The 120,221-nt window shown below is 41.8% G+C and overlaps 1 protein-coding gene across 3 annotated transcripts; it reads left to right on the top strand.

The window, feature by feature from the left end:
- Positions 1 to 21,479: 21,479 nt before the first annotated feature.
- Positions 21,480 to 116,444, top strand: TMEM143 (transmembrane protein 143). 3 transcript variants are annotated; one of them, XM_089690982.1, is made up of 8 exons: positions 21,480 to 21,620; positions 71,687 to 71,919; positions 96,386 to 96,493; positions 102,054 to 102,251; positions 105,777 to 105,907; positions 107,697 to 107,976; positions 111,952 to 112,141; positions 115,769 to 116,444. In XM_089690982.1, the coding sequence occupies exons 2-8, from the start codon at positions 71,707 to 71,709 to the stop codon at positions 115,933 to 115,935; spliced, it is 1,287 nt and encodes a 428-aa protein (XP_089547108.1). In that variant the 5' UTR covers positions 21,480 to 21,620; positions 71,687 to 71,706; the 3' UTR covers positions 115,936 to 116,444. The 3 variants fall into 3 exon arrangements, with proteins under 3 accessions (XP_089547108.1, XP_089547109.1, XP_089547107.1); XM_089690983.1 differs by lacking the exon at positions 21,480 to 21,620 and adding an exon at positions 56,706 to 56,794 and having other exon boundaries at positions 71,687 to 71,907; XM_089690981.1 differs by lacking the exon at positions 21,480 to 21,620 and adding an exon at positions 56,706 to 56,794.
- Positions 116,445 to 120,221: the final 3,777 nt, after the last annotated feature.

Here is a 120,221-nt window from a genome sequence, read left to right as displayed (position 1 = left end):
CACATGGTAACAATGATAACACAATTGTATGCATAATTTGTATACATGAAACTGATTTCTTTTTTTCAAGGTAAGCCAAAAATGTATATAGAATGCAGTGCATACACGAGGCACAAGCACTTCTGAAATTAGTAAATGGGACCGTTAGGGCCCTTTCCGCACTGATGTGCTTTTGATGTTTAAAAAGCAGAACTGAAATGCATGAAAAATGTATCCCATTAAATCCTATGGATTCTTCACACCAATGCGTAGTGTGCTTTTTTTTTTAAATTCTACATGCTGCATTTTTTACGCATGTTTAAAAAGCGCACCAAAAATGCACCTCTCTATTGAAATGAATAGAAAACGCATCAAAGAGGCACCGAGGTTATGTTTTTGGTGCACTTTTTGAATCGCATGTCCATGTTTCACAGGTGCATGTTTCAGAGGCAACCAGAAAATGCACCTCAAGAATAATTAAACCCAAGAACAAAAATTCATTATATTTAAGCCCACAGTCCATAGATGTGGTGACTGCATTAGCTTTGTTTTCTGTGCGGTGTAGATAGATGAATCCCTCTCTGTGTCTGTTGTATTTTGACAACTGTCAAAGTATCAGAACAGTGGATGCATCCGATTGGTTCAGCCATTTTTTGGTCAACAATTTTCTGCCCGGTGCCTTCGATTTTTCAATCAAGGCATGACGAGTGGGAGGTAGCTGACAAGGCTAACAGCTAAGTGAATTTAGGCGATTTAGGCGAATTTATGTGTGGCCAGTTTAAAGCTTGGTGCAGTTTTGGAAAATATTATCTTACAAGACTGCAGGTATGAAAGACCTTAGGGCTCATGTACACGGGGCGTTTGGAAAACTCTTCTGAACGATGGAAACTGACTGCTATAAAACGTAGCTTAAAAAACGTCAGTTTAACCGTGTTTGCGTTCAGAAGCAATTTTAAAAGATAACCTCAGAAGACCTTCCCAAATGCCCAGAATGCACTGAAAAATAGTAAATAATTAACTATTTCAGACATTTTGAGAGAAATAGAGAGAGCAGAAGCAGAGAGAGCAGTATGTGTTGAGATGACCTGTCTTTTCTTGTTGTATTCACTATGGATCCCATCATGAGCATAATGGAGCACATTCTACCAATTTTTCCTTCACACAAAACCTGCAACTGACTGCGCTGGTGTACCGGGTCCATTTGAATACATGGAAAATGCCTTGAATGCATTTCTGATGATGAAAAAAGGCTCTGGACAGCATCTGGATATGGAACAGTTAACAAAAGCTTCTAAACGCAAACACTTATAAACGCGGTTAACCGCGTTTACAAGCGTTTGGCGTTTGAAACACTCGTAAAATCTACTCCTGAACGCAAGTTTGGTGCCTTAAAAAAAACGACTGCAAACTCAACTGCCTGTAAACGACATAGTGTACATGGACATATAGAAAAACATTAGGGAGAGTTCAGGGGCTGCTGAAAAAAACGCTGAACAGCTCCTGAACGTCAGTTTATCAGCTGCAGTGTACATGAAGCCTAAGTGTGATCCCAACCAGTGTATCCACATTAATACATATACAACAATAAGATACTCTGGTCCTGCAATCATTGACATAAAGGTCATAACATCTAAAATGTCCACTTTTAAACAGAAACAGGTTTTGTATTTTTCCTATAATAGAACCCATTTGTTTCCCTGTAAAACTAGTGTAAAGCTCAGCACAATGCTGCTTGCAAGAAAAAACACAATGAAGAGTGTATGGGAGGGGGGAGCTATTAACTAATTTCAGCAGCCATGCCAATTACTGTAAAATCACTGAAGTATGTAGACAGTTCATTATAGGATTATATAAAAACACTTAGTATCGAACAGACACTTATATCATTTCATCTCACGGTTAACTCTTAGCTTTTAAACCCAGAACTCTATTCATGTTTGGCCTGTGTGAATCAATAGCTTGACTCAAAAAACATTTACTGTATCAGTATTGTTGTATTTCTTTTTTTATGGAGTTTATATACACTGTATAATATATTAAGTACCTCTTCCTAGTGTTTTGTAGAACTACTCTGGCTACAAATGCATGTGGGTGCACAAGGCAGAAGAGGACCTGTTGTTGATGCACCATTGACACCTATCATAAGTAGCTGGGTGCAGATGGCCTTCTAATAATACTTGTTGTAAAAAATGTAGTACAGCCAGGAAAAGTGTGTGAAGGCCTCAAATTAAAGTGTAAGTTCAGTCAAACACTAACTATACTTAAATCTACTCCCATCCCCATTTTAAGCCAATTCTATCCACCCTGTGAAAGGAAAGATCTGCATACGTACCTATGGTGAGGACACTCCAGTTACATTATTGGGTCCCAGCATCGGCAATGGATGCCCTATAGTAAACCTATAGGTGCCATCATCACCCAGGCTCTCCCGGTGTTGTTGGTGATCTCTCCTCTTCAATGCAGCTGGCCACTGGGGTGATCATGTTACCGGACTGGAGGCCCTCAGCATACAGATCTTTCCTTTCACAGGGTAGATAGAATAGGCCTAGAACGGGGGTGGGAGTAGATTTGAGTATAGTTAGTGTTTGACTGGGCTTCCACTTTAAGAGAATAAGTGACCTTATGGGGTTCATTTATTAACCTCCCTGGCGGTATGATTATGTCAGGAATTTTGTACCAAAAGCGGTACCTTTTTTTTACATGGAAATATGTATTTTTTTTTATTGTAGGCCTGTAATTTTTAGGAATAACTCACTGAAATCTGTCCGAACGAGAGTCTAGTAAACATTCCGGATATGATAAAACTTGAAACACAAAATCATAAATTATAATTTAATAAATACTCATAAAAAATTATAATATAATAATAATAAATTTAATTCAATGATATAATCAAACCAAAAACACTGAAATTTGAAATATAGCGCCAAGTTTGCACATCACTGAGCAAAGTCGCAAAATCGTTTTCAGTGTCTGATGACGAATTTCCCCCATGAATCATTATCACTCAATTCTGCAAGTGGTTCTGATTTACTATCGCTGTTCTCTAGCTGGTCTAAAACCGATTTTGACCTAAAGGGACGCTTTTTGGACGCCGTGGACTTTTCTAAGTTTCCAGGCAGAAAGAACAGTCAAAATGCAGGCAGGGCACAGGACAAAGCAGTAGGGACAAAATGTATGTGAAATGCTTTGATACAGGAATGTTTTGCTATGAAATAATCGTTTTAAAAAAAATGTCATTTTTTTTTAATTTTCAAATTTGCCGCCCATACGTTCCGACGTCACAGGGACCGGGACACGGAAGCCAGATGCCGGCATCGGCCGGAGGACGCTGCAGGGGACGCATCACGGGAGCGAAGGACAAGGTAAGCGCTGTAGGGAATCCCTGTGCAACGCCGCATGGTAAGCCCGAGTGTAGCTCGGGGTTACCGCTTTTGGTACTGAAACTTTACCCCGAGCTACACTCGGGAATACCGCCAGGGAGGTTAAAGGCAAACAGGTTGTTTACTTTGCAAGAGAATTTTCCTTTAGCTCAACGAATGAGGTGAAAATTCACTTTGCAAAGAACACCCATTTCTGTGCAAGGAAAATAATAAAATGTATTTTTGCTTGAACTCGATTGGATGATGGCAGTCAGCAGAGCTTCACCTCATTTAGTATGCTAAGGGAAAATTCTCTTACAAAGTGAACTGCCTATTTGCTTTTACTCATTCAGTCCCTATGTGTCACAGTACTTGCCTAAAGCTATGATCATGTGATGCACCAGATCCTGTGTTTTCCAACTTCTGAACTGCAGATTAGGAGGGACCTGCTTTGCTTATCCACATCACTCTCTGATGACTCGGACTCTTCCTATTGGTGTTTACAAGCAGCTGGACGCATACAGCCATTTACTTGTATTAGCAGCTGTACACCAACTTGGTTCCCTGGGCACAGGAAAGTGCCAGATATTTTATGCTTCAAAAATCAGTGCCTGTGTTGATGTGACCTTACACTGTGAGCTTTAGAAGTACCTTCACAGTTCAAGGACTTAGACTTTTGTTTGTATCTAAGCTACATTTCTTCCCCCATGTGTCAAGGCAAAAGTGCATGTATAGCCAAAACCTCTTCTTTTTTTTCATTTTGGATAGAGCAGGGAAGGGTTTGAACCATTGGCTGTTTTTTTTTTTTTTCTTTTGCTACTGCATGTATCCTGTTGGGAAGATTTCTCATCACTTCTTGTCACAGAGATGCAACAGGAAGGGAAAGAAAATTTCTAGCAAGTGAGCAGAATTTCCTTGTTACACAGTTGTCACTGGAACAGGTGTCCCCATTGGAAGATTAAAGCTGGCCATAGATGGTTCGAATCTTGGCTGGTTCAGCAGGGACCAGCCAGGATTCAATCCACGTTTGGGCAGGCTGATTTTATCCAAGTTAATCCATCGATCAACTTGGGTACAACCAGCATGTTGGATTTCTAGCATGTAGTTATTGCCAGCAACTATAGCCACTAGCAATAATTACTGTGTCCTCCCAGCAGGGACGGCTCCCTGCGCTCCCCCATCGGGGAGAACACAATAGCTCCATGCAAGGGATTCCCCCATCAACACTGACTGTGTTGATGGGGGGAAAAGAACAATTTTCTTTCCTGCAACCCATGGTCTATGGCCTGCCTTACACTCACTTTGTGTTCTGGTGACAGCTTTAAAGTGGTTGTAAAGGCTAAAGATTTTTTTACCTTAATACAATCTCTGCATTAAAGTAAAAAGCCCTTTATGTGCAGCACCCCTGTGCGCCCCCTAAAAACTTGCCTGATCTCGATCCAGCACTGTGCCTGAGAGCAGTGGTGCTGATCTGTTTCTCCCTCCTCATTGGACTCAGTGAGAGCAGTGGAAGCCATTGGTGCCTGCTGCTATCAATCAAATCCAGTGGCGAGGAGGTGGGATTGAGCCGTATTGTGCGTGTCAATAGACGTCCACAGTGTGGCTCAGAATTGAGCCCACACATGTGCATCCCTACCAAGCAGCTTGCTAGGGGGTACTCAGAAGGCAGGAGAAGCCAGGAGCACCAGCAGGGGACCCTAGAAGAGGAGGTACCATTGCACAGAGCAGGTAAGTATAATAAGTTATTAAAAAAAAAAAAAGATCCTTTGCAATCACTTTAACACTTTGTATTTCCCCTCCACTTTCTGTCTCAGTGACAACAGTGAACAGGACAAATAAGAAGAATCTACCCAGCGGGGGGGCAGAGTCAGCATTAAAAACTTTACAGGAGTTCTAACCTCTTATCACTCTTTCCAACATATAAATATATATATTTTAAAACTTTATGTAAGAAATATGATAAACAAAAACATACTTTTTTTTCTAAAAAAATTAAAAGCTGCTTGATGCAGTTCAAAAGAAGCTTGAAGCAAATGAAATGCAAATCACAGAAACTTAGACACCCATGTCAAAGCATTCTAGAAACATCTGAAGGCACACTTCTTAGTCAGAAGCACATCTACACAAGCTTACTGAAGTTAAACCCAATTTATATTTTGCTGCTGGCTTTCACATTGTAAAAAGTTTCAACACTGGGTGTATTTACAGACTGTTGCCATGCCTCTGGGCCATTGAGATCAGGGAGTCCATGCATCACAAGCTATTCTCTATATACTGTATACTTGCTGCGCTCACATAATTTTCTGTCTTTTCAATCTTGCTATGTGCTACTGAAATTATAACTGAAACTCCCTTTAGGTTTTTCATTCTTCTTCACTCCTGGAAATATATGCTAAATACTTCTTTTTACTAAACCGTTGCTGCCTGCTATCTATTTATTAACATTCCCCAGCATGATGCCCCAGGCCGAGGAAACAATAATATTCATCTTTCCCTTTGAAAGTAAGCAGCCGGCACTTCACATGGCTGCTCCCTACCCAATCCTTTCTGGCCCAATCAGAGTGGTTCCTGATCACATGACTACTATGTCATCCTGGACATCTAGGAATCAATGACCTCTAGTCAAGAAAGCGTTAAGAGGCTTCACGGCACTACCAAATACTTCTGTGAGAATGTATGTTTATAAAAGTTTATGAAAATTCGCCATCAACATTGCAAATATCCAATGAAATGAGCAGGTGCTAATTCTTTTCCAAAAATTAGAGCAATCTTCAAAATGCTGATTATGTTGTAATGTAAACATTTTAGTGTAATTGTTTTTTATACTAAAACTTAAGATGGCCATAGATCACTTATTTTTTGGGGGCAATTCCACCATCCACAAAAGCAAGGTGGATAGAGGAGTCCTCCCCACTGAGACATTTTCTTCTGACAGTGTACTCCTTCCAATATTCCGATTCAACAGAAGTTGATCAAACTATTGACTTCTGTTGAACAGGGGCAACCATACATGAATCAAATTTTGTCTGGCTCCTGCTGAATGGACCAAATTTTGTTCCATGAATGGCCAGTTTAACTTCCAAACATAAGATGGTATTAACAGATGAAGTAATTATGGAGATCTTGAAACACAGAAATTGGATCAAGCTGCATCCTTTTGAAGAGGGAAGCATGCTCTTGAAAGAGGTAACAGCTTCCTCCAAGGAATCCACACAGAATGGAAGCGCACAATAGCTAGAATTGACAACACTAAATGCAAACAAATAAAACTGTGAAAGAGCAGCTCCGGACACCAAGCAAACACACTGATGCTACTGTAGTCTAGGAAATATTACCACTACACTACAGTCAATAAACTAAAGTATACATCGATCAGCCATGACATTATGACCACTGACAAGAAAGGGAATAACACTGATTATCTCATGGCGATGGCACCTGAAAGTGGGTGGGATATATTAGGCAGTAAGTGAACATGTTGTCTTTGAAGTTGATGTTTTGAAAGCAGAAAAAATGGGCAAGCATAAGGACTTGAGCAACTTTGACAAGGACCAAATTGTAAGGGCTAGACAACTACAAAACTACAACTCTTGTGGGATGTTCCCGGTCTGCAGTGGTCAGGGCCTACCAAAATTGTTCCAAGGAAAGAAAATCAGGGACAGACTCATGAGCGAGGAAGGCTCATTGATGCATGTGGGGAGCGAAGGCTGGCCTGTGTAGTCTGATCCAATAGAAGAAGCTCAAACTGCTGAAAAAGGTAAATTATTGCTGGTTCCAATAGAAAGGTGTCAGAACACACATAGTTACATAGTAAGCATCACAGTGCTTCACAGTTTGTCACGTATGGGGCTGCGTAGCCACAAACTGGTAAAAGTACCCATGCTGACCTGTGTCCACAGCCAAAGGTGTCTACAATGGGCACCTGAGCATCAGAGCAGGACCACGGAGCAATGGAAGAAGGTGGCCTGGTCTGATGAATTAAAAAATGGTTTGAGGTGTTGACTTGGCCTTATACTTCTCCAGATTTCCATCGACCTGAACATCTGTGCCATGTCCTGGAAAAACAAGTCCAACCCATGGAGGCCCCACCCTGCAATGTATAGAACCTAAAGGACCTGCTACTTATGGTGCAGTGCCATATACCACAGCATACCTTCAGAGGTTAATGAAGTCCATGTCTCGATGGGTTATGGTGGGAAGCCATATTATTATGGCTGATCGGTGTATGTTTTTTTTTGTATTTGAAGGGAATCTGCACAGTTCTGTTATTATTATTATTATTATTATTATACAGGATTTATATAGTACCAACAGTTTGCTCAGCGCTTTACAATATAACGGGAGACAATACAGCAACTATACAGTTCAATACAAGAGGATCAGGAGGGCCTGATCCTGGGAGTTTACAATCTAACATATTTATCAGAGGTTTATTGTATACAAATTAAGCACAGATTAACAGGTAGGATTTTGCTATTTAAAACATCTGTCTGTTTATTTTTTACTGCCTGTGTCTCATTAGGGAGATTTCCCTTCACTTCCTGGCCTAGAGATGCAGCAGGAAGTGAGAGGAAATCCCTTTTTAGACAGTTGCCACTGGAACCAGTGTCCTCATTGCCAGATTCCCCCTCACTTCTTGTTCTAATGACTCTAAAGCTGGCCACAGACGGATCATAATTTGACCAGTTCAGCAGGGAGCAGGCGAATTTTCGACAAGTGTGCGGCTGTCATGGTTCGCCAGGAGTCAATTATTAGTTGAATGCTGAATGAACAGGTTGAAAAAATGTCGTCGATCAGCTGCTGCAGCTGCTGATCATTGTATTCTGTTTTGCTGTCAGAATACAGTGCCTCAGTGGGAGGGGATTCCTTCTTCCACCTTGTTTGTGTAGATGAAGGAAACTGTTTTTTTTTTCTATTCAGCCCACTGACTGAACCAAAAAAAATCTACCCATCTATGGCCATCTTAAGTCTCTGAGTTTCCAACTTGGTAAAAATGGTCAGACTACCTAGGTGAAAAGGGTGAATCTTACCAGCAGGGACACAGACAGCAATTTGAACTTGACAGAAGTTCTAATCTTTCTGTGCTCTATCCAAAACTTAAAAGAAAGGTTCTAAATATGCCTACACGTTAACCTTCAAGGTACACTGTGATTTTGGGTCATTTTGTATTTTAATTTTCTACATTTTTATGTATACAAACATTTTTACAAATAATCATTTATGTATACAATCATTTTTACAAATAATCATTTGATACATGACAAAGAATTCTCAGAATCCTCTGAGTTATATAAAGGGTTCACTTTAGACCTTCTACTAATATGCAATATTTCATATTTACCTGAAGAAAACTACATATTTTAAAAAATGGCAGTTGCCTGGCTGTCGTGCTGATTCTCTGACTTCAATAATGAACCACTTGACGACCAGGCTATATTTGAATGACGGCTACAGCGCAGTTGTCTAGTTCTAGGAGGGTGTCATATGATGTCCTCCAGAACTGCGCCTCCCGCTTGCCCCCTGGGGTGTGCACCCAGCGAGCGCTGTGATTGCTGTGTCCTTTGGATACAGCTGATCATATGACATGGTAAAGGCCAATCATAGCGCCCTTTTACCATGTGATCAGCTGTGTCCAATGATACAGTGGATCACAATGTAAATACAGTTGCCAGATATCGGCTTCACTGTGACAGCGTGAGGAGAGCCGGTAATCGCCAACTGTATATACACATCAGGACATCAGTGCAGCCCCAAGAGGATATCAGTGCAGCCCCAACAATGTCCATTAGTGCAGTCCCAACATTGTCCATCACTGCTGCCAGTCAGTGTCCATCAGTGCAGTCCCAACAATATCCATCAGTGCTGCCAGTCATTGTCCATCAGTGTCCATCAGTGCCATCTATCAGTGACCTTCAGTGCCGCAAATCAGTGCAGCATCATCTCTGCATCCTCATCACTGCCCATCAGTGCTGCCTATCAGTGCAGCCTCATCAGTGCGTCCTATCAGTGCTGCATATCAGTGCAGCCTCATCAGCACACACCAGTGAAGGCATGCTGCATATCAGTGCAACCTCATCAGCACACACTATGTGCAGTTCTGGAGGATGTCATATGATGCCCTCCCAGAGCTAGACAAGCGTGCTGTAGCTGTCTTTAAGCTATAGCCCGGTCATCAAGTGGTTTGCAAAATTTTATAACAGAAACTAAGAAAGAAAAAATTAAAAAATGGGTTTTTTTATTGTTTAGCAACAAATAAAAAACGCAGTGGTGATTAAATACCAACAAAAGAAAGCTCTATATGTCTCAAAAAAATTAATTTGGGGACGGTGTTGCATGACCATGCAATAGTCATTCAAAATGCAACAGCACTGAAAGCTGACAATTGGCCTGGGCAGGAAGGGGGTGAAGGTGCCTGGTAGGCAAGTGGTTAAAACCACTTCAAACCTTTGTAATAAGTGAACTGAATGTGAAGTCAGAACTCTTGATCTACATACATGATCAGGGTCAATAACTAAGAGCTGTAAAGCCTTTAGATCAGCATGAAAACCAGAGAACTAGCATTGAATAGATCAGCAATAATTTACAGTATTTTTTTTTTAATTATCCTTTACAGCCAAAGTTTGGCTTTTTGAAGCTTTTGTGAAATCAATTGGATATTGTTGTTTTTCCTTTGCTGCAATAACATGTAAAATTTAAATAATCAGATATAGACCCTTATATCTTGAAGTTGTGTGCTGCACTGAGAACTACCAAGAATCTATAAATGTTCTAGAATGTTGTAGAGAGATAAAAATGCCTAGGAAATAGGTTCTCCATTGGTCAAAAAAAGCATCCAGATGTACCTCCCATTGGGAGACAAAAAAAATTGCTACTTAGGTGGTCTCTTGCCCTGCAACTACTAGCAAAGTGCTTCCCCTTCAAAGTTCCTCATTGTGCTGAAGAAACTGTGTTCAGATGGGCTTGTTATTTTACATTTGATGGAACTGTCTGGAAATCACATACTTCTGGAAAGATGGTTTCTTCTTCATAGAGTCAGTTACTAAGATTACATATGCTCCTAACCCAGCCTTAGCTCTACTTGGAATAGGTTCTGTAAAATGGCTGCTATGTATCAGATATTTTCTTATCCACATCTTAACTGCGGCTAGATTGGCTATTTGCAGATCATGGAAACAACCTGTAGACCTATCCTTATCCACAGTTATAGACATTTTGAACATACATGTTAGTTATGAAAAAACCTATGCTTACATTTATGGTACAATGTATCAGTTTCAAAGAATATGGGCTTATAACTGCAGTCGTATTTTGTAGGGATGTTTCTGATGTAAACCATTGATACAGAACATTATCAAGTATCACATCTCATCATTTTGCCTTTTTTATGCCTTGTCCTGATAAACCAAAACTAAGATGTGGTATACTTCGATATTTACTTGTGATGAGATCTCTACATTGTTGAATTTGACCTTAAAACCCTCATCCTTCTTCTACCATTCCTCTTATTTCTCTTTCTTATCTTCTTTCTATTCCTGCTCTTGTCTAATTGGCAGTGTATATGATGCAGTGGACTCACTTTTCCCTGAGCCCACTTTGTCAGACATTTTTTCTGTATGCATTTTTTCTGGTTTATACTGTTGTATTGATTATGGTATTATTATGGTATTAATCTGCACAGTCTTTACTATAATATCATAAAAATGTATATTGAAAAAACAAAGCCTTCAAATGCAAATATCTTTGAAAAAACAGGAAACAATATGCAGAAAAGTGTACTTAAGATAATTTCCATGCTGAGTATATATTAATGTTGAGTGCAGAGATTTCATCTTGAACATTGGGACAGCCAGAAAATAGTAAATCCTTCAGAGGACCAAGGCAACTTGAATTATCCTGAAATTGTAAACATTTCATTGAAGGCAGAGCTTCTGAAGTGTGGCCATCTTTACGTAACTTTTAAGTCCAAGGTGTTCAACTTATGGGGTGTTAGCAGCAGAGCTGACATGCACAGTCATGAGGACTCTATTTTAGGTATAGGAGGAGAGCATATGCTCCGTGTGCTTTCTGCAGGTCCCCATGTGATTTTCCTGTTCCTGGAAGTACCCCATACCTCTTCATCAACACCAAGCCAAACCAAGCATTATTCTACCAACTGAAACTCCACACCCCTAGTTTCAGACTTGATTTTCCTCAGAGCTGCATCTCTGTCTCTCTGATTTTTTTCTTAGAGCTTTTAAAAAGATGACTTTCTTCACAAGGGCTTATCACATTTTCCACATGTAGCCCAAGGGATGTAGCATCAGATTTTTTTGGTTTGCTTTGCTAAGGGAGGAACTGATATTTGCCTCCACTGTATTTCAAATAAATGTTAGGCCATTATGGAATTTGAACGTGCTTATTATTATCCAAACAAAACAAACAGCCCCCACTTAGGCCATGAATTTAGCAGCAAAATATCCATTGACACTTCAGCATTAAATACTGTATGTGGAAACTATCAATTTGACATTGACTTTATATACACATAAGTATATTTGGAACTGCATGTAGACCAAATGCTCATAGTTTGAGCAAAATTAGACTTTTGGAGTGTATTATCACACACAGAGATAAAGTGTTTACTCATAGCAACAACCTGTGGACCTTTATAGGAGAGCAACTAAAGACTGAGAGGAGTAGTGGTGTTATTTTATATTAATCAGCGTCATTTGCTTTAAATGCTCTCTGCAACAAGGTATCTTGCTTTCTGCTCACAGGATTCTTAAGAGCTACCCTATTATCCACTTTTATAGCTGTTTCCTTGAAACTTATGAGATGCTGCCAATCAAAAATCACCCTTTATGATCCTTCTTTAATCCAATGCAGTGAAAGGTTTATCAGCAAAATTGCTGAAGATACATTATTCAGAGGGTTAATTAGCCGTCACATGACTTGTGGGGAGGTGCAGCGTGGTGCGGCGGTAGTAAAGACGCAGAGCCAAGAAGAAAGTGCCAAACTACAAACACCCTAGGTGGGAGAGCACCACTAGGGAAACACTCACAGGTCAGTTCAAATGCAGAGATACAGCAAGAGGAGATGTGCCGACAGAGTCTGTTCAGAGGGCGGGGTGTGGCCTGGCCGGTCCAGTCCCAAAAGAGGGCTTCCTTGCAGGATGTCAAGTCCCTAATCTGTCCCTTCTTATCTCGTATCTTTCACTGCCGCTAATCACTCTCCCTGACATGACAAGCGGGGTCCCTCTCCCTACTCCAGCCACTTCCCAAATGCACCTCAAAACCTGGGGGCAGAGACTTCTAAAAGACTCTGCTGACCCAAGATAACTGCCAGGAGTCTGCTGGACACAGCATTGCCAACTGGAACACTGATCCCAAGACCCAGGAAACCATAGAGAAACCTGTTTTCCCTTAAAGCGGAGTTCCACGTGAAAAAAAAAAAAGTCAGCAGCTACAAAAACTGTAGCTGGTGATTTTTAAAATACAGTCACTTACCTGTCCCTTGACCCAGTGGTGTCCTCACCACCACTGGTCTCACCGGCCATCTTCTCTCCCTGGAGCAGGCATCTTCATTGTGGGCACCCGGCTTCACAGCTGGGTGCCCACTGCGCATGAGCGAGGAGCGCTGTGCTTTGTGAATGGTCCCTTAGTCTTCTGGGACCTGTCATGTGTCCCAGAAGACTACAGGGAAGGAGGGGTGGAAGACAACTTCTGCTTCCCATCGCCTAGGCAATCGTAGCGGAAATGGGAGCAGGTACCTGTCAAATTCGGTTACCTGCTCCCATTCCTTCCTTAATTCCAATCCTTAATGGGGAGCGGGGGACAAAGGCTTAAAGGGGAACTTCAAAACTTCAAAGTAAAACATGGCACCTGCCCGGGTCTATAACTGGTTTATGAATCAAGGACTAAGTGAACCGGGCAACGCATGCAGTAATAAAACAAACAACCAAACTAACCTGTCTAACAGTTTGCGTTAAAAACAGGGGTTTAGTTAGCACACATTTGCAAATATGTACGTAAGCCACAGAGCCAAATCACAGCACCCTGATATTCTGTGGTCCTAACTCTACAAACTTCCTCTTTTGGGTTTAGCTTCGCCTTAACTTCCCCTTCAGCTGTGGTACCACTCAGGTCGAGTGCCACCTACAATGGAGAAAACAGACTGCACCTGCCTACAGATTACTAACATAACTTCATTTCTCTGCATATAAGGGTTGGAAGTGAAGCCTTGTAATAGAACTGCAACTTCTGTCAATCTTTTGTTACTATCGGTATCCTGTTTCTGCAAGTATGTTTCTTGCTATTCATGACTTAGCTGACAGTGATGCAAAAAGCTCAATAGCAGAAAGGGAGTGGCATAGACGTGGTGTTCATTACCCCACAAAGTGATATGAGTCCTAGCATTGACAATGTGGAAGGAAGAGCTACATTGACAGAGCATTGTTGTGCCCAACAAGGAAGTAGATGGAACATGCAGGGCTACAAGTATAAAAAAAAAATGGATCCTTATTCTGAGATTCCACCAATATACTAAAAAGTCCTGTTTTTTTTTGAGTGTGTGTTAAGTTTCTTGGAGTTCATTTTGGGACATTGGATTCTGTTATTCTGAAACAATTAGGTTATTTTGGCGCCTACAAGAGGAATTGAACAGTGGTAAACAATAAGCTGTTGGCCAGCCAGATGTGATCTCTCCTTTTCCCAGCATTTTCACTTTTTTCTCCTGATCACCTCCCCAGAGCAGTACAGTGTCACTATGATGACACTGTACTGTTCTGGTCACAGAAAGGAAAGCAAAATTGTGAAAAAAAATGAAACAAAATTTAATAAAATTAGAAAAAAATAATTATTTTTCCTTTTTTTACATACTGTCACCAGTCAGTGCCCTTGATCATCATCACACCAGTCATATGGTGACTCTGCACTGCTCCGCTGAGTGTGAAAAATTGTGATAAAAAATGACAACTTCAAAAACTCACCATGCTTCTTACTAAATAGCTTGGACTGTCTACTTTCCAAAAAGTTGCTGTTTGATGGGTATTTGTACTGTCCTGGCATTTTAGGACCTCAAGAAATTAGATAAGCAGTCAGTACATAATTTTTCAAATATATCTGCCATAGTTTGTAGACTCTAAAACTTTCACACAGGCTAAATAGTATACACTGATTTGGGTAATTCTTACCCAAATATAACAGAATGCTTTTTGAGTTCAATTTCTGAAGAAAGATTTATTTGCAATCATTTTATAACACAAGCTAAGAAAAATGTGGATTTGTTTTCAAAATCTGCAGTATTTTTTTGCCTATATAGCAAAAAAACAAAAAACAAAACAATGATAAATAAGTACCACCAAAAGAAAGCTCTACCTGTCTCAAAAAATGATAAATAATTCATTTGAGTATAGTGTTGCATGACATGAGTAATTGTCATTCAAAGTGTGACAGCTCTGAAAGCTGAAAATTGGTGTGGGGGTGAAAGTGTCTGGTATTAGGTGGTTAACAAATAAAAAAGAAAATTACATTTTTAGTTTCTAAGTGTTGTCAGTTTTCTTATTGCATTCACTGTTCAGTTGAACATTCTTGCCAGGACAAACAAGAATATCCAGTACTTGTAGGTATTGTGCAGAATGTGACCTCTCTTCTTTTCCTCATGTAACAGTGCTAATGTTGAGTGACTAGTTATTCAGGCACCCATCTCTGCCACATGGGAACAGGCAACTTGGGATTTACACAGGGCACTTACGCAGGGCTTTCTATCCTTAAGGCTAAACAGTGGTAGGGGAGCAAAGGAAGGGAAAGTATGTGCACCCGGTAAAGCTGGTATTAAAGTAAACCTGTTGTGTTACCCTGGATGGAAGCTTAAATCATATTACAGAGCTCTGTGAGAGCTCCTACATCCAAGGCGTTAAAGCTACTACTGCCACTCTTGGCGACTAGCCACTAGGCTTGGAGCTCTGATTAAGCCTCCTCATATAACTTGTCTTTATTCCAAATTACAATAAACAGGATTCCAGGGAAGTTGTTAACTCGTTTCACAAGATTTCAGTGCTTATTCATATGAATAAGTACTGAAATTGTGTGAAACACGTTAACAACTTCCCTGGAATCCTGTGTATTGTCATTTCGAATAAAGACAATTTACTTAAGTATCCCTTAGAGGAGTGCAGCCATCTCTTCTTTCTTCTATAATGGTGGGGAGCTGGGCTGACACCTGTCAGAGGGATTGGTCTTGGGATTGGCCTCATTGCACACCTGAGCGGTGTTCTTCTATGTTTGTGCTTATATAACTCTCTCAATACCAAAAGAGAGGTATGTACTGTGCAGAAGGGAAGTAGAGATAAAAATATTCATGCCAAGTACCCTGGGCACGCATTTCAATACAGCTACACCTTACAACATGATCCCTATTTTTAAGAATGTAAAAATACATTAATAGTTGACCAGTGCTACAGACATTCCTAGGGACAAATCTCCCAAAATGTACGCTGCCAACTATGATTTAGTAGCATCTTATATGAAGAAAGGGTTGTCCACTTTCATCTAGCTCAGGATATCCACAAGCTAATACATTTTCCCATCGTCTTCATCATGGAATCTACTTATCATATTTCTTATTTCTGGTGTATTCCTTGAAACCCAGACGTATCACAACCAATGCCTACACATACTACAGTAATTTCTTTAAATAATTTATTACAAGTTAAACTGAATGAAAATTCACAGCAGCAACACAGTGAATGTGATAATTCCAACCCTGACAGGAGGTCAAACCTCAGAGGAGTTGGAATGACTACTTAATAATAAACAATGCCCTTAGTATGCCGGAAGACTCGTAGAGATGTAATTTAAATGAATATATTGTTTTTTGTACAAGACAGTACACGTACAGTCAGGTCCATAAATATTGGGACATGGACACAATTCTAACATTTTTGGCTCTATACACCACCACAATGGATTTGAAAGGAAACAAACAAGATGTGCTTTAACTGCAGACTGTCAGCTTTAATTTGAGGGTATTTACATCCAAATCAGGTGAACGGTGTAGGAATTACAACAGTTTGCATATGTGTCTCCCACTTGTTAAGGGACCAAAAGTAATAGGACAATTGGCTTCTCAGCTGTTCCATGGCTAGGTGTGTGTTATTCCCTCATTATCCCAATTACAATGAGCCGATATAAGGTCCAGAGTTCATTTCAAGTGCGCTATTTGCATTTGGAATCTGTTGCTGTCAACTCTCAAGATGAGATCCAAAGAGCTGTCACTATCAGTGAAGCAAGCCATCATTAGGCTGAAAAAACAAAACAAACCTATCAGAGAGATAGCAAAAACATTAGGCATGGCCAAAACAACTGTTTGGAACATTCTTAAAAAGAAGGAACGCACCGGTGAGCTCAGCAACATCAAAAGACCCGAAAGACCACGGAAAACAACTGTGGTGGATGACCAAAGAATTCTTTCCCTGGTGAAGAAAACACCCTTCACAACAGTTGGCCAGATCAAGAACACTCTCCAGGAGGTAGGTGTATGTGTGTCAAAGTCAACAATCAAGAGAAGACTTCACCAGAGTGAATACAGAGGGTTCACCACAAGATGTAAACCATTGGTGAGCCTCAAAAACAGGAAGGCCAGATTAGAGTTTGCCAAACGACATGTAAAAAAGCCTTCACAGTTCTGGAACAACATCCTATGGACAGAGGAGACCAAGATCAACTTGTACCAGAGTGATGGGAAGAGAAGAGTATGGAGAAGGAAAGGAACTGCTCATGATCCTAAGCATACCACCTCATCAGTGAAGCATGGTGGTGGTAGTGTCATGGCGTGGGCATGTATGGCTGCCAATGGAACTGCTTCTCTTGTATTTATTGATGATGTGACTGCTGACAAAAGCAGCAGGATGAATTCTGAAGTGTTTCGGGAATATTATCTGCTCATATTCAGCCAAATGCTTCACAACTCATTGGACGCCGCTTCACAGTGCAGATGGACAATGACCCAAAGCAGACTGCAAAAGCAACCAAAGAGTTTTTTAAGGGAAAGAAGTGGAATGTTAAGCAATGGCCAAGTCAATCACCTGACCTGAATCCGATTGAGCATGCATTTCACTTGCTGAAGACAAAACTGAAGGGCAAATGCCCCAAGAACAAGCAGGAACTGAAGACAGTTGCAGTAGAGGCCTGGCAGAGCATCACCAGGGATGAAAACCAGCGTCTGGTGATGTCTATGCTTTCCACACTTCAGGCTGTCATTGACTGCAAAGGATTTGCAACCAAGTATTAAAAAGTGAAAGTTTGATTTATGATTATTATTCTGTCCCATTACTTTTGGTCCCTTAACAAGTGGGAGGCACATATGCAAACTGTTGTAATTCCTACACCGTTCACCTGATTTGGATGTAAATACCTTCAAATTAAAGCTGACAGTCTGCAGTTAAAGCACATCTTGTTCGTTTCATTTCAAATCCATTGTGGTGGTGTATAGAGCCAAAAATGTTAGAATTGTGTCCATGTCCCAATATTTATGGACCTGACTGTATGTTCATTGTTAGTACTCCACATTTTCTATGTAAATTTTTCTTTGGCTTTGTACACACAAATCAATTTAGTTATACTTTTTAAAAAACCCAGAAACATTAAAAAGCCTACTGAGAAGGTAAATGCAATGCTTGCATGTAAAATACATCTTGTGAGGTGTGTGAGAGGAGATATCTGTACATTGGAGCCTAGATATATAAAATATAGAAATGGGATCTGTTTCAAACCCACACTAGAAAGATTTTATAAAACTGGTTGCTATTGGTGCATAGTACATCAGCCTATATGTATAGTACAGGACACCAGGGATGAGTCCTCGAGAGTAGATCTGTTTCCCCACTATTTGGGCTGTGGTCCCAAAAGGACAATAAAATACATTTTTTGAGTACTCAGGGGTTCTCACCTATCCATGGTGAGGGGTCTGGGTGTTCTGGTTGCAGAGGAAAAAATGTATTTACTCTTAGGATTGGTAATGTCAGGAACAAGGTACCAGCTGTCAGACTACTACTCGTTGTTTAGCTAATACAATGCTCACCTGAGCATAGACGACAGATTGCTAATTTGCCTGCACATATGAGCACTCGCGCATGTACACATGCACGCACACGTGCACAAACTGTTGACAAGAGGCCTACTTAAACTTGAACCCTACACTGGGCCTGTGCTGTATGGTCTTCATCCTTATACTAGTGATCCAGTCCTGATGTGCATCGATGATCTTGCTCTTGGATTATCGCTAACTGCTCATGTGGAATAGACTCCCTCAAGAGTTGGTTCTGGCCAGCTCAGTGGATTGCTTTAAAAAAGGCCTGGATTCTTTCTTGGATACACAGAATATAACTAGTTTCTATTTATAGGTAAAGTTGATCCAGGGAATATCAGATTGCCTCTCGGGGGATCAGGAAGGAATTTTTTCCCCTGCAGGAGCAAATTGGATAATGCTTTGCTGGGTTTTTTTGCCTTCCTCTAGATCAACTGTGGGTATAGGATTATAACTTTTTTTTTTTTTTTTAATGGTTGAACTGGATGGACTTTTGTCTTTTTTCAGCCAGACTAACTATGTAACTATGCTCATGTTTGCTGTCTGCCTCAGCTAACTACCTGGACTACTGACCAGGCTTCTGCCTGATGGTTCTGTAGTTCATTGCTTGATTGTTGCAAACTTTGGCCTGTTCCTGACCCTGATTCTGTGTACTTGGTATTATCACAGTGCATCACCAGCTGTATCTCTGCTCTTCAGACACCAGCTCTCTCAAGTTCCTGTTTACAGTGGCTACACGTTGGCACTTATGCCTTTTTTGCCCTTGACGTCTCTGTCTCACTATCCAGAGCAGCTCGGACAGGAGCTGTGCAAGAGGCCACCCTTGTCATCTCAGGCTCTGCAAACAGGTATGTGACAGGTAAGTCCTCATTTGTGACCTGGAATAAGGAGGCTTGGAGAGACTTTGGGTGGGAAAGAGTCTCCAGTTCTGACTACAAGAACTTTGGTCCTGAAAGGGTTCACTCACTTGCAGGGGAAGCCTGAAATGGAACAGGAAACCTTCAGTAAGTGTCAGTGAGGTGTAGTGTAAACCCCAGTCACAGTAAGGGACAAGTGTTACTGGCTGTGAGATGTAATTCTCTTTTTGGTGTACCAGAAGTGGATGGAGTCTTTTGTTTTTTTTCCCATGCTGAGGATAAACTATTTTCTGTTTTGCCTGCTTTTGAAAATAAAATTATTTTTTGCTTTTAACAAGTTAACTGGCTGGTGATCTCTGGGTTCCCCACATTACAGTATATATAGCACTAACTTCAGGATGTTGATGTAGTTATTATAAAAATAATTTTTTCAAGACTTTGCCCAGTGTAAGGGACCGCCCGGCGACACCACTAGCACTCCACTGATCAGGCGTCCCCAGCGCATGGAGTCTAAGCCCCAGAGTACTTGTTCACCAGGGCCCCTGATGGTGGGGATGGACTTGGAGTCCCCCGGGACCAGGTTGTGACTACTGAGGATACCCGTCAGTGGTAGGGGTATTCGCCAGGGGCTCCCACGGGAGAGGGCCTGATATGAGGAGGTCTGGAGACCCCGTTGAGAGGGATGAATGGATGGATGGCTGAGCAAGTGCAGAGTCAGGCAGGCTGGGTCGGTAACTATGGGGACGGTGCAGTACAAAGCAGTGGGCAGAGAATAGTTGGGTCACACGCCAGGTCAGCAACAGCAGGTCAGGTCCAATAGGGGGCATCCAGGAGAGAGGTCAGGCAAAGCAAGGGTCTGGGCTGGAGAATACAGCAGGGTGAGGCACAATCCGGGTCAGCAACTTACAAGAAACAGGTTCGCAATACAGGATACAGGATAAGACCAGAAGGCACTGAATGACAGCTCAGGGCCATTTAAATATCCCGCCCTGCGCTGTCATTGGTGCCAGGCATGCGCCCGCGACCTCTACTGCGCATGCGCAAGCTCGGTCGCCGCGGTCGGCCCGGCCCTAGTGCCCGTGTCCCTGCACAGGGCGGTGCACTGCGCCTGCGCCGAGACCAGCGCCGCGGCGATCCCCGACACCCAGTGGTCCTCATATGTCCTGCAGGCCATTATAAGGCCTCTGGTTATGGTTAATTGGCCCCAGCAATGAGAAGGCCCCACATGCCAATAAAATAGATTTTTACTACTCCAGATGACACCAATAATGATGTAGCTTTTATTACTTCCACTGAAACAGGGAATTCCCTGTATTCCCACTGATGCTGCAGGCATCTGTTATTCCTAGTGATACCAACATAGGAGCATTGTTTTTACTCCCACTTACCACAGATGGAGGACCATTTTCTAAACCCACTGACCATCAACATAGAGGTATTTTCTACTGATACTGACCACAGATGTACAGGCATTTTACTTCCACTGACACAGTCTAACAGACAGTAAAATGGCCTGTCTAAAAAGTTTGGGAATGCAAATTATCCAAAAATTAGATTAGATACCACGTAATTTTATAAAGTCCAGAACAAAATACTTAAAGAGGCACTGGGGAATTTTAAACTTGCATGTGAACTCAGATGAAGGAAAGCTTCAAACAAACTTAATAGCTCTGGCAAGGCAGCTCCCATACAGCAAGTCTAACCTCAATGAGCACCCGACAGTAGCAAAAACCATAGAAATGTAGAAAGGAGCACCAGACCAATGGAGCTGCTCAGTAACTGCAGTCAAGTTATTTCTCTATGAGGAGAGATAAATACTGGTTTTAATATAGGTCTATTGTTCCCTGAATCCATCCAAGTTTTATCTGGTGTTGAGCCCTGATGAAGCGGTGAGTGGTGTTGCCTCTAAAATGTGTTAGCTGCTTTTATATGACGTTTTTTTTAACAGTCAAGATTATCTTGAATTCCTTTATCCTATTTTGGTTTTGCACTTATTTCTGTTATTCTATGATTTAATCTGCTGAACTAACCATGTCAGGAAAACAAAATAATGCCTGGGCTCAAAGAAATTAGCATTGTTGTGCTCATGAGCATGAGCATGTGTGTTTGAATGGACTTTGGCATCCAGTGGTCTATTTAAAGCACTGCAAAACTCAGGATCATTGCTGAGTAGTCATCAGCATTTTTTGCCTGTGACCTAATCCCATGTTTATGTGTGTTCTGAGCTGGCTTGTTTGACTCTCCTTGCTCCTACAGGCACCCGTGCCACTCTGTACCCTATGATACCCTGACATCAACCCCAGGGGTAAGGGGAAAAGAGGTCTAAGGGAATTCCTTTTGTCAACTCTTCCTCAATCAGGTATGTGACAGACCAGATGAGTCAGAAAACATTTTGTTTCTCGATTGTGCTGGAGACTGTGCTGGACTGACTTGATCAGTCACTGGTCATGGGTGGGTGATTTTGTGGGTGAGTAGGAAGAAGTCCCTTTCAGTGGTTTGTGCCTGTTAGTGGATAGTGGCAGTGAGCCCTCTTGAGGCTTAGGCTGCTGCCTTTTGGTCCGGTCTTATTTACTGAGAATAGCAGCAAGTACACACGTGGATATTTTACTCTGACCGAAAGACTCACCGCTGTCAGAATACAATAATCAGCTGCTGCAACTGATTGGCTACAGCTGCTGATTGACAAATGTTTTACAACTTGCTTGTTCGACAGAAGTTGATTAAATAAACTACTTTTGTTGAACAGAGACAGCCATACTCTGATCGAAATTCATCTGGTCCCTAGTGAACTGGCTGAATTTCAATTCATCCCTGGCCAGCTTTACAGTAAGAGTTGCAACTAAAGAATAGTCTTTCAAAAGGACTAAGTTTGCCAACTCAGTAGACTACGTTAGAAAGGTTGGATGGATTTCCAATTGCACAAATTCCAATTGTCCTAGCTATAAATATTTTAAGAAGTAACAACGTATGTTTTTGATTCAAAGAATATTCGATAGGCTTTGGGGATCCGGAAAAGATTTATTCCCTGTCTGAGCAAACTGGTTCCCATTTTAATGTTTTTTTGTTTCCCCCTGGAACTGCAGGTTCAGACTTCTGGGGACACGTTTTAAATTTATTAATCTTTGCTTTTTGGTTAATGGAGAAGTAGGGACCAAAGCTCTTTTGGCCCAACTTTTCCTATAGGTTACAGAAGTGCACTTAGTTCTGCACTCCTGGGACCTATTTTTACCCAACACCTAGCTAAAGCCTGCTGTCAGATGACTTCACAGAGCTGGTCCAGGCTCTGGCAAGATCCCAATTTTAAAGTCAGGATCCATCCAGATTCCTGACCGGCAGCTGGCTCAGCCTTCCAGCAAGCCACTGAAATCCTGAGCGAGCTACTCCCATTACCACTACATCTGGGCGCTACAGTAAGGCTACGTTCACACTAGCGTTGTGTGCAGGCGGCAGAGAGGCGTTTGGGAAATGTTTTTACCGCTTCCCAAACGCCTCTGCCAATTCTGCACATTACAGCACATGGTGCTGTTCTAACGGGAGCGTCTGCATCGCGTCGCGTTGCGGCAAAACGGATGCCTCTGGTCAAGTCAGGAGGCGTTGAAGTCTCCTATTCTAGTGTATGGTGCCGCTCCTCAAACGCCCGGACGGCGTCTGCAGTGCAGTTGCGACGTGGTTGCGGGGCGTTTGCGGAGCGGTAACACCATTCAAACTACATTATAGGCCATTGTGGGGCGTTTTTAATGCTCGGCAAACGCCTAGCAACAGCCGCTTAAAAAACGCTCCGCAAATGCTGGATCAACGCTTGCCAAACGCTATATGGGCATTTGGCAAGCGTTGGTAAAACAGCCAAGTGTGAACGAGCCCTAAGAGCTGGGAAGGCAAAGAGAAAGCCAATGACTGATAATCACTGGCTATCTGTTCATAGAACACTGAGAACTGAGCGATTAGTGATCTTTGATCGCTCAGTTCTTGGTCTTAGAGGCAGCATGGGCAAGAAGCAGCATCAGATTGATGCTGCATCCACCTGGGTGAGGATGTACGTTTGTTTTTTTTAAAATTTACAAAATTCTCTTTTAAACTCGGTAGATATATATCTTTTTTTTTTTTTAACCCAAATAATGTAACTATGATATATCCACTGATTGATGCAGAAAATACTTTTCTAGAATAAACTTAAAACATACTGCGTATATATTACATTATGGCTTCCTATATTAGGAAACTCTTGTACATAGAAGGCTGACTATTTTGCCAATATTCCAAGCTTAGAAATATCTTTCAGTGGATTTGAACACAACTTACCCAGCATGGAATGGAGAAGAAGGAGGCAGCTATGCTAGTATGCACACTTTCAGGTGCCATTGGATAGATATAAAGTGCAGATAAAGACCACTGATGAGCAAGAAGACAAAATTCAATAAACCAAAGGGTGGCACAAAGAACTGGTAACAAAAATGATTAGTCATCATACAAATATCTTTCATTCACACCATGTACTACAATGTTTCAAGCAGAAAGAAAATCTAATTAAGATCTAATTTCATTAACAGCTTGATTACCATCTAAAATCCATTACTGCATAAATTACAAACACTAGTATAACACAAAATGATCAAATATAAAGGAGTTTTGCATTATTAAAATGTTCTAAAAAAACACTTTGCAATCAGCAAGATAAGTATTGATGATGAAGCAGACAGCTAGCAACTTTATTAAGTTATTGTTATATTATCAGTATGCACATATTTTTGAGTTATCACTGCAATCTTACAGTTAATTTCCAGGCAGATCTAAAGTACACACATTACTGAATCTCTGTAATTGTTAATATATTAATAAATGTATTTTTTTTAATGCAAGCAGTACCTAAATTTGACCTGGCATCAGTCTCAGGCAGTCCCTGCACTCTAATGGAGCTTTGAAAAGGGGAGGGAGAAGCAGCACAGGGAATCGGGGATAGAAGGAGATAACAGAGTAACAAATAGATGAGCTGCTTCTCCTTTCACTATCCAGTTACAAGGTAAACAAGGAGAAGAAACAAGTACCATAATCCTGAGATCATTTATGCTGTGTCCTCTGCTGCAGAAATAGACATTTACAGGAAAATCTGTTTTGTTGTTAATTGTGAATCTATGAAGTTTGATGAAAGGTTTGACTCATCTCCCCATTATAGAGTCCTATAGGGCATCTTTTACACAACTTCAGTTATAGCACGTTTGAGAATCTGCAGCTAAAAGTGCCATGTATTTTGTATTCTGCTATGATGGAAGTCACCACAATGTACCACAGTTTTCTGGAACTGAAAAACAATCTATAGAAACTCACATAAATAGATAGTGACATCTTCTTTTTGACCACATAGAAAAAAAAAACATCTAAACCCAAAAAGACTCAAAAATCGGAATCCTACACTACTAGATGTTCTGAAAGACTAACAAATAAAATGATCAAAATTTGCTATATCCTAAAGAGAACTAAAAAAGATGAAATACAGAACACAGCCAGACTGCTGGGGAATGACCCCATTATCATCTTAAACTACAGAGAATTCTAATTAACAACAAAAAAATGTTTAAAAGACTTAGACTTAAAGTAACTAAAGATTTAACTGGAGATGGATTAGAACAAATGGATTAGATGGATTAGAATGGTAGAATTATTAACCACTTGGAAACTGCGCTATAGCTGAATGGTGGCTACGGCGCGGTTACCCAATTCTGGGAGGGCGTCATATGACGTCACGGAGTAACTACAGTTCCTAGTTATCAACAGCACTTTCCTCACGCTGTCACAGCTTGAGGAAAGTACTGCCGATAACCATCAGATGTCACAGAGGAGATCGGCACTGGTCATCAGGGCACTGATCATCAGTGCCCTGCAGTGCCACCCAGCAGTGCCTCCCACCAGTGCCCAGCAGTGCCACCCATCTGTGCTACCCAGCAATTCTGCCCATCAGTGCCATCAGTCAGTGTTGCCAGTCAGAGCTGTCAGTCAGTGCCGTCAGGTAGCGCCGTCCATCAGTGTCGCCCATCAGTGCTCATCAGTGCTGCCTATCTGTGCCCATCAGTGCTGCCTATCATTGACCATCATTGTTGCATATCAGTGCAGCATCATCAGTGCCTTCTCATCAATGCCCACCAGTGCCACCTCATCAGTGCCATCTCATCAGTGCAGCCTCTCAGTGCCCATCAGTGCTGCCTATCCGTGCCACCTCATCAGTGCCCATCAGTACTGCCTATCAGTGGCCATCAGTGCTGCCTATCAGTGCAGTCTCATCAACGCACATCAGTGAAGGAGAAAAATGACCTGTTTCCAAAATTTTAGAATACAAAGAAAACCTTTTTTTTTCTCAAATTTTTTGCTCTTTTTTTGTTTATAGTGGAAAAAATAAAACACCCAGTGGCTATTAAATACCACCAAAAGAAAGCTCTGTGTGTGAAAAAAATGGTAAAAATTTAATATGGGTGCACCACATGGTCCTCACAGTCCCTGAGGAGCAAAACAATTTTAAACATACAGCTTTCTTCTGTGGCTCCCCTGAATCTCTGTACATCATTGCGGGCAGCTTTCTGTATAAGGCCTAATGCACACTGGGCATTTGGTTTTCTCCTCTGAATTCCAGAGCTTCTGGCAGAAGAAGAGTTAAAAAACGTGCCTATAGCGGCGTATTTGAGCATTAATGGACTCCATTTGCCAGAATATGAATTTATTCTGGCCATTGGAATGCGTTAACACTCAAACATGCCTAAACGTGTCTAGTGTTTAGACACGTTTGCACATATTTAGGTGCGTCAAGCATTTTTTCTGTTCCTCAGCTCCTGCTGAACACGCTGATGATTTTTTCTTCAGCCTGTAAACTCCTGTGTGTGAGGTGCTTTTACAGCACGAGTCTCCAAACTTTCTAAACAAAAGGCCAGTTTATTGTCTTTCAGACTTTAGGCGGGCCAGACTGTGGCCAGTGGCAATGGACATTTTCCTGGCATCAGTGGGCATAAACACTACCACATTTGATATTAGGGGAAGGAGTAGTACCCCATTGTTGGTGTCACTGGAAGAGATAGTGCCCCATTATTGGTGTTAGTGGGAGAAATGGTGTTCCAACGTTGACATCAGTTGACATAATAGTGTCTCTGTGAGAGAAATTGAGCCCCAAGGGCCAGATAAAGGCAAGCAAAGGGCCACAGTTTGGAGACCACAGTTTTACAAAGCATTATTTTTTAAGCCCAGTGTGCATGATCAATACCATTGCGAGATAGTAAGTCATTAAGTACTGAGATCTATCTATCTATCTATCTATCTATCTATCTATCTATCTATCTACAGTATCCGTTTCTCAAAGAATAGTGCAGTATGTAGAATGTATGCTTACATAAGGTGAAATCATTAAAGCTTATGTACAGCCAAAACAATTTTTTGTAGTTTTTTTTATAGTAGGAAAGAGGTAGAACCCCTGGCAAATTGTTCTGCTCTCTCTGTATCCTCACTGGGGCATTTGTCCTGGTGACCACTGTCTTCACTAGAGAAAATTATGTGAAATCCAAAATTTCAAAGTCATCATGGGAACAGGAGCTGAGAGGAAATCTTGTGATAGGGACATCTATTCTGCTGACAACTGTTTAAACAGGAATATCAGCATGCACATGTGTTAAAACATCAGCTATAAACAGCTGCCAATTAACAGGTTTATTTGACTGACAAGTGTACAGGTGCATCGCAATAAATTAGAATAACATCAAAAAGTTAATTTATTTCAGTAATTCAATTCAAAAAGTGAAACTTACACTCTTTTCCAAATTATTGTGCAAATTATATTTTTCTCATTTACCTAAATAATTTATGTAAATAACAGTCAGCATAATTCTCATGTTATCAACTATTAAGAGTACAATTCAAATTTTATTGAACAAACCTCCTAATGATAACAGTATTTTTTTTAAACATAAAAAACTTACAATGCACTGTTCCAAATTATTACGCACAGTAAATTTCAAAACACTTTATAGGTTGTAAAGAACTGAAAGTTGTCATTTATTGTGTTTGCAGCATATTTACTGAAATCAAAAGCTATTTCAATCAAACCTTTAACAACATTTTAACTTTTTAAACATTTTAACAGGTCACGTTACATTTTAACATAGGACCCCTTATTTGATAGCAGCTTCACAAGTCTTGCATCCATTGAACTTGTGAGTTTTTGGACAGTTCTGCTTGAATTTGTTTGCCAGATGTCAGAATAGTCTCCCAGAGCTGCTGTTTGGATGTAAACTGCCTCCCACCCTCATAGATCTTTTGCTTGAGGATGCTCCAAAGGTTCTCAATAGGATTGAGGTCAGGGGAGGATGGAGGCCACACCATGACTTTCTCTCCTTTTATCCCCATAGCAGCCATTGATGCAGAGGTATTCTTTGCAGCATGAGATGGTGCATTGTCATGCATGAAGATGATTTTATTACAGAAAGCATAGTTCTTCTGTTTTAGTCATGGACTTAATCATCCAGTGCTTATCTGTTCCTGTCCAAAATTTATGACGCTGGCCAGCTTGTGGAATGTGCGCACATAAAGAAACTCACACTGACACCTTTGGTCTGTGAAAACTTCTCTCTAATTTATTGAAATGAAACCGTGAGTTTATATATGAAAAATGATGCGAACATCACGTGATAACAGCATAAGCATTATATTAGTCTTTGATTGGTCACTTTACACGAAAACAATCTCCGTCATGGTATAGGTGTGATCTTCTTCAGTCTTATCTTAAAAAGAGAAAAACATTCTTTTGTCTTCCAAATCACACGATGGGAGGGGGTCTGTTCCTGTGAGCAAATATTTCTTAAGCAAGGATTTCTTAAAGTACCACAAAGCCCAGCAGGCAGAAAATATTCACACAGCATATATATTCATGCTAAACATTTATAAATATGTGGAAAGAAATAGTATTAAAGTATAAAAGTAAATATTTATAAAACTCATAGAAATAGCGTATATATATATTCAATAGGAAACGAAATAGGCATTTTACCAAATCCATCACAGTCCCCCCTTAGAATGACTATTTTACTCTGTCCCTATAAAGCCTAGCTCATCTGTCCTTATGTACCTTGGAACTCTTTTATGCTGTACGTTAGACAAGTGATGACTATTTCATCACCTCCCTTGCCACAGACTTTGTACATAAGGAAGTCAGATGCTATCCCTACAAAATTGTGAGATTACTGTTGGCGGGGAGGGACCGTAATGGGGTATAAGGTTTTCCTTCATCTATCATATGGGGATCCTCTTGCTCCTTGTTCAGGAAGGTAGGTGTTCTGTTGTCTACAGCTTTGCTCATCAATTTCCTCACACATGGTATAAGACAGCATACAACCAGGAGAATCAGAATTATTAGTACAGTTACCCCTATTTGGGCAAGTATCTTTTGCCACCCACTCATCCAACTGAAATATTGATCCCACAAGTCTGTGATCCCTGAATTCTTTTTCAACTCAACTGACAGATCTTCCAATTTCTTCATAGACAGAGTAACCTTACCATTCGAGCCAGTATTGTCAGGAATATATGTACAACATGTTTCGGTTCCTTCTATCATTTTACAGACACCTCCTTTTTCTGCTAAAATCATGTCCAGAGCCATTCTATTCTGGAATGTCATGTAGGATGTAGGGGCTAGCTGGTCAACGATTCCTTGAAGGGCATCCCTGGTGTAATTCACAAACCTCTGTTGGTTGTAGTATATGTAATTTATCTAATCTACATTTTTATTAACAGTTATCATGGGAATCAGGGATTAAAAACCTGCTTTACTTGGTCTCTGGCTTTAAATTTATTAGACACCCCCCTTGGGACTCCAATGGCATCTATATACACATGTGGGTCAAAACTACCAGAAGGAGCTTTTTGTTTCCTCCTACGGCCAGGCGTTGGGTCAGGGATATTCTCTGCTAGGATGTGGAGAGGCATAATGGCCTTTACAAGGGCATACTCACCAGTCCAAATCCCTTCCAATCTTATTCTAATCTTTTGGTCCCCAGTAATCATCCATGACACATATGTATACCTGGTCACTACTATCAGAACATGCTCGTTGTGTCAAGATCATATAGATTACGGTCATAGCACCACATGGGATCTGTACTACAGAAATCAAAGGTGTAAATAGCTACATGAGTGTTGGATGAGTTGTACCAAAATATAGTGGTGTCACCTATTTTAGTGATATCCACCTGTTGAGCCTCTGTCAGACTCATTAGAAAAAGGATATACAACATAGTTGTCATGGTGTAGATGACGCCTTTCCCTCAGGGTTCGGGACTTTCTTGCAGTGGGAGGCGTGTATCCAAGTGTTCTTCCTGGCCACCTTGTCAGAAGGGGCTGTGGTCAGCAGAACTTGGAATGGACCATCATATCTTGGCTCAAGGGAATGTTTCCTCATAAATGTCTTTACTAATACCCAATCTCCGGGTAATAGGCTGTGAGTTCCTGTATCTGACTCAGAATCTGGAATGGAGAAAACACTTGGACATGGATACGGGTTAATTCACGTGATAATACAGTCACATAATCAGTTAACACATCAAATTGTAATTGCAACTGTTGTGGAAAATAACAACCAAATATGGGGGCTGAGCTAAACAAAATCTCATAAGGGGATAGGGAGTGTTCTCTCTTGGTGTGTATCTGACACTAAATAGGGCAATAAGCAGACTGTCTGGCCAACTCATGCCAGTCTCTTGGGCTACTTTTAGCATTCTTTCTATTTTCCCACTACTTTGGGGGTGATAGGGGGTATGGAACGCCAGAGTGACTCCTAATGCCGCCCATATTTCTTTGGTTACTGAAGCTGTGAAAGCGGGGCCCTGGTCACTCTCTATCACCTCTGGAAGCCCATATCTGCATACAACCTCAGTGAGGAGTTTCTTCACAGTTGTTTTAGCAGTCCTGTTAGTTACAGCAAAGGCCTCTGGCCAACTGGAAAACATGTCCAACACCACTAGGGTGTACTCAACCGCCCACTCTTTGGCATCTGGATATGATCAATTTGTATCCTTTGAAAAGGGTATAGGGGTTTGGCCAAGTGTTTCTGTGGTGTCTTCTCTGTGCGTCCCGGATTGCATTTTGCACAGATGGCACATGCTCTGCAAAAATTGTTCGTCAATGTGGTGATTCCAGGCGCTATATCGTACTTGTTGATGACAGAGTTCATGAGGCTCTTTGACAGATGGGCTGCTCCGTGTGCCCACTGGACTACAGCTGGAAACATATTCATGGGTAAACAAAGCCTCTTGTTGCACTCAAACAGACCGTCTTTGAGAATAGCTCCTCTCCGTCTCCAGCTTTCTTTTTCTTCTGGACTTGCTGCTTCTTGGAGTTCCTTGAAGTAGTTTCTGTCCACAGGTAAGGTCTGTAAAGTGAACATTGGTTCCCACTCTCCGGTCACCTCTCCTTCCATTTCTGGAGGTCCCATGGCCGCTCGTTTTGCCGCCAAATCTGCCAGATTATTGCCTTTGGCTTCTGAAGAGTTTAATTTCCCATGAACTTTTACCTTCAGAATAGCCACTTGAATGGGTAGAAGGAGTGCTTCCAGCAGTCGTCCAATGGCTGCTCCGTGTCTTATGGATGTACCTGCCGCAGTCATAAATCCTCTTGCCTTCCATATGGGTCCAAAGTCATGGGCCATCCCAAAGGCATATCTGGAGTCTGTGTAGATATTGGCCCTTTTTCCTTAATTCATCCGGCATGCTGTTGTGAGTGCTTGTAGTTCAGCTCCCTGTGCAGATATTGCTGGCGATAGGGCTCTTGCCTGTAGGACTGTGTCTTCAGTAGTGACCGCAAATCCTGTGTAATATGTGCCTCCTTCATCTGCATATCTGGAACCATCAACAAAGAAAGTGAAGTCTGGATCCTGCAGAGGTGTTTCACTCACTGTGGGGAGATGGAAGATTTCCATTTCCATCACTTCAAGACAATTATGAGGCTCAGTGGCTCCATCATCCTCTCCACTTTCTGCATTACCTTCATTACCCCCCTCAGCAATTGGGAGGAGAGTGGCCGGATTCAGGGTTTGGCAACGTAGGAGAGTGACGTTATCAGGAAGGTGGAGGGAACACTGTAGTCTAAGATGCCTCGCTGTGGACAAATGTTTAGGTTGGACTTGGTTTAAAATGCCAGCAATGGCATACGGTGCCAGAAGAACAAGTTCATGTCCCAGTACGATATCAGAGGTCTTATCCAGCGGAGCAGCAAAAACTGCACGCAGACACAAGGGTGCTCCTCTAGCCACTGGGTCTAAACGGCATGAGTAGTAGCCTACGGATCGTAGGCAGTCTCCGTGGGACTGGGCAATACTCCTGTGCCATGGCCTTGGCGTTCAGACATGAACAGTTTGAAAGGTTTCTCGTAGTCTGGTTGACCTAGGGCTGGGGCTGAAGAAAATAAGCGTTTTAGAGCCAAAAAATTGGAGTCGGCCTCTTCGGACAGATGGAAGGGCTCAGACTTGAGAGCATCGTAGAGTGGTTGCATAAACCAAGAAACATCAGGAATCCATGACCTACAGTAGGATATGAGGCCAAGAAAGGCATGGAATGGCTTCTGGCCTAAAGGGAGTGGCAAGTTCTGGATGGCCTTAACTCTTTCCTCCGTAAGATGCCTTGTTCCATGTGAGAGGCAGTGGCCCAAGAATACGACTGTTGTAGAGCACCATTGCAACTTCGGTTTAGAGGCCTTACAGCCTTGGTGTGCCAAGTAACATAGTAAACTCTCCGAGGCTTCTTCAGCCGTGGGCAGGTCATCAGCACAGAGGAAAAGCCATCCACATATTGAAGAAGGACCACTGCCGAATGTTCCTTTTGCCACGTGCCCAGTATGGTGGTCATGGCTTTGGCAAACTGGCTCAGGGAATTTTGCGCCCCCTTGTGGCATAACTGCCCAGGTGTATTGCTGCCCCTCATGGATAAAAGCGAAGAAGTATCTGCAGGGAGGATACAAGGGAACGCTGGAGAATGCATTTGCCAGGTCCACCACGGTGAATTACTTTGCTGTTGGAGATACCCCTGTGAGTAAAGTGTGGGGATTTGGAACGATAGGTGTCTCTAAGACAGTGGCTTCATTCACTGCTCGGAGGTCCTGTATCATCCTGTACTTCTCTGGTTCTCCTTTGGGTGTCTTCTTTTCTTATCGGGAACAAAAGCGTATTACATGGAGAGGAACAAGGTATGAGTGCACCATTTGCCACAAGGGACTTGACCTGCTTCAAAATGGCCTTGGATTGCGCTGGTTTCAGTGGGTACTGTGGTTTCCTGGGTAGGGGAGCTCCAGGCTTCAGTTCCACCATAATTGGGGGTACCTTTTAAACGTCCAATATCTTCGGGTCCTGTGGACCATAGACAACTTGGGATTCTGCTCAGCACATCCGGTGCCACGTAGAATGTACCATTGACTTGTAAGACCGGACACACTGGGTAGAGGCGACTCACTCAAGGCGTTGGCCTTCCATTTGTCTAATTTGGTGTACCAATATGGCCACCTCCAGGAAGTGTACTGGGCTGGGCAGGAAGGGACAAAGCAGGAGCAGCAAGATGGCTGCCATCAGGAAGTGTACTGGGCAGGGCAGGAAGGGACAAAGCAGGAGCAGCAAGATGGCTGCCTTCAGGAAGTGGGCTGGGCAGGGCTGGGGTGGTGGGCATAAAGTAGGCAATAGATGAAGGGCAGTGCTGTCCCTCCCCTCCTCCACCCCACATTCCAACATAGGGCGGTGGTTTTAGCACACACTTCCATTTACAATTTTGTGATACAAATACATTATACAATTGCCATTTTCCTGAATTTCTTCCAACTATCCTTCTTTATACACCACTTTTCCAGTTCTGTACCAAACTTCTGTCACGTTCAGCAAACCTTTTTTCACATAACATTCCTCTCTGTTCCTACAATGATTTATGCCAGTCCTGACCTTCAGCTTACAAACTTTCGCTACTTTAGATAACTGTTTTAACTGCTTCACTTCCTTCACAATATGACATGCCAGTAATCCTTTTCAATATTTTAACACATTAATGGTACACATAAACAGTTTTTTTTTTTTTTTTCCCTGTAGCAATACCTGTTCTGTCCACTACTCTTTGTGGATAACTTCGGCTACATTATACCAAACTTCTTGCTGTCTTCAGCACATGTTTGTCAACTAAGACATCTTTCTTCTCTTTTTTTTTTCTCATACCTCCTTATCTTTGATTCCACATACTTTCTAACTTAACTAATTCCTTTAACATACTGCTCCCCCTCCCTCTGTGCAACCAGGTCACGTGCTAACATTCCTTTCTAGGGGTCTTATCAGCGTCTGACCCATCTCCTCCTGTCCCTGGTCCTTCCTAACAAATCTAAGACACTTCACAGGCTGCTGTCCAGACTTTCCTTAACCCTTAACAAACCCCAACCTTCTGTTATGAATGGCAAACATTAGCTTACAGACACACATTTAGGACATAACATAGCAGTCTATCTTGGTGGGCTCTGAGTACAGATCACTGAGTAACTCTTCCTAGCCCCAAAAATGGCTAGGGCACCCGCTGTCACACTACCGTGAAGCATATCCGACACCTCCTCTGTTGTGGTCAACACACAAGGTTACCACACACCCAGAGAAATTATGTGTCAAAACCCTCAGTAGGTCCACTCCTCTTCCACCTCAAGACTGATACATAAAAACACACAACAGAGACCCAGGTAACAGATAAGCACATGCAGGTATATTTAAATAAACTCCGGGCATACAAGGTTACCTGCCTTTATTGACCTTTAGCAGCCGTACTAGGCACAGGTATGAATCAACAACAAAGACAGGATAAGCAATGGTAAGATAGCAAAATATATCTTACCATGCTCCGAGAGGTGATCAAGCTCTCCGGCCTGTCCAGTTTGACTGACACCGAACGCCTTTTCATGGCGGCTGGCTGCAGGTTCATTATTCAGTTCCCGGGTTTCTTGGCACCAAATTGTTTTAGTCATGGACTTAATCATCCAGTGCTTATCTGTTCCTGTCCAAAATTTATGACGCTGGCCAGCTTGTGGAATGTGCGCACATAAAGAAACTCACACTGACACCTTTGGTCTGTGAAAACTTCTCTCTAATTTATTGAAATGAAACCGTGAGTTTATATATGAAAAATGATGCGAACATCACGTGATAACAGCATAAGCATTATATTAGTCTTTGATTGGTCACTTTACACGAAAACAATCTCCGTCATGGTATAGGTGTGATCTTCTTCAGTCTTATCTTAAAAAGAGAAAAACATTCTTTTGTCTTCCAAATCACACGATGGGAGGGGGTCTGTTCCTGTGAGCAAATATTTCTTAAGCAAGGATTTCTTAAAGTACCACAAAGCCCAGCAGGCAGAAAATATTCACACAGCATATATATTCATGCTAAACATTTATAAATATGTGGAAAGAAATAGTATTAAAGTATAAAAGTAAATATTTATAAAACTCATAGAAATAGCGTATATATATATTCAATAGGAAACGAAATAGGCATTTTACCAAATCCATCACACTTCCTTCTGTACCAGGGAAGAAAGTGGTCAGTCATAAACTCCACATACTTTGCAGAGGTCATCTTTACACCTTCGGGGACCCTAAAGGGGCCGACCAGCTCTGTTCCCATGATTCCGGCCCAAAACATGACTCCACCACCGCCTTGCTGACATGCAGCCTTGTTGGACCAGGGTGGCCGTCCACCAACCATCCACTACTCCATCCATCTGGACCATCCAGGGTTGCACAGCACTCATCAGTGAACAGGACTGTTTGAAAATTAGTCTTCATGTATTATTCTGCCCAATGCAGCCATTTCTGCTTGTGAGCATTGGTTAGTGGTGGCCAAATAGAAGGTTTATGCACAGTTGCAAGATTCTGGAGGACTCTACACCTTGATGTCCGTGGGACCCCAGAGCCACCAGCAGCTTCAAATATCTGTTTGCTGATATGTAATGGTATTTTAGCAGCTGCTCTCTTGATCCGATGCATGGATCTGGCAGAAATCTTCCTCAATGTGTCTTTATCTGCACTAACCCGTCTGTGCTCTGAATCAACCACAAATCTCTTAATAGTGCGATGATTACGCTTAAGTTTTCGTGAAATATCTAATGTTTTCATACCTCGCCCAAGGCATTGAACTATTTCACTCTTTTTGGCAGCAGAAAGACCCTTTTTCTTCCCCATATTGCTTGAAAATGGTGCTCTGCTTAATGTGGAACACCGTCCTTTAGTAGTTTTTCCTTAAATTGGGCTCACCTGCCAATCTAATTATCACAGGTGTCCGAGATTGTTTTCAGTGATCAAAAGAGCCCTGACACACAATGCCATCCATGAGTTAAACTGAAAAACAATATATTTAATCTTTGTGACACTTAAATAGAATTTGCATAATAATTTGGAACAGTGTGTATATAATTTATAGATTCATTACACACAGAATGATATATTTCAAGCTTTTCTTTCTTTTAATTTTGATGATTAAGGCTTACAGCAAGTGAAAGCCTGAAATTCAGTATCTCAGAAGATTTGAATATTGTGAAAAAGTTCAATATTGTAGACTCATGTTGTCACAATCTAATCACCTAATTAATTCAAAACACCTGTAAAGATTTTCTGACCCTTTAAATGGTTTCTCAGTCTGGTTCAGTAGGTTACACAATCATGGGGAAGACTGCTGACTTGACAGTTGTCCAAAAGACATTCTCCAAAAGGAGGGTAAGTCACAAAAGGTCACTGCTAAAGAAGCTGGCTGTTCACAGAGTGCTGTATCCAAGCATATTAATGGAAAGTTGAATGGAAGGAAAACGTGTGGCAGAAAAAAGTGCACAAGCAACAGGGACAACTGCAGCCTTGAGAGGATTGTGAAGCAAAAGCCATTCAAGAATTTGGGGTAGATTCACAAGGCTGGACTACGGCTGATGTCAGTGCTTCAAGAGCCACCACACACAGACGTATCCAGGACATGGGCTCCAACTGTCGCTCTCCTTGTCTTACCTAGGCTAAGGAGAAAAAGGACTAGACTGTTGCTCAGTGGCCAAAGTCCTCTTTTCAATTAAAGTAAATTTTGCATTTAATTTGGAAATCAAGGTCCCAGAGTTTGGAGGAAGAGTGGAGAGGCACAGAATCCAAGTTGCATGAGGTCCAGTGTAAAGTTTCCACAGTCAATGATGATTCAGGGAGTCATATCATCTGCTGGTGCTGGTCCACTTTGTTTTATCAAGTCCAAAGTCAGCATAGCCCTCTACAAGGAAATTCTAGAGCTCTTCATGTTTCCCTCTGCTGACCAGCTTTTTGAAAGGCTGATTTCATTTTCCAGCAGGATTTGGCACCTGCCCACACTGCCAAAAGTAACAATACCTGGCTTAATCATAATGGTATCATTGTGCTTGATTGGCCAGAAAACTCGCCTGACCTAAACCCCACAGACAATCTGTAGGGTATTGTCAAGAGGAAGATGAGAGACACCAGACCCAACAATGCAGATGAGCTGAAGGTCGCTATCAAAGCAACTTGGGCTTCCACAATACCTCAGTAATGCCACAGGCTGATCACCTCCATGCCACGGCATAGTACAGAGCAGCAGTTGCAAGCTTGCACATGCTCTGTTTGGTGTGTATTTCTAGAAAGTAGGTTTTTTGGCACAGGGCCAATCAGCACTGTCCAGGCCGAGGGTCAGAGGTCATACAGCCTCATAGGGCAGTCAGAGGTGAATGTATACTCCTTCTTTAAGATTAACCAGTGCTTGGCCAGACACTGATAGAAGTCACATGACTGCTATATACTGCTGATTAGAAAAAGTATTAAGCTTTTTATATTTACTAAAATAATTGCATTTTCATGTTCTGTGTACTGTGGAAGACTGGATATAGTGACTGCAGGGTCATAGGTTTAGTCAGTGATGACTGACCTAAAATATTGTATATTGCATTCTCCAAGACACTTGCTTATCTCAGGCAAGTGAAATTGATGTCATATTTTAGTTACAATGGATGAGAGTCATATTAAATTTTGTTTTCTTTTTGAAAGTATATAAATATATACAGTAAACTTATACTTTCAATACGTATTTGTATTATTTAAAATACTATACAAATAGTAATAGTAACAATAGTATTCAGGGTGTGTCCATGCTTCATTGTGTGCACAGCATAAAAGAAAGCCCAGCACCAGCTTTGCTGTTGTTGACTGCTAATGGAAGCTAAAGATCTTGATAATATTGTCCCTATGCCAAAGGAGGAGTGGGTGTGTATCTTTTAGTCGCATGGGTGTGGATATAACTTGGATTCCTGCTATTTGGGGATTTTCACAGCACAGCTATACATTAACATTCATAGCAAAATACCATTTTGTAGTCAGGTTCTGTTCAACCTATAAAAAAAACCCCCAAAAAACGAAAAAAAAAAAAAAAAACAATGCTTGCACCATATATAAATAAATGGAAAAATGCAGCGCCACAATATATATACAAAATATAGTGCTAAACAATAAATCCATGCAAAAACAAAAGACTGCTTGTGAAAATCAATGTGTGCTATACCAGACGTCTAATCAATACATATATATAGGACTCCATAAACTGCACATAACCAGTGCTCTAAATGATTTGTGTACACAAATATCAAATAAATGTCCTTAATAGTGAACTGTTCCTTTAAATCTTGAAAACAGCACGTGGACTTGCGTGGTATATATCCCATAAATCATGATCCAAATACACCAACTATGAATGTCATCGGAATATGGTCTCCAAAAATGGTGAACCTTCCCTTTAAATCTGCTGTACTTCAAATAGACTAGTGTAACACACTACTGTATACACGTGTATGATGCTCCTGTGTCACCCCTTTGTGCTCATCCACTTCCAACACTCTATTGTGCTCACTTCTAGGTTTGACCCGTAATGACAGGTCAAACTGCGCTTTCCCCTTTAACCTGGGAGGGTATACTGGTACATAGATCTTCACCACCATTAGCCAGCACTTGTAAAACTCTCCAGATCACTTCACATCCATGAAAAAAATGCTCAATATAGTGTAATATCTCTGGTCATCTCCTGTACTGTGTCAGCAGTCTCTGGTCATCTCCTGTAGTATGTCCGCAGTCTCTGGTCATCTCCTGTACTGTGTCCGCAGTCTCTGGTCATCTCCTGTACTGTGTCCGCAGTCTCTGGTCATCTCCTGTACTGTGTCCGCAGTCTCTGGTCATCTCCTGTACTGTGTCCGCAGTCTCTGGTCATCTCCTGTACTGTGTCCGCAGTCTCTGGTAATCTCCTGTACTGTGTCCGCAGTCTCTGGTCATCTCCTGTACTGTGTCCACAGTCTCTGGTCATCTCTTTTACTGTGTCCGCAGTCTCTGGTCATCTTCTGTACTGTGTCCGCAGTCTCTGGTCATCTCCTGTACTGTGTCCGCAGTCTCTGGTCATCTCCTGTACTGTGTCCGCAGTCTCTGGTCATCTCCTGTACTGTGTCCGCAGTCTCTGGTCATCTCCTGTACTATGTCCGCAATCGCTGGTCATCTCCTGTACTATGTCCGCAATCTCTGGTCATTTCCTGTACTATGTCCGCAATCTCTGGTCATTTCCTGTACTATGTCCGCAGTCCATTGGTTCAGAATGTTTTTTTTCTTGTTTTCCTCCTCTAAACCCTTGGTGCGTCTTAAGGTCAGGTGAGTCTTATGAAGAGAAAAATACGGTAAATCAATCTAGTAAAACTCACATTAAAATGTGTCCTCCTGGGACACTACAGGGTTAAAACTCACTATACAGTGTTTGCTGTAAGAAGTGTTCAGAGATCCCTTATCCAAAATGGCGGCACATGTACTTCCGGTTTACGGCCTGACGTCTTCGAAGCCAAGTGTTTTAGGAGGTCTATAGCGCCGAGGGTTTAATATACATGTTTACACCATACAGGTGACTAAATACCTGGAAGTGCCAGAGCAGTGCCCATCGAAACTTGCCATTGTTTGCACATTACAGCACCCCTCTATTTAGGGATCCTGGTGCACCTTAGAAGAGAAGGGACCTGCTGTCCTGGCATCTGGATGTTTCAGCAATACCAGCGTTTTTTAGGAGGTTTTTTTGCCATATGTTTACTTTGAGAGAAGAGAAGGCTTGTCATGAACAATCATCAGCCCGTGCAAAAATGCTGAATACTGCAAGAGGTAACTTTTGTTACTTTATTTGTAGCTTTAGCAGGAAAGATCATTATTTTAAAAACAAAATGCAGCAGCATACCAGAACATAAAATGTCAAAAATAAGGATGATCCTTTACATCAAGTCACTGAAGATGGACAGCTCTAAGGCATCAAGGAGAAGAAACAGTAAATACATCAAATTAGCTATAATGCCAGTCCCAGTTACGTATCTACAAGCTACAGGTTTCTCATTTAGAAGTCTGCTGTAGTTGGAGGAAGTAGACACATTTTCAAATCCACCAGACAAAAGGGATGCAGAGAATATAACAGGGAAGAGCTACAAAAATAGAAGAAAAAATGATTGAAAATGTAGTTGCAGCTAGGAAGATATCTCGAAGCATATACAAGGAAACAAAGCTCATAAATAAGAAAAACCCACTACTCATAAGCAAAAATATTCCAGATCCCATTTACTCCCTCTGACACCACTGAAGGGGCTTACCTACTCCAACTGACACCAAGACTTGAGTATCCTTAAAGTGTTTCTAAACCCACAACAGTAAAATCAGTCTGTATATGTAGTAAAGCATGCTTGTTATACTCACTGTGGAACCTAAGAACATAATCCTCTGCATTGTGTAAAAAGGCCGTTTGATCCTGATTGTTCTGTTCCTCCCCTTGTTCAAGTGACCACCTCTTATCTCCTGATAAGACAAACTGAACCATAGGCATTTTGCACGTTCAGTTTGGTGTGTATCGCTAGATAGGTTTGTTTTTTTTTTTTGGGAGAGCGCATGTGATCAGCACAGGGCCAATCAGCACTGTCCAGACTTAGGTCAGGGGTTTTGCATCCTTCTAGAGCAGAAAGAAAACTCCTCCTACAAGCTTTAGCAAGTGCTTAACTGAACACTGATAGAAGCCACAAGACTGCTCTAACTGCTGATGAGAAAAGTTATTTAGCAGTTTATATTTACTAAAATAATTGCATTTCCATGTTGTGTGTACTGTGGGAGACCGGATATAGTGAATGCAGGGTCCTGGGTTTAGTAACACTGTAATCTCATCTACCACCAATGCTGGGCCATTCTTCCTCTCACTGACCAGCAATGTAATAGTTACATCTGTCATTTACCACCAATGTAAAAGTCACATTACAGCACCCCTCTATTTAGGGATCCTGGTGCACCTTAAAAGAAAATAATTGCATTTCCATGTTGTGTGTACTGTGGGAGACCAGATATAGTGAATGCAGGGTCCTGGGTTTAGTAACACTGTAATCTCATCTACCACCAATGCTGGGCCATTCTTCCCCTCACTGACCAGCAATGTAATAGTTACATCTGTCACTTACCACCAATGTAAAAGTCACAAAGAGGGAATTTTTTCTCCTACTGACCATCAATGTAAGAGAAAGTACATTATTTACTCCTCACCTGTTCCCTTTGTAACTTGTGATGTTTGTTACATACTTCAACTGCCGCACCTGCTTCAAACTGCTGTACCTTGTATACTCCTGTTCACTGTACTCTATATGCAATGTTGTACACTATATATTCCTGACAGTTCCACTATACCTGTGCTATAAGTTACAGACTTGTCACATAATAGTGTCATGCATATAGCTCTATATATAACTCCTGAGGAAGTCACGTGATGTGACGTAACGCGTAGGGTGGGCCGATGACATCAAGCTGCTAAACCGGAGGTTTACGAGCCACCATCTTGGAAATTCCTGAACACATTGAACATACATTGTTTTTTTTACTGTGGTGTCTCAGCAGGACACTTTTAAATGTGAGTGCACTTTGTTTTTTTAATAAATCACGCTATCTTTATGTACTACACTATGGCAAGCGTTTCTGTTTACATATGCAGAGGATTTGTGGGATAAAGAGGTGTGTTTCTAGAAACTGCAGATGGTACATGAAATGCAGCAGGGTAATGTTTGGTAGTGGGGGGTATATGTGGAATAGGGCAGCCTATGGAATATGCAGTACAGTTTTGGGCACCTATTCACAAAAAGGATATCAGGGAACTGGAGAAAGTACAGAGAAGGGCAACCAAACTGATAAGAGGCATGGAGGAGCTCAGCTATGAGGAAAGATTAGAGGAACTGAATTTATTCTCTCTTGAGAAGATGAGATGAATGGGGGATATGATCAACACGTATAAATACATCAGTGGTTCATATAGTGAACTCGGTGTAGAGTTATTCACCCTGAGGTCATCACAGAGGACGAGGGGGCTCTCTTTATTTCAGGAGGAAAAGAGATTTAATCATCAAATCTGGAAAGGTTTCTTCACAGTAAGAGCTGTGGAAATGTGGAAAAGACTCCCTCAAGAGTTGGTTCTGGCCAGCTCAGTGGATTGCTTTAAAAAAGTCCTGGATTTTTTCCTAGGAACACAGAATATAACTGGACACTAACATTTATAGGTAAAATTGATCCAGGGAATATCTGATTTCCTCTCGGGGGATCAGGAAGGGATTTTTTCCCCTGTAGGAGCAAATTGGATCATGCTTTGCTGAGATTTTTGCTTTCCTCTGGATCAATTGGGGGTATAGGATATATAATTTTTTTTTGTTGAACTGCATGGATTTTTGCCTTTTTTCAGCTACACTAACTGTAACTATGTAACTATGGGTTTAACTTATTACCATAAATGTCTATTGCTGTCTGCCCTATCTCCTGGCCATAGAATCCCCCCTTTCCAATTACTGCTGCTGTCCTTCTCCTGAAGGGGACAAGCAGCCCATAACCAAAGATTTTCTCCTTGCAGCTATGTCTCCAGTCTTTTTTAACTATAAAAAATTAATAAATATTGAAAAAAAATACACCCTAGCTGTCGAGTGCCTGAGAGGAGAAAGATTATGCAAGAAAAGCAGAGGGATTGCAGACATGCCTATACTGTGTGCAGCCCAATCAAAGTACCAATACCAAAAAATAAACAAAATAATAAAAATAAAAAAATATTAATACATGCAAAAATAAAGCTAAAAAAATTGGAATTGTCATGGCATGCTTTTCAAACTATGCAATGAATGTAATGTGAAAGACAATGTTTTACTGTAAGGCTGCACTGTGGAATGAATCAAAAGGCTGTAATTAAAATAAAATAAGGCCCTGAATTAAAGGACTTAGTTCTTACTAAGACAATACAAAATTCAGTGGTGAATATTTATCTATCATTTTCTTAAAGTGCAACTCCTACCAAAACTTTTTTCTCAGTGTTGGATACAGTGGGGAAGGGTTAGAACCTTCATAAGATTTTTATTGCTGCCTATGTACCCATTGGGATTTCTCCTGAGTCTTGTTCCCATTACTGTGTCAGGAAATGAAGGGACTGAAACAGCAATGAGCACAATTTAATAGAGTAGAGAAGAGTTGAAAAGTCTATTTCTTTATTGCTGCATACCCACTTTTTTCTCTTCACTTTCTATTCTATATAGAAAACCAGAGTAAATGTTCTTAACAGGAACACATACAGCAATAAAAACCTGTTCCCAATTATATCCAAAAACTAAAAACAAAATGTTAAAAAAGTTTGCCAAGCGTTCAGATATAAGTCACTGAGATAAAGGACAAATCTCTGGCATCCACAATCAGGAGTAGTGAATTCATTTTAGAATTTACAAAGGAAAGTAATTTCTTCTCCCCCTCCCCCTACCTGGCAAGAAAAATAAGGCAGTACAGTACTAATCCTGGCCCTCCACCTCCCTCACCCGCTCAACACCCTCCCACCTCCACGTCCTACTGCAACCCCCACAACTTAGTATCTGTCCCCCTGCTCCCTAAAATCTCCCCCCCATTTTCATGTGCACTCCTGAACGCCCGTTCGGTGTGCAAGAAGCTTACCGCCATCCACGACCTCTTTGTTTCCCGTTCCCTCAACCTCCTAGCGATCACAGAAACCTGGATCCAGCCCACTGATTCTACCTCCCCTGCTGCACTCTCCTATGGAGGTCTCACCTGGACCCATTCACCCAGGCCTAACGGTCGTAAAGGTGGTGGGGTTGGTCTGCTCCTGTCACCGCAGAGCACCTTCCGAGTCCTCCCAAACCCCCCCTCCCTATCCTTCTCCTCCTTCGAGGCCCACTGCCTCCGACTATTCTCCCCAACCCCCCTGAAGATTGCTGTGATATACCGGCCTCCTGGATCCATACCCCGCTTCCTGGATGACTTCTCCTCCTGGCTACCCTTCTTCCTCTCCTCTGAGCTACCCACCATAATTCTTGGGGATTTCAACATCCCTGTCAACCTCGACAACCCGGACACAGCCCGTCTCCTCCACCTAACCTCCTCCTTTGCACTTGCACAGTGCATACAATCCACCACCCACTCTGACGGAAATATCCTGGACCTTGTCTTCTCCAACCGCTGCGCTCCCCACAACCTCACTAACACCCCCTTCCCTCTCTCTGACCACAACCTGATCACCTTCTCTATCTCCTCGTCCTCCAACGCCTACCCCTCCAAATGTCACACTACTACCAGCCGGAACCTCCGCAACCTTAACCCTGCCTCCCTCCACTCTGCAGCTGATCAACTCCACGACCGCATCCTCCCCCTGTCCTGCCCCGACTTGGCTTTGACCGCCTACAACAATGCGCTCTCAACAGCCCTTGACTCACTAGCGCCTTTAACCACACGCAACATCAGACCCCGACCGCTCCAGCCCTGGCAGACTGATCACACCAAAACCCTCAAACGACAAAGTCGTGCCCTGGAGCGACTATGGCGCAAAACCAAATCCCAACAAGCCTTCACCCGCTATAAATCTGCCTTCCGCACCTACACCTCCTCCCTCCATGCTGCCAAACAGGCCTACTTCTTGACCCTCATCAAGGCCCTCTCCTCCAATCCTCGCCGACTCTTCTCTGCCTTCAGCTCTCTACTCTCTCCACCCCCACCTCCACCCAGCACCTCACTCACTGCCCTTGAGATTGCCAATCACTTCAAAAACAAAATTGACACAATTCGCAAGGACATTGCCGCAACTCACACACCCTCTCAACCCGTCTCCTCTCACACAGCTACCCCCTTATCCCCCCTCCCCCTCGACATAACCCGCAGGGACTTCGTCGCTGCTCAAACTCTCTCCAACCCCCTTCACCCTCACTCAGCTACCCCCTCATCACCCCTCTCCCACGGCCCCACCACTGCTCTGACCTCCTCTTCCACCCCACCCTACATTCCTCATACTGAAGCTCCCCCCACACTCTGCACCTTTGACCTTACTACCATCGAGGAAGTCTCCAAGATCCTCTCTGATGCCCGCCTCACCACCTGCCCCCTCCACCCTATCCCCTCACAACTCCTACGACCTTCCTCCTCCTCCATCCTACGCTCCCTCACCCACATCTTCAATCTCTCCCTCTCCTCAGGCACTTTCCCCTCCCCTCTGAAACATGCACACATCACCCCCATACTTAAAAAGCCCTCCCTGGACCCCAATGACCCGAACAACCTCAGACCCATCTCCCTGCTCCCATTTACATCTAAACTCCTCGAGCGCCTAGTCTACACCCGCCTATGCTCTCACCTCAACGACAACAACCTCCTCGATCCCCTACAGTCCGGCTTCCGTCCCCTACACTCCACCGAAACTGCCTTACTCAAACTCTCCAACGACCTGCTAACCGCCAAAGCTAATGGCCACTATTCAGTGCTCCTACTCCTTGACCTCTCTGCGGCCTTCGACACAATCGACCACCCCCTCCTCCTCAAAAAACTACACTCCCTCGGCCTCAGAGATTCTGCTCTCTCCTGGCTCTCATCCTACCTGTCACAACGCTCCTTCAGCGTTACCTATAATGCTATCACCTCCCCCTCACTCCCCCTCTCTGTCGGGGTCCCTCAAGGCTCTGTCCTCGGGCCCCTTCTCTTCTCCATCTATACCTCCTCCCTTGGCCAACTCATACACTCTCACGGCTTCAACTACCACTTCTATGCCGACGACACACAAATCTATCTCTCAACCCCCCACCTCACCCCCTTGGTCCCAGCCCGAATCACACACCTACTGAGCGACATATCAGACTGGATGTCGCTCCACTTCCTTAAATTGAACCTCTCCAAAACCGAGTTTCTTGTCTTCCCCCCACCCCGGACACCACCCCCCATTGATTTCTCCGTCACATCCAACAACTCCACCATCAAACCCACCCTGCAGGCCAGAGTACTGGGTGTCATTCTGGACTCCAACCTATCCTTCCAGCCCCAAGTCCAATCTTTAACAAACTCGTGCAGACTCCACCTCCGCAACATTGCCAAAATCCGCACGTTCCTAACCCCAGAAACCACTAAACAGCTCATCCACTCCCTCATCATATCACGACTCGACTACTGCAACTCCCTCCTCACTGGCCTGCCTCGCCGCTGGCTATCCCCGCTTCAGTCGATCCTGAATACGGCTGCCAGACTCATTCACCTTTCCAACCGCTCTGTCTCCGCCACCCCCCTCTGCCAATCCCTCCACTGGCTTCCGATTGCGCAACGGATCAAATTCAAAATCCTAACGCTGACGTACAAAGCTGTCCACCATACTGCCCCGTACTACATCTCTGACCTAATATCCAAGTACCGCCCAGCACGCACACTCCGCTCCTCACAAGACCTCCTTCTCTCTAGTTCCCTGGTCTCCTCCTCCCATGCCCGCCTCCAGGACTTCTCCAGGGTGTCACCCATCCTCTGGAACTCCCTGCCCCAACCCATCAGATTATCACCTACTCTCCTCTCCTTTAGGCGCACCCTGAAAACCCATCTCTTCAGGGAAGCCTACCCCACCCCCTGCTAACTTGCCGACCTCCTCCACTGTTCCTACCACTCCATCCCCCACAGCTATCTCCTCCTGTGCCGCCACCCCCTCCCTCCTAGATTGTAAGCTCGAAAGAGCAGGGCCCTCAATCCCCTCATGTTTTGCATTGTATTGGTATTGTTCTGTCACATGTTCTGTCCCCCTTTGTAATGTACAGCGCTGAGCGAACTATTGGCGCTTTATAAATACTGTATAATAATAATAATAATACTAATCACTTTTTACATTTTCAGCATTCTCCTCCAGGTTCTCTGGCACTGGAGATTACCATTGTCATTCAACTTCTTTCTCTGGGCTCAATATGTCGTAGACAACCCCCTGGGCATAGAACCACACTCGTACATCACAATGCTAGTGCCATTTTGTCCAGCAGTGAGGAATGTCAGTTGCTGATGATATGAAAGATGGACTTGGCCTGCACATGACTAGCTCAAAGAAATCTGGATTTAGGGCTGGTTCACACCATAGAAATGCAGTCGGGATGCATTTCTGTATGCATGTTTTTTATGAGTGTTTGATGCGTTCCGGTGCGTTTTTGAAGTATTCCAGTTCATCTTTTCCCTTCTCTTTTTTTTTTCAACTTAAATAAGGACGTGCATTCCGGTGTGTTTTTGGTGAGGTCTTGGTGCATTTTTTATTAATTTTACTGTGTTCCAGTACAATTCAGTGCAGAAAAAATGCAGCATGTTCTACTTTTTTTTCTGGAACTGGAATATGCTGGAACTGACCGCAGTGGTGTGATCTATGCCATTGGATACCATGTAACCTACTATCAATATGTTTTTAATGCAGAAAAAAAAATTCACTGGACTGCATGTGGTGTGAACTGGCCCTTAGGATATGTATTCTTAAAAAGCTTTGATGCATCAGGCAGTGTAGGCAGAAAAGGGGGTATCTGGGGGATTTTGGCAGGGGAAGGTAGGAAGCAAAAAGCCAGAGTTTGGCTTTAATGAAATAAAACTTAATTCTTGAAACTTAAATAAATCTTAGATTGTAAGCTCCCAGGATCAGGCCTTCCTAACCCACTTGTATTGAACTGTATTGTAGCTGTATTGTCTCCCGTTATATTGTAAAGCGCTGAGCAACCTGTTGGCACTATATAAATCCTGTATAATAATAATAAAACTCTACAGAAAGGGGTTCTATTAGGAAGTAAACCTGAAAGAATACCTACAAATTTGTAGGGAATTAATTTTAGTCTAACAAACCCCTCTTGTGAAATAGAAAAGTTGAGAAACTCCAAACAATTAGCCAGTGGGAAACAAGACAACAACAATGTCATGAGGATGGTCAGGATAAAAGTTTATGTTTAACCTCTTTGCACCGGCGGTATGTATATAAATGGGTGGGTGGATCTTAATGCCGAGAGGCCGCATATATGTGTACCAGAATGCAAACAGGGCTGTGCCGAGAGTTACCGACGGCCAACGGAAAGCTCCCGATCTCTACTTTCGACTCTGAGTTTTCCGATCATGTGACCACTATGAGAGCTAATCACGGCGGTCACATGATCAGAAACCCTAAAATAAGCTTCCTGCTGTATAAAATATGGAAGCAGGTCATGATGGACTATGTGTATTGCGATTTAAAAAAACCCAACTAAGCAATATTACTAACATTACCAGCCATGCACCTATGGAGGAACATGGAGAGGAAGTATAGGATGATTTTTACAACCAGTTAAAAGCTATATATTTTGGAAGGCCAACTTATGTTATTAAAAAAGTGGTTAGGGGCTGGAGAGTAAGGAAAAGGAGAACATAGTCAAAAAAAAAAAAAAGAAAACCTGCATACTTAAAATAGTAATAATGGTGGGAAACTGATTTCACAGTGAAGATGAGATTTGTAATCAGCAGCACATATTTACCAGGGAAAGATATACATGAAGAGAAATGGCTGAAAGGGAATTTGATGGACCACATGATGATAGACAGCAGATAAAAGTCAACAATCCAGAATGTACATAGCTGAAAGAGAGCAGATTGCAATCGTAATCACTACATGGCACAAGTGCTGACAAAAATAGCGGTAATTACATGTACAAAAGGAGAGTGGAGTGAATGATATGAATGATGTAGGAAAATAAAAAAGAGGTCATATTAATGGCATCCGAAGAAGAAATAGAGAAGCAATTAAAAGGAAATGGAGAAATATACTAAAGTACGAAAACAGAAAGATTGGAGAAATATAGATTCAGTAGTAAGTAGTTTAGGAGAGATACATAAACAACAAAGGAAAAAAATATAATGGGTAGAGGAATGCAAGAAAGTAGCAGATACAAATTAGACAAGGATGAGGATAATAAACAGAAATCTAGAGCAGTGGCGATATATTTATGTTTTAAAAGTCAGTATAATAACCATTACATTTTAACAATATAAACATTTTTAATAGAGCGGTGTAACTTAAAGTGTTGCTAAACCTACAACAGTAAAATCAGTCTGTATATGCAGTAAAGCATGCTTGTTATACTCACTGGGGTTAATCATCTGTATTGTGTAAAAAGGCTGTTTGATCCTGTCTTCTCTGATCCTCCCCTTCTTTTACTGTCCCCAATCCATCTGCTAATTGTACAGAGCTCTACGAGGTTCTAGCAGGCTCTTCTTTGGTCACCTTGATCTCTTACTATGCCCCGAATATGGGACAATTGTCTTTTTTTTTTCAGAAACTCTTGCACACTGTAACCCCAGAGTTGATAGGAACCGTTGCCTTTGGCGGGGATTCCAATGTGGCCCTTGACTCTATAATTTGTTAAGATGCGGTGACCCACAACATATTTCTACCCTGTATAAATCATTACTAATGCCTCATCTGGAATATGCAGTTCAGTTTCAGAGATATTAACTGAATGAAATTTATTCTCTCTTTAGAACAGGTGATTAAGGGGGATATGATCCCCATTGACAAACACATAACTGTCCTATATAGTGAACTTGATGCAGAGGTATTCACTTTAAAGTGGAACTACACTGCATCTGAGCACCACAAACTGAAAACACAGTTTAATTCATTTTTAATATTCAAAGCAAAAACCCACCCATTTATCCATGTCGTCATGCTTTATTTTGCTGAGAAATCACTTTGAAAAACACCCCTCTAGCTTTTCTGGCCACTGCCATCTTAAGTAAGGGCAGATTAATTTACTTCCTGGAATCTGGAATCCATCTGCCTTTAGCTCAGACATGTAGGCAGGAGGGTGTGCTTAATTGAGAAAGCCCCTACTTCCTCCTTGAAGACTTCTGGGATGTATAACATCATTTGCCTAGGCATGGAAACCAGGAAGAAACTGAAGAAAAGTAAAAAAAAGTTTAAAACAAGTAAATAGAATATACTGTATTTTCCGCAGTAAAAGACGACTTTTTAACCCACGAAAATCTTCTTAAAAGTCAGGGGTCGTCTTATACGCCGGTATATGGAGTGCTGACACTTCCGAGCCGGTGTAGCCAGGGGCGGATTTGTCTAGGGTGGCACTTTTTAGAGGGGCGGTGCGGTGCCGCTGCCCCCCCCTTCCAACGGAAGGGACACTAAGTACAGGGGTGGTCAGGGGGCTGCTGTTTCTTACATGGCTCCGGACCCAGTCCCACGACGATCCAGTCCAGGAAGCGCGGCTGCTCCTTCATTCAGTTCGGCCGATCCCTCACTCGATGTTCGCGCAGCCGCTCGGCTCCGCCTCCTCACCGGTGATTGGGCGCCAGAACTGTAGCTCAGGAAAGGCACACAGGCGGCCAATCACCTGCGAGGAGGAGGAGCCGAGCGGCCCCGCGAACATCGAGTGAGGGAGCGGCCGGTAAGTGTGCCGTGCAGATGGTGCTGCTGCAACCAAGTATGCTGACTGCAGCAGCACCATGCTGGAACAGGAGTCAGCAAATGTCATTGGTGTCAGTGGGAGGAATAGTGCCCCATCATTGGTGTCACTGCTACTAATGATGGGGCATTATTCCTCCCACTGACACCAACGATGTGGCACTATTCCTCCCCCCACTGACACCAACGATGGGGCACTATTCCTCCCCCCCCACTGACACCAACGATGGGGCACTATTCCTCCCCCCCACTGACACCAACGATGGGGCACTATTCCTCCCCCCCACTGACACCAACGATGGGGCACTATTCCTCCCCCCACTAACACCAATGATGGGGCACTATTCCACCACCCACTGACACCAATGATGGGGCACTATTCCACCCCCCCACTGACACCAATGATGGAACACTATTCCTCCCACTGACACCAATGATGGAACACTATTCCTCCCACTGACACCAATGACGGGACACTATTCCTCCCACTGACACCAATGACGGGGCACTATTCCTCCCACTGATACCAATGATGGGGCACGATTCCTCGCTCTGACACCAATGATGGGGCACTATTCCTCCCATTGACACCAAAGATGGGGTACTATTCCCCCCACTGATACCAATGATGGGGCACTATTACTCCCACTGACACCAATGATGGGGCACGATTCCTCCCACTGACACCAATGATGGGGTGCTATTCCTCCCACTGACACCAATGATGGGGTGCTATTCCTCCCACTGACACCAATGATGGGGCATGATTCCTCGCTCTAACACCAATGATGGGACACTATTCCTCCCACTGACACCAATGATGGGACACTATTCCTCCCACTGATACCAATGATGGGGCACTATTCCTCCCACTGACACCAATGATGGGGCACGATTCTTCTCACTGACACCATCATTGGTGTCAGTGGGAGGAATAGTGTCCCATCATTGGTGTCAGTGGGAGGAATAGTGCCCCATCATTGGTGTCAGAGCGAGGAATCGTGCCCCATCATTGGTGTCAGTGGGAGGAATAGCACCCCATCATTGGAATACCATACTGAAATACCATACCATATTGAAATCAAATCTGATGTTTTTTAATTTTATTTGGTGTGCATTGGAAGAGGGGTAGTCTTATACGACGAGTATAGCCCAAACCCTATATTTTAACAGGAAACGTTGGGGGTTGCCTTATACGTCGGAAAATACGTTACTTATCTATTTACTAATATTAGCAGCATAAAGAATAATCAATATTAATTGAGAGAGTGAAGTTTCACTTTAAGGACAAGGGGGCACGCTTTACATCTGAAGGAAACGAAATGTAACCGCCACATATGGAAAGGCTTTTCTAAAGTAAGAGCTGTGAAAATGTGGAATTGACTCCTTCAAGAACAATAACTGGAGTTCTTGCCAACTCTGTAGAGTGTTTTAAAAAAAGAGCTGGTTGCATGCTTAAATACGGAAAATATATGTGGATATTAACATTTATAGGTAATAAGACCAGAGATTATTCATCCAATTGCCTTTAGAGGATTAGGAATACATTTTTTTCCCTGGCTGGAACAAATTGGACCATGTTTTGCAGGGAAGTTTTTGCCTTTCTCTTGATCAACTGTAGATATAAGGCTCTATTGTATATGTGGAAGGTTTCTATTTTCCATTTATTTATTTTTTCTATTGGTTGAACAAGATGGTCTTTTTTCAACCTGACTAGCTAATTATATGGTTGCCTCTTTTAAGCAGAGCCTTTAAAAGCTTAAAAGGGTTGGCATCTTTGCTTTAAGTGCAGAGATCTCGAGGCCACATTCTGCAAGATATGTAAGAAGCCTGCTAATGATTCAGTCTGCCAGCATCTTTCCAAAACAAAAATACCAATCTCAGGTGAACTGACCCTTTAATTTCCTTCCTGATGAATTCAGAGGAACAAAAGCTCAGTCATGTATATATGGTGGAAGAACTTGTACTAATGTATTCAATGATTGATTCTATTTTCAAACTCCACATTAGCACGTAGCTCTTAGCAACTTCATTGAATAAACAAATCAATGTGATTTCTAGAGCCCAACACAAATTGATCTTGCACATTTTCCTGAAGCAAAGTAAATATTTCATAATTCATTACCATGAACTATATTGAATAAGCTGCTGAAAAATAAATAAGGAAATAAGTCATATCAAATATTTTAATGCCAAAAGGAAAAAACGACATGTAATTTCAATATAATGTTACCAGTATGATTCTAAATGTCTTAGCATTGTGCAGATCCAGCCTAAGTAAAATTAGCGGTTTAAGTTAAGCCAACACGGCCCCTTAATTTTTCTCTGATTTTTTTATTACACTCAAACGTAGGTGGCAAAATTCTGTAAACTATCATGTTTACAATACTATCGAATGGTATTCTACATTTTATCACATTCACTCAAGTATTAAAGTTATGTAGTTTATATTGTATTTGCTTAATGTTACTAGTAGAAAGAAACCCTGAATATTATGACTCCTTGTAAAGGAAAAATATCTACATAAGTCATGTTACCAAATAAGAAGTAAACAAAGTTTTCTCTCCCATTTTCCCTCTATTTCTGTACTATTAAGGAAGCCTGTCAGCAGAGGCGCAACAAGAACCTTCAGGGCCCTTGTGCAAGAAACCAGGGCCAGGGCTCTTCGCACTGGTCCTGGGGCATTTACTCCCATTGCAGGGCCATTTATTATGGTCCCACAGTGGAACCTTTTCACATGTTCTGCAGTGGGACCCCTTCCTGCAATCTTGGGGTCACCACTTCCACAATGGTGGAATGCCAGGGCTTGGTAGCAAGTACGACCTTTGTGACGACCCTGGTAGTTCCGCCGATGGTGTCAGTAATTCTTTTTTTTTTACCTTTTAATTACATTTTTTTTTTACAATTGTATTTTTTATTCGTTTATACATTTTTTTAGGGGCCCCTATGGGGGGCTTTTGTGAAATCTCAAGGGTCTAAACAGACCTTTGATGTTCCACCTTTGAGACAGAGAAAGGAGATAGAGGCCTCAATCTCCATCTCTGTAGCCTCAGCAGCACAGCATGAATGGGCATGAATAGATCTATACAGAACTTCCTGTTGATTCACAAACTGAAGCATAGTAAACAGTTTGAATTTATTCATTCAGACAACCTGCTGTCCATCCTGACACATCCCCTGCAGCAGCTGGTGGGAGAAGAGGGCACCCGACAGTGCTGTGGGGGTGGAGAGGGGCCAGGAGAGAGCACAGGAGCGCGGGGCAGCAGGACCTTGATAGGAGGTGCGGTGGGGGCGGCATGTAGTGGAACCGATCCCCTTCATTTCCTTCCACTGAAAGGCTGCAGGAGGAAAATGGAGGACATTATTTCCTTTATATGCCCCTGCGCCTCCTATCCAGGTGTATAGGGGAGCTGCACAAGCCCCCTGAGCATCGTGCCAAGTCACAATTGCAACCCCTGTGACCCCTGATGCTACATCCGTGCCTTTCATTATGACTCTGACAATGGCAGCCCCTACAATTGTTTGGGAAATTGAAAACTCCTGCACTACAACACGTGGTACATGTGCATACAGGGTGAAAACTGTGCACGTGCAAACATGTGCATGCAGGATGTAAACAGGGTGTGTGTCAGTAAACTGGCAGACAGCTCACGTGGCTCTTGCTGACTGCGAAGTGAACAGGTACTACCCAGGCAGAACCTGCCTATATGCCTGGTAGTTAACCTTGGCAAATGCAAAGTTAACAGTCTTCCTCCCCCCATCTTGCTTTCAGCTGAGCGGAGGGGGGGGGAAGGGGACAGAGGAAGCCAGAACAAGCAACTCCAATTCTCCTACACCCTTTAATTAGGGATAGGATCTGCTCTGTTTTCTTATTTTGGAAGAATGGCATAGGATTTATGCCTACACCACACTTTGCTATTCCCCTCCACCCCCACTGTATAAAAACAAACCTCCCTTTTGCACACATTAGTACCCCAGGTGTTGTTACTTTTGGCAAAATTAGTGCAGGTACATTTCTGTGGGTTGAGGGTAAGTAAGGAGCCATTTGAAGGAAATTAACTGACAAGGCACAAAAAACACATGCATAGTAATCTAAAGCCTTTTCAGAGAGCACTTTATATGAAAAGTTGTGATGGTATATGAAGCGCGCTAAACAGGTACCTCTGACTATGGACAATCAGGGCAAAGTACCAGTAATGCAGTTGGTTGATAGGCAGTTCTTCGCTCTAAATCTCCAGCCTGCTAGTGTTGGGGTCCAGTCTTTTAGGTGGTGCACCTAAATACAGTTCCTTTAAACTCTGCATGTTGCGATTGAAGCCACTAAGTAGAAGGTCAGTTCATATATACTCAATCTCTGCTAGCAGTGACATATCAGTTGCAGCAGAGACCGCTCACCAGACGCCAGTGATACAGCAAACCTCACTCCAGGCACTTGGCTGTTGATTCCCTTCTGGCACTGCACCTGGGTGATCTTAGTCCTCAGCTTACAGGATATCAGCATTCCAGCTCTCTGTCTCAGACTGCCAGGTTGTAGAAGGCAAGCAGGCACACAGGAATAACGAAGTGAACTCCTCTTGCAGCAACAGAGCAAACCTCCAGTCTACAGCCTAGGAAAGCCAGTCACTTTCTGCCCCTCCAAGCAATCTCATCCTGGGAATTGAAGTCCACCAGTCTAGATCTAGAATACTACATTTCACATAGTTCAGTATGGCTTACACTAAAGGCTCTTGAGCTCTTTCTGCTTGAGCTCTTTCTGCCCCCCCCCGCTGGCCGTAGTGTAGTGGCTTGAGGACATCCCCAGTCCTACAGGGCAGCAAGGCTTGAAGTGATATTCCTGTGACGTGGAGCCTCCATTCTTACCCTCACCAGGCTATCACACTTATGCGCAGGCGACTATTTTCTTTGAGAGCAGTAATTCTAGGGCCAGACCTCCTGTGTAACTCTAAACTGGTAACCTGTAAAGACGTTTAGGCCTGGTTCACACCTATGCGTATTGCAATCTGCTGCGGGAAAAAAAGTCCCTGACCCTTTTCAAAAATGCTGCGGCTGAAAACACATGGATGTGAACGTATCCCATAGGAAACCATGTTCAATGGACTGTAGTGAGTTTCTTCAAAATGCAAAATGCACTAAAAAAACCCGCATAGGTGGGAACCAGGCCTCAAAGTGACACCTATGGATAATTTAATGTACCTTAGTTTGTCGCCATTCCACGGGCATGTATAATTTTAACCGCTTCCCCGCTGCCTATACCAGAAATACTGCTCCAGGGTGGCAGGGCTGCACAAAATCACATATATATGCATTTCTGGGTAGGGAGCACGCTACATATGTCTATCACTGGGTCCTGGCCGGAGATTCGCCGTCGGCACCTGGCGATCGCCGATAAACAGTGACAGGGAAGAGACCTGTGTGAAACAAGTGTACAATCCAAACGCACGCGTTCCTGCATTAAAAATGGCTGTGTGTATAAGTGGGTGCTACAGTGATCGTCGGCTGGAACCGAACAGAATCAGCAAAGGAAATGCACACTGAGCATCACCAATATGGGTCCAAAAGTTTTAATGAACGATCACATAATTACAGCAAGGCATTATGAAGTCTCACAGGACCCCTTCATCAGGCATGTGACTACCGCGTTTCGTGAGTCGAACTCCCTTCCTCAGAGCAATAGATATTATTATTATCTAATGCTCTGAGGAAGGGAGTTCGACTCCAGAAACGCATTAGCACTTCACCTGAGGACCTATGTTGCCCATGACTGGCAGCTTTTGACTCCTTATCTCTGTTTTTATGACCTTTTTGGCTTGTGAGTATGCATTTGTATTTTTATAATACATTTCTTTTTATCGCAGTAAAGCACGAGGAGAGTGTGTCCTGTTTTTTTCTTTTTGCTAGTATCAAGATTCCCCAATCTATCAAGGGTGGCACCTCAGCAAGTGCTGGATTTCATATTTTTGAGTGCAGCAAGAAGGATTTGAGCGCTGTTTTCTGGTTACTGTTAGAGTTTTCACTTAGGGGTGTACTCACTTTTGTTGTCAGCGGTTTAGACATTAATGGCTGTGTGTTGAATTATTTTGAAGGGACAGCAAATTTTCACTGTTATACAAGCTGTACACTCACTACGTCACATTGTAGCAAAGTGTCATTTCTTCAGTGTTGTCACATGAAAAGATAGAATAAAATTTTTAAAAAAATGTGAGGGGTGTACTCACTTCTGTGAGATATATATATATATACACAATTATTATTATACAGGATTTGTATAGTTTGCACAGCACTGTACTATATATATATATAAACATGTTTGTGGGTTCTAAGTAATTTTCTAGTAAAGTACCAGAAGTGTCACAATTGGCCAGGTAGGCACGTTGTTAAGGACAAAGGAACACAAAGGGTTACTTGTAAAGTCAAAAATAATTTATGGGAGTGTTCAGAGACTTCCTGATAACATTAAAAAACTAAACCCCTGAGCCCCCCCCCCCCGCCCGCACAACAGACATCTTTTTATTTGAAGTTCCATTCATGTTTATAGGACTTTATTGGTTAGAAATAAACGTTCAGTACGTCCAATATGTCCCACTGAGAAGAGACCAGGGAAATTCTCACACCTCATACAGCACGTACACTCTATTTCCTAGTCTGACGTCTGACATCGGACGTAAGCACGCAGCAGTGTGCAGACGCAAGGTCGGAGGTCACGCAGTGCGCATGCTCGGGATCTCAATGTCAGCTCTGTGGTACCAGAGGTTAGCTTTCTCAGTGTTGTGTCGGTCTGGGGAGGGGGATTGTTACTATGGCAGCAGATTGCTTCATGTGACGTATAGACGGTGTAATCACCAGTTACGCGGATTGTCATCATTTATGTGTGTGTGTACGGACGTGGCTGGGAGTCCTGTCATGGGGATAGTCCAGGCAGCCGTGGCTTGTCTATGGGGATTGGGAGGCATGGATGTACTAGGCAGGTGTGCTGACTCTTGTAGCTGTTTAAAGGGGACCCTCACCCGTTATATAGACTTTCTCTCTTCTGCCCCCCTCCCCCCTTTACACAATGGCAGACTTCACACAATGACAGGTTGTATTTTTAGGACATGGAAATATTATTATTGTATTATGGTGCGACTCAACACTTCCTGATTCCTCACCCAGGCCAGGATGACGCAGGGATCGCACCCGTTACCTCCTGGGATGTCCATGTCACACATCCTAGGGGTGGTGTTCATTGAGGCCCTGTCCACACATACTGCACTCACCTGCGGTTTACCGCACAATATACAAATGTTTTCTGTTGTGTCCTCTTCACACCACAATGCTGGTGTCATGTTAGAATGCTACATGTATGTATTTTAATTTCAACTCAATGCATGTAAATGCTCACCAAAACAACGCAAATCTATTGAGAGAAAGAAAACGTTTTTATTCCGTCCTTTAGGCTCCATTCACTTCTATGCAGTTTGTTTTTGTCCATTTTGCAGTGCTTTTTGCAGTTCATTTTGCATTGTTCTACATGCGTTTATTATGTGTTTTTACCGTATTTTCCATTTTGTTCAACTCTTTTTTTTGTTGAAGTGTATTTTTTTTTTTGTCGCTATGCAAAATGCGGCAAAAACGCACTACCATGCATTTCAGCAGCTTCTCCATTGAACTCTACTGTAGTAAAAATGCCGCTTTTTGCCTTTAAATAAGTTCCTGAATCTTTCCAAAAATGCAGCAGCTCACAAAACCATAGATGTGAACGTGTTCCATAGGAAACCATGCTAAATGGACTGTAGTGAGTTTCTGCAAAACACTAAAAAACACATTGGTGTGAATGGAGCCTTAGAAGGATCCGTAGCAATTTAACATCCATGACGGCGCACGTTAAAATATGCATGAACGCATATAAAAATGCACGACAATAGAAGGCAATGCACATCCATTTTTTTGAGCATCGTCATGCATATTCTTGCACGTTTGTGAATAGGCCCTGTGGAATGAAGCATTCCATGAGTTCAGACCTGCATCACGTCTGTGTATGTATGGGATCTCGCAACATGCACGAATGTGAAAAGCAGGAAGCGACAGGGAGAGGAGTAGTAATAGGACAGTATGGAGGGGTAACAGCACAAGGAGAACTTTGGCTGCAAGGAAGACAATGCTGGACATCATGGACCAGCGAGATATCATTTTTCTAGAAATTGATATGTTAGTAGTGTATTTTAATCAATTATCCAAGTGAGAAGTAAATGAACAGAAGAGAAATCCAAATCAATCAATATTTGGTGTGACTGCCCTTTGCCTCTAAAACAGCATCAATTCTTCTAGGTATAATTGTACAGTTTTTGAAGGAACTCGGCAGGTAAGTGGATCCAAACACCAGAGATCTTCTGTGGATGTAAGCTGCCTCAAATCCTTCTATCTCTTCATATAATCCCAGACAGACTCCATGATGTTGTGATCAGGGCTATGTGGGGGCCAAACCATCACTTCCAGGACTTTTTGTTCTTTACACCGAAGATAGTTCTTAACTGCTTGCTGCCCACATAACCTAGTTCTGAAGCTGCACAGTGGCTCTCCTGCACTGGATCATGTGCTTAGTGTGTGATCTGGCACCTACAAGTTGGGGGTTCGCACCACCAACAACCCGGATGTGCTGGGATTAGAAACTGCACAAGCCGATCAGCAGGTGCCAGCCAATGGATGACTGCCTGCACCTGCTGACGGGTAAGGAGAAAGAACAGAGCTCTGCCTATGTACCCCACCTTCGCTATCACGACCAACAACGCCACCATCAGTCCCACCCCGCAAGCCAAAGTCCTAGGTGTCGCTCTAGACTCAAACCTGTCCTTCCAACCCCATGTGCAATCGCTGGCAAACTCATGCAGGCTCCACCTCCGCAACATCTCCAAAATACGTTTGTTCCTAACCCCAGACACTACTAAACAATTCATTCACTCCCTCATTATTTCACGTCTAGACTACTTCAACTCCCTTCTCACTGGCCTACCCCAACACAGGCTATCCCTGCTTCAGTCTAACCTGAACTCAGCGGCCAGACTCATCCGCCTTACCAACCGCTCCGCATCTGCCACCCCCCTCTGTCATTCCCTCCACTGGCTCCCGATTGCCCAACGCATTAAATTCAGACTACTAACACTGACATACAAAGCCATTCACAACGTTGCCCCAAACTACCTCACCGACCGGATACCCAAATACCACCCAACCCGTAATCTTCGCTCCTCACAAGACCTTCTACTTTCTAGCTCCCTGGTCTCCACTTCCCAATCCCGACTGCAGGACTTCCCCCTATCCTCTGGAACTAACTACCCCAATCCATCAGACTGTCACCTACCCTCCTCCCCTTTAGGTGCACCCTGAAAACCTAGCTCTTCAGGGAAGCCTACCCCACCCTCACCTAACAGCCGATCTCCACTCCTCCTACCACTCCATCCCCCACAGCCACTTCCTCCTGTACCACTATCCCCTCCCTCCTAGATTGTAAACTCGGAAGAGCAGGGCCCTCGAACCCCTCGTGTATTGTATTGTTACTGTATTGTCTCATGTACTGTCCTCCACTATAATGTACAGCGCTGAGCAAACCTTTGTGGCGCTATATAAATACTGTATAATAATAATATGTAAACAAGGCAGAGCTCTGTCCTGTCAGCAGGGATGTTCTGGATTTTGTTTCCCTGCAAAAAACTGTGTGCAAGTCTACCTTGATGAATTGATGCTGTTTTAGAAGCAAAGGGTGGTCACACCAAACATTGTTATGATTTGGATTTCTCTTCTGTTCATTTACTTTCTATTTTGTTAATTGGTAAAAATAAACTAACACTTCTATTTTTGAAAGCGTCCATCAGTTACATAATTTTTTTCACATCTGCGTAAAACTTTTTTTTTTTTTTTAACCATACAGGCATACAGGGACAATTAGGCCTCATGCACATGGACATAAAGCAGCTCCTGTGTGCCGCACATTCTGGGTACAGCCACCAGTGAATAGCTGTACATAACTACTTGTACCCATGCATGTGGTCACAGCATTTCTGCTCAAACACAAAAGTAGTGTTTACTCGAGCACTGATGCATATAGCCTTTCACTTGTATTGGTGGCTGTACGTGGCATGTGCAACTGAGGAAGTGTGCCATTGCTGTCATCCCTGCTGAGACTACTGCTTAGCAATATGTTAATCCATTAGCTTCAGGATATTTGAGTCACTAACACCAAAAGCAGAATAAGCCTACAGCAACACTTGTGATTAAAGTGGAGCTTTGCTCTTATTTAAAATCTTGTCAGCAGGAAGGATTTACTGCAGAAGAGACTTACTATGACTGTCTTTTTTTTCTGCAGTAAAGGCTTCTTACCTTCCTTCATGCAAGATGTTTTGAAATGTACGCTAAGCTGCACAGCTCATTGTACATTGTTGGAACACCTCTGTGCTGGGTGAATGAGTTCTTCTCTCTGTTTGCTGGAGGTAGGACATCCTGGTCCAGCCAATCAAGATTGCAAAAGATGCCAAAGCAAGGGGAGAGGACATTGGCACTTGCAAGGAAGCAGATGGACCTCTCCGCGCTGTAGGAGATGTGAGTTTTGGAGGGTTTAGTTCTCATTTAAATCTCTCTGATTTAAAGCGGAATTAAACTTGTTTTAACGGTTTGTTGAACGGTTACATTCAAGGCATGATAACTGTCACAGGTGCTTGTGCTCATAACTAATCACGCTTGCAGCACCATGGCAGCTGTAGATCAAATTGAGGCTAAGATGGCAGGTGCCCTTGGCTGTAAGAGGATAGGAGGGGTCAGTTCCCCTCATTTTCCACATAACATGTTGTAGACAGTTACAGAAACAGTTCGTCTTTTCCTATTTAGGATAAATTTATTACATAAATGAATAAAGCTGACCATTGTAACCACCCCGTCAGCGTTAAATGGCTTGTCTCAGCCCTGTAACTTCCATTTTTGGTGAGAACTTGGTCTGTTAAAGGATGTGGAAAAATAACAGACTTACTGGCTGGATCACCAGGTGACAATAAATAGAAAAAAGCCTTATACCTTTTTCTGTGTATTTTCTTTCCTTAAGTGAAATTTCTGGTGTTCCTGCCAGTCCCTCTGCTTTCCTATTAAAAACTGACCACACTAGGTATGACAGCACAGTGTTGTCAGTTCTCTCGCTGTGCTGAGAACTCAGCCTTCTCTCCTTCAATGGTCAGATTTTTGAAAGGTGCAATGAGCTGGCAAGTCCAGAGAATGTGGTAGATAGTGCCAGTTTGCTCGCCATATCGCCAGCACACAGGAGAAACACTCGGATTGCAAGCATGAAGAACCTCAGGGGTCTTGTACCAAAACATCATTATTTTATAAGTGTTTTCTTTATACACTACACATGTAGAAGATTTGGAGGCAGCCTCCAAAATCCTACTCCATTGATCCAAGACAATATCACATTGAAGGATTCAGGGCCATTTACTCATATAAAGGTGTGTGTCAATAGAAAAGGGGCAGACGTCTTGAAGCAGCTTATAAGTAGAGGAAATTATGCCTCGTTGGTATGGACCCTGAATGCAAATGCGTTTAAAAGGAGTAGGCTTCTCAAGGGTCAGAGAAGGGACTTTGGAGGAAAAAAAAGTGACGTATCTGTAGATAAACATAATATTGGTGAGGTGACATACGAGTAGTTTTTTTGAATCTCTGAAAAGGGTTTAAGCTTACAGGTCACTGGGTGGATCAAGTGTCTCAATTGAAATAGATTGGCCTTGGCCCAGGGACTCATGCAAGCCAAAGCTAAATTATCTGGGAGACTGGGATTAAGTATGACATTGGTCAGGGGGGGAACACAGAGAATATAGGGCGAATCTAACCCTACACCACCTCCTTATAGATAACGTAAAATGCATGGGCCCAAGCAGGAGATGTTTGTGAGAGGTAATTTCAATGTCGGCTATAGACCAGAGTAGAGAGCGTTGGACGTAATTGTAGCCACTCAATCTCGGCCCATTTAGTAGGGGGACGCTGGAAAGACTACAAGAGCACAAAGATGAGTAGCAAAATAATACGACACAATGTCTAGGGGCCTCCAGACCCCCCCCCCCCCCCCAAGATCGAGGAGAGAGAAGGACAGTACGAGCAATTCGGTGAGATTTATTATGCCAGATGAAGTAGAGGAAGGATTTCTGAAGGGAGCGCAACTTGGACATGGGAATAGAAACAGGAAACATCTCAAACAGATACAGAAGTTTGGGCAATATGGTCATTTTTAGCACATTCAGCTGTCCAAGGAAGAAGATGGCACGATTGCCCCAAGCTTTTAAGGACTGAGAAATGAACTTCATATAGGGAGTGGTATGAGGAGGTAAGGTTTGTACCTAGGTACTTCAAGGTGTAGGAGCACCACCAAAAGGGATAATTTGACTGAAGAGAAAATAAAATGGTATGTGGAGCGGTAATGCTTCAGTTTTAGACATGTTAACCTTATAACCCGACAGAGCACCGAAAAGCTGCAAAGTACGATGTAAGACCGGTAGAGTGAGGAGGGGCTCCGTCACCGTCAACAGGATATCATTAGCGAACAAAGATAGTTTGAAGTCACTATTGTAGGTGCGTATCCCATTAATATCCGGGTTGGATCTGATAGCTATAGCCAGGGGTTCCAAACAGGATAAACAACAAGGGGGGGTGTTATCTGTGTCGTGTTTAGCCAGGACAAAGCCCACCTGGTCTCTGTGTATAAGCTTGGAGATACATTTGGCCAGTCTGTTAGCTATTTTTTTCGTAAAAATCTTGTAGTCAGAATTTAATAAGGCTATAGGATGATAATTATCTGGAAGAAAATGGTCCTTATCCGGCTTGGGGATCACAGAAATGTTTGCACGTGTAAAATCATCGTGTGGATGTGACCCCTTCAAGAGATCTCGAAACAAGGCTAGGAGATGGGGGCTAAGATGCCAATAAAGGACTTGTAGTATGAGTAAGGAAGACCGTCCGGCCCTGGGGATTTGTGAGTAGGGAGATGTTTCACAACATCCAATAATTCTTCAATAGAGATGTTTAGAGCTGCAACGTCAGAAGGTGACAAACATGGTAATTGTAAGGAGTCCAAAAAAGCATCAAAAGTAGCATCTGAAGGGAAGGGTGAGAGTCAGGGGCTAGGCAATAAAGATTCTCATAGTATTCCTCAAATATTGTAGCCATAATATGTGGGTCATATGTGGGTTTGCCATCAGAGTAGGTGGCCCGGTAGTGAGGGGAATGTTTGAATTTTAAGTCTATTTACAAGCATGCAATGCAGTTTATTAGAAAACTCATAACATTTTTGCCTAGTCCAAGCACAAAACTGGGCAGTTTTATGCAGGTCTAGAGCCCTAATTTGTTCCCGTATGTGAGAAACTTTCTGGAGCCGTGAAACAGATGAGCTATATAGTAATTGTGGATAGTTTGTGTAGGAGAGATTGTCTGGCACAAACAGAGGCCTTCTTTAATCGAGTGCCCAGGGAGATACAGTGGCCTCTGAAGACAGCCTTCTGGGCCTCCCAGAGGGTTGAGGACGAACCCACCGAGCCAACATTATGTTGAAAATAAGCGTCCAGGCCCCGAGAGAGCTCCTCTCAAAGTTGTTCTGAGCGCAGAATACTCTCATTGAGGCGCCAGTGGCAGACCCTAAGGGATTAGTTAGGAAGAAGGAGATCGAGTGACAGTGAGGCATGATCTGACTAAGTCATTGGGTTGATCTCCGAGGAGATCATAAAGGGGATTAGAGGGGCGGTGACAAAAAAATGATCTAATCGAGAGAACTTGCGATGTGGAGTAGAGTAGAATTTGAATTGCCTATGGAGAGGATGTTTGACCCAGCAGGCGTCAAAGAGGCGATGCTCCAGGATCAGTTAATGGAAAGCCGTTGAGGAGGAACATAGTCTCTTCGATGGAGTAGATACAATAAGGGCCTTCCTATCCTTATGAGGAAACATAACTAGGTTAAAATCTCCCCCAATAATCAAGCATGGAGTAGATAGGGAACACAATTTATCTAGAGTTTGAGAGAGAAATAACAGTTGACCAGAGTTGGGTGCATACAAGTTCAAAAGCATAAATTCCAGCAAAACATAATGGCCAAGTGAGTCAACCCGAGAGAAGGAGACCTGCAGGGAGCAGTTTTTCCGGATCAAAATAGCTACTCCGGCTTTCTCGGAGGGGTCCAATAGGATTGTGGAAAGCTCTTAGAGACAAAGCGAAAAGAGCCATCCTGTTTGAAGTGGGTTTCGTGAATAAATATGCTCCCGAGGATCTGAACTCCTTCAGAGCCATCCACCATTTTGTTGGACTGAATTAAGCCCTTTGACATTATATGACAACAGCCTTAAAGCCATCAGGAAACAGTAATGAGTGTAGCAGCTGTGCAACCTGAGTATGCAGAAAAATTATCGATGAGGCAAAACAGAAAACAGGAATAGCGAACCAAGTCATCAGCATGGCAACAGGCCTATCACAAACAAACGTATCACTCAAAACAAAGCCCGTAGAGATTACGGCTGGAAACAAAGATATCATCAAAGATGTGTACCCGGGATATTATAAGATATAAAATCGTCCACTTAATAAGATGAAATATATGGCACAAATAGATGCATAAATAAATCTTCCACACCAGCAGATCCTTCCAAAGCCTTGGACAGATAATAAATGGCAAAAATTTGCACTCACCAGCTGCACATAGGAAATGCGCATATAAATCACCACATGATGGGGAATGCAGCATACAGATGGTGGGCTTCCCTCAAAGCCAAAAAGTCGTCAGGTTTTTGGGTGTAGTAATGGTCTGCCAAATCCAGGGGTCTCCCTTAGGATGACTGGGTGGACAGCCTGGATACAGGGCTCCCTCCTCTGGACGTGGATGTGAAGGTGATTCTCTCTACCTCCTTCCCATCATCCGCCATTTCCGGGAATGACGTCCACCTGGAAATGAGGGATGATGGGAAGGAGGTAGAGAGAACACCCAAAAACCTGACGACTTTTTGGCTTTGAGGGATGCCCACCATCTGTATGCTGCATTCCCCATCATGTGGTGATTTATATGCGCATTTCCTATGTGCAGCTGGTGAGTGCTCATTTTTGCCATTTATTATCTGTCGCAGGCTTTTTGAAGGATCTGCTGGTGTGGAAGATTTATTTATGCGTCCATTTGTGCCATATATTTCATCTTATTAATTGGACGATTTTATATCTTATATTTGAACAAACTTTTATTGTCGCTTTTATTTTATCGATCATTTAATTATTTTATTATCTATACTTTTTAGCGCTGCACTTTATTTTGGTTTATGGTATTTTTAAGGTTTGTGTAATTTCCTTTAGTGTACTAGCTGCTATCCACCTACAGAGTGCTCGCTGTTAACATTTTACATTTACCCGGGATATTGGAGACATCCCAAGTCATCAGGGCCAAAGGCCTGACACACCAGGGGGCAACACGGCAGCTGACCCGAAATGGCAGGTGCCTACCTCAGTAATTCACATAGCAGTTGCAATCAGGACACATCAATAAGGGAAATTGCTAAAGCACACATGGAAATAGAGAAGCTCAATTAACAGGGCGGGAGACCTGATACAGAAAGGAGTCAGATGGTGGGACCCACCAAACCGTGAAGTCGGGGACGTTGAGGAGTGCGAGGAAATCTCAGGTTTGTCCAGATCTTGCATGGAGTAGTAGAGGACCTGGATGGAGTAGGAAGTTGCGGAAAGGCCTCTTCCAGCAGGAGAGGGAGTCACAACTGTTTAAAGAAGGAGTCTGCTTCATGCAAGTCACGGAGTATGACTTGGGCATGACTTGAATGTAAACCCCCACCAATAAGCAATATGGTGCTGCTGGAGATGAGTGGTGACAGGCTTCAGGACACTCCTTTTTGGTAAGGTGATGGGGGATAAATCACTGAAAATTTGAAGCCTGTTTCCTTTAAATTCCAGAGAGGGCTTGTTGCGAGTAGAAGAGAGAAAGGCTTCTTTGCTGTCAATGTAGTGAAAGCAAGTGATAACATCTCTGGGCCTGGTGCCCTCAGGAGGTTTTGGGCCTAACGACCTATGGGCCTGGTCCATTCGCCAATCAACATCTGGGACCTTGGGGGCCAGAGTGGTAAACGGAGACAGCAAGTAGCACTGAAGTTGGGAATCAAGGACCGTTTCGGAGATGCCATGAACACAAATATTCTGGCGGTGCTTCCTGTTTTCCAGGTTTTCCTATTGGAGCTGAAACTGAGACACTGTGTGTTTCATGTTCGCATTATTCTCTTCCAGGACATGAACATATTGCACCAATTCGTCAAATTTTGACTCAAGGTGGTCTGTGCGGTCTACCAATTGAGTAATCTCCCCCCTAAACTCCAGAGCCAGCTTCCCAATTTCAGCAGAGATAGTGCTGGTGATATTGTGTAAGAATACTTGCAGTTTGTCCTCCAGGATATCCACCGTCCAAGAGGGGACCACCGAGGCAGGATGCAGAGCAGCAGGGAATTCTGTGTCTGTCCCCTCCATTTCAGCGGACCCTCCGGAGCACTCACTCGGACCACCGCAACTACCTGAGGTCAGGTATGCAGGCCTAGTAAAGAAGCGATTCGGCATGGAAGGCCGGGGATACGGAGGAGGAGGCGTGGGCGGCTTCCAATGCCAATTTTTTTTTTTTTTCCTCATGGAGATGCCTGTGAGCATCCTGATTTAGGAGAGGGATCTCCCAGATCTGTGGTTGCTGTAGGAGCGGAGCGTGAGATCCGTGAAGACTGAGGGTCAGCAGAGCTCACCCTTTATGCGTCTGCCATTTTGGATCGCCGCACATGCGCCCCCTGCATAATTTTTTTTACATCTACTAAAGCTTCTTGACCGCATAGGCTATTTTCTGGAAAAGGTGAACTTAGCCTTTAACCTCCTCCCGCCCACCATATAGTACAATGACGGGTGCAAGGCGGTTCTCTCATTCTGGGAGGACGTCATATGACGTCCTTCCATTCTCACCGTGCACGCGCGGCTCCGGGAGCGCACAGCGAGGAGATAGGCGGTGCGCTGTGTACCTCGGACACAGCGGATCACTGATCAACGGAAAGAGCCAAAGATGTCGGCTCGGTCATGTGATCAGCTGTGTCCAATCACAGCTGATCACATGTAAATAGGGAAATGCCGGTTATTGGCATTTCTTTCCTCACTAGCTGTCACGCTGACAGCTCGAGAGGAGAGGAGAGCCGGTAATCGGCATCCCTCAGAGGGGACATGTACACTGATCATCAGGGCACTGATAATCAGTGTAACCCCAGCAGTGCCAGCTGTCAGTGCTCATCCATGCCACCTGCTAGTGCCCATCAATGCCACATTTCAGTGCCTACCAGTGCACATCAATGCTACATATCAGTGCCCATCTGAGCTGCCTTTCAGTGTCACCCATCAGTGCCAGTCAGTGCCACCTATTAATGCCAGTCAGTGCCGCCTATCAGTGTGCATTAGTGCTGTCTATCAGTGCCAGTCAGTGCCGCCTATCAGTGCCATATATGAGTGCTGCCTTTCAGTGCCCATCAGTGATGCCTGTCAATGCCCATCAGTGCCACCTACCAGTGCCTCCTCATCAGTGCAGTCTAATAGTGCCCATCACTGCAGCCTCATTAGCGCATATCAGTGAAGGAGAAAAATCACTTATTTACAAAATTTTATAACAAAAACTAAGAAAAAAACTTTTTTTTTCAAAATTTTCAGTGGTTTTCGGTTTGTTTAAGAAAAAATAAAAAACCCAGAGGTGATTAAATACCACCAAAATAAAGCTCTTTCACAACAAAATGATAAAAATGTCATATAGGTACAGTGTTGCATGACCGCGCAATTGTCATTCAAAGTGCAACAGCGCTGAAAGCTGGAAATTGGCCTGGGCAGGAAGGGGGTATAAGTGCCCTGTAGGCTAGTGGTTAAAGAGAGGAAACTAATGCAGCTGCCACATGTAAGAATTAGTAAACTCCAATATTATACATTTTTGCTTTTGGGTTTTATACTGCTTTAAAAAGGAGCTCCAGTCAAATTTGTGTTAATTAAAAGTTAGAAGCTACAAAAAACTGTAGCTGATGACTTTTAATAAACACACTCACCTGTCCCAGGATACAGCGATGTGCTCACCTGAGTCGTTCTTTCCATCGGTTTCCTGTCCCCAAAACCGGCTTCTCAACTGTGTGCACCTGGCTGTGACAGTGTGTGGCTTCACAGCCAGGTTCCCATTGCACATGTGCGAGCCACACTGGGCTTTGTGAATGGTCCTGCAGTCTGCTGGGACCTGTGACCTGTTCCTGAAAACTGCAAGGAGGGAGGAGACATTCCGCTCAGATGTAGGAGTGGGTATCCACTCCCCCCTCCAAAAAAAAAGTACCATTTAGTAAAGAGGAGGGGGGAAGGAGGCTTTAAAGCAGAACTTCCCGTTTTGGGTGGAGCTCTGCTTTAAGGTTTTTATGTTATATTAACCCCAAACACACCTCCCAGACAACCACTGCCTTGGTAAAGAAGCTGAGGGTAAAGGTGATGGACTGGCCAAGCATGTCTCCAGACCTAAACCCTATTGAGCATCTGTGGGACATCCTCAAACGGAAGGTGGAGGAGCGCAAGGTCTCTAACATCCACCAGCTCCGTGATGTCGTCATGGAGGAGTAGAAGAGGACTCCAATGGCAACCTATGAAGCTCTGGTGAACTCCATGCCCAACAGGGTTAAGGCAGTGCTGGAAAATAATGGTGGCCACACAAAATATTGACACTTTGGGCCCAATTTGGACATTTTCACTTAGAGGTGTACTCACTTTTGTCGTCAGCAGTTTAGACATTAATGTCTGTATGTTCAGTTATTTTGAGGGGACAGCAAATTTACACTGTTATACAAGCTGTACACTCACTACTTTACATTGTAGCAAAGTGTCATTTCTTCAGTGTTGTCACATGAAAAGATAGAATAAAATATTTACAAAAATGTGAGGAGTGTACTCACTTCTGTGAGATACTGTATTTGCTGAAGACAAGTTTGATTTGTGTGTGTTTTTCTTTTTTCATTAAAGGGATAGTTCACCTTCACCAGATAACTACCTATGCAGTTAAGAGGTGTCTGTGGATATAAGCAAACTGTGTGTCTCTGACTAAAGTTGAATGTCGCCCTTGCTACAGGTGTAGGCCATTTACGTACCTTATGAAGTATGACTGGAATACTCCCAGAATGTTGCTAAGTACAGTATTTTCTGGCGTATAAGGCTACTTTTTATACTTAAAAATGTACCCCAAAAATTGGGGGTCGTCTTATATGCGGGGTATAAAATGTGAACCTTGAGTTTGTTTGGGTCAAGCTGGCTGGATGTGTGGTAATACTATACATACAGTATACTGTGCTGAGCCAAGCTGTCTCAAAACAAATGTCCCTATGACAGATTAATCTGTCAACCCGCTGGATGTGTGGTATATACAGTATACTGCGTTGAGCCAAGCGGTTTCAAAACATATCGGTACGTCCCTACTGTAATCAGCCCGCTGGACGCATGTATGTACAGCAGCTGCGGCTACATACTGTATAAGCTGGGCCAATCACGACGAGTGATGTATTCTACTAATGAATACAAAGCCTGCTCGGATTGGCTGAGTCAGAGAGGTGGGCTGATGATGTCACAACCTCAGCCAATCCGAGCAGGCTTTGTATTCATTAGTAGAATACATTGCTCACCGTGATTGGCCCCATGTATACTGTATGTAGCCGCAGCTACCGTACATACACACATCCAGTGGTCTGATTACCGTAGGAACGTACTGGTACGTTTTGAAACAGCTTGGCTCAGTATACTGTATATACCGCACATCCAGCAGGCTGACAGATTAATCTGTCATAGGGACATTTGTTTTGAGCCAGCTTGGCGCAGTGCGGTATACTGTATGTACATTACTGCACATCCAGCGGGCTGTATATATACTGTATGTAGCCGAAGCTACCGTATTACCGCACATCCAGTGGGCTGTATATATACTGTATACTGTACGTAGCCGAAGCTATCGTATTACCGCACATCCAGTGGGCTGTATATATACTGTATACTGTACGTAGCCGAAGCTACCGTATTACCGCACATCCAGTGGGCTGTATATATACTGTATACTGTACGTAGCCGAAGCTACCTTATTACCGCACATCCAGTGGGCTGTATATATACTGTATACTGTACGTAGCCGAAGCTACCTTATTACCGCACATCCAGTGGGCTGTATATATACAGGTATACTGTACGTAGCCGAAGCTACCGTATTACCGCACATCCAGTGGGCTGTATATATACTGTATACTGTACGTAGCCGAAGCTATTGTATTACCGCACATCCAGCGGTAACGATCTGATTTAGAATATGATCCATATGATGACTGATTCCCCTGATACAGTAGCTCTGAGCTCAGAGTCTTGAGGGCTCACTCCTGTGATGGAGGAGGTGAGTAGTAACATGTAGGCCTCACTTAGCAATGTCCTGGGAGTATTCCAATCAGACTTCATAAGGTACATAAATTGCCTACATCTATAGCAACAATATTATTCAACTTTAGTCAGGGCTGCACAGTTTGTTTTTATCTACAGACACCCCTTATCTGCATAGGCAGTTTTTTGGTAAAGGTGAACTAACCCTTTAAAGTTGTCAAAGGCTTGCTGCAGAGTTGGATGGGTTCTGAAGTTACTAAAGAACAGATGTAACATTGACATATAAATTATCCATGCTCCCTACAGGTTACATTATCCACTTAAAAGTGGAAAATAGTCAGGTCTCAGATTCAGAGGTGTCTACACTGCCCTGGTTGGGCACCAATGGGGGTATGTTCACTTTTAGACTTATAAGTGGGGCCTGTGGGGAACATGGTTTATTCATATGTCAATGCATGCAATACAATTATAATAAATATTTCTATTACTTGCTTTTGTAAGGAAGAATGGGCAAAGATACCTCAAACAAGAATTGAAAGACTCTTGGCTGGCTACAAAAAGCGTTTACAAGCTGTGATACTTGCCAAAGGGGGCAGTACAAGATATTAACTCTGCAGGGTGCCCAAACTTTTGCAGACGCCATTTTTTTGTTTTCTGTTATTTTGAAAGTGTAAATGATGGAAATAAAATCTAACTTTTGTTGACATATTATAAGAATGTCTAATCTGTAATTTGATGCCTTTTGGAGATTTTTTCCATCTTTCCTTGGCTTCTTTATGCACATTAATACAAATGTTTAGCTGGGGTGCCCAAACTTTCGATCCCCACTGTATACATATAATGTATGAGGTCGGGAGACTCACTCCTCTCCAGTTAACTGTATATCTAACTTTCCATGAAATTAGTCATGGCAGCAACTGCAAAAAGAAATAAAAGAAAGCTTTGTATGCCACCTTTGGTAGCTCCAGAATACAATTTGTAAAGGAAAACCAATGTTTAGATGCAGTAGCTAGTGGCAGTAACAACTGGTGTTTACATATACTGTTTCTTTATTGTGGCTATACAAAGTTTACTGTTAAAACAAGAACCTTCAGTATCTCTTACTGGCACTACTTTTTCATTATAGATTTTCTTTAGCTTACAGTCTCCTGGATTCGATACATTCTTCCGTGTATAATTTGTTCATTAGTGTTGGTGTTTTTTTTCTTACCTAGGGACATTGCTGGCCTTCAACATGCTACACACAGCCTTGGGGGCTCTCCGCACGGGGATTGATATAGGCCATGCATTAATCCGCAACATGGGCTCCCTTTCCGCTAAAATGGCCGAATATAAAAAAATGTGGAAACCCAGTAAGCCCAAGGATTGGAATGTACAATATCAGGAAAGATATATTCCCTTTTCTAGGTGTCAGCTAGTGGAATATTTGGCTCAGGTGAGTGGAAAGGTATCTATTTGTAATCCTATAGAGTTTGACTGATACTGCTTTCATTTTCTGGACATGTCAGGTGTTGTAATTTCAAAGGTTCCCAAGGCACCTTTTACATGGGGCAGACTCCGTTATGATCGGCAGAGGATCTTTCTGCTGATCCCATGCTGATCAGAGCAGAGTGTGCGGATGACAAGTCTGTGTTGGTTCAGTCTATGCAGAGCGGACACAGACCAAGCCACTTGGCTCTATGGAACAGCAAATGTAAACAGACTCTGCTGTCTGCTTGCACCGGACTGGCCTCTGATCTTAACCACTTAGATGGTGGGGGGGAAGGGGGGGGGTATGTTTTTTTTTTGTTTTAGTGGACTGGATCTGATTTTTTCTGTGAGGCCGCATATTTGCATACCTGTCTTTTGTCCTGGGAGCATACTCCCAGCACAAAGACCAAGGTGTCACTGAGAGCCCCAGGTCCCGTTCAAACGATTGGCTATCACAGTGATCAGTCACTGTACAGCCCGCCCACCTTGTTTTTTTTTTTTCCTCTATGAATGGAGGAGAAAAATACATTGTACAGTTAGGTCCATATACAGTGAGGAACAGAAGTATTTGAACACCCCGCGATTTTGCAAGTTCTCCCACTTAGAAATCAGAGACAGAATTAAAAAAAAATTCAGGAAATCACATTGTATGATTTTTAAAGAATTTATTTGTCTTGCACTACTGAACATAAGTATTTGAACACCTAAGAAACAGCAAGAATTCTAGCTCTCAAAGACCTGTTACTAAATTAATAATTATAAATAGACAGATGCTACATATAGAATGTGCATATATAGATATAAGAGGCTTGCTTTCCAACATGCCCCTAAACCAAACCATGAAATTGTATTGCACCTGTAGTGAGTGCTATAATTTTCACTGACTTTACACAAAATCAATAAAAGTCCACAGGTGAATTACAGTCAGGTCTATAAATATTGAGACATCAACACAATTCTAACATTTTTGGTTCTATACACCACCACAATGGATTTGAAATGAAACAAACAAGATGTGCTTTAACTGCAGACTGTCAGCTTTAATTTGAGGGTATTTACATCCAAATCAGGTGAACGGTGTAGGAATTACAACAGTTTACATATGTGCCTCCCACTTGTTAAGGGACCAAAAGTAATGGGACACTTGGCTTCTCAGCTGTTCCATGGCCAGGTGTGTTATTCCCTCATTATCCCAATTACAATGAGCAGATAAAAGGTCCAGAGTTAATTTCAAGTGTGCTATTTGCATTTGCAATCTGTTGCTTTGTACTTTGTATAAAAATGGTTGCAGTTCCTAAAATTTGTACTTAATATTTATGTTCAACCCCTTGATTTAAAGCTGAATGTCTGCACTTCAGATTCATTTGGATTGTTTCATTTTAATTTTTCTGGTGGCATACAGAGCCAAAAGTATGCAAAATTGTGTCCAAATATATATGGACCTAACTGTATCTCTCTCTTCTTGCAGAGAGAAAAAAAACCTGTTTTTAACCAATTCAATACTGGGAAATTTTACACCTTCCTGCCCAGGCCAGCAATCATTTCAGCGCTCTCACACTTTGAATGACAATTGCGCGGTCATACAACATTGTACCCAAACTAAAATTTTATCATTTTCTTCACACAACTAGAGCTTTCTTTTGATGGTATTTAATCGCCACTGGGGTTTTTATTTTTTGCCAAATTAACACACAAAAAATTTAGAAAAATAAAAAGTTTTTATTTCTGTTATAAAAGTTTGCAAATAAATAATTGTTCTTCATAAAGTTAGGCCGAGATGTATTCTGCTACATGTCTTTGGTGAAAATAACCCAAATTAGGATGTATTTTTTAGTTTGTAGGAAAGTTATAGAGTTCACAAACTGTGGTATAGATCTGAATATTGATCAATCCTGAAGTACTGACAGCCAATCTAATTTCTTAAGGTCCAAGAATGTCAGAACAGTACAGATATCCCCCAAATGACCCCTTTTTGCAGAGTAGACAGTCCGACGTACTTCATAAGAGGCATGGCAAGTTTTTTGAAGTTGTATTTTTTTTGTCATAATTTTTCGGAAAATGAAAAAATTTAAAAAATTAGTTTCACTATTTTTTTTTTTACATATTGTCACCAGTGCAGTACAGCGTCATCATATAACTGGCATGGCGGTGATCAGGGACACTGACTGGTGACAGTATGAAAAAAAATATATATATATGTATTTTTTTTTTATGATTATTTTTTATTAAATTGTTTTTCTTTTTTTTAAGATTTTTTTTTTCATATTTCACTATGACCAAAGTAGTACACTGTTACCATAGTAACATTGTACTACTTTGGGGAAGTGATCAGTATTTTTTTTTTTTTTTTACACAATTTGCTTATAGCAAAGAATTACTTTGCTATAAGCAAGCATTTACCTGAATGACATCGATTCATTCAGGGTTTTTTTTTGTGCTTAGCTGTGATTTGGCCACAGCTAATCACATGACATGTGCATGTGATTAGCTGTGACCATTCACAGCTAGACACTAGTATACAATGGATGGCATGAATGAAGCCATCCATTGTATACAACTGTCAAGTGACCTGCTGTGATTGGTCCAGCAGGTCACATGGTACCGGCAACGGGGCCGATACTCAGATCTGTCATCGGCCGTGTACCTCGGACAGATCGCGCCGCTCTGCAGGAGCGCAATCTGCGCATGTGCGGGAGGACGCCATATGGCGTCCACCTGGAACGCCGATGACATTTGCCGCCTGCCATTCGGCCATAGGGCGGGCGGCAAATGGTTAAAAAAAAAAAGATAAATAAAGATTAAAGATTAAAGAAAAAATACCTAGATCAAGGTCTGACCTAGTTCAGTGCCAGGGTTAGTTTTTGGGTCAAGGTCAGAATTTTTTTTTTTTAATTCATTTCAGTGTCAGTGTGTTTTAGGTAAATAAAAACTAAACACAAAATGCGCACTATTGTTTCTGGGCTTTACCGTGGGTACAAACAACAAATAACATACACATATATGGTATCGCTGCAATCGTCAAGAGCTGAAATATTTATTTTGGGTTGTTCTTTGGTGGTAGGTTATGGTAGTAACAAGAAACACACAGCTAAATTAAAAAAAAATATTATTTTTTTTACTATTTTGGGCCAGTTTTCCTTTGATAATAAAAAATATCAGGAGATATCCATTACCATTAACCAAATGAAAGCCCAATTTGTCCTGAAAAAAAAAAACGCAGTATAATCCACTTGGATGTACAAAGTAGTTGTGATGATATGTACGGTTTTACTAACACATGGCAAAGTTGCAAGATTGTGCTTAGGCGTTAGGATTTGTTTTACCCTTAGGCATGAAGGGGTTAATCTCTCTGTATGTTAGAGAGTGAGGTGCTTACTTTAGGCGTTTTAAGGAACAGGTCTCCAACATTACAGGCAGGTTAGCAAAAAAAAGTTCCTCAGTTGCTGAGATAAAATAGTAGAGTGGAGTGATGCCATTGTACCTGGAAACCTGCAAGGCTTGAGCAGGTAGACAGTTTCCTGTATGCATTCCAATTCTAAGAGTTTGTTTCATTACTCTGTAATGTATGTCTAACTCACACCCAGAAGAAGAATGCAGTAAATAAAAGTAAGAGACTAGTCAGCATTCTATATTGCTATAAATTCTCTGGGTAAATAATATGAATGATGGTAGTCAGAGAATTAGCATAGCAGCTCAGCATTGCAGACCTCAATAGTTTCTTAGCTGATTATACTACTTCGGTGTCACTGAACCTGAACAGGTAACAGCCAGCCAACTGAAAACTCTTGATCTACATACCCTTTCTTGCTCTGTGATTCCAAGTGTATTACAGCCAGTGGACTATTAACAGCCAGGAAGCTTGCATTTTCAAAAAAGAGAAGTCCGCAATGGCAGCCTATTTTTTTCTCAGGACATTATAATTTTATTGGATTTATTCTTTAAAATTGAACTCCAGGCATATAAAAAAATACATAAATGAGTGTAGTTCTGTGATGATTAATGCAGCATTTTTAAATGCAAGCAAAATATATGACTGACTTGGTGCTTGTGCCTTTGCATTCAGACTAGCTAAGAGAGAATCAGCACAAGGAAAACAATCAGGTGTGTTGTAGTGCAAGGATCATGCTAATCGGAAGAGAGAGCAGAGAGATGAGCTCATAAGTGTGCTGCTTATCCTTTCCCTGTCCAGTCATGACATGGCTGTGGCTGTAGGAGGTGTAGTGGTGTGGTGCTTGATCTCAAAATATAATGATAGGATCTTAAAGAGATCAACATTTTCCCGGCAGTGTTTATTTTAATTTAACTACTTCTCATCCCTCCAGTAGGACGTCATATGACGTCCTTCCTGAACCATGCATTGCGCGTGCCCACAGGGCCGCGCTATGACTAGATCTGTCACCGGCTGTGTACCTCGTGTAACCGGTGTACCGGCCCCGTTGCCAGTACCATGTGACCTGCTGTGACCAATCACAGCAGGTCACATGACAGTTGTATACAATGGATGGCTTCCTTTCATGCCATCCATTGTATACAAGTGTGTCTAGCTGTAAATGGTCACAGTGATCACATGCACAGGCTGGGCCAATCACAGCCCATCTGTGTCATGTGATTAGCCATGGCCAATCACAGCTAATCACAACAAAAAGCCCTGAATGAATCATTTTTATTCAGTTAAACTCTTGCTTATAAGCAATCAAATTGTGTAAAAAAAAAAAAATACTGATCACTTCCCCAAAGTAGTATAATGTTACTATGGTAACACTATACTACTTTGGTCATAGTGTAATATGAATAAAAATCTTAAAAAAAAGAAAAAAAATCAAATTTTTTTTTTTGTCCTGTCACCAGTCAGTGTCCCAGATCACCGCCACACCAGTTATATGCTGCTGCTGTACTGCACTGGTAACAGTATGTAAAAAAAAAAGTGAAAATTTATTTTTTTAATTTCTTAATTTTCCAAAAAAATTACAACTTCATAAAACTCGCTATGCCTCTTATGAAATATGTTGGACTGTCTACTTTGCAAATATGGGTAATTTCGGGGGATATCTGTACTATTATGATATTTTTGGGCCTCAAGAAATTAGATTGGCTGTCAGTACTTCAGGATTGATCGATTTTCAGATATATCCCATAGTTTGTGAACTCTATAACTTTCCTACAGACTAAATATTAAATACTGATTTGGGTTATTTTCACCAAAGAAATATAGCAGAATACATCTTGGCCTAAATTTATGAAGAACAATTATTTATTTGCACCTGGGCACTTGGAATAATTACCCTTCCATAAAGGACATTAGCAGTTTTTACTGCCCGCTGAAGTACTTTTACAGTTGTCACGAACACATATTGATGCACATAGTTGCACTTTTGATGCACTTCTCTGCACTTTATTGATTATTGAGAAAGTTTAGCTGTCTGGAGACAGAAACCCGGAAGACGGAGGAGGAAAACACCGAGAGCGGAGAGGACGGGCCCGGGGAAGATGAGTTGGATGAGGAGACACTAGATACTTGCCTAAAAGGGGATCCCCACCTGTGCTGACTGGAGTGAGAGTCCAGGGTATACTCTACAAGGCTTGTTATCACTTTGAGAGGGTAATTGTAAACACTGGATTTATGTGGAGGTGCAAATTAGACACAGAAGAAGAATTTTGTGTAATTATTTTTGTGGACTTCAGTTTGTATTTTATTTAATTTATTGACTGGCACAAAAAAGGTTTTTTATCTTAGGTAAAAAAGCTCTCATACATATATTTAATTTGTGTATTTAGTCATTTGCCTGAAGTTCAGCTTTAAATGGGAAGTAGATCAGATAATTCCCCTGTTCAAAAGCATCCTTTTGACATAGAAGTCCACTGTATGCTTTTTTTTTCTACTCACAAGCAAATTGTATTTCTAGCTATATAGAACACAGATACTCAGGTCTGGCAGGAAATCCATTAATGAACAGTGACCTTTCTATTTTTCGGAGTAGCCAGTTGCTTATTGCACTTTCTCTCTGGGAAAAACCCTCCGAGATAGAGCTATAAACTATGGCCAGGAGCACTTGTCATATTTCGCTGATTTACCTTTTGATCAGCCAGGCTTGGTGAGAACCATTACCGCTAAACTCATTAATTAATAGGAATCTCCTGCCTTAGAGCGGTTCTTCCCCAACTTGCAGGTTAAAGGCCGGGTAGAGTTGTTTGTATGTTGAATCCCTCAGGTCCATTTATTTATCTATATTAATTTCCAGAGATGGCTGTGTTTCCATCCACATCATTGTTAATGATGAGATGGCTTGTGATGGATTGTTTACAAAATTCTTCTTTTTAGATTTTTTTTTTTTTACAGCTGTGATTTTTTTTTTATCCATCCGGTGTCTAGTCAGTTCCTTATAAATTATTAGGTGGTCATTGTTAAAATATTATGTGTAATTAAAGTTCTATTTATATTGGTTTCAAGACCCCCTTTCACTTCTCTTAGAAAATAATTAAAGTAAAGAGAGATGTAGGTTGCCAATGGCTTATTCACAAGTTAAAATGCGATTACTTGTCATTTTCTTCAGCTGACATTGAAATCAATGTGTCTTCCACGGTCTTATGAAGAAGTCTGGGCGCCTCTGACCAAATTACATTTTTGTTTTATAATAAAACCTCTGCAGGGAACAAACTTAAAGGAGAAGCGTGGGAAAAATAAACACACATGCTCACCTCCCTGCTGTAGCATTGGTCTGATGCTGCATCTGTCCACCACCGGCTCTAAGCCCGATATCTGAGTGATCACTTAACCATTGATCGCTCAGTTCTCTGTCTTCAGTGAGCAGATAGACATTGACTGTCAGTCACTTCCTCTCTGCTCTGTCCCTCCAGAGTTCACTTGAGCATTGGGCTGGGGAGGAGCCTGGAGAGGCTAGCTTAGGCTCTTAGTAGCACGCTGAAAAGTTGACCCAGCTGCCAATTGGGCATCTGGGTGGATTTCAACATTGTCAGAATCCTTGCAGATCCTGAAGTGGCTTTGTATCATCAACTGACAGTGGACTTTACCACAGTGACAGCTGAATCTGGGTCATAGGGGAGCACAAGTAAGTGCAGTCCTGTGACCCAGATGAGAAGTGTGGCCAAAAAAGCTTTGGCCATACTTCTCTTTTAAACAAACTTATGGCTAAACTAAAATCAAAGAAGTACAATTAGCAATAGGTAGCTGATGGTCTAAGAATGATTAAAGTGACTCAATTTCTTGTCGAAAAAAATGTGCAATGCAATGTTTTTGACACAGAAGAACCCTTTAAATAACTTTCTGGCCTAATGGCACCCCTGCTAAAAATTGCTATATCTGCAACTCACGATACATTAGTATGATGGTCAGTGCAAAAAATGCTCCTTGTAGCCTTTTGGAAGAATTACCCCCTTACAGATAGCTAAAAAGATCAATGATGTCAGTGGGAACTTATCTGAGAGGCAGAAATAGCTGATTGATCAAGGAACCGCTAGCAACCTCTGGAGGAACCCTAGGATTCCATGGAAAACTGGCTGAGAAATCCTATGCTAGATAAATTAACATAACACCTGACTATACAGTAAGTATAGAAAATAATCACCCCCCCCCCCCTTTAAAATAATCACATTTTGTTGTTTTGCAGCCTGAAATGAAGACAGACACAGTTTTTGTTTTACCCAGCTGTATTTACTCAGTACACCTTATAAAATCCAAGTGAAAGATATAACACCAACAGGTCAGGAAAAAAAAAAACGTTCAAAAACAGAATCGCTGAGTTGGAAAAAAGATTACCCCCTTGTGTCAGTGTTTTATTGAACCACCTTTTGCTTTAAGCACTTCAAATCCAGACACTTTTACCCCCTTCCAGTCTAGGCCAATTTACAGATTTTCAGCACTTTTTGAGTGACAATTACTCAGTCATGCAGCACTGTATCCAGTTGAGCTCTTTTGTAGACAGATGGAACTGTTTTTTATTTTTTGCTATATAAATGAAAAATGCCAAAAAATTGGGGAAAAAAATTTTTTTTGCTTCGTTTTTGTTATAAAACTTTGCAAATAAATATTTTTGCTTCATACATTTAGGCCAAAATGTATTCTGCTACATTTTTGGGGTAAAAATAACTCAAAACATTGTATATTATTTAGTCTGTGTGAAAGCTATGGAGTCACAAATTATGGGACATATATTTGAAAATTGATTAGTTGAAAATGCTGGACGCTGACGTATGGCAGTGATCAGAATGCTGGCATGGGGTATAGCGGTGATCAGGACGTTAGCATGAGGTATGACGGTGATCAGGACGCTGGTATGGCAGTAGTCAGAATGCTGGTATGGCAGTAGTCAGAAGGTAAGGGATATGGGGGTGATCAGGACACTGGTATGTGGTATGGCGGTGATCAGGGTGCTGGTATGGAGCATGGTGGTGATCATCACGCTGGTATGGGGTATGGCGGTGATCAGAATGCTCTTATGGGGTATGGTGGTGATCAGACTGCTGGTATGGGGTATGGCAGTAATCAGGACACTGGTAAGGGTATGGCAAAGATCAGGATGCTGGTAAGGGGTATGCTGGTGATCAGGATGCTGTTGTGGGGTATGGCGGTAATCAGGGCACTGGTATGGGTTATGGCGGTGATCAGGGCGCTGGTATGGTGTATGGCGAAGATCAAGGTGCTGGTATGGTGGTTGGCAGTGATCAGGGTGTGGTATGGTGTATGGCAGTGATCAAGGTGCTGGTATGGTGGTTGGCGGTGATCAGGGTGTGGTATGGCAGGTGGCAGTGATCAGGGCATTGGTTTGAGGTATGGCGGTGATCAGGACATTGGTATGGCGGTGATCAGGACATTGGTATGGTATATGGAGGTGACAAGTGACAGGGGCTGGCTGCATTATTTGTTATGGATATATTGGGGCAATGATCAGGGACACAGGGGCACTAAACCTGGACACTGGTGTGGCTGGCACTGCAGTTTGTGAGTGTACATGCATCCTGACGGGCACTCAAAAGCTGCAGAATCGGAGAGAAGCGATCTTTACTTTCACTTTCTAGTGTTTACAATATGAGTGCTGTGATTGGTCACAGCAGCCATGTGTTAAAACACTCTGTGATTGCCCAGACACAGCGGTAATGTGGTCTACTGTGTCTGGGCGATATAGTGATCGCTGGGATCCCAGGTGTGCACTCTGTGAGCTGCGCAGGAGCCTCCAATGCAAGCTAACATACAGGTACATTAGCCCGCATGGGCCAAGCTTCCTGTCTGCCCATTGCCTAAGCTGTTAATTCCAGCCTTTAGTCTGTTGGGATATGTCTCTACTAACTTTGCACATCTAGACTTTGCATTACTTGCCCACTCTTCTTTGCAGAACTGCTCAATTCAGTTCAATGTGATGATGACCTTTTGCGGACTGCAGTCTTCAAGTCATTCTACAGATTTTCAATGGGGTTTAAGTCTGGGCTGAAAAAAAAGGTGAATGCAAGAACATTCACCTTTTTCTCCTTCAACTACTGTGTGGTAATTTTTGCTGTGTGCTTTGGATCATTGTCATGTTGGGAGGTAAACCTTCTTCCCATTGACAAATTTCTGGCAGAGGGCAGTAGACTTTCCTCAAGAATTTGACTGTATTTTGTTCCATCCATTTTTCCTTCTATCCTGACAAGTGCTCCAGTCCCTGCTGCAGAGAAACACCCCCATTACCACCTCCATGCTTTACTGTAGGAATGGTGTTATATGGATGGTGAGCTGTATTGGATTTCCACCAGACATAACATTTAGTGTTGAGGCCAAATAATTACATTTTAGTGTCATCTGACCATAACACCTTTTTCCATGTGGCCTCAGAATCTTCAAGGTGCGTTTTGGCAAAGCTCAGTCATGACTGCATGTGGCTTTTCTTGCGGAGTGACATTTTTCTTACAACCCTCCTATACAAGCCACATTTGTGAAGAATTTGTGATATTGTTTTCAGATGCACACAATGACTACTCTGTCATAAATTCCTGCAACTGCAGAGAGAGACATACCGATATGAAATGATTTGCAGGAAGAAGAAAAGATTGACAAGGAGAGCAGATGGCATTGATTGTGATAACTATACAACATCTCAAGAGCAAGTCATTTCCTGGAGTGGTCTCCACTTGCCTGAAAATTAACATCAAACCACTGATTAGCTTCTGTATGATCAGTTAAAAATTGAGTCTTTCCATTATAGGTGATGCATATTAGTTCCAAAGAATTTTATTGGATTTTAAGAAAACATAGAACAATAGACAAAACATCTAGAAACATTGGTAGCAGGCTTAAGGCCTCCCTCATACAAAGTGGACAAAAGAAGTTGGTACAGATTGCGTTCATACAGTGATACAGGTTTGTGAGATACAGAACGTAATTTATGTGAAAGGGCATGGCCTAAAAATATGGTGCAGGACATTTAGTGCAAAAATTAAAATAATAAAAGGGAAGATGCCATGAAGACAAGTATTAGCAAATAGAAGATCAATGCAGGCAATAAATATATCACAACACTGTAAGGAACTAAACTCCTACTGCGAATACCAGTAAGTGCTACTTGCGTTTTAAGAGGAATGTGCCGGGAAGTACTTAGCCAGGTAGTGGTAATAGATCCTGGGAGAGAAAAAAAAAAAAAGGGGGGGGTAAGGGGATTCGAGGAAGAGTGAATCAAGGGGTTACTGAGGAAGAGAGGGGGGATAGGGAGAAGAGGAGGGAAGAAAATTGACATCTAAGGAAGGAGAGTGGAAATGGAAGAGAAAGCATGACAAAGAGAGAGGCACCAAAGAGGCCTCTGTCTTCCTCAGGTTGGGGAATATAGGTGGGTCTTAGCCTGAAAGCTGACTATTGAGATATCCATGATCAAGGGTAATTGTACAAAATATGGGAACAATGCAGCAAAAGATTCCATGCAACCCACAGACCTTCACTATAATAAAGTCCAAAACATAAAGTCCAAAGTAGTAAGATCTTCCACCAAATTATCAACGTGTACCACCAAATTATCCATATGTCCCAATATCTCCGTACACCAATATCTTCTATAACTGATCACCAATGCTACTCATGCATACACGTTCCATGAACAATATATGCTCACCTCCAGACAAGACCCTAAAATTGTGTAAATAATTATGTAAAAATTAGTGGTTCGCTTACACTCTACACATACTCATACCATTGTGTCATAAAAATAAAATCAGAAATGGTGTCGCGCTCCACTACCAATTGCAAAAAAGTATAAATAAATAAATAACAGTCCAGCTTAGAAAGTGTGCATAACGATATCTCTGCAATTATATTATTGCTACAAAAATTGCTATTAAATCCTTGACCTTGATACTTCTTCCAGTGCTGTGATATAAAATTATTAACTGTGCAGTTCATCAATCATAAAAAATATAGTGTACACCTTGACCGGTTGTGCTCTCACCTGGTGTATATGACCAGACCGTTAAGTGAGGTCATAAAAGACTTGTGTCCCTTTAATGGGGCTAAGTGGTAAATGGATGGGATGATCCCTCTTTTTCTGGGATGGGTGAATGGATGGATGAACGGAGTGTTCCCTCTTTCCAGCAGGGGGTCTCCTTGCTTCCTTATGGATTCTCTTGGAGCCGGATAGCTGGACGGGATTATCCCACTTTCCATTAGGGAGTCTCCTTGCTTCCTTTGGAATTTTTCTCCATAGGTATAATGGGCATGAAATGTAATAAAAATGATGTTTTAAAGAGGATAAGGCACTATATTTTTTATTAGATTCCATTCCGTTAGCATCCAATGTATACTTAATAGTACTGTTTCTTTGTTCTGCATTGGAAACATTTAATTTGTGTACATCCTATTAAAGAATCAATAGGCTGACCCTCTCTGTCTCTATACAGGTGAGAGAAGCCTGGCAATGCAGTATGGCTTCCATTATTTGAGGATTGGCTCCTGTGCTTGTTCTGTAGTATCTACAGTGCAATTTGGGAGTGAATCCGTTTCCTCAGGCAGTGCTGAATCCAAGGAAGATACATGAGGAGTTTTAACAGCAGTCTTAGTGGACTGCAGAGCAAAGAATTTTTTTTTACTGCCTCCCAGATGCACATCATGTTGTGTTCTGGCGCCTTCTTGCCTGCTCTTGCGTCTATATTTTCCAAGCTCTGAATATAAGATCAGGATGTCTTACAGGATGAGTTCATCAACATGGAGGTCTGAGCAAACACTGCTCACATCTCGGAAGTTATCCACCCCCCCCAAAGCTTTTATATCTTACTATTCCTGTATTATACTGCCTTGTGCAACAGAATTGCTAGGTAATAATGTTTGCCTTTATTTGACCTTTTTCTTATTTATTTCCTTCTTCTTCCCTCATACATAATCATGTAAAAAAAATTATTTTTTATTGTTACGTAAATGCTTCCTTCTTTATGGATTCCCCTGCCACTTCCTTACTTCTTGCCATTGTGAGTGACGTAGCCTTTGGTGCCCACAGCCTCCTAAGATATCCATGCCACACATCTGAGAATGCTGTTGTGCAACAAGTGCTAAAATCTCATACGATTTCATGTATACATAGGTGACAGCAGCCATCTCCATGTGTGCATGTACAGGCTTCAGCTGGGAAAACGCTGGCTGTGAGGAAGACCTAGATGTACTCAAAGGACTAGTAAATGTGCCATTTTTTAAATTAGAATGTAATTAAAATGTAATTCAACCACTGCAATAAATGTGGACACATACATAGGTGAACCGTCCACTTAAATCTTTCTGTTGATTGAAAGTACTCATTTTATTCTATTTATCCTGTTTATCACTTCGCTAAATGGTATTCATAGACATGTAAAGTTTTGCACAAAAGGAAGATACTTTTTTTTTTAACAAAAAGTAAAAACGAGTCTTTAGGACAAAAGAATTAAAAAAAAACTTTTTCCCCATGAACTGGGATGAACAAACTAATTTACAAACCAGGCAAATCATGAATTCTTTGATTTGCACAAATATGCGTCAATCAGCCGCAACTTTATGACCACTCACATAATATTAAATAGGTCCCCCCTTTGCCACCAAAATAGCCTGACCTGTCAAGATTTGGACTCCACTAGACTTCTGAAGGTATGCTTTGGTATTGTCAGGGCCTGGACTTGAACCTGGGACTTCTACTGTGTCAGGCAGTAACTCTACTCACTGAGCTACCTAGGATGCTGGACAACACTTTGCCTCATCTATTGGATAATCCTGCCTTGTGCCTTGTTTGCTCTTGAACCTTGAACTCCTTGCTCCTCCCATGAACTTCCTATATAAGCCATGTCCTTGGACTTCCTCCTTGCCAGATTATTGTGCCTTTCCAGCCAATATCCTGCTACTGTTCCTGCTGCTGTCTACACCTCCGCTACTGACCTTTGGCTTGTTCCTGACCACGATTGATCTGCTACCATTTGTGACCGACCCTTGGCTTGTGACCGACTCTGCTTTCGTCTGATCCCTAACCTGTTGATCCGCTATTGGTTCCCAGTCTGCTCATTCCCTGGTGGGGTGATCCTGAGATCTGCGACCTGGTATTAACACGCAGCCCAATCCATCTCCACCATTAGGAGCTCTGGTGAATACCGGTTAATACTTAGACCCCGCACCTCAGGTGAGCCTGCGTCATTCCCAGGGGGATCCGCTGGTGTACCTATCCTGCTGGTTCCAGGTAAGCCTTTTACTGCTATAGCAACTGGTCTCTGAACCTGACCTTACACCGTGACAGGTATCTGGCACCAAGCCGTCACTAGAAGATTCTTTAAGTTCTGTAAGTTGTGAGGCAGGGCCTCCATTGTCCAGACTTGTTTTTCCAGCATATCCCACAGATGCTTGATTGGATTGTTATCTAGAGAATTTGGAGACCAAGTCAAAACCTCAGACTCGTTGTGTTGTTCAAACCATTCTCAAACCATTTTTCAGTGTGGCACAGAGCACATTATCCTGCTGAGAGGCCACTGCCATCAGGAAATCCTGTTTTCATGAAAGGGTGTACTTGGTCACTAACAATGTTTGGGTAGGTGGTACATATCAAAGTAACATCCATATGAATGGCAGGACCCAAGATTTCCTAGCAGAACATTACCCCAAGCATCACATTGCCTCTGCTGGCTTGCCTTCTTTCCATACTGCATCTTCATGCCATCTCTTCCTCACATAAGCGACGCACACACACCCATCCATCCACATGATGTAAAAGAAAATTTTATTCATCAGACCAGGCCACCTGCTTCCATTGCTCAGTGGCCCAGTTATGATGCTCAAATGCCCATTGTAGGCACTTTTGACCCTGACCAGTCTGCTCTGATGCAGCCCCATACACCGCAAACTGCAATGTCAATTTTTATTCTGCTTTCAACACATCAGCTTAACCACTTGCCAACTGCCTGCCCGCAATGTACTGCGGATGGGCAGCAGCTACAGGCAAAGCAATGTATTGGACACAGCAGAATGAAGATCCTGGTGAACTGGACACATCTGATTCATAACAGCTCTGCTTCTCTTCCTAGTGAGCTGTGATTGGCCCACAGCTCTTACATGGTACATAGAGCCAGTCACAGCACCCTGTACCATGTGACCACCTCTAGCCAGTCACAGATCACTATTATTTTGAACTGCCATGAACTTAACTCATTCATGACAGCTCAAAGCAAGCTTTGCATTGCAGAGCAATAATCTTTATTTGCTCATGCAAAGTGTAAACAACAACAACAAAAAAAATCCCTGATCACCCCCCAAGAATAGTACAGTGTTACTATGCTAACATGGTACTACGCTGATAAAAGTTTTTTAATAAAAAATTCTGTATTGAGAATTTTTACTGGAAATGTTTTATCGCAAAAAGTAAAACATACAGTTTTTTTTTTCAAAATTGTCGCTCTTTTTTTCTTCATAGCGCAAAAAATAAAAACCGCAGAGGTGATCAAATATCACAGAGAGAAAGCTCTATTTGTGGGGAAAAAAGGACATACATTAAATTTATGGTACAGCATTGCATGACCGCGCAATTGTTAAAGTAACGCAGTGCCGTATTGCAGAAAATGGCCTGGTCAGGAAGGGGAGTAAATCCTCTGGAGGGCACGTGGTTAAAAAAAAATAAGGTTTTTTTTTGTTTTGTTTTTAACTACTTGCCGACCACTTGCCCTCATTGTGTGGGGGAGCAGCAGCGCCTCTTGGCAAAGCGACGTAACCTTTCTATTTCGCCTGCGCCGCCCTCTGCCCTCCCTTTTGGTCCAGGTGGAGAAGAAAGAACACCGCACTACATTTTACACGCACACGTTAGATTAGCACATTTAACCTTTTGATCACCACTATTAACCCTTGGATCAGCCCCGTCACCCAGGCAGTGCCATTAGTACAGTGTCAGTATATAGACTTGTTCACTGATCTTTGTATTACTGCCACTAGCGACATCAGATAACATCAAGGTCTGTAAGCTCCCCTCCTAGCCAGGGTCCACTAGCGCAGCGTTTTTCAACCACTGTGCCGCGGCACACTAGTGTGCCGTGAGATATTGTCTGGTGTGCCGTGGGAAAAATTCCAATTTCATCTGTAACATGTGGCTTCGGCTCACAAATAGACCAATCATTAGAATCTAATGATTCAGTGGTCGGCAAGCCGCGGCTCGCGAGCCACATGCGGCTCTTTACCCAGTCTAATGCGGCTCTTCTGTGTGCCGGGCGCCTGCTCCCCTCCCTCCTCTCGGTCGGCCGCTCCCCTGCCTCCTCTCGGTTGGCAGCCCCAAAAGTCCGCGCGGACCTTTTAATCCGGCTTGCGGATGTGGCTGTCAGGATGTGTGTAGGCGGGGCAGCGTGCCGAACGTGAGGGGAGGGGAGCTAGGCTCCTCTCACAGTCCGCCCTGAAGACCCGAACGGCGCGGGAAGACAGCGAGAGGAACGCAAAAGGTAAGTGAATTGACACGGGGGACTTGGCTTACTAGAAGGGGGGGGGGGGAATAGTACTGTGGGGGATGAAATACTATATGAGGGATGAATTACTTTATGAGGGATGAAATACTATATGGGGGGATGAAATACTATATGGGGGATGAATTACTATATCAGGGATGAATTACTATATGAGGGATGAAATACTATATGGGGGGATGAAATACTATATGGGGGGATGAAATACTATATGGGGGGATGAATTACTATATGAGGGATGAAATACTATATGGGGGGATGAAATACTATATGAGGGATGAAATACTATATGGGGGATGAATTACTATATGAGGGATGAATTACTGTATGAGGGATGAAATACTATATGGGGGGATGAAATACTATATGAGGGATGAAATACTATATGAGGGGATGAAATACTATATGGGGGGATGAAATACTATATGGGGGATGAAATACTATATGAGGGATGAAATACTATATGAGGGATGAAATACTATATGAGGGATGAATTACTATATGAGGGATGAAATACTATATGGGGGGATGAAATACTATATGGGGGGATGAAATACTATATGGGGGGATGAAATACTATATGAGGGATGAATTACTATATGAGGGATGAAATACTATATGGGGGGATGAAATACTATATGGGGGGATGAAATACTATATGAGGGATGAATTACTATATGGGGGGATGAAATACTATATGAGGGATGAATTACTATATGAGGGATGAAATACTATATGAGGGATGAAATACTATATGGGGGGATGAAATACTATATGAGGGATGAAATACTATATGGGGGGATGAAATACTATATGAGGGATGAAATACTATATGAGGGATGAATTACTATATGGGGGATGAAATACTATATGAGGGATGAAATACTATATGGGGGATGAAATACTATATGGGGGATGAAATACTATACGGGGGATGAAATACTATACGGGGGATGAAATACTATACGAGGGATGAAATACTATACGGGGGATGAATTGCTATGGGGGATGAATTACTATATGGGGGATGAATTACTATGGGGGATGAATTACTATATGGAGGATGAATTACTATATGGGGGATGAATTACTATATGGGGGATGAATTACTATGGGGGATGAATTACTATGGGGGATGAATTACACTATGGGGGATGAATTACACTATGGGGGATGAATTACTATATGGGGGATGAATTACTATGGGGGATGAATTACTATATGGGGGATGAATTACTATATGGGGGATGAATTACTATGGGGGATGAATTACTATATGGGGGATTAATTACTATGGGGGATGAATTACTATGGGGGATGAATTACTATATGGGGGATTAATTACTATGGGGGATGAATTACTATGGGGGATGAATTACTATATGGAGGATGAATTACTATGGGGGATGAATTACTATATGGGGGATTAATTACTATGGGGGATGAATTACTATATGGGGGATTAATTACTATGCTTACTATGGGGGAATATTACTATACTTACTATGGATGACACATACACATCATTCATCTACTCTTGGTCCGGCCCCCGGGTCCAATTATAAAATACTTTATTATTTCATAATAAAGTAATTATAAAATAATTTCTTTGTGTTTGATTCCTATTCAAGAGAATTACTTTATATATAGTCAATATAGGCACAGAGGTAAATTTTTTTAACATTTTCTAATGGTGGTGTGCCTCGTGATTTTTTTCATGAAAAAAGTGTGCCTTTGCACAAAAAAGGTTGAAAAACACTGCACTAGCGATAGATTGCCCGCACACTATCACACTCACTGCTATAGGTCACCATTACTAGTATAGTGTTTGTACAGATCAATATATTGATCACAAACAGAACTATATTAGTGCCTCCTTTGTATAGTGTCCCCAAAAACGCAGTGTTAGCAGGATCAGCCCCATTCCATGCCAGCACTAGCGTTTAGCCCCTCCGCTGTTTTTCCTGGAAGATTTGTATCAATTGATTGTGGGACAAATCAATTTATATGCACAGCAATACACCAAAAGCTAGCTCTTGCCAGACAATTCACATGGAAATCTATCACAATTTCTGAATTTAAAACTTTTTCTGGGCCTAACCCTCAACATGGAATGAATTGTGGTCATATTGGTCCACAGACCTGATTCATCTTATGCCCATGTTTTCTGCGTACATATATGCCCAACAAGGACTTGCAACATACTGGTACATCGCTGGACTTTGAGTGGTTATACCAGCAAGATGCCTGCAGCTACAGGCATCATCCTTGTATGGTTTTTTTCAGCTGGTGGTTGGCATTCATGTACAAGCAATCCTAGCAGCTAACAAGCTGCTGGATCGTTTCTACAAGCAGCAGGAAGGCCCACCCACCACCCCTTCTCTGCCACCTTCCTTGGTTTTCTTGGGCTTTTCCGTCCCACAAGGGAATCTGAGAATGCAGCCAGCAGTTCTGCCGGGTGACCATATAGCTGATGGGAGACCAGAATGTCTCCATTCATCTCTATGGTCTAAGAAAGTGGAAGCTACAGTCGGGTCCATAAATATTGGGACATCGACACACTTCTAACACTTTTGGCTCTATACACCATCACAATGGATTTGAAATGAAATGACCAAAATGTGCTTTAACTGCAGACTATCAGCTTTAATTTGAGGGTATTTACATCCAAATCAGGTGAATGGTGTAGGAATTACAACAGTTTGCATATGTGCCTCCCACTTGTTAAGGGACCAAAAGTAATGGGACAATTGGCTTCTCAGCTGTTCCATGGCCAGGTGTGTGTTATTCCCTCATTATCCCAATTACAATGAGCAGATAAAAGGTCCAGAGTTCATTTCAAGTGTGCTATTTGCATATGGAATCTGCTGCTGTCAACTCTCAAGATGAGATCCAAAGAGCTGTCACTATCAGTGAAGCAAGCCATCATTAGGCTGAAAAAACAAAACAAACCCATCAGAGAGATAGCAAAAACATTAGGCGTGACCAAAACAACTTAAAAGAAGGATCGCACCGGTGAGCTCAGCAACATCAGAAGACCACGGAAAACAACTCTGGTGGATGACCGAAGAATTCTTTCCCTGGTGAAGAAAACACCCTTCACAACAATTGGCCAGATCAAGAACACTCTCCAGGAGGTAGGTGTATGTGTGCCAAAGTCAACAATCAAGAGAAGACTTCACCAGAGTGAATACAGAGGGTTTACCACAAGATGTAAACCATTGGTGAGCCTCAAAAACAGGAAGGCCAGATTAGAGTTTGCCAAACGACATCTGAAAAAGCCTTCACAGTGCAGATGGACAATGACCCAAAGCATACTGCAAAAGCAACTAAAGAGTTTTTTAAGGGAAAGAAGTGGAATGTTCTGCAATGGCCAAGTCAATCACCTGACCTGAATCCGATTGAGCATGCATTTCACTTGCTGAAGACAAAACTGAAGGGAAAATGCCCCAAGAACAAGCAGGAACTGAAGACAGTTGCAGTAGAGGCCTGGCAGAGCATCACCAGGGATGAAACCCAGCGTCTGGTGATGTCTATGCGTTCCACACTTCAGGCTGTAATTGACTGCAAAGGATTTGCAACCAAGTATTAAAAAGTGAAAGTTTGATTTATGATTATTATTCTGTCGCATTACTTTTGGTCCCTTAACAAGTGGGAGGCACATATGTAAACTGTTGTAATTCCTACACCGTTCACCTGATTTGGATGTAATTACCCTCAAATTAAAGCTGACAGTCTGCAGTTAAAGCACATCTTGGTCATTTCATTTCAAATCCATTGTGGTGGTGTATAGAGCCAAAAATGTTAGAATTGTGTCGATGTCCCAATATTTATGGACCTGACTGTATGAGCATTTCATAGTTTCCATTTCGCCAGATATTAACAGCACCATTTTTAAATTGGGAAAGCATCTGATCACATTGATCTTGATGTGATCAGATGCCTTAAGGGCAATGGAGAGATCTAAAGTTTAATAGTTTTCAGAAAAGAGTACTTGTCATTGCCTATTGCTATCAGAGCAGATATTTACATTCCCTGTGATAACAATAAATGTGATTTAAAAAAAAGAACAGAAAAAGAAAAGCAACAGTGTAAAAATAAAAAAAATTACAGAGATTGCACCATGCATGTGAGGTATCACTGTGAATGTAAGATTGAGGACAGTAATTCTAGAACTAGACCTCTTGTGTAAATATTAAGTGGTGACCTTCAAAAGGCTTTTAAAGCGTTGCCTATCGATATTAAAAAGTTATGTAGTTTGTCGCCACTGCACGGGTATGTGCAGTTTTAAAGCATGTCATGTTTGGTATCCATTTATTTGGCGTAACATCTTATTTTATATTTTATCAAACAATTTGGCAATAAATTGTGTTTTTGTGCATTAAGATTAAAAAAAAGTATAGTTTTTCCAGAAAAGCATTTGAAAAATCACTGCGCAAATACTGTGTGACATACAAAATTGCAACACCCACAATTTTATTTTCTAGGGCCATTGCTTTAAAAAAATATATAATGTTTTTGGGTTCAAAGTTATTTTCTAGCAAAAAAAATTATTTTTCATGTAAACAAAAGTGCCAGAAAAGGCTTGTTCTTCAAGTGGTGGGTGATGTGTGGCATAAGCTTCTAATGTTGGCCCTGAAATGCAAAGATAGTAGAAACACCCCCCCACAGATTATCCCTATTTGGAAAGTAGAAACTCCAAGGTGTTTGCTAAGGGGCATTATGAGTATTTTGCAGATCTCATTTGTTGCCACAAGTTTTTGGAAATTAAGAAAGAAAAGAAACATTTTCTTTTCCTTTTTTTCTTTTTCAAAACCCTGTTACATAGTTATTCTGGCTAAAAAAGACAAAAGTCCATCCAGTTCAACCATAGAAAAAAAAAAAAAAGTTATAATCCTATACCCACAGTTGATCCAGAGGAAGGCAAAAAAACCCCAGCAAAGCATGATCCAATTTGCGCCTTCCTCATCCCCTGAGAGGCAATCGGATATTCCCTGGATCAACTTTACCTATAAATGCTAGTATCCAGTTATAATGTGTGTACCTAAGAAATAATACAGGCCTTTTTTGAAGCAATCCACTGAGCTGGCCAGAACCAACTCTTGAGGGAGTCTATTCCACATTGTTACAGCTCTTACTGTGAAGAAACCTTTCCGTGTTTGGAGATTACATTTCTTTTCCTCCAGATGTAAAGAGTGCCCCCTTGTCCTCTGTGATGACCTCAGGGTGAATAGCTCTACACCGAGTTCACTATATGAACCACTGATGTATTTATACATGTTGATCATATCCCCCCTTAATCTCCTCTTCTCAAGAGAGAAGAAATTTAGTTCCTCTAATCTTTCCTCATAGCTGAGCTCCTCCATGCCTCGTATCAGTTTAGTTGCCCCTCTCTGTACTTTCTCAAGTTCCCCAATGTTCTTTTTGTGAATTGGTGCCCAAAACTGAACTGCATATTCCAGATGAGGTATTACTAATGATTTGTACAGGGGTAATATGATATCTCTCTCTAAAGTCTTTACCTCTTTTAATACGAGAAAGGATTTTCCTCGCTTTAGAAGCCGCAGCGTGGCATTGCATGCCATTATTAAGCTTGTGATCTACCAGAACCCCCAGATCCTTCTCCACCATTGATTCCCCCAGTTGTACCCCCCCAGTATGTATGATACATGCATATTCTTAACCAACAAGTGCATAACCTTACTTTTTCGTCAACATTAAATCTCATTTGTTAAAAAAATATCTGCAAAATGCTCACCATACCTCATTTGGGAGGTTGTTTGTATTTTCCTGGCATTTTAGGGCCTCCAAAACTGTGATAGGTAGTGAGGAAGTGATATGAGGACATATGCTCTTTGAAAGCCTGAAAGTGGTCCTTGGAGTTTGGGGGCCTGTATGTGGATTGGTACCAAAAAGTTTCTCACATGTGGTATCCCCATACTCGGGAGAAGTAGCAGAATGTGTTTTGGAGTGTTATTCCACATACAGTGGGGATTGAAAGTTTGGGCACCCCAGCTAAAAATTTGTATTAATGTGCATAAAGAAGCCAAGGAAAGATGGAAAAATCTCCAAAAGGCATCAAATTACAGATTATACATTCTTATATGTCAACAAAAGTTAGATTTTATTTCCATCATTTACACTTTCAAAATAACAGAAAACAAAAAAATGGCGTCTGCAAATGTTTGGGCACCCTGCAGAATTTATAGCATGCACTGATGGTCATAAAGTTATGGCTGATCGGTGTATATAAATAGAGCTAGATTCAGATTCAGACCATTGCAGCAACAGGTGTAAAAGATTATGGAAGTAATTTATTGTTAGTACTGACCCTCTGATACATGAAGCCCACGGAGTCGCTGATGAAAATACAGTTACTAGCATTACAAGTTTACTGTCCTAAACATATATCCATCACAAACGGTTACAGCTCAAGAATCCTGCTATTATAGAATATGCCACAAGGTGACTCCTCAATGCAGAGCCATCAAGGTTTTACATCTCCAGAATTTTCCTATTATGGAATACAAATTTTTAGCTCTGTATGTGATTATTGAACACAGTTGCAGCAAACCTGTGCTTTGTTCATTCAGAGTAAAGCAGCAGGTTTTCCTCCCCCCCCCCCCCTTTAGCACCACATACTCATCTTTCCTTCACTCTCTTGCCAAGAATGAAGAAAAAGGAAAGCATTACCACAAATCCAATGAACTTGAACATTGTAATTCTTGATTACTTTTTTTCATATGGTGAAAAAAAATTAATAATGGACTTGTTTCTCTTATTTTTTTTTCTCAGATCTTTTTTTACATGAATATATACAGTGAGGAACAGAAGTACTTGAACATCCTGCGATTTTGCAAGTTCTCCTACTTAGAAATCATGGAGGGTCTGAAATTCACATTGTAGGTGCATTCCCACTCTGAGAGACAGAATTTAAAAAAAAATTCAGGAAATCACATTGTATGACTTTTAAAGAATGTATTTGTCTTGCACTGCTGAACATAAGTATTTGAACACCTGAGAAAATCAGTGTTAATATTTGGCACAGAAGCCTTTGTTTGCAATTACAGAGGTCAAACGTTTCCTGTAGTTCTTGACCAGGTTTGCACACACTGCAACAGGGATTTTGGCCCACTTCTTCACCCAGATCTCCTCTAGATCGGTCGGGTTTTGGGGCTGTCGCTGAGCAACACAGAGTTTCAGCTCCCTCCAAAGATGTTCTACTGGATTAAGGTCTGGAGACTGGCTAGGCCACTCCAGAACCTTGATATGCTTCTTATGGAGCCACTCCTTGGTTATCCTGGCTGTGTGCTTCGGGTTGTTGTCATGTTGGAAGACCCAGCCACGAGCCATCTTCAATGCTCTGACTGAGGGAAGGAGGTTGTTGCTCAAAATCTCACAATAAATGGCCCCATTCTTCCTCTCCTTAATACAGGGCAGTCGTCCTGTCCCCTTCACAGAAAAGCACCCCCAAAGCATGATGTTACCACCCCCATGCTTCACAGTAGGGATGGTGTTCTTCGGATGCAACTCATCCTTCTTTTTCCTCCAAACACGACGAGTGACGTTTAGACCAAAAAGTTCTACTTTGGTCTCATCTGACCACATGACTTTCTCCCATGCCTCCTCTGGATCATCCAGATGGTCATTGACAAACTTCAGACGGGCCTGGACATGTGATGACTTGAGCAGGGAAACCTTCTGTGCAATGCATGATTTGAAACCATGACGGCGTAGTGTTCTACCCACAGTGACCTTTGAAACTGTGGTCCAAGTTCTCTTCATGTCATTAACCAGCTCCTCCCTTGTAGTTCTGGGCTAATTCCTCACCTTTCTTATCATCAGTGATACCCCACAAGGTGAGATCTTGCATGGAGCCCCAGTCCAAGGGAGACTGACAGTCGTCTTTAGCCTCTTCCATTTTCTAACAATTGCTCCAACAGTTGATCTATTTTCACCAAGCTGCTTGGCAATTGCCCCATAGCCCTTTCCAGCCTTGTGGAGGTCCACAATTTTGTCTCTGGTGTCTTTTGACAGCTCTTTGGTCTTGCCCATGGTAGTAGCTGGCGTCTGACTGACTGTAGGGTGAACAGGTGTCTTTAAAGAGCTCAGACAGGTGCTACTAAGTTAGATTAATGAGTGGAGTAGAGGTGGACTTTTTAAAGGCACAGTAACAGGTCTTTGAGAGACAGAATTCTTGCTGTTTCTTAGGTGTTCAAATACTTATGTTTAGCAGTGCAAGACAAATAAATTCTTTAAAAATCATACAATGTGATATCCTGAATTTTTTTTTTAATTCTGTCTCTCAGAGTGGGAATGCACCTACAATGTGAATTTCAGACCCCTCCATGATTTCTAAGTGGGAGAACTTGCAAAATCGCAGGGTGTTCAAATACTTCTGTTCCTCACTGTAGTTGTATTTGTACTTTTATTTCTTTTTAATTTATGTATCATATTTAAATTTGTATTTCTTGCATTGAGTTATTTTTTTACTAACTAGGATACAACACTTTAATACTTTTCAGGAATTCCACTCCTCTAGTGAGTTGGAGAAGCAGACGTTTCTTTCCTTTGTCAAGCAGTTAGAAGGGACTCTCCTCCAGCCTTACCATGCAGTACTGGAGGAGCTTCAGGTGAATGTGCTCTCTTTGGTTTCTTGCTAAAACATTGGAAAATATATTTATAGGAAAGTTTCTACCAATTCTGCCATTTTTCCTTAACCCTGTTTTAGACTTTCCCAGATTCTGGCAATCTCTGTCTTAAATAGTGTTTGCCACAAACCACACTGCCACTTTCATGTTAGAAATCTTCATATCTGACATTAAAGTGACACCCTCTCTCTCTCTCCCCTCTCTCTCTCCCTCCCTCGCAGGTTTGACCTAGGTTAGTGCTGAGTCAAGTTAGGGTCAAAGTTCACAGTCAGTATTTTTGGGCAGGATGTAAAAAAAAAACAAAAACATTTTTTAAATTAGTATTAGTATCAGTGTGTTTTAGTTAGGATACAAAAAGCAAAATGCACACTATTGATTCTGGAGTGTACTACTCACCTCAGCACTTAGTGCAATGCATGTAGTTAGCCACAAGGTGTTCTACAGGTCCAGAGCAGTTGCCCATTCCTGTGGTTTGCAGACTCTGAAGACTCCCACCATGATTGCCAACACCCCAGACAGGGACTAGTGACCTATTTAGTATGAGACTAAATATCTCCACTTCTTGCAGTACACTTATTAGTGTCTCCTGAATAGCATTAATTTTTATACAATTCTACTAAATTTAATTGAATGTTTAAAATTTCACATTTGGTGGTAACATTTCCACTATTCAGAGCTCAGTCTCAGGTGGATGGCTAAGTGGTACATTATACCAGAGTCCATATAAAGTACTCAAGCACATTTTCCTGTCCCTTTGCCACAAGGACTTTGCTACAGGACGGTCAACACCTGGGTTGCTGTGTATCCTTCCCCAGACATATTTACTCTATTTCCACACCCTACTCTGTGAGTACCTCAAAGGGAATATCCTCATTGATAGCAATGGTGGAAACCAGGAGCAATGGAACCAAAACAAAAGCTCAGGTAAATATTTGCCCTGCCGATGGGCTGTAAAGGCCACAAACTGCTCAGAGTCACACTGCTTTCCTTGCACCCTATTTTAACAATGGTCTCTTTATCTGATTCTAGCTGTTTCTCAGGAATGCTGTAACTGGCCTATCTGGTCAAGGCAGATTTCTCTGGAACTATGTCAGAATTTCTCAAACAACTAATGGCCTTAATTCAGCCATCACTGTCCAGAGTCCAAAAGTGCCAGGTTTCTTCTCCACCTCCACCTTCTCTACCTGAGTGGGAAGTTGAACTACCTCCCTTAGAAGAGATAGACATGGAAAACTTTAAAGGAGACCAAGAGGTGGTGTTTGAGGAGGCCATGTAAGATTTCTTACTTCCCCTCCTCCCATACATCATACACCCAATATGTAGATAGGCTTACTTCTTCTGTACATAAATGCCTTGATATAGTCACACTTGAATATCCTCTCGAAATCCCTCTGGGTACTAAGAGATCTAAAAAAGACATTTGCCATTCATGAACAAATAGAATGGGAATTTTATGAGAATTGGGTTTCTCCTGAAATGTTTTTCAATTTTCTGAGAATTATTGCCGAGCTATGTCCAACGCAAAACAAATTCATTAAATAGGACTGGTTCAGTAGTAGACCCTGCTTTTTCGATCCTTAACATCTTAATGTGCCTATAAAAGATGTTCCTTCATTTATGGTTTCTGCTCTTGTAGGTCCAGCCCTGTAACCAGGTTTTGCTTCAATTTCTGTTTGTCAAACTGCAGCTAATTGGACTAAGCCAATGAACACTCAGTGGGATCCTGACTTTGAGGACCTAACTCTGGAGGAACACTTACAAACACTGTCTTTTGCCTCACTTTGCTGTGTTGATGTCCCACAACAAGTCGTGACATAAATTTCAGGAATGGCTCTCATTTCTGTCAATTTGCCTAGAATCTTATGGCTGAAAACCTTTTCAATTGAAGCTGCCTGCAAAAGATGCTTCACTCGTATACCATTTGATGGAAGATGTTTCTTTGCTGAGGCACTTGACAAGTCCACAAGAAGATGTCACAAGAGGAAAGGTCCTTCTCCCACATTGTAAGGCTCCAAAATCCCACTCTTCAGGGGCTTCTACCTTCTCAAAGGCAAAGCACCACACCACTTTCCTCATGCTTCAACCTCAAAGCCAAAACATTCAGTCCTTCCTTTCGGTTCAAGACTTGAAACACAAAGGCCACCAAGTCTGCAGCCAAGCCATTTCCACAATGCAGGAGCTCTCTCACTCTTAAGAGTTGGGGAACATCTGCTACAGTTTGCATTCCTTTTGGTCTCTGATATCCCAGAGTATATAAAGATGATCCCACAAAAAGTCCAGAGTTTATTATCTTAAAGGCATACAGCTAAAACACCCTTAATGGTAAAACATACTGAGTATTCCTAATGGGTGACCATGTTGTTCAAAGTTCCTAAACAGCCGTGACGGTTTGTAACAATAAGGACACATAATAACAGCAGTGATTCCTTGTACACCCCCCAGGAAGGCCGTACAGTTGACAGCTCTCGTGTACCATGAAAAGAAGGAAGATCTGTCAAGTTTTAAGAGTGCCATCTTATCTTGTTCATTGATTGAACTTTACTGACACCTGACTTTTCATTTTTCAACCCTTTTGTTTGCTGTTGCACTGTTGCCTCTTCGTTTCCTTTGTAAAACCCTTCTTCAATAATATTTTATTGCACAATTTTTTCCTTTTCATTATTAAACCATATTTTAAAAAGTGTTTCAATTATCGCTAATGCACTATAATGCACTAACGTAAAACTTAAAGAATCCCTGTTTCTTGAAGAGTGCTACTACATGGTAAATTTCTGGAAATACCTGTCATAAAGTGCTATTGCTAATATTGTGAACGCTTACTACTTCTCGAAGAAAGTAGTTAGTGACAGTAAAGAGTTAGTTGCCTAGTTAACTAAATCCAGTGACATTCGTTCTCAATCTGCTGGAACTTAGATTGTGATCCCGCAAGCTGGAAAATCTTTGTGCACGGTGAGGCTAAGAGTATCATTGTTGCGAATCAGTGACAATATGGTGTGAGGTTGACTGGCCATCTGTCACAAGTGAGTGACAGAGGGCAGTGGTCTGACCTGCATTTGTCGCACCACCAACGCATTTCAACCCAGCAAGGGTCTTTAATAATGGCACACCAACCCATGGTTTCAAAGATACACAAAAAAAGAGTTTCAAACTGCACTCCCCAGTTGATTCACTCACTCAAACCAACCAAAATCTGCCCAAAGACAGTCAGATTTACAGAATACTCTGGACCATCTCTTGTCCCAGGAAGGGTTCTATTCCCTCTAGAGGACAGATTCAAATTATTCTATTCAAACATGTTCATGGTACCAAAACTCACCAAGGCTGCTTTTCCTATTCTGGACCTAAAATCCCTAAGCAAATACCTTCTCCTTCCCTCTCACAAACAAGCTCATCTCTATATAAGGTCTCTTGCTCAGAACGTAAAATCCAACAGACAGTAGCGTGAGAGTCCTAGGTCACATGGTTTCCTCATTTAAGGTTGTTCTCAGTTTTGCTCAAGGCCCTTTCAACAGAATATTTTGTTGGCTTCTTTGCAGTCAAACAAGGAGCTCCATAGTCTGGTCGATTGCCAATCCTCTCTTGGATATAGGAAACTCCTTTCTCCCACCCTCTTGGGTGGTGATAACAGATGCCAATCTCACAAGCTGGGGAGGAATATTTTAATCTCTCACAGTTCAGGAAACCTGGTCACCCAGGGAAGCAAAGCTCCCTCTCAACATCTTGGAGCTCAGAACAATAAAATTGGTTTTGCAGAACTGGAACCCCCTTCTCCAGAGACACCCAATCAGGGTGCAGTCAGACAATGCCGCAGCAGTGGCCTATATCAATCATCAGGGAAAACCTGAGGTACAGTCAGCTTCGAAAGATATAACTCTGATCCTATCTTGGACAGAAAAGTAGTTCCAGCAATCTCAGCTGTTCACATTCCAGGAATGGAGAGTTGGAAGGCAGATTTCCTCACTCATCACTACCTGGACCAAGGGGAATGGTCTATTCTTCCTAACATTTTCAATCTACATCAGAAATAGAGATGTGGATATCCTGGTCTCCCAGTTCAACATCAAGTTACCCCTGTTTGTGGCCAGGACCAAGGATTCTCTAACACTGGCATTGGATGCTCTGATAATTCCATGGACTCCGTTCAAGTTAATATATGCCCTTCCTCCAGTATGGATTCTTCCTTGACTGCTCTGCAAAAGAGGAACAGAGGAAATTGGGGATTTTTTTTCACTTTTTAGTGTTCCAAACTGGTCCAGAAGAACCTGGTACAGAGTCATATTCAAACTAGTAGGTGATCCCTGGCCCCTTCCAAACAGGCCTGACCTGCTGTCTCAAGGTCCTGTGTACCATCCTGCTTCTCAGTCACTGGCTTTAATGGCATGGCAGTTGAAGCTCACGTATTAAAGTACTTGGGTGTTTCTGACTCCTACATGTTCCCACATTACTCAAAGCCAGAAAAGCCAGATTGAGGAAAATGTACTCTAGATTGTGCTCTCCTGGGCATTCAGACATCAGGTGTATGTTGCTCAGCTCTGTAAGGCCACCACTAGGTATTTAGTTCATAGATACTGCAAGTTTTGCCAGGTGGATGTCCAAGCCTTTAGGGATGCAGCTTTCAGCCGCAAGGTTCAGTAGCATTCTGTGTTGGGTCTTTGACCCTTATCTGTTTTAATGGGCACATTGGCATAGCTTTTTTCTTTGTAACCCACCTCTCTGATTCATTGCTTAGGAAAGTCCCATGGTATATGAATATCCATCTGTGTCCTGTACTGTACAATTAACGAAAAAAAAAAGAAATGTTGACTTGCCTGTAAATTTCATATCTTAACAGTACAGTACAGAATACATGCCACCCTACCCTATGTTCCAGTGTAGGGGTGGGCTGGGGTTATAGGGGGACATGTCTAAAAGCTTTGTTAGTGTCCAATCACCTGAAGGTAGAGGCCTATAATCCAGGATCTTTGAATATCCAGCCTGTGCCCAGTACTGTACTTATGGGAAACTACAGGTAAGTCAAAGTACCTTTCTAAAACCTGTCTATGCAAGTCTTTTTATATAAATTAGGTAACTTACGTTTTGTGACTTTCTCAGTGGTATAACTTCTTTTATATGTTGTACTACATTCTCCAAAACCAGCATTCTTACTATGATAAAGTGATATGGATCTCTGCACTGACACCTTTACATTGCTTGGTGTAGTTGTTGGTATGATAAAACACAGAATATTACTGATCTAGAGAACACTTGCCGGTGTACATGAACAGATATCTTGGCCTACACAGCAGCTGGACTGATACAGAACAGAAAAAGACAGGACTGTAGTCAGTACTAAAATATGGTTCCCCGGTAGCACACACTTCATTCTTGAGCATATTTACTAAGTACTACTTTGCTGTACATCTTTTTTTTCCCTTATTTATTTGCGTATGTAATGGAACAGGGATCTGGGAACTGACACAAAGCTATTGCAACATAATAAACACTTGCAATGATTGCTTGAAATGTGTTTTCTTTTTAATGAAATATGCTTTTTCTCTCCTAGACTTTGTATGATCCCATCAATCCTGACTGTGACGCTGTGCTAGATTCCAGCAGCCTCACAGACAGAGAAAAGCTATCCAGAGAAAAACAGGTGTTAGAGCAAATGCAGCCAGTTCTGGATCAGGCTAACTTTAATGTGTTGTCTGAGGATGCTTTGGCTTATGCACTAATTGTGCATCACCCTCAGGACGGAGTGCAGGTATTTGATGTATTCTTTTATGTATTAACACAGTATGCCTCAAATGTGTATTCGAATGCTTATTTCTGCCTTGCTTTGTAATGGAATGTTAGCCTTTATGTGAAAGGTCTGGGTTGTGCAGCACAAATTCTTATTCTAAAGAGCACATCCACATTCCTACACTGCATATGTGAATGAAGTGTCATATTCAATTTCATTTTACTGTGCAGGTATGAAATGTCACCAAAATCATAGTTACATAGAGAGCCTGGCTGAAAAAAGACAAAAGTCCATTCAGTTTAACCATTAAAAAAAATAAAATAAAAATAATTGTGCAATTATTTTATAAAAGCAAATATTCCTATGGACAAAAGCTTGGAGTGGCAGATCATGCATGTGTAAGAGTATAGGTTGAACCTTCCAGTACATCATGAATATTACTGTATTGATGCAGTCAGTAGTTTCCTGTGAACTAGGTGGTGAAGTAAGAATTTGCTGATGCTGTAGTCTTTCTTTCATCACTTACCCAAGAGAGCTTTGTTAAAGTGTATCTAAACTCAGAACTAAACATTTTATGTATTGCAACTTGCCGATCCAGTGGCTGGATTATTTTTACCTGTGATCCTGCCAGTAACGCACATTCTGACCTTAGGTGGAAATAATCACTCACTGTACTATATATGTAAAGAAGCAGCATTGTTACCCTACGACAGGCAGTGTGTTTGGACTACAGTACACCCCTTGTTCTCTTAGCCAATCACAGTGCAGCAGAGGCATAAAGCACAGATATATATGGGCGGATTGGTTTCTGGAGAGATCAACAGGTATTGCTTGCACTTATCAAAGAGATACAGTGGGTATAGAAAAGAATCACCCCCCTTTAAAATAATCACATTTTGACGCTTTGCAGTCTGAAATAAGGATAGACAGAGTTTTTGTGTTATCCAGCTGTATTTATAACATCCAAGTAAAAGATATAACACCAACATGTCAGAAAAAAAATAAAAAACAGAATCACTGAGTTGGAAAAAGGATTACCCCATTGTCAGTATTTTGTTGAACCACCTTTTGCTTTAAGTACAACCTTTAGTCTGTTGTGATAAGTCTCTACTAACCTTGCACATCTAGACTGCAATATTTGCCCACTCTTCTTTGTAGAACTGCTCAAGTTCAGTTTAATTTGATGGTGACCATTTGTGGACTGCTGTCTTCAAGTTATTCCACAGATTTTCAATGGGGTTTAAGTCTGGGCTCTGACAAGGCCACGCAAGGACATTCACCTTTTTCTCCTTCAACCACTGTGTGGTCATTTTTGCTGTGTGCTCTGGGTCATTGTCATGTTAAAACATAAACCTTCTTCCCATTGACAATTTTCTGGCAGAGGGTAGCTGATTTTCCTCAACAATTATCAGTATTTTGCAAAGAAACACCACCATAACAGGATATTACCACCTCCATGCTTTACTGTAGAAATGGTGTTATTTGGATGGTGAGCTGTATTTGATTTCAGCCAGATATATCGTTTAGTGTTGAGGCCAAATAATTCAATTTTAGTCTCATCTGACCATAACACCTTTTTTTGTGGCCTCAGAATCTTCAAGGTGTGTTATGGCAAAGCTCAGTCATGACTGCATGTGGCATTTCTTGAGGAGTGGCTTTTTTCTTGCAACCCACCCATACAAGCCACATTATGTCACATGCACAGAATGACCACTCTTTGTCATAAATTCCTGCAACTGCTTCAGAGTTGCTGTAGGCCTTTTGGCAGCCTCTCTGACCAGTTTCCTCTTGGCTTTTTCATCCAGTTTGGAGCAATGTCCTGATCCAGGGAGGGTCTGTATTGTACCAAATACTTTGCACTTCTTAATATTAAACTCCACTGTGCTTCTAGTCATTGATAAAGCCTTTGAAATGCTTTTGTATCCATCTCCTGACTTGTGCCTGTCCACAACTTTATCCCGGGAATCTTTTGACAGTGCCTAGCCACCCATAGTTGATTGTTTGCGTCAGTTGCACTCTTAGGAACTGAAATGCTCCTGGAAAGCTCTTTTCATGCTGAGCTAGTCAAAATAGCTATAGCTACTCACAGTTGAAAGTCAGAAGACTTTGTGTGCCATTGAGAAGGTGATTAGCTACACCTGATTGAGTCATTTTTAGGAGGGGGTGATCATTTTTCCAACTCAGTGATTCTGTTTTTGAATTTGTTTTTATTTTTTTTCCTGACATGTTGGTGTTATATCTTTCACTTGGATGTTATTGTCAGGGCAGGAGCTGAGGAACGGACAGGCAGGCCTAACAATGTAACGCACTGGCTGACGACAACCACCACCCACAGACCAAAGTCCCTCAGGGCGCGGAGTCTAAGTCCCAGGCTGCCCTTCACCAGGGCCCCTGATGGTGGGGATGGACTTGACGCAGCCAGGAACCAGGTCGCGGCCCCCGAGACACCTCAGCTGCGGTAATGGCCGCCGCCAATGGCGTGTAGCTGGTGGAAGAGACAAAAGAGTAGTCAGACAAGCCGGGGTCAACAACAACAGGACAGAACAGTACAGGACAGCAGACGAGAATCACAGGTCATGAGCCGGGTTCAGCAACAGAGGGTCAGATCAAAGGAGAATACAAAGAATAGTCAAGACAAGCCGAATCAGATACCAGGAGAGTCACGAGAGTCAGAACAGAGTAACAGCAACACAAAGACACAAGACACAAGTGCAAAGAGCATGTGCTTGCCACAGGCTTATATGTCATCAGCCACACCCCTCTGGAGGATGGACCACAGAAACCTGAAGGCATAAAAGGGCTCCCATCATGCACAGCAGAATCCAAGATGGACACCAGCACATGAAGTAACAACCACAGGAAAAAGGTAGGACCTTGACAGTTATAGGTTGCAATGAGTAAATGCAGCTGCATAAAACAAAAACGGTGTCTGTCTTAATTTTAGGCTGCAAAACAACAAAATGTGATTATTTTAAGGAGATGATTATTTTCTATGCCCACTGTATAACAAACAGACCAAAAATAAGCAAATAAGAGAAGTATATTTTTAGAATTGATGTACACTTCAACTAGAGATGTCTGCATCAGTGCTGGATTCATGACTACCTGTCATGTGTGATTACCCTAGAATCACTTGTGAGCTTTACTACTGATCTGCCATCTGCATCAGATTGTCTAACACTGTCTAATGTTGACAGCATTTGATGCAGGTTCCTGCAGACAAGGATATAGAGTTGTAGTATTTCCCCAGTATACATGTGCTACTACCTGGATGTTTTTTGCATTAATTCATACACACTTAAACACATTTAGTAAATTACTGTTTTACTAGAATGAAAAAGCAGTAAAGGATACTGTATACTGGGGGGATCTGTTTATGGTAAAGGGTTATGGTATTATTATTATTATAATACAGGATTTATGCAGTTTACTGTGAGGTTATATGATATTTGATTTGTTATGTCATATTGGAAGTGCTTTACCAGTATTTGATGTTAGAAATAAAGCATAATTTGTATAACATGAAAGCTTGCTGTGGCACTTTAGGTTCATGTGAATCTTGATAAATACGAATATATCCGTTACTGGGCACTTGGACAAAGACTTGGACCCCTAACCTCACAGATGAACTCCAAGGAATCACTTTTCTCCCGAAGTCCACGCACCCCACCAGAAAGGCAAGACTTGGTTCTGGGTGGTCACCATGTACAATGTAAATATGGAAACATTGTAATAACCAGTATACAGAACACATTGTATGACTTTGTGAATATACTCTTCCCCTGTTCTGGGAATTGTGTATTTATATTGATATACTGTGAGTAATGTTGGGTAAGGGCCATGTCACACAAGCTGTTTTGTAGAAAAGATTTGTAGCCACTACAAACCTCTCATTATATTTATGGCAATTTTTAGCTGGCTGCGCTGTTGCCACTGATAGCTTCTGTATAATGTGAGCTGTGTATCTTCAGGAGTGGCACGATCATCATCAGCTGCTGTAGATAACATGCACCAATGTTGCTGAAACTGAAGCATTACAGGAATCATCTAAATCTACAAACATTTGGTGTAAGCCCTACAGCTTAAGGCAAGGGTTAGTTTTGCCTAATAACTAGAGCTGGGATTTAACAATACCAAAAACTGTTGACAGGTATGGGGTGCAGCCCCGCTGGAATGAACAAATAGTACTGTGGGGAGGGAAGCTTAGTATCACGCTCTGACTATACTCAAAAGTGTGCCCCATCAAATCTGCCCAGCATTCTGGTGAGCCACAAGATGCTGAAAATGAAAGGTATGACAAAGTACATCTAGGTACCTGCCTTTCATACTTGTCAGCAGCTTTCAGTATTCTTAAAGTGAGTCCATTTATTTCTAGCAGCAATAAAGCTTTTATGAGAGGTTTTGCAGGTGCTTCAAACCATGAATAAAAATATGCTCTTCTGACAACCCTAATAGAAATTGTGTTTGCTAATAGTCAGGTTTTTGAAAAAGTAAACCTGTCACAGATAGGAGCAGTGCATACTGATAAACAATGCATAAAAACTGCATATCAATACAATCAGTATATCCAGAGCTGTAGGCAGCTGACATTGAATGCAACATCCCTGGAACAGTTTGGTTCTATCCCTCCCTCCTGTTGGTCAGCAAAGCAGCCCACTATTTATTAATTATTTATTTTAGATTTGGATAGAGTGGTGAGGTGGCTAGAACCAGGGTCAGGTTTGTATTGCTGTCTATTTTCTCATTAAGGAAATTCACTTTGTCAGATTGTCCTTATCACCAATGTAACCACAAGTTAATGTGAGGGTAAATCCAAATTTTTGAGTTTTCACCAGACCATTGATAGAGGGGAAATCTTCCAATGGGGACAATTTGTTTTGTGGCAGAGGTGATTTCTCTCACATTGGAAAGATACCCTTTCAATTTCTGTTGAGACTACAGAAGAGGAAGTGAAGGGAAAATTTCTGTAATGAGACACAGATGGGAAAATCATTCCCTACTCTAGCCCAAACAGAAAAAAAAAAAGTTTTAGCTTTATGTACACTGACAGCGGTTTTAACACTTCCCTACTCTATCCAAACTAAAAAAGATTTGACTTTAGCTATACTCTAAATTGTCCAGTTCTGTGACTGTTTAAGAAAAATAATTTACCTCTATGCCCAGTTCCGTTAATTCCTAATTTGCTTTGCTTACCATATACTACAGTGCTCTTCAAGTTAAGCACCTTATACCACAATCTCTGTGCTATGGGTTATATATGAAGTCATCTGAACCTGGAAAACCTTTTAGAATATTCAGGTTTATTTTTAGATCTTCCATACATTATATATCTTCTTTACTATACATCTGTACATTAAATAAGAAGGGCATGCAAGGCAAAAATGCCTGGTATTTTACAGCTATTACCTGTCATTCATTTATTGTTTGCAGTTCTACCTTCTAATGGTTTAATTTTTCTTCCAACAGGCGATTCTTTAAGCGGGTTCTACTAGCAGCTCGACCTAAAAACTCCCATATGGTTTTAAAATGCTTTAAAGATATACCTCTGGAGGGGTTAGAGCAGCTGCTTCCTGTTGTAAAGGTGCGAACGTCCAGCTTTGATCGCACTTTATTGAACATTATGCTGCTAGTAAGCGGAGGCATTGTGTTTGTCAATGTGGGGATGGTGGTCGTCACAGACCTGAAGATTGGAACTTCCTTGCTCTTCTTCTTGTTTGCTGGATTCATGACTTTCCGAGCTTGGAAGGTGAGTAGTCAAACTATTTGGAAATCTAAAAACTGGGAATAAAAAAGTATTCAGAATCTGAATCTAAAGCAAAACCTGATAGATTATTAGTTTAATATCAAGCTACAAAAATGAAACAAAAAAGACACAACATCACAATACTACAGTATTAAAATATTTTTAACAACAAAATGAAAATTGGCATCTTCCTGTAAGAGAAGAGGTAGTATACTCCTCTCTCTTCAGCAGCCCGTGTACCTTTCCTACGCCATCAACCTCATGTAATCTCTGTCAACATCAGACACGGAGCTTACAAAGGGTTTGGACTCCTGGCTCCAACAGAGGAATGCATGCTTAGCCATCCCTTGGTGTTATTAAAAGTGTATGCATAACTTTTTCTTTATTTTTTGAAAGGCAGAGGAAGTCACAAACTATCGGGTTATACTGCCAACTTTAGGACAATGAGACACTGTCAAACAAAATACTGTGGTCGGCCCAGTTTAACCTCTCATACTTCCAGCATACCTTGTTTTTTGCTAACGTCCTAGGATATAGGACTCCTTTCTCTGCTCTGTGGAGAAAAGTCCAACATTTCTTGTTAGCTACTTTTTTCTTACCTTTTTCTTTAATCAAGATTCCACTGCTGAGCTGGTCTTTCTATGCAGCTATCTAGATCAGCCTTTCCTAAGCAGGACTTTGGAGTGTCATACCCAAAACTGGTGGACAAGATATGCAGGGCTAGCTAGAAGATAACCGTCCGCCACTGGGTTCTGCAAGTGCCACTTTCCAGTCTAGAGTGTACTGTGTTAGCTATTGACAGCTCTGCCCCAGATGTGACCCGGTCTCTGAAGGCTCACTCAGATTTATCACAGAAGTTTTATGTTTTAGGGATTGAGAACTGCCACTATCTACTGAGTGGAGTTTTGCACGTGCTCTGCACTTTTTCCCGTAATTCAGTGTTTAAGAAGACCTTCCTGCTGCTGCTCTAGAGTGCAAGTGACACACGGAATCCTCTTTAGTCAATTTCTGCTGCTGCCTACAGTGACCTGCACACCTTCAGCTGCCTGACCCTTCTCCTGTAGTTGGAGTGCCTTTCTGGAGATCTGTTCTCACTGGCAGGTCCTTTAGTGTAACCAGGTTTAGCAGTAACCTTAGTTTGTTAGACACTAGCTGAACTAATCTGTAGGGATCTAATCACTACAGAAGTCAATCCCTTGATCATAGATCCCCTTGATCTCATCACCACAGCTTTAAACCTTAAAGTGGTTGTAAAGGCTCAAGGTTTTTTACCTTCATGCATTCTATGCACACTTATAGCTCCTCGTTGCACCACACAGTCTCTTAGATTTACCGTCTACTTGTGTCCCCACCCACCACATATAGGTTGCCATACATTTCCAAATGGGAACAAGTTTTAGGGCTAAGCCTTACGGACAAACAGGTAGAGAAAATTCTCCTGTCCACTTATAAAACCTCCATTGACTCCAGATACCAACAACCTTAATTCAACCTGTTGACACTGGTATTTCACGCCTGTTAGGATCGATAAAATGCTTCCTCAATGTTCCAACATCTGCTGGCATAGTGGAGAGGAGACTGGCTCTTTTCTTCACATCTTTTGGTCCTGTCATTCCCTACATACCTACTGGTCAGATTTGTGCCGTATTACTCAGAAATTTACCGATCATGTGATATTGTGGGACTGCGTTTTTCATCCTGCATCCCCACCATATATCCGGGTAAACCTACAGATGCTCCATTCTACCATTATTGTTCACTGCTGTGAAAAGCTGCATCCTGCTTTTCTGGAAGCAGAAACAGGCCCCATCAGTATCTGTCTGGGGGACTTGGTGGCCACGAGGAGGGGCCTTTGAGAAAAATTCCTCAAAAAGTGGTTCTGCTGGCACAAATTTATTTTGTACACAGAGGAGGCCACTCTGCTGGTTTTGCTGGGTCAGGAGGGATGGAGGAGTGGATGGCAACTTTCTGCCCCTTTTCCTCTTCATGCTCCACTTCCCTCTTTCCCCTCACCTTCTCCTTTCCTCCCCTCTTTCTTAAACCCCCTTTCTTTTTTTTTCTTTTTACACGCCCGCACTCCTCCCCCCATCTCTCTCACCCCCGCATTTTCTACTCTCTTCTCTTTATTGAGTTTGAAATGCAGAATGAAACAAGTGGTACAGAGACAACTGAACGCTTAATCACATACTCTGATAAACCTGGGTGGCATTTAAACGGGCCTAAGATGGTACACAGTCCTCTCTCACTGAACCACTGAATGAACATGTTATTTCTGATGTTTCTGTTTTATGATTTCTGTACTGCCGGAGTGTGATGAAATTAGGAACTGAAAAAATAAAATGGGAACCCTAAAGCAAAAGCAAGTTTTACCATTCCACTGTGTTTAGACAACTTTTTCAGTTATGTTTTGGAAATACATATCTGGAACTTTGTAAAAGCTGTGTTGGAAGAAAACTACAAGGCAATACTTTTTTAAAATATTTTACTATTTATTTTTAAAGGGAAGAAAAATGTATATGTAAGGTGTGGAACAAAAACAGCTTTGGAAAAAAAAACACTCTCTGTGGGTTTATAGAGAGTAAAAGGTTTGGGGACTCCAAATACAGTAGTTGACATGCCTGATGTATTTTATCACTTCGGAACTAACCTTTTTAAAGGGGATTGTGTTAAAATCACATCTGTGATCAGTTGCAACCTTAAAAGAGGAGTAGGGCTTTTTTTTGCCCATTTATACTTAACTAGGTGGATGCAGCATCTGTCCAGCTCTACATGTGCGAATTTGGTGATCACATGACTGCTAATCGCTGAGTTCTCAGAGCTGCTCTGAGCAGAGAGCTGGACTGTCAGTAGTCGCCGCTCTGTGCTCTGCCTTCTCCCCCCCCCCCCCCCACGCGCTCACTGGAGCGCTGGGCTGTGGAGGAGGAGAGGCTGGCTCAGGCTCTTAACACATTGCTGAGAGGCTGAGCCAGATGCCACTCCAGACTCTGGGGTAGATCCCAACTTTAAAGTCGGGATCTTTCCCAAGCCTGGACCAGGAATATCAGCAGACAGTGGGCTTCAGCCCGCTGTCACCTGAAAACGGGTCACAGGAGTTGCAGAACAAACAGTACTCCTGTGATCCACAGGAGAAGTACAGCCAAAAGAGCTTTGGCTGTACTTCTCCTTTAATACTCATTAGACTGGCCATGTATGGATACATTTTCTCCAAGCAAGGTGGATGGAAGAATGCTCCCCATTGTGTATTGTATTCTGATAGCGGGATTGTAGTGATGATTGAAAGAAAATGTTCATAAAGGCTGAATCGGGAGAAGTCGATTATTAGACTTATATGGAACAGGAATGGCCATAGATCGAAATTCTTCCAGTTCCTGTTGAACCTGCCGAATTTCAATCCATCTGTGGCCAGCTTCACACTGTGCTGAGTAGTTGAAGTGATTTTAAAGATTCCTATTTTTGTTTAAATAACAAACATGTCATACTTTCCATTGTTTTGTACAGAACAGCCCCAATCCTCTTCTTGTGTCACCCGCTGTCACTGCAGACCTCTCCCCCATGCTGAGTGTCCTCCGCAAGCTGCATGCTCTGGGGGCACTCGTGCGTGCTCGCTCCAAAGCCGCCTCTGTGTGTTTATGAGGCACACAATGGGGCTCGACCTTGTCCCCCCGCTCCCTCCTCCTCCTCCTGTAGGAGCCAATGGTGCGTGAGGAGGCAGAGACTCAGGAGAACTTCTGCTCTCATTCACATTGCTAGATTGGTATCAGGCTTAGGTGCGTATTAGGGGGGCTGAGGGGAGAGCTGCACACTGAAGGTTTTTTACCTTTATACATAAAATGCAGGAAGGTAAATTACCTTCAGGCTTCAGAACCACTTTAAGTCCTTTATTTTATGTTCCCATTATCAATACACTGTGAATAATAGGTTTTCTCAGTTCACTCATTTCTTGTTTTTTTGTGACAATTCTATTTATGTATATTCCAGGTGTTTTCTCAGAGGAGAAGAGCCCATTCACTGGAATTAGCTCATATGTTGTACTACAGGAGCACATCTAACAATGCGGAGCTGCTGGGTGCCTTGACTCTCAGAGCACAAGAAGAACATGCAAAAGAGGTCATCTTAGCCCACAGCTTTCTAAAGCGGCTTAACCTAACAAGCAACGGGCATAGCACAGGTGTCAGAGAAATGAAGTTTTATTTATATTACTGAAACTACTGCACACTTTGGCAGCTGTGTGGGCTTAGTGATTAACACTAATGACTTATAGCACTCCTTGTTGTAATTCCTAGAAGGGTACACTCAGCATTGAGCTAGTATATCTATTCCTCCAGCTATCCAAGGCTGTCATTCACCGGTCCCGGCCGGTGATTACTCGCCGGTCGGGTCCCGGTGTTTGCCGAGGATCTCTGACGGGGGGGAGAACTGTTAGTAAACAAAACAGTTTTCCTCCCTGTCAGCTCATGCACACTGCTTTGCATGGCTGTGCATAGCACAGCCATGCAAAGCAGTGTGCTTACAGTGAAGCACACAGACACAGCCCATAGTAAAACACACCAAGCACACAGTTAACCCTTTGATCGCCGCACCCTTTCCTGCCCAGTGCCATTAGTACAGCATCAGTGCTTTTTATTAGCACTGATCACTGTACTGGTGTCACTGGGGATGTCAGTGACACCAAGTCAGTTCTCCCCAGTATCAGAATACTCACCGAAGTCCCGCTATAAGTCGCTGATCTCCACCCTTACTAGTAAAAATATTTAAAAAAAATCCCAGTATATATACTGCCATTTGCAAACGCGATAACTTTCACATAAACCACTTAATTTACACGTATTGGGATTTTGTTTTAGCAAAGATGTGTAGCAGAATACATTTTGGCCTAAATTTATGACAAAATTAGATTTTTAAATTTTTTTTACTGGACATATTTAATAGCAAAAAGTCAAAAATATTGTTTTTTTTTTTTCAAAATTGTCAGTCTTTTTTTTTTTTATAGCGCAAAAAATAAAAAACCACACAGGCAATCAAATACCACCGAAAGAAAGTTCAATTCGTGGGAAAAAAGGACATAAACTTCATTTGGGTGTAGCGTTTCATGACCGCGCTATTGTCAGTTAAAGTGACGCAGTGCCGTAACGCAAAAAATGGCCTGGTCAGATAGGGTGGTAAATCCTCTGGAGGGAAAGTGGTTAAATAGAATTATGATTGGGATAATTCTTACATACTGCCTGGCTAGTTTTTCCCTCCACATGTTAAAATGTACAAATTTGGCTCACAAGTTTACTAAGATCTACAAAATATTATATGTTCTGCAAACAGAGGAATTATAGAATAAAAATATGGTACTTTCACTTTTGTATATCACATTATATTCGCACAATTGTTTATAAGATACATATTTTCAGTAAAAAAAATACAGATTTTGTTAGTGCACACAAGCACATTATGGTCTCCAAATGTTTCACTAAACGTAAAAAAATTAGACTGGATTGAGTTAATAAAATCAAATATATACAGCTTTAAAATTGGAAATGCTTGAAAAACTACAGTGCTCAAAATTGTAAATAAAGACTACATGTAAAATGTTTACAGCTCACCAGTTTAGAATTAAGTCAAATTATAAACCAAACAATTTACTTCTACTTCTGGCTTAGATAGAAGTGGTGCTAAGAGAGCCCTGAGCCTACATAAGTCTGGGAAAGCCAGTCTGTAGAATGGAACAGGTGGCTTTATAGCCACTTGGAACACTTCTCGTAAAGAGAGGAAGGCAGATTAATTACCAACAAGCTCAGGAAAGCTATTGTTCAACTCTTTGATTTCTGTGACATATAATACATGTCCTTGGCAACATTATTTTTTTTTAACTTGCCTTGTCTCAGCTTTAACATTTGAAAACAAATCTGCACTCTTAGCTTTCTAGACTGTTACCAGGTTCTCTGTGCTTGGAGGTAACATTCGTTTCTATTTAGAGCATCATAGAAACTCAGGGAACATAGTTATTCAAATACTACCTTTAGCCAAGAAGTCAGAGGTTCGATCACCTTTTCATAAAACCTCCAAATTTTTGTTGCTGAAGTTGATATTTACCTAATGAAACAGAGAGACTACATGGTCCGTTTCTACTTGGTGTGCCATATTCAAAGGAATCATAAATATAGAGGACTTTTTTAAGGCACCCAAGAAAGAAACTGTAAAAAAAATATTATAATTATTTTTCCTAACTTTTTATTACAAATTCATAAAAATAAGACTGATAAAAAAATAGTGCAATGGCTGATCATGAAATGTTGGGTCAGAGATGGACTGTTAATGATCGCTCAGTACATAAACAGAATATACTGGGTTTCACACCTTAACTCTGTACACCACTAATGGGTACACCTATTCATCAAAATGAATCACTATTACATGGAAAAAACTTTAGAAACTACTGATCCACTCAGCAATCAGCAAGTAAGTGCAAGTAAAGTGTGGATGAAGTAACATGGTGTCATATGAGATGAATGTTACATGATGGATGCCCAACAGATCACCTAACATCCCATGTCTTTTCATACTAGCCCTGTTTACTCTTGGTAGAGCCGAGATGTTTTATGGTGATCCTTGTGAGGTCTGTCTATGGTGGGTGACCTGTGCGGGGCAGCTGTTGACTCCCAGATCTCTGTATTTTTAATGTTAGCTTAGTGAATGTATATTGTAGTGAACTGATGGACACAATATATGCAAGTGGTTCTCTTTATGTTACCGCCATATGGTGATTCATAGAATTATGTTTGTTGCCATTATAATTATTCCCTGAAGAAGATTACATGTAATTGCAACACGGAGCTTAGTGTCTACTGTAATCTTCTATTGGGCATCCATCATGTAACGTTCATTTCATATGACATCATGTTACTTCATCTATTCTGTACCTGCACCTACTTGCTGATTAGTTAGTGGATCAGTGATGTTTATATCGTGTTTTCCATGTAATAGTGGTTCATTTTGATTGATAGGTGTACCCATCAGTGATCTACAGGATTCAGTATATTCTGTTTATGTACTGAGAGATCATTAAAAGTCTATAGACTGACCCAACAATTCATGATCAGGATTTTCTGGGGCTCTGAAAAATAAGCTGATATTAATTGCAAACATCTAGGGGAGCCTAATGTACTTCAGATGCCATTTATGAAGGAAAGAATTAGCACAGATCAATTCAAAGTGAATTTTAAATTTGGGTCTTGGGACATACAAATGCTGGTTTCTACCCTGTTCCTGACAGTCATTCAACCTAATCTCCACACTCTAACCTTGGTAGACTTCTTAGATTACCATTCCAATGGAATGGTACGCAACATCAATATGGCTAGAGGTCTTGACCTGCATTCATTTCAGTGAAGGACAAAGCTATGAATGTTTTACTGAGTGCTCATGCATATTCAGACATTGGTAATATAGACCGTGACATCAGATATGCTCAGTATGCATCAAAAAGATGCACCAAATTTCAGCATATATAAGATCTTATAACTGACAATACTGAATCCTTATTTCCCTGTTTAGTAAATTATTTCAATTTCTTTTGTAAACAAATATTCACCATTTGTATAATTTAATACAATTTCAGTCTGAATCCTTCAGCCATTGTATTGTCAAGGAGACCAACCGAACACTTTTGTAGTCTGCAGCCCAGCATACATGATACATCACTTGGGTGCTGCATAAATTCATGACTATAGATGAGTGCCAAAGTTTGCTGCATTTGAAGTTGTACAGTACATTATTAACAATTTATTTTTTTTTCTTATTCACCGAGATTCTGAAACAGTTCTTCAGATGAAAAAGCAGGTTGAGTCATGGCTGCACGAAAAATCTGGACTGGAGATAACATTCTCTGCAGATCGAGCACTTGAGAACCTGAAGAATATGAGTAGCAAAGAAGAGAAAGATTCTAAAGAACAGACTATACAGATGCACAACTGAAGATAGAAGGATGTCTTCTACGGACTAAAGTTTGTTTTTGTAATGCAAAGCAGATTGCACTCCATGTCTCTGGGTTATTGTGCTTGTTCTGTCTGTGTATAATGACAAAGAGACAAGTTACCACTGTGTTCATTGGCTTGTCTTGAGCTTGAAAATATTGATTGTATATATAAATATGCTGCTGTGTTTTCAAAGGCTGACATTATCATTGTCTTTCTGCTTGATGTATTTATTATGTGGTGGCAAAGCTTTCACTACAAGGAAGTATAAACATTTTTCACTGCTGTGTTAGAAGAACACCGAAAGCCTCAAAGTATCTGAAAAACTGTCCGTTTGGGTGCCTCCTGACCAGCATATGAAAGTTGGAGAAATAAAGAGGGAATCTAAATGGGTGCTGTGGTGCAACACAGATTATTATTTCAGCTATTTTGTGAGTAAAGGCCAAGTGATGAAATTACTGGAAATAAAACGTAGAAGTTGTCCCACACCAACTGGACTCAAATCTTAAATTGTTCTTTCTTCTTTATTTCAGTTCAATAAACTGCAAATAACAGTTGTCAAAATAACTTTTTAAAAAAAAAACCAAAGCATGTTACAAGGCAAGCTATCAACTACATCATAATTTATGATCATCATTTTTTTTTTTAAATTTAAATATTTATTTAATTTATCAAAATAAATACAAACACTTTCATCATATTCACAATAAATATACATATCTATTTCTTATTACTTTTCTTTTCCCCTCTTAAAATGTTTCCCTCTATATCCCCATCTTATCTTCCTGCATATAGTAATTCTCCATCCTACTAATCCAGTTTACTCTCTCTATCCAATCCTCCTCTCTCGGTATTATGATCATCATTTATTTTTAACACCATAACTCCTCTGACTAAGGTATTTGCACATAATGCATTATCATCAATAAATATAATAATATGGAAAAATATACGTTCTTGTTAATTGATGTATTTATCAAAACTAAGCAAAAGAAAGGACAAGGGAATGGAAAGGTATGAGCTGTGTATTCACACATAGTCATTTTGGGGTTATTGTCATAGATAAACCTATTGTACTTTGGTCAAAGTTTAGATCCTAGCAAGGAGTTGGGTTTAATCCCCTACACACGAGAATTCAGTGGATTTTGCATTTTGCTGGACATGATGATCATATAAATTAAAATATATCTAAACACAGCAACAAAAGTTGCATATATTGCAGTTTGTCCGTCCTTAGATGTGGTGGCTGGCTTCATTTTCTTGTTTCAGGCTTTTTTTTCCTTTATTTTTCACTTGATAAGCCTGCCAGTGAGACACTTTCATTCCAGGGGGACCACACGTACTCACTATACTGAGGTTGATTTACTAAAGGCAAATAGACAGTTGCACTCTGCAAGGACTGCACACTTGAAAACTGCATCCACTATATTGATAACCTTTAAAATGCCATATACAGCAACAGTAGACACCGTGGGAGCAAGGAGACGCAGTCAATGCTTTTCGTGCTACTAGCACTTATTCATGACTTCATAAATACAGTTGTGTTCAAAATAATAGCAGTGTGTTAAAAAAAAGTGAATAAAACTCAAAATCCTTCTAATAGCTTTTATTTCCATACACACAAATGCATTGGGAACACTACACATTCTATTCCAAATCAAAACATGAAAAATATATCAAATTTGTGTTGTTCCTCAAAACAAATTGAAGAAAAGTGAATATTAGACTGTTCAAAAAAAATAGCAGTGTTTGTATTCAAACTCAAACATTCACTATATAAACTGAAAAATGTTTGAAGAGTTTGCTTTCCTTTGAATCACTTAATGAATATTTAGTTGTATAAGCACTGTTTCTGAGAACTGTACATCTGTGTTGCATGGAGTCAACCAACTTCTGGCACCTGTGAACAGGTATTCCAGCCCAGGATGATTCGACTACATTCCACAGTTCTTCTCTATTTCTTGGTTTTGCCTCAGAAACTGCATTTTTGATGTCCCCCCACAAGTTTTCTATTGAATTAAGATCCGGGGATTGGGCTGGCCACTCCATAACGTCAATCTTGTTGGTCTGGAACCAAGATGTTGCACGTTTACTGGTGTGTTTGGGGTCGTCGTCTTGTTGAAACACCCATTCCAAGGGCATTTCCTCTTCAGCATAAGGCAGCATGACCTCTTCAAGTATTCTGATGTATTCAAACTGATCCATGATCCCTGGTATGCGATAAATAGGCCCAACACCGTAGTATGAGAAACATCCCCATATCATGATGCTTGTGCAACCATGCGTCACTGTCTTCACAGTGTACTGTGGCTTGAATTCAGTGTTTGGGGGTCGTCTGACAAACTGTCTCCGCCCACTTGACCCAAAAAGAACAATCTTATTTCATCAGTGCACAAAATGTTGCACCATTTCTCTTTAGGCCAGTCAATGTGCTCTTTGGCAAATTGTAACCTCTTCAGCATGTCTTTTTTTCAACAGTGGGACTTTGCGGGGGCTTCTTGCAGATAGCTTGGCTTCACATAGGCGTCTTCTAATTGTAACAGTACTCACAGGGAACTTTAGACCTTTTTTGATCTTCCTGGAGCTGATAGTTGGCTGAGTCCTTGCCATTTTGGCTATTCTATCCATTCGAATGGTAGTTTTCGCTTTCTTCCACGTCTTTCAGGTTTTGGTTGCCATTTTAAACATTTGAGATCATTTTAGCTGAGCAGCCTATCATTTTCTGCACTTCTTTATATGTTTTCCCCTCTCCAATCAACTTTTTAATCAAGGTACGCTGTTCTTCTGAACAATGTCTGGAACGACCCATTTTCCTCAGAATTTCAGAGAGAAATGCACTGTAACCAGCATGTACAACATTTGCTGCCTTCCTTCCTTAAATAAGGGCAATAACTGCCACCTGTTTTTCAAAGAATGAATGACCTCACTAATAGAACTCCACACTGCTATTATTTTGAACATGCCCCTTTCAATTAGTGATTCAATTACACAGAATCAGCAGCATGCATGTCATGACTGTTGGGTCTGTTGGATTTCTATTACTCTACTACACCTGCTAATAAATTATTTGCCATGTAGAAAAATCATTTCTACCAAAAACAGTGATTGATCAGGTTAGTGATGTCTGACTGCTATTATTTTGAACACAACTGTAAGTGCTAGTATTGTGAAACGCGTTGACTGTGTTTCCTTGCTCCCTAGACATTTACTGTTGCTGTATATGGTATTTTAAAGGTGGTCAATATAGTGGATGCAGTGTTCAAGTGTGCAGCCTTTTGTATCCTATTGCATTTATTCCACATGGCTGGATGAGTGGTGTCACAAGAGGTGAAAGGGACTGTGTGGAGCAGCAGCATACACATTGGATGCACTCTGCAAGGACATTTGTTCCAGAGTTAGTAAATGAGGTGAAGCTTCACTTTGCAACATATTCCCAATCACATACAAGAAAAAAAAATATGCATTTTTGCTTGCACATGATTGGAGGATGGAAGTCAGCAGAGCTTGCCCCCTTTTACTAAGTTGTGAAGCAAATGTGCTTGCAGAGTGCAACTGTCTATTTGCCTTTAGTAAATCAACCCCATTATGTCTATTTAGGAGCAGTGTTGTAACTATTACAGAAAATGTTTTTTACTACAGGACACCTCATCATCTCTTCTCCATTGCATAGGGGGAGATCATAAGGACAGGAAGCAAGGGGGAATCTCCCCAGTGGGAACAGACCAATAAAAAACAGACCTCGTCAACACAAAAAAAAAGGTTTTGCCTGGAGTTGAGCTTGACAATGTTTCCATCTTTTTCAAACATAACTGTCCAATAAAATTAAAATTTCAACTTTCTGCATTAGAGCAGCTGACTGTCTCTAGTTAGGATGCATTCATACAACCAAGAGTCTAAGGATGATATATGTTCTGCTTTGCATGAAATATGCATCCCCAACATGTCCTTCATGAGAACCTCTTTGAATTTTAAAGTATAGTAAACCTATCATACAAATGTCATTTGACATTTGTTTATACAGAACCTCCCATTTGGCACTCATTTTTAAAAATCAGATATAAGTAATTATCTACAGAACAAACGGTCTGCAATGTATTGGTAATAGAAGGCTATTTATTAACAGGGAAGATGGATTTATTTTTATTCTCTTGTCATGTACAAGAGAAGAAAATTCAAATACAGTATGTTCCATGGAGCATGTACTCTGTATACCAGCCTTTCTCAACCTTTTTCACTCAGAGGAACCCCTAAAATTATTTTGAGGTCTTAGGAAACCCTTGCTAAAAC

The sequence above is a fragment of the Staurois parvus genome, unplaced genomic scaffold (assembly GCF_062004578.1).
Source record: "Staurois parvus isolate SC_StPar_1 unplaced genomic scaffold, SC_StPar_1.0 ptg000548l, whole genome shotgun sequence".
Classification (NCBI taxonomy): Eukaryota; Metazoa; Chordata; class Amphibia; order Anura; family Ranidae; genus Staurois; species Staurois parvus.
Note: the sequence above shows the minus strand (reverse complement) of the source record. Positions and strands in the feature narration are given on the sequence as shown.

What these genes read in the sequence shown, in the direction of transcription:
- TMEM143 (XM_089690982.1), top strand. Translation starts at nt 71,707, where the DNA reads ATGCTACACACAGCCTTGGGGGCTCTCCGCACGGGGATTGATATAGGC. An exon ending in TGGCTCAGGTGAGTGGAAAG is followed by an intron (nt 71,920 to 96,385) that starts GTATCTATTTGT and finishes AATACTTTTCAG; the next exon opens with GAATTCCACTCCTCTAGTGA. An exon ending in CAGTACTGGAGGAGCTTCAG is followed by an intron (nt 96,494 to 102,053) that starts GTGAATGTGCTC and finishes TTTCTCTCCTAG; the next exon opens with ACTTTGTATGATCCCATCAA.